At 26.7% G+C, this 113,589-nt stretch overlaps 1 protein-coding gene and 1 long non-coding RNA gene across 2 annotated transcripts; one reads left to right on the top strand and one right to left on the bottom strand.

Annotated features, from left to right (window-relative positions):
• The first annotated feature begins 7,461 nt into the window (after positions 1 to 7,461).
• Positions 7,462 to 108,424, top strand: LOC136985683 (adenylate cyclase type 1-like). The gene is made up of 21 exons (XM_067283011.1): positions 7,462 to 8,287; positions 30,097 to 30,246; positions 32,708 to 32,826; positions 42,913 to 43,024; positions 50,046 to 50,173; positions 51,981 to 52,139; positions 59,898 to 60,042; positions 61,911 to 62,096; positions 62,178 to 62,221; positions 62,404 to 62,545; positions 63,008 to 63,105; positions 68,558 to 68,642; positions 81,535 to 81,630; positions 81,740 to 81,999; positions 82,066 to 82,186; positions 90,104 to 90,223; positions 94,428 to 94,574; positions 94,952 to 95,050; positions 103,422 to 103,542; positions 103,804 to 103,928; positions 104,000 to 108,424. Exons 1-21 carry the CDS (start codon positions 7,700 to 7,702, stop codon positions 106,364 to 106,366), a joined length of 5,412 nt encoding a protein of 1,803 aa, XP_067139112.1. The 5' UTR covers positions 7,462 to 7,699; the 3' UTR covers positions 106,367 to 108,424.
• LOC136985693 (uncharacterized) lies at positions 15,997 to 16,774 on the bottom strand. Its single transcript, XR_010882372.1, has 3 exons — positions 16,668 to 16,774; positions 16,438 to 16,566; positions 15,997 to 16,300 (listed from the first exon to the last, which is right to left on the bottom strand). It is a non-coding gene; the product is annotated as an uncharacterized lncRNA (long non-coding RNA).
• Positions 108,425 to 113,589: the final 5,165 nt, after the last annotated feature.

Genomic DNA, 113,589 nt, shown 5'->3' with positions numbered 1-113,589 from the left:
GTACACAATTTCTCTAAAAAACAGGATTTTTTACTCTATCCAACTCCAAAAATAGTTTTCATTTTCTAAAAAAGGACTTTTTCACCTTAAAAGGTTTCAAAAATATTGATTATTTTTCGAAAAAAGGGAATTTCTTTCCTCATTCAGTTCCAAAAACATAATATCTTTTTTTTAACATTTATTTTTATTTATTTTTTGAATATTAATTTGTGATTTTTTTAAAATTCTCTCTGTAAAGGGTGTGGCTGTATTCTTTTCTACATTGTTTTCTATTATTTAGGGTGTGGCATTTATGAGTAAGAAATGAGAAGTTTCCAGTCGAATTTTGTTACACCTTCATTACTCAAAATTAAACTTTATACTCATTTGGGTATAATAAAAGATTCTTAAAACTACTATTAATAAACACAAAGTTTATCGCTTTGAAGATCAAATATGCAAAATATTAAGGTCAAAGTAATGAAGATTACAGGGAATGAAAATTCTGCGGTGAAAATTATAAGGGATAAAATTGTTGAGATGAAAATTATCAAGGAATGAAAATTATAAGGAAATAATGACTGTTAAAGGATGAGAATTGTAAGGTTAACAGTTCCTTAACATCAAAAATTTCAATATTTCGTTAATAGTTCGCATTCTTTAATAGTTTTCATCCCCGTTAAGGGGGATGAAAACTATTAAAGAATGCGAACTTTAAGAAATGAAAGAATAAGGGCATTAAGGGGAAGAAAGTAATATATATATATAATTATTTAGCTCGCAACAGCTGATTTAAGGCTTTATTTATTTTTCTTTATTTTTCCATAATTATCTAACAAAACATTAATTTATCTTCCTGAATTGTTCCTCCACAAAGTAATTAAAATAAATCTTTGTTCGTCATTTAAATTTATTTTAAAAATAAAATAAAAGACATTCATATTTCAGTAAATTGAATGACAATACTCACTTTGGTTGTGTATAAAGATTTAAAACAAGAAGTGTCGAGGAAATGAATAAAAACACAATAATGAAAGAAGGAAACGTTTAGATGAGTTTTCTTAGAGAATGTTTCTCGAATTACATATAATTACTTGGAGGGAAATGAAAAGAACGCCATTTTGTATCTTTTATTTGAAATTATGTAATTGAAATTATGTTATATATATATAAGCTGTGCACATACACAAATGATAAAATCTCTTTACATCTTGCAACTATCGATGCAACAGCAGAGAAGATATTTTTACTTTTCTTACTTCATTTCTATAAATAAACGATACTTGAAATCGCATTCGTCTCCACAAAAATTAACATTTTGAACTAATCCAGAAATGTAGCCCATACAGAAATTTTTTATATACAAATCACTTTATAATCTATTATTCGTACTGTACATAAAATTAGATATTATACATGATTTTAATTTTTATAAAGTAGTCTAAATTTTATAATTTATAATTAATTAAAAATTTTGGTATTTCTATATACTTTCGGATGCGTTTTATTTTACTTTAACATATGTAAAAATCCTCCTAAAATCTAGAATTATAGTGAGATCTGAATATTCTTACTTTAAATTTAATTAAAATTTTAAAAAATAACAAAATGCCAATAAAGTAAACAATTTATCTGCCAATAATTTCTTCTTTAATAAATAAGAATTTAGAGCAAAGGCAATAAATTGGTAAATATTTCTTTTCCTAATTGTCCTCAGTTTTAATTTCTAACAATTTTCATTCCGTTCAGCTTTTATTCCTTAAAGTTCTCACCTCATATAATTTTCAGTCCTTACAATTTCATCCACTATAAGTTTCTTCACTCGCAGTTCTCATCTCTTACAATTTTATTCTCTTACAGTTTTTATTCTTATATAGTTGCCATGCCGTGTACAAGTCGTCCATTACCGTTTTCATCACTTACAGCTTTCATTCCTAATATTTCCAAATATTTTTCGAACGTTTCCAATTTCCTACCAAGGCATTTCTCTGAGTCATTTGAATTTTACAATAAAAAGGAAATTTTACAGGAATTTTCACTTTTAAAAGATGGAAAAATCGTCGCCTAATAAAAGAGCATTGAAAATAATTATTTTATCAAACAACCAAATCCATTTAGTCTTTAGAAAATTCTAAGATAAAGAAATTCCGTCCACTTGGCGATATTGAAAAATCTTAAATGCATTCGATAACCTTTTAAATATATTGGATTTAAAATATCTAGTTTAGAATATATAAAAGAGAACGTTATTCTCATTCGATATTTATTATACTTTTGTAATTTCAAACAATAAAGCGAATTTCTTCAAAAATTCATAACTCTTATTTAATTATTTACATATATTTAGATTAAATAAAAATTAATGTCTTTAATTATAATTAAAGATGTATTACATTTAACACTTAAAAAGTACCCAAATGATATTTTAATTTACTTAATAAACAAATTTACTCAACATTTTCTTGATAATTCCTATCCCTTATACGGTAGTTTTATTCTTCATAATTTCATTTTTCAGTTTTTAACCTTCACCTACAATTTTCTTTCTTAAAATTCAATTGATCCATTCATAATTTGTCTAAAAGGTTCTATGCGAATATCAAAAAATAATTCCCCGTAAAGTTTTTGATCATTTAAACAATATTAATTAATTAACACAAATTTAATGTAGACGTTACGGGTTTTTAAAACTACTTTAAAATATCACTAAAAATAATTTTAATTATTAAAAAATATAGGAGATAACGTGGCTAATATTATTAATAAAATATTAAGTTTACGAGTATTAAATTTATATATATATATATATATATATATATATATATTTATTTAATATATAAAATTTTACTATAATATAATATCTATTCGAGTGAATTGTCTTGGATTTTCTTATTCGATTTTATTCTTTAGCGATCCCAATATTGAAAACGTTTTTATTCATTTAATCTGTCCGTTCGGTTGTCGGTTCTCATCATTTCTCAAAAACTAAAAAAAAAAAAAAAAATTATTTAATAAGTGACGATACGGAGAGGATCACTTCCTAAACCACAAAATTTTACATAAATGTATATCCAGGGCCGGATTATCGAATAAGCAAAGTAGACAAATGTCTAGGGCCCGTAATTCGGAGGGGCCCGGCTTCAGTGCAGAAGATTTCTGTTTGAAAACGAGTTAAAAATTATTTAAGAAATTTGACAGGACAGAAAAGGCTGTATTTAACAATTCTTTGGGGATACTATAGATTACTATCTATGGAATTTCGGGACATTGAGTATATATCTGAATTGAGAGAACCGAGACGAGTTCAACGATACCCTACTTTTGGACCGGAGACGAAAAATCAAAAAAGTTATCATACTTTTTTTCCAGCGATCGCGCGATGATAGGGAGTCGCCTCGCTCTCACCGCTAAGTCGGCCTCGCTATTGCGATCGGGAGTCGCGTCGCTTGCCGTTAAAATTGCCTTTAGTACCCCCCTTTTCTTACTTTGTTCAATAACTACCGTGAATTAATAACTAGTGACGTTTAGCACATGGCTGCCTGCCGGCGGCTCCCCTCCGGGAGGTCAGTCGGGAGCACGAACAGTGGGAACGGCCGCCATGTTCGCTGCCATAGTAACATTAACCGAAATGGCGATCGCGCGATGATCGGAAGTCGCGTCGCTCTCTCCGCTCTCCGCTAGGGTTAAACACGTATCGCGTGTTTAACCCTACTGGAGATGACCGTAGTCCGACGTCATGGTTTGCAGACTTTACCGCAAGATGGCAGTACTAGCAACTATGGTGCCGTCTTCATGAGAGCATTAAAAAAGTATAACAACTTAAAAAATATGATAACTTTTTTACTTTTCGTGTTCGGTACAAAAATAGGGTACCGTTGAACTCGTCTCGGTCCCCTGAGTTAAAATATATAATCAAAGATCTGAAATTCCATAGGTGGTAATCTATAGTACACCCAATTCTTTTCTTACTAAGCTCCACTCGACTAGCCATTACCTGAAAAAAAAAAAAAAAAAAAAAAAAAAAAAGTCAACAGCCACCCGTGCGTCAGAAGTAATGTACAGTACAGTACGCCACGGGATCTCTCGCGCCATCTAGAAATATTCCTAGGGCCACGTCTCGTGGTAGTACTGGTGTATGGATGGTTATGATTTATTTTCTAAATCTACACTTATACGTCGCGACATCGCATATTCGATATAGCGTTCAAGTTGCTCGAGTGCGAAGATATTACAATTCAATTGTGTTTTATAAAAAGATAAAAAGGGTGACACTACGGTGTGACTTGGGGTGACACCACGATATCCGCACCGGGTGTCACCCATGCTAGCTACGCTAATGTCACATTATATAAGATTTGTTTAGAAGCAACTTATTTAAATGGGGCCCCAATTTAAATTTTGTCTAGGGCCCGCTAGAGGCTTAATCCGGCGCTGTGTATATCATTATATAAATGAAAAAGGAAGGAAACGTTGACAACATTTTACGAATTTTATAATTAGCTACTCCCAAAAAACGTTTCTAGATAACAATTAAACGTATCTGTATAACGAGGAATTTGGTTTATGATTTAGAGACAAACGTTGACAGACGCTTTGAATATTAAATTGGATTTGTAGTAAACGATGAGGGGGATGTGTTCAACACTTTTCCATTTATTAGCATTAAAATGAGCTTTATTTTACATAATGGTAGTTTGTGTGTTAATGTTCAAAGTGATCGAGCGATCGCGACAAAATAAAATTTTCGGAATCTCTAATACTTAACTTCCAAATTATCTTCTATTTAACGCTCTTTGTAGAACCGAAAACGCTGCATTCAAATCATCCCTTTCTCTTTTTCGAAATACCTCGATATTACGCACTTCACTATTTTGAAAATACCTCTTTATTACGAATTTATTAATGCTAAAAGAAATTACTAAAATATGTGCTTTCATATCTGTCAGATTCGTAATAATGAATTTTTCGTAATATCGAGGTTTAATATATTAACGCTATATTAACATTCTCGCAATAGTGATGTTTCTCGTAACATTTTAAATAATAAATTTTCATACTGGCGAGGTCCATAATAATGAGGTTTTTTTTTTTTTTACGGTAAACTTCGTATCGATGAGGTTTTTCTTAATATTGAGGTTCACAATAACGAGGTTTGTATTAATAAGGTTTTCATAATAGCAGTTTATAATGAGATTTTTTCACGATAGCGAGATTCATAATAATTACGTTTCGTTACATTGAGGTTGGTATTAGTGAGGTTTTTCATAATAGCGAGGTTCATTACAATGAGGTTTTCTTTATAGTGAGATTCGTATTTATGAATTTTCGTATCATCAAAGTTCATAATAGTGAGGTTTTTTTACATTGTTGTGTGTATAAATAAGGCTTTTCATAATATCGGGATTCGCAATAACGAGATTTTCTTAATTAATTTCAATTTTTTTTAATTAACTTTCATAAAAGACATTTTTAATCTTTAACTTTCTTTTTAAAATTTTAATAATTAAAATATTATTTTTTAAAAAATATCTTTACAGAGATTAAACAATTGCTTCGATTATTAATTATCTCGTTAGTTAAACTGTTCGAAAATACCATAAATTTAATAAATGACTCCGTTATAACATAGAAGCGTTGAATATATTTTTAAAGTTTTAAAAGAAAATCTTTGATAGGTTTACTGGATTTTTGTCGAGTGTAAAATGGGGAAAATTAAGAATTTTAGGACCCAGAGTAACTGGTGTAAGCTTAAGAGGATTACAATTAAAACATTTCGCGTGTTACGTATTTAAATGTTGTAAGACGAGAAATTCCCTTCCTCTCTTAAGGATCTATCGAGTTTTCCATTAAGGATAATTACACGAATCAAGTCGTAACATAATATAAAATACCATTCATTGATATACTCTTGTTTAACTTCCACATTTTCATAATTATGTTAAACAATGCCACATTAAATACCTCCAGTCGTGTGTCGTGTGTGGTAAATCTATTTATAACGTTGCCGGACATTATTTTAAAATTTCCTATTTATCAACCGTTAAATAAATATTTTAAAGGATTTTAATTATAAAAGTAACATATGTATGTACATATTTATAAAATTACATTATTTCTATTTACTAATTGGCCTACTGATTGATATACATTGCTTCTAAATCAATCCATAATTTGGGAAATTTAACTAAAATGTAAAATTTAATAACAATATATAAATAATTTTTAAATATTAATTCTATACTTGCTCATTTTAATATATAAATTATTAATTATTTCTCTACCAAAACGGTAGTTTCTAGAAATTTATCTAGAAAAAATGTATTATTTTAGGATGTTTTTCTGGAATTTATATACAAGTTTTACATCTAAAATGCCAATTAATAATTAAATATCTATATTAAATAAAAACATTAAAGAATTATTTTTAAAAAAATAGAATTTTGTCTTTTAATAAGTAATTTTCGAATTAAAAAATTACTAACTTTATTCTAACATTCTTCGTTTAAATTATGAAGAAAATATATTTTTTTTTTATTCACGAAATTCTTAAATAATTTTAATCGAAGCTGAAAAATAGAATTAAATTGTTAAAAAAACGAAAATAAAATTAATTACGTTTAAGCAAAAATGTTAGAAAATTTAAAATATTTTCAAATTAATTATATTTGAACTCAATTAACTTTTATAGCCAATTTTTTTATTTTTCTACGCCATTTTTTACGAATAAATCTAAAATTTATATGAATAAAAATAAAAAAATTGTTCGATAAATTTTTTATTGTAATTTTATATTTATTAATTAGATTTTTGTAATTTTTATTAAAATTTCTTTTATATAAAAATTTCCATTCGCTATTTTTTCAGACTGGAAATTCAACAACCGAGCGCATGTTTATTTATCATTTTCTTCAATTTCCATGCTTCTAGTATTGGAAGGGGGTCGAAGACATTAAACTATGCTAGAGAGAACTTTAGTAAACTCTTATTTCCTCACTCCCAATACTGAATATAAAACAGCATCCCCGAGAAGCAATAAACATGGAGAGAGAATTTATTTTCGACATCGAACATGGTCGATGTGCATCACTAAACAGTGAAATATATACTGTTTTTATTTGTTGTATATATATAAAAAATAAGCAGGTTTTTTGTATTAATTTAAGTAGTTTTAATATTTCTTACTTTATTATTATTTTTTATTAAATTGTATTTATAAAAACACGTGTAGATTTTCTTTCCGATTTAAAATAATTTAAAACGGGAAGAAAATGGTATTTTTTGCGTCAGACAATGGAAAATAATGGTTTATTATTGTTTGACTTTACTGCTGTTTTATTTACATACGGGAATCTGTTGAATCTGCTCGTAAAAACCCACCATTCGTGCATTGTTTAATTGGTAGGAGGGGGGTTTTTTTAGAAAGTGACGTTTAGTTCCAATTTCGTCTCCTAGGAGTCGTGGATAGGAAGCGGTAGAGCCGTATCAAACAAAGCCTGGTGGAGCGCCGAGTGAACAGTCGCGTCGTGTGCTCCACCCACGGTACACGGCAGTCGTCTGTACGAGTTCTGTACGTTTGAGAGTGCGAACACTTAGCCTCCTGCACGGAAGTGGGTGTTACTGAATCGAATATGGCAACTGCATATCTTTACGATTTTCGCGAAAGAAGACTAAGAAGAATGGAACTTCAGTGAAAGTGTTTTAAAGGACATCGACGTTAGCCATGGACCATTCAGTTAAGGCAATCAACACACACCGTAAAGTAGCATTCAGCCGGCTATTTAATCGACTCAATTTCGAAAATGATGAACTGGAAGCACTGTTTCATAGATACATCTTCAGGCTTCAACAGTACTCGATCATATGTGTACTTGGATTATTTGTATTGTTAACGGCTGCATTGTCCGTCTTGCATGCTATATACGATGGTTTTGCAACGGTTCCCACCTTATACTATATGACATCGAGTGTTGCTCTGTTAGCATTGGCATGTTTCAGTCACACGCGTTACATACGAGACCATCACTTACTAATATTATGCTACGTCATCTTAATCTTTTTTATGACCTTTTGTTGCTTTGTTCTACCCGTCGATGTTGGATTAGGTGGTTCCTGGAGCGCCAGAATTTGGTCCGGATCGCACAGTGCTTCGGATGGAGTTTGGGAGATCGTCTTTGTCTTGTTTCTAAGTTATTGTATGTTGCCCGTCCCTCGAGGTATAACTGTTATCATGGGCATAATACTACCGATTATACACACCGCTGTGGCTGCGATATTTGCTAGAGAATTTCCAAGTTTTTTATGGAATCAGGTAAGTTGAAGTTCATTGACCGTTTGCATGTGTTAGATGTTTGTTGCCCATCTTTTATTTTTTTTTCTGTTGTTGTCGTCGTCTTTCTATACTCGACTGAATTGTTTCTGTATGAGTAACGTATAATTTGGCACACGTTTAAACAGATAAAAAGAAGCGACTTTAAGTCGAGTGAGAACTCGAAAGGCTTGATTACATTCCTCCCGATAATATGTATTTTTGCCCGTGTTATACGCCTTAATTATCTATACTCTGATATAGGTATTTTTGCTTGTGTAACAAGTCTTAATAATATGTCCTCTGATCATATATTCCTACATAACTAGTCTTGATTGCTTATCGCTAACATGGGCAGTTTTAAATACATCTTGATGAAGACCCTGATATAAGCATTTTTGCATATAAGCCTTTATTATATGCTCCTTGATAAAAGTATTTTTCTTATAAAATAAGCTTTTTTATTATCTGCCATATGATATGCTATATGCAAAAATGCTTATGTAAATGCCGATTATATCTTTGCAGACGTAGGCATTTCCTGCCCATACAGAAAGCCTTTATAGCCTACTTCCCGATCTACGTATATTCTAGCCTACATAGCGAAACTTTCATGCCTCCTAACATAGGCATTTTTAATTATATAATAGTCTTGATATAGATATAAGGCACCATTTTAAGACCAAAATAAGCAAAATTAATAGAAGAAAATTCAATTTGTTTCAGTTTTGTATAAAAAAAAACTTTACTAATAATTCCTTATAAAGTGACGTCTGAAGGTCATTTTAACGAGTCTATAACAATAGAAAGTGTAAGAGAAGTATAGAAAAATACTATTTACAAGTCATCATGATTGAATAATTACGAAAAAAAGAAAGAAAGGAAGAATATTTTTAAACGATGTAGTCGATATAGTGAATATTTAAATAATGAAGACATTCGGTCAATTAAATAAATAAGTTTTTAAAATAATAAATTAATTGTTGATTGTCATAATTGATTCTGTACTTTGTAGCGTAAAAGCAATACCGATACATGGAAACATGAAAATCTAGTAGGGGAATTTGCAAACTTTAATTGTTTTAAAAATTGCTAATTATTGTTGAAAGTAATTAGCGAATGTACACTGTAATACACATACCTATATACACGAGACACGCAAAATTGATTTTAGTATAAAGTATTAAGTTTGTATACAGGGGAAAAAATTGCAAAAAGCAGATGAAGTAATCGATATCTGTGATAAATTTTTGTTTAGAAGATTAGAAAAAGAAGTACGTCAGTCTGTTCAGACGTCCGACAAACAGAAATGTTTTTCTTATGATTCATATAGATTCATATCTTTATCCTAAGCTTCGATACAAACTGCATCGAGTGCAATGTTAAGAATCCTTGTAAAAACAATTGATATAGAGGATAAGAATATTTGTAACTCTTTTTTATCTACCGAATAATACATCCGTTAGATATTATAATTATTTCGATAACGAATAGACGATCAGTTCGTTATTCTGTTTTATGTAACGTTTAAATTACCCTTTCGTTATACTTAACGTTTAATTATACAAGTAAACTAACTCTATTATTCTAAATAGTTAAGTATTCTTGCCAGTTATATATCCTTTTTTTTCCTGATAGAATATTCATTGAATAATTCAACTAATAAACTATCCTTTCAATATTTTATATAAAGCTGGATATTCTATTTTACTAGCGAATAAAATATTCGCTGAATACAACGAACTAAGCAATTCGTTAGATATTCTAACAATTATATCCAAGGAATTAACTGTTAATTGTCTTAACTAATTAAACAGTTAATTTGCCAATTAATTAAAATTATTTACAAAATATTTATTTTTTAAAATGAATTCTGTGTCGTTTACCGCGTATAACGCGCGGGGAGGAGAGAAAAATTTGATACGCTTCGGCCGAGGAAACGTAAATTCAGAGTTTTGTTAATGAATCCAAAAATAACAATTTTAAATTGTGAATTGCATTAATTCAATGATTTAAGACTCTTTAAGATAATTAAAATACTTGTTAATTAATTGCTTAAATCGAGAAATTTTACTTGTTTAATTAGGATTAGTTGTTGGAGTTTAACTCTTTCTTTCTCTGTTTTTAAATTCTGTAGGTTGGAGAATGTTTTTAGAATTTATAAAAATTTATTTTTTAATTTAATTATTTATTTTTTTAAATATAAAAATTTTATGTATTGCAATCATCTGTTTGAATTTTATCCAGTGGTGGAGAGTGACAAATCTCTTCAATCCGGCGATACATCCTTCGCTCCTCTTACACTTTTCTTTATAATGAGTTTGCGCAGATATTACGAATTCTCATAGGTTTTCTGATTGGCTGATTGTTGTCGCCATGGCAACAACTGCAGTGTAGGTAACGATGTCGCAAACGAGTTGTTTTGTCGGCTGTCGAAAATTTTCTAAAGTTCGTCTTTCTTTAACAATTTTCTCAATCATTTCTATTTTTATTTCTTTTAATGTTAAACAAACGTTAATTAAATTAATAAATTTAAATTTAAATTTAAATTAAATTTGTTTTGTATTTTCCAGTTTTTCGGCTATTCCGTCCTTTTCTTTCCCCCTCCTCTTTTAAATTCTGTTTCGTTTGATACTCATTACGCTATTGGTTAATCGCACGCGTGTTTCGTGACATACGATTCGATTCGTTGCGTGATTCTGACGTTTTTTAAATTTAACAATTCAAAAAAGTTTACCGAAGAACGATGAAATTCTTCGAGGAGAAAAGTTTATTTTAAACAATATGGAGCGATTATCGATCAGTTATATTGTAGATGACCTTGACATCCAATAGGACATATCGAACTCCGGAAAATCTGAAGGAATTAGGTCAACGTTTATCAAGACTCCACCTGTTTTTGAGAAAATCTCGAAACTGTTGCTAAAATTATGCGTAAACATGCCTTTGCTTTCCTCTTTCTTTTTTTGCTTTCTTCGTGGGATATAGGAAACTAAGTGATGGAGTAGTCAGGGAATTCAATTTAGCACGCATCGTCTATCGATTTCTTATTAAGTAAATGAGCGAGAAAGATCTAATTGTGTACTAAATTAGACTACAGGATGGTACTTACTCGAGCTTAAGTGCATTGATAATGTGAACGGAAAATGCCACTTTTATTTATTTATTTATTTATTTTTCTTTTGATGTGTAAATTTTTCCCGTCCTTTTTAAAAAAAACAGTCTTTTTCCTACCTGTTTCTATTCTGAAATTTAAAAAAAAGCGCGTCTTTCTATCTATCTATATTCTAAAATACGAATAAAATGATTTTTCCTACTTATTTATGTTAAAAATAGCTTCTTCCTGTCTTTGTATTGTAAAATTCAAAAAAGGACTCCTTTCCTGCGCCTCTGTATTGTTATATTTGTAAATTTAAAAGAAACACATTCATATTCTTATCCATATACACTATTAAATGCTTGCAAATTTCAAAAAACTTCCTCCTTTTTTTTCTATTCATGTACAGTACGTTGTTATATTTTTAACCTTTAAAAAAGCACCCGTCTGCGTTGTTATATGCATAAAATTATAAAAAAAAGATATTAATATTCCTAGTTATCGCTATTGTTATGCGCACAACATTCGAAAACGTCACTAACATACCTCCGTCTGTCTACATAATTGTACGCATAAAATCTCCAAAAATCATTTAGGCCTACATTTATCTACATTATTACACACGTAAATTTAAAAAAAATCGCTTAAATTTTATATTTATATACATAGCTACGTGCACAAATTCCAGAAAACATTTACTTCTCTATTCACCTACATTGTTATATTGTAAAATTTAAAATTAATCCGTGTTTCTGCTCCTCGACATCATTCGATTCGACTTCGTACGTATGGAATATATTAAATATAGGAAAATCGTTCCGTCTTTGACGTCATACTTAACATAAACAGTTGTTTGGTATTTTGCCAAATATATTTATATAACACCTGAGTCATCTATATGACTTATGCTCTGCTTTTCACTATCATTATTGTACTTAGCATCTAGACAAACTATTTTTTTTTTTTTAACTCGATTTTCTTGGCTGGAATGATAATTGTTGCTGATTGTAATGGTGTTAATGTTGCAGTAACTTTTTTCCCTTCATGTTCTTTTTCTTGTAAAACTTTAATCATTAATTTGTACTTAAATGCTGTACTACTTGCTGATAAAGTTTTAACTCGATTGTATTTAGGTCTTTATCTACAGTAGATGATGCTGCATTTCTCATTAGAAAACATTTTTATTCTCATTAATTTCTTAGATGTAGTAGATGATATTAAAGTAGTAGCTGGAAAATATCTACTTGAAAATAAACTTAACGTCATGGTTATTTAAAGTCAGAGTCTTCTTCTTAAAGTATAGTACCCTCCCTGTATATATTTTTAACTCTAGCGAAGTATATACTCTAAGAAAATAGAGGAGGTTGTGTCAACTGACCTTAACGTGTAAACACCCGAGTGGAAGTGATAGACATACCAAAAAAACACTTTGGTTTCGTCGTCGGTAATTAATTTTTGAGAAAATTAACGATATTAAGGGGGGAATTAAACAATTTTGATTTATTGTTAAAAATTCTAAGCTTGTGTAGAAAATGATTTCGTTAATTAAAATTATTTTTAGTACTCGTTTCACACGATTATTTGTTAACATTCACGCTGTGCTGTTGATGAGAAAAGTTCTGTGGTAATAGTTGTTTGCACCAATGGAACAGATGTGCCACCAATGACTCTTTCATCTGATGTACAGATTTAGAAAGAACGTTTCGGATTAGAGAGATGATTATTTTCTTTTTATTTTCTACAAATCAAAAAAGTTTTGATAGAAAAATAAACTTAATTTTTTCTACAAAACTTAACTAAACTTCGACGAAATGTTCGAATTAATCTATTTATTCCTTTTATGAAAATTGTTTAATTAATGAAGACATTTTCGAATCGATAAATAGAAAGCAAACTTTTGTTTTCCCGTTGATTTTCTTTTTTAGATATTTTTAAATTTCCTGAAAAATAATTGATTTTTGAAGTTTATTAGCAAATTTACATATAATCTCCTTTAGCAAACGCCTATTTAATTAGAAAAGGTTGAATTTAAGTCCTTTGTATGTAAATATAAACCATTGAGTTCCTTATTCAACATCTTTCCTGTCATTTAATTCTTATTAAACGTAATTAAATAATAATAAAATAATAATAATCAGCTTTAAATATACTTAATTTTTTTAACATATAACTTACAGTATTTCTTTTCTTGTTAATTCTATTACTTAGTTTCATTCCAAATTACGTATGCTTGTGTATAATCTTTTATGATATTACTTGCGACTTATTTATTATCATTATTATTATTAATTTTTTTCCTGGATACGAATTTAGTGTCATTTTATAACAGGTGTGAGTTATTATTTTAATAATGGTGTACCTTTAGTTAAGAGAATTGTGGTGGCAATTATGCAAATTCAGCGGTTGAGTGTCTGAGGAGATTGTTATTGTAATATTGTAGAACCTCTAGTGACTTCTAAATTGAATTCTGTTTAACGAATTATATCAATTCTGTAAAGTTAAATTTCGATATAAGTTATGAATTTAATAGGTAAAGTAAATGTAGGTTATTATATCATTAAAGATATACGTATAATGTATCTACAGCGTTTCCCCAAAGTCAGATAACCATTATAAGCACTTAATTGCTGTATTATTCAAATACTAGGAATATTTCACCAGTTTTATAAAGGAAAGCCTTGATCTAAGCTCAGTTTACTTTATACAATTAACCGACATTTGGGAAATCCTCTCTCTATACGTGTAATTTTATATTCACGTGTGCCTGAAACACGCAGAAAACGTTTAACCGAATTTTGGGCTGTTTATAAAGAAATTGGCACAGTATAATTATTCTGAGTTCTATACTCAATTTGATATCTTAAATTATTACATTCCACGACGCTTTAGAAGAAAAACAACCGATAAAACTTGTTTTTTTCCTCTCAAATACCATTTTTTATATGTGGTTATCTTTCGACTGATATTTCAATTTTTTTTTTTTTTTTGAAATATCATTCAATAGGTGAAATATATTTTTAGAAAAATAATTTATATGTATTTTAAGTATAAAATTTATTTAAAAATGAGTATGAATTCGGTTAATTAACGGATATTGAATTAAGTTTAAAGTATGCAAACGCTTATTGGAATCGGATGTCGTGTTATTATTGTAAATATTTTAAAATAAATTATAAAATATATTTAAACATATACATACGCTTAATATACTTTCATATTCACAGGTATACGAATCAAAATGTAGTTAACTAACTTTTGGATTATCCTGCGTATATATAACTAGTAGCCTGGGTCGCCCCCTAGTGGGCGTTCTAGCAGCAGCGGTGTCATTCCGAGGTATAAATAATAAATTCATATTACAAATAAAAGTAATAATATACTGAATTTCTCATGGCGTACCCTACTAAAACACAGTCAAAAACGCAAAACATCGCATTTAAATAGTACAGTAGAAGCCGAGTTCTTCAGGGTAATCCTTAACCCTCTCCTCCGTGGAAGGAATTTTAAAAAATCCCTTCTTAATGTGCATTCTCATGGCATACCCTACTAAAACGCAGTCAAAAAAGCAAAATACTGCATTTATTGTTAATTTAAATTATAGCTAGGGGCGCCCCTAGTGGCCGTTTTTGGCATACCGTGACCAGTTTTCAGTTTTATATAGTAGATATATTAACAAGTACCGAATATATTTTTTAAAATTTTAAGTATAAAACACAAATTTATCATTATAAAAACCATTAAATTAGTGTTAGAAAGCGTGAATACAAACAAGAAAAGTCATTAATCATTAATACAGTATTGCACATTCTATCGCTTTTTATATCTACAAAAAGTCACTCCGCTGATACTTTTTGTGTTTTTTTCATTATCAAACACATTACTAATCAATTATTAAGCGTTTTGCACACCATACAAATGTGAATGACCGCATTCGAAAGAAAACATTCTGAAATACATTGTTAAATGATACTGTTACTTGTAGTACTTCGCGTGCACTGATCACTATAAAAATACGAGAAATAAATCCCTTTAGATGTTATATATTTATATTCTTCCATTTAAAAATAAATGTTAGATTAACTTGTTGTATCGACCGAACTTTGACGATGTTAATGGGAATTTTTATCAACAAAATAAAAAAATCATATCTTTTATTACAACATTTTTGGATATCTTGCTCGCTTCCATCTCGTTAATCATATGTAAAATTTTATTAAATGTCTTCCTGGCATTTTAAAAAAAGAAGAAGAAATATTTCAGAAAAAGGCGATTTTTTTACGTTTTTGTTATTTTTCTTCAACGTTAAGTCACATACTTTTCACTAAATGGTCACATTTAACACTTATCGACTTGCCTATTGTGAAATTGCTATCTAAAATCATTATTTCATTCATGGATTTACACACAGAGATCTCATTTAATCGAGTGTGCTACCAAAATATTTTTAGTTTATTTAAGTGGAAAGCCACTACATACGACGTTTCCTTACATTAAATATCTAAAAATAGGACATTTACAATAACGGTTTTTCTGTTTTGCATAATATAATTATATACGTACATTCACTCACTATACATTTTTCATTTACGTATATATTTTTAATAGTATTTTATACTTTATAGTCTATCGGCATCGATGGAAGTGGGTTTAATTATGCGTCAACACTTACTTAACAATGGATAGCACAATCAATGATGGTCAAATAGCTATCGACAACAGTTTAATTCTCGACCTTTCCTTTGAAATTTTCTTTGTCCTTTCAAGGGTTTGGTCTAAGATCTTATCGTTTTCTGCCTTCACAACAGTGGAAGCCTCGAGAGTACTTCAATGACGAGCAGCTTTCAGTTCAATTTTTGCCCCCAAGCAGTCGTTTCTTGGTAGTTTAGTAGGAGAAAGTTTCGTGATTCTATTCATTAATGCTAAGGTATGAAATTTTTTTCTTAAAAAAAGCAATTTTTTATAACTCGCCCAACAGCCTACCTTTATTTTTAAATCAATATTTGCTATTGTATAATATAAAATATGTGTATATTTATAGACACATTAATAAATTTACGTTTTTTCAAATCCATAAATTGATTTTAAAGTTCATTATTTAAAAAAACAATGCTTTTAACATTCGTACCTTCGAGGGATTTTCAATGGAAGGTAATAAGAGTTTACATCTTGATTCCTGTTTCGATCGCTAGAAACAACACATCATTTGCTTTAAAAATAAAAAAAGAATGTATAAAATCCCTCATTAATATTTCCTAAATATCCATTATTCTTGATGAAAAGTCTTACTTCAGCAAGAATAATTGTAAAAAAATATGTTATTGCTGATGGAACTGTAATTATCGAGTCATTCAAATAATTGAACTGTTCTTAGAATGGAAACAAAATTAACATAAATTACGAAATTATTTCTCTGAAAAAATGGTTTAAGTTATAATTTTCTTGTAGAATAATCATGAAAATTTTATTATAAATTTATTACTTTTATAATGTTTTAAAATAAATTTAATAAATGTTTTACAAGTTATACACTTTTTGAAAGAGTAATAACGATAATTAATTAGAAATTTTCTTTTACAAGTCTGTAAAATAATTAATTAAATATTGATATTAGATGAATTTGCTTGATGTTAATTGAATTATACAAAATAATTGATTTATATAAAAGAATATTTTAATGAGATTACTTATAGTAGTGAATCTGTAGAATATTTCACGTAATTAATTTTAGTAGCTGATTTATGAGTACTTGAAAAATAACGAACTTCTAAAAGAATTTTATAAAATATTCTTGTATAAAATAAGTGAATTTATAATATATTTTCTAGAACCCATTCATTATAAAATCAGCTATAACAATAAGCATATAGAAGAAGAAAAATTCAACGATAAATTAACTGAAAAAAATGAATTTTTTATTATATTCTCATCGATTTAAATCATTTGTAAAGAATTTATAACATGTTATAAACAAGAGAAAGTGTCAAAATATAGAAATTGGATGTCGAGCTATGAAATGTGTTGGCAAACGAAGGAAGATGAAAGTGTCGTCCAGAGACATAGCTGTACATTGACTGTGTGTGTGTGTGTATTGGGTCACAGACGATTAAAATGACTCAGCTTTCCTCTTAACTAGGTCACTAATGTCAGTCAGTATACAAGTTTGCATTTAGCCAATGCAACATATGCCCAAAAATAAATAAATGAATATTAATTATATTTTTATAGTTTTATGAAATTTGATAGACTCTTCATAATCATTACTTTATCTCAAGTACTTTCTAAAGAATTACAAGATTAAAAAAAATGATAGAAAAACTTAGACTTTGCCTTCATTTCTTAAGTATTTTTCATTTAAAAGTACTTGTTTACCTTTTAAAATAAATATAGTCTGCAGAGGAAACCAGTTTTATCCGTAATTGAATTTAAGAAAATCGAATTCTTTAATTATATTAAATAATATTTTGTATTAAAATATCATTTTTAACATTAAAAATTTGTTTACAAATGGATTAATTAAGTTCGGATTATTTTTAGATTTATAATTTTAAAAAAATTACGCGGTGTTTTTTTTTCTTAAATTTTTATGTGTTTAGTTAAAATGTCTTTAATAAATTTTTTAGATCATTATCAATCATAATCAAAAACGGTGCGGAACGTTTATTAATTACTTAATTGCCCTTAATAAACCAATTAACATAAAAACTTAAATTTATATTTAATTTAAATTAATTTTTCTTTTATAAAATATGATCTTTTTTTAAGAAATTAGAAAAAATATTTTCAGTTTTTTCGAACTTAAATTACTTTAGTTCTAAATTCAAAATAGCTATCGAATGACTCACAAAAAGGGAGTTATTCTTAATGAAACTCTCCCCATCTTACTTACATCCATATTTAGAGCTTTCTACTGGTATTTTTTCGTGTAAACTATAAAAATTGACCAATTTTTCAAGTTATATTCGGTCGTAAAATAATATATTTTTTCCTAAATTTAAATTTATTGTTTCCTAGTTTATTTACAAATATACACATATATATTTTTTATTTCCAATATTGAATAAATTGTCCTAACAAAGCTGTAAAACAAACAACAACAGCATAAAAACCTTAGTATAAAGTTGTAATTAACTTAAATTAAATTTCCAATAATCATAATTAATTATTAGTTTTCTTACATAAATTTATAAAAGAATTACTTTAAAATAATAAATAAGTAAAAAATATATTTTATAAAATTAGTTACAGAAGTGAATTTATAAAAGAATAGTTTTAAAAAATATTTATAGTAATGAACTAATAAAGAATATTTTATAAAATTAATTATGAATTTATAAGAGAATAGTTTAGAAAATTAATTAAAACAGTGAATTTATAAAAGAATATTTTACAAAACTAGCTATGTTAATAATGGGAGAATGTTATCAGTTTAAAAACTTTGTATGAAAATGAATATATTAATATTTTACTTCAATTCGCTTGTTGTAAGATAAGAATACAAAATGTATTTATTTATTTATTTATTATACATTTTATGGCACTGTCTGTAGACAAAAGATCACCATGACAGCACCCTCCTAAAACAATATAAATTAAGAATAATTTCATTCTCTTTCTTATTGTCAAATATTCTCCTGTTTGTTTATCAAATATTGTCTAGTACAATAGTTGATAAATAAAACAAAATTAAAAATATTATAGATTAGATTCTAAAATATATTTTTTCTAGTAAAAATACTTTCTTTTTATTTATAACTAATTTTAAAATATTTTAAAATTTTATCATACTAGCTATCATTTACATAGATCATAGATAGAGACTTGGCTTTAGTACAAGCTTGAGACATTTTATATTAAGACATTCGTTTTTAGTAATTTAGTTCAGTTCTATATTGCTAAATAAACTTAAAAGTTATAGTTTTTATTAATATTTTTAACTGGAACATCTGTTGCTTCAGTGTTTGATTACATATATATTAACTTATCACGAGAACTTATATCCATTTTAATCGATATATTTCATTCTATAGTGACATGTTGAATGGCCAATATTGATTATTTTTATCTTTTTTTCAGTTAATAAAATTCTGTAGAATAAAATATAAACTTAATCACGATCTAAAGCTCACGAAAGCTTGATTTAATTATAATTTTAAACATGAGGTAGTTCATCCAGTATTTCTTGTTTAACCCACATTTACTTGTCTTCATAATTTAATATTAGTTCATAGTTTAAAATATATTTTATGTAGTCTACTTAAGATACTATTAAGTCTCATATAAATTATTTAACTATTTAAGGTTATTTTTTTAAAAATTCTATTTAAAGTGATGTCATATCCGTTACTGAATTGATCCTCAACAAAGGTCTGTACTATTATTAAGAGGAGGCTGTTATTGTTGGATATGGAATTGCAAGAAGAGGCTATTCTACAGAGAGGTTTTTTCTAAAAAAAGTAATGGACTAATGCTGAAAACAGGATAATTTTAAGTAATACTTTAATAAAACAGTAATGGATGTTTATTATAAAAGTTCTATTACTTTATAACTGTAATTAAAGTATTAAATTTTGCTTTAAAAAATAATAAAATAAATGGACTATTGCGTTATCCTATTTGACATTGAAAGCATTTTATGGAAATGTGCCAAGTTTGAGATGTGGAGTAGGTCACTAACTTACATTTATGGTGCGATATTTATTAATAACCATCAGTATTTTAATACACACCACTAACTTGTCCTATTTTATTACATTTTTCAAAAACTTATGATTAAGGGAATGTTTCATTCCCTGAACCATTAAAACCAAGTAGTTTTATGGAAATTTTTATTCTAAAATAAGCCAAAACAAATTTTTATTTGGTGAAATATTTACGGAATTTTATGTTTATTCAAATTTTTTTTCTTTTTTCCTTTTTCTTTTAATGTAATAAAAGTGTATCGTTAGAGACACCACCGCTTAATAGTCGTGGGTTGAGGCGATTCATCACGAACCTCCCGCACACCCCCGCATTTTTTGAACCATTAGAAACGTCTTCCCCCTTCTTTAACTTGTACGCTTGATTATTTTAAATATAAAAACCGGTAATATTTTTGAAGAAAGTGTTGGGAATAATAAGCGCAAAGGGGGTTCCCGATGCTCATTTCCTACGGCGATAGTTTCAGTTGAATGGATTTGCATAAAGATAATAAATTATTTTTTTTTAAATTTTTTTTTCACGGAATAAATTACAAAGACCAAAATAAAAGTATAAATTCAAAATGCAACAGTACAGTACTTTATTCTTAATTTTCTATTCTATCACAATAATAAATTGAACGGGAATTCGTTATCTAAATATAAACATAATTTACGAAAACTAAATATAAAATGTTCGATTAACCTTCAATACGTTAACAGAATTCTTCGTATTTATTTTGTTATTTTAAAACTTAAATTATAAATATTCAAAAATTTTCAGTTATTACTAAATCTTTATTTATTTTCTTAATTTCGCTTTAATTTTACTCCAATGTATAATATCGTTCTTTTATTTTTATTTTTTTTTTAATTTTTAGAATAAAATTTCTATTTATATACACGTGTTGATGTTGCGTGTACTCTATAACTAAAATTTTATTATTTAAATTTTTAACAAGTTAAACTTTTATTCTTTGAGAAGCATTAAAGTTACTACAAATACGCAGTGAATTGATAATGTGTCGATAAATAACATTCAAATGCAAAGAGTTCAGTTTTAAAAAGTGTTTTATTAAACCATTTAATCATGTTTCCAAAAGGAATTGGGTCAGACCAACTTTGGTGAGTCCGTACTCACTTCTTTTTCTGGAAATGAAACATATTCTAACATTTTTTTTGAAAACACTAAGTGGGTTTGTACCTACTTAGTGACGGTTTCAGGGATGGTTCAGACCCACTAAACTGATTCGAACCACATCCTATTAATATTTTTAGAATTATGAAACTTATTATAACATTCCTTTAAAATATTCTCACTTTCTTCGTTAGTGATAGTTTTCAAAGGAATGGGTTCGGATCCACTAAATCAGCCCGAACCAACTCCTTAAACATCAGTTTAACACCAATTAATTAATATTATCAATATGTAAAAATGAAAATTAATATTAAAATTCCCAAATTTGAAGAAGGGATTTTTTTTTTAATTGATAAATTCCTTGTCGGAAGTTCTGTTATAACCAACAAATGACATGCATTTTCAAAGAAAAAATGGCTTTCACCATCCGGAAGATGCGTATTGATGCAATCATCCTGTCATGTGGCAATTGATCCCGGCATGTGATGGTAATTACGAATGACATGGCATCTACTAAATAATCTGATATAATAGACCATTATTGGCTTCGATATGACCGCTTCATTAGGTTGCATTGTTTCTTCTGCAACATCTTTCATTTCTCACATTATCATAATATATACAGTTTATGACGTTTACAGATGTTCTCTGCAACTTGTTTATCGAATATGTCATTTATTAATTGGTTAATATAAATAGAATATGAAAATATTGTAGTGATTTCATTCAGATAATCGTTTATCAGAAATATTTATTAATAATTTCTTGAGGAATTGCAAAATTAAGTGTATTTTTTAAGAGAAAGCTAAAAATAACACCCAAATTAACTCGAATGCTGTGTTTTTATTGATTACATAACGTAGTATTTTATTGTTTATATATAGCTAGGAGTTAAATTTTTCTGTAGGAACCTTTAGCGTTTCATTTTATTTTAAGAAATTTAAATGCAGAAAATGTTTAGATAAGTTTTTAGATAAGCAACTAATGACACAAGAAGTAATTACTGAAAAAATAAATACGACTAGAAAGCGCTAAATAGGGGAAACCTTGACAGGAGATTGTTAAAGCGGAGTTTCACTGTATAAGTATATAGTTTCGTTAATGCGTAAGAACAGAAGTTATTTGAATTTGATCAAATTTGAAGCGAAATTACTTCATTTTTGGCATAACGTATAAGTGATAAGATACTTTAATAATTTTTAAAAGAAATAATATGATTACAATGCCAAACTTTATAGCGATTCTTGTCGACTATCATTTCATTAGTTTATAACGAGATAAAGTTTATTATTATTATTATTATTATTTACACATTGAATTAACCAAATTTTGTTTAATTGTAGAATCTAAAGTATATATTGCATCAACATGTCCAAAATTAATTAGAAAATTATGTTTAAATAGGATAATTTAGACCGTTTACAGTCTAACAGTCTAGAATTAAGAATAAATTCATAAACTGTATGGTATACACGTATGTGTAGAACAGGAGGATCCGGATTCGATTTCCTTTGCAATTTTTATTGTGTTTTAAATTATTTTTGCCGTTTATGCATAAATATGTATAAATTTATAGATTGTATGTAAATGCCATAAAAATACGCACGAATTAATAGATTTATGAAGTATACATGTGTAAAACAGGAATGTTTGGGTTCGATTTCCTTTGCGATTTTTATTAGGCCCTACATTTTAAAAAATAATAATATTATTTTATCAATTGTTATTTAATTTATACAATTATTTAACCAATAATTATTAGTAACACTTGCAATTATATTATAACTAATATATAAATATTATTCATTACTAAACTTTTAAAATAATTCTTAGAAAATTTAAATTATATTTATATTATTTTTGCACATTATTTAATAAATGATATAGTATATTGTTAAATAAGTAAATATTGAAAAATATGTCAACTTTGTAAGTGTTAACATTAATAATTAAATATAAAAAGAAATTTATTTTATAAAGTTTTAATCAACGTTAAAGAAAGAAAATTACTAAAAAAAAGTTAAAAATTTATTAGAAAATGTAAATTTTTAAATAATTTTATATACTTTTTTAATATTAAACTCAACTTTTAACAATTTTTAGTTATTAAAAGCAATTTTTTAAAAATTCATTAATTTTATACATTTTTAAAAAAATATTTGGTTTTATAATTAAAATATTAAATAAAATTATTAATAGTATTATTTTGAACTCTGTTAACTTAAATATTTTAAAGGGATTATTTTAAAAAATTTTATTTAATTTTTTTGGGGGAAATAAAGAAAAAAGAAAATTTATTTTATTAGATAATAAAGCAAAAATGAAATTATATTTTATTATTTTATCAAAATGAATCTTTATTATTCTAATCAATTATAATTGGTTAATTTTGTGAATTTAAAATTGTAAAATGCATTTAATTAATTTACAAATCAATACCTTCACATAAATGATTCATTTGAATATATGTTACGCCCATTTATTATGAATAGGAATTTGGTTTTAAAGAAAGAAAATTATCATGACAGATAATGGACTTAATTAATATTTAAATGTCATTTAAAAAAATAAATTATAGGCAAACTGTTGCTTCTTTGTTGTTTCCATTTTTTTTAATGCATTCAAAAACTATCTTACAGTTACATTTAATTCTTATTAATAGTATAATAATTAAAATGTATGATTTTTTTATAATTAAAGTAAATTGTAATAAAATACATTTAGTTAATTACAATTAATAATTGATTATTATTTCCTATCCAATAAATACATCAACATTTATGAATTTGATATGTTTAATGTAAGGTGCAATAGAAATGGTATATAAATTATAATTCAAATGTTATAAATAAGATTATGAAATAATTAAATAATATAAATAAATATAAATATTGATTTAATTAATTGAAATTAAGCATAATTTCTGAGGTGATACCTTGCACATTTTTATTTTAAGCTAAAAAAAAAAAAAAAAAAATATTTTGTAAAAGACAGTGTAAAGCACCCGTGTTTTTAAATTGTTTACTTACCAAAATTATAATAAATTATTTATTTATATCAAGAGTTTCTTTTTCTTAATTCTGTTTGCTTGAAGAAATTTATGCATATATTTTTAAAGGAATCAAGCAAAATCATAGAATTTTTGTTCCATGATTGGCTAACGAAACAATTTAGAGCTTATTTATGTGATAAAAATGTATATATAACTTGAATTTGACTGAAATCATAAGTCAATATACTTTGATATACGTCAAGACGTAAAATCGAAGTGGCTACCATCTTGCTTTCTTTGTAACTTTATACTGTATTTGCCTAGATATAACTCAAAATTTTAGAATATAGTTATATTAATATAGTGAATTTAAACCTTATCACATTAAAAATAATAAATATAAACAAAACTCTACAACTTTTTTATCTTTTATAATTAAAACTTGCTAAAAAATCTTACAAACAGACAGCGAATAAAACTAAGCGCATTTTTTAGGAAACAAATTAAATAAAATGTTATTTTAATTAATACCGCCTTGAATAATTTATAAAGTATACTTTAAAGATGGAAGAATACACGAAAATTTCAAGGATTATACATAATAAACAAAGGATAAGAGTAACTTTGCTCTTATATTGTTGTGCCGATTTTCAACAAAGTAAAAAATAAAAATAAAAAATAGGATTTTTAGATTATATAAAATTGAAGGATTATAAATAGCTATTAATATTTATTGATAGCTATTTATAATCCTTCAATTTTATAATAATTTAATTCTCTTTAATTAAGAAATTATGCTTTTAAACAAATCACATAGACTTATACAGGCATACAAGTTTAAAGAATAAGAAATTAATAAAGTATATTTATTAATAATTAACTTGTAAGAAGCTCAAAGATAATGAAATAGAATACATTATTAAAACTAATTTTTTAGTAAGGGCTGTTGGTAATAACCTAATTAAAAATTAAAAGAGTCGTGCAAAAGACTGTCCTGTTCCATTATATTTTTTATTATTCATGAGTTATTCATATTTTCTCATATAAAAATGATGATATTATGATACAGAGGTCAGTTACTTTTCTATTTTTCATAGTAGGCGTTATTTCTTATAGAAATGAACCCAAAATATAGTCGTTTGAAAGGTTGAAGTGTCTGGCAAAAATCCAGAATTCGTTCCTCAGGTGAAGAAGAAGAAAAAGATAAAGTTATTGAAATGGTAAAAGGAGAAAGAATAGAAATTTATTGAATATCAATACGAAGTATTATGATTTTTTACAGTTTGATAAAAGAAGAATCTGTTTGACTAGAGGCTTCATTATTTAATTCTTAATGCTTTTAACAATTTGCAAAATTAGTCTAACCCATCTCGATTTTTAAAAGAAAATTTTTATGTAAAGAAGAATAATAATGGTCTCTGTTCAATTTAATTTTTTTTTTTCAATTTAAAGTAAAATTGAAATTACAAACGATTTTCAATTAAAAAATTGAAGATAATTGAAGATTTTTATATTAAAAACTGAAAAAATGAAGTTTATTTTTTATAAATTTTCTAATATTTTAAATAGCTTAATGCGCGTTGTGGCTTTTCTATTCACACGCCTAATTTACTTTTCAGTTTTTTAATTTTTTTCTTTCTTATTTTAATAAATTTCTCAAAATTTTAATATAAAAAAAATAAAATTCCCGTACGTACTTTATAAACATTTAATTACTGAAAGAATTTGCGAAAAAAAAACGCATTTTGTAAACCACAAAATTGAAGAGTGATATTTAAAATACGCGGAAGTAGAAAAATAACTAAAAAAAATGTCTTATATAAAATGAGAAATTTTCGAATTGAGTAAAACATTTTTGATACTCTGTGTCAGAAAAAAATAATTAGGAAAAAAAGGAGAAGAAAATGTAGAAGAAGACTTGGAATATTTCATCGAACATCAAATGCTACTTTAAAAATAAATGTGGAAAAACAAACACGTCGTACTAACTTCTAAAGGAATTTTGCGAGCTGTTTACACTCTCAGAACCACTCTTTTTTTATATTTTTTTTTTTTTATTTCATCTCGTAACACGAAACTAACGAAAAACAAACAGTGTTTCAAGCTTCGGTTTTTCTTATGAATAAAATAGTGATAGAAGCAATTCACTAAGGGAATACTCTTCATTGTTATAGTGGTCTCGAGACGCATGCGTATTTAAGCCATATCTGAAAATTTTTGCTCTTCAATTCACTATTTGGTAGGCGAAAATGTCAACAGAGAGGAAAGGAATTCTCAGTAGACATCAAACGCTCTTTCTATACATAAGGAAATGAGTATTTACATAGTAGATATATCTATCTGCTTATGCGAATATTATTGAGAATGTATATGAATTTCGCCTTGTAGTATAATAAATTCTATTAAAATAAGCGAGAATATTATATTTTTGTGGTTATAAAACTGAAAAAAAGATATAGAATTTTGAAATTGCAATAACGAAGTGTAATGAAATAACAAACTAGAAAGGAGTATGTGTAAGAGATGATAAAAAAAAGTGGATAGAATGTATGGATGATGATAAAGAAGTGGAAGAGAATAATCAACCGAAAAATAGAATATATAGATGATGATGAAGTGTACTGTAGTGAAAAGAAGCGTAGTACATAGAATAATTAAGATAATGAATTAAAAACGAATAATCAACTTAAAAGTTTATGCGAAGATGATAACGAAATGGATGGAATTACCAATCAAATACTGGAATAAGTAGGCTATTATACATTTTACCATCAAAGAGAATGTATAGATGATAATAAAAAAACCCAGAATAATCAAGCAAAAAAAAAGATTATGTAGATGATAATAATGAGCTATATTAGTAAAATCAAGCAGTGGTAGAGTGTATAGGTAATAATAAGAATTGAATAGAATAATCAACCGAAAAGTAGAATATGAAGATGATAATGAAGAGGCGGAATGGAATCACAAACCAAAAAGTAGAATATGCAAGTGATAATAAAGATCTAAAATTGAAATAAGCAAAAAGCAAAATATATAGACGATAAATAACAAGTAGAAAAGAGAACTGGAATATATAAATGATGATAAAGAACTAGAATGGAGGAAGATGTTTAGATGACAATAAAAAGAATAAAAATAAAAGTTATAAATTATAATAATAAAATAGAATGAAATAATTATAATGCAAATGAAATCTTTTCTGTAAAAATAATGTAGATGTTATGTCTATAAGATACATTGTAATTATTTTTGTAATATTGTTGTTATACAATATACTTATTGTAGAACAAATACATTATTGTTGTTCATTCTACTTGTGTAGCTGTTATGTTTATTGTATTTACCACTTATCATATTGAGATTCGTTATATTGTACTGGATCTGTTTCCATGTGGGAATTATTAACATACTCCAGACTTATTTGTCGTTAACACATTGATGAAAGACGATCTCATCTTTTTTTAGTTCATCTTTTTAATTTTATAATCCAGAATCCGGATGGTTCATATATCCGAGATGCATTAAAAACAAGCTTCTAGCTTCTTTCCTTTCAGTTACTGAATATATTTATCATTAAAAGTTCATTAACAGGGGCAAAGGATAAATTTTAAAAAATTATAAATTCATAAATATATTTTTTACAACTATTTTAAACCCACGAGTTCTTTAGAAGAGGAGAACATGATTTGTTCTTCTTAAAGAATTTTACATTACATTGTTAAATTTAAAATAATTTTTTTGAACTTAATGAGGGAGGAAAAGGGTTTTAGCTATTTTCTTTAAAAATAATTTTATTTTTAACTTATTTAAGCTTTAAAATTCAAATATTGATCATCATCATCTTCATTATCATTCTAAAAATATTCTAACCATTTTATTCCTTACTAACCCACACAACATTAAAACAATTTTATCTTATAATCTTATAATGGATGAAAAACGGTTGAATATGATGATGAAAATGATGATAATGATGATGATGATTATACTATATGACTTCTATTGAGAATGTAGACATTATATGATTTGAGTAGAAGTAATTTAGCTGGAGGCTTTTCCTGTTTCTAAGGTTGATGACCTTTTTCTATCTTTTCTCTGACTATTGTGATATTTAAACTGATAGAATTAGTTAAAGTGACTGAGAAATGACAAAAATTTAATTAGTTAAATGGAGTTAAAAGACATATTCATAAGATATATTTTCTTCTATAGTTAGAGGATAATTAAGGATAATAACAAGTTATTATCTCAATTAGTTGAAGCAACTTACAAAATACCAACCAAATTAAACAAAGTAATAAATTTGATTAAAAAGAATTTTCCATTTGTAAAGAAAAAGATACAAAAAATTGATAAAATTACAAAAGCTGTAATGTAAAATTATCACAAATTAACAGTTAATTAGATTTTATTACTATTATTATTTTTTTAAATAATTAAGTATTAATAAGTGACTTTTTCTTAGATTAAAAGAGATCTTAATTGAATTAAAGTGAGGAATATGTTGTTTTCTCTTTCTAAATAAATAAACGTCATTAGTCTAATTATAATAAAAGGGATAAAAGTCAACTCTTAAAATAAATAAGATTAACTATTGGTAGGTTTATAATGTATTTAACTATTTTCCAGTCATAATTAAATTTAAAATATATTTTTCAATGCATTTTTAAAGAATATAGAGTTTTGAGACTATTCTTAAATATGTTTTTTCAGGAATAAAACGTTCTTTAATATATTCTGTATTATCCCTGTACAGGGTGTTCATAATTAAAGTTCACATTTCAGAAAGATATAACTGGGAAACTGATTAGCAGAATGACATTATATTGCACGCGGAGACTTCTGTGGTGATGGAATTTTATTTGAAAACAAAAATAAGTTAGTTACGAAAATTCCCGTTAGGGCGGTAATTGGCGCTGCCATACAGTAGTGGATAGCTCGAAATGTCTCAAAACTTACGATACACACGGCACACCGTATTGTTATGCAACAGCATGCTCGATATACTGGCTTTCAAAACTGAGTGCTGTGGTTGAACGTGCGATTTGGCGATTTCAGCATGTTGCCCACAATGGAGGCCAGCATATCGATCATGCTGTTGCGTAGCCACACAGTGTATCGTGTTTATCGTAAGCTTTAAGATGTTTTTAGTTATTTACTACGGTATCGCGGCGCTACTTACCGCTCTAGCCGACATTTTTGTAACTAACTTTTTGTTTTCAAATAAAATTCCATCACCGCGTAAGTCTTTGTGTGAAATATGACATTCGCTGATTAGTTTTCGAGTTATATCTTTTTGAAATGTGAACATTAATTATGAACAACCTGTAGATATCCTTGAAAGGATATTCTTGTATTTTTCTGGAGTACTTATTCCAGAACATATTCTCGAAAAACTACATTCAGTTGTTAATTTAAATAATTGTAGAAAATTTAATTAAAAATATAGAAATTAATTAAAATTATATATAAAGCAGAGCTTATATAAATTTTATGTTTTTTTTTGTGGTATTTAGCTCTTACTGATATATGAATTTTATTTCTCTGTTTTAATTATAATTCGAAGAATTTAGAACTCGAACATGATTAAAATTTACGTACTTTTTTGTCACTAATTTAATAAATTATTTCATAATTTTAATCATAAATATTATTTCCAACAGCGCATAAATACTCAGAACGATAATTATTATATATAAAAAAGAATTTTAATAAGAAATAAATGTCTTTTTTTTTTACTATTTGAAAGTAATTTTAAGAAATTGAAAAATATTTTTTTTTGATTTTTTTTAATGACAACTGGGAAATTTTTGCTTTAGAAATCCTTTATTTTTATTCTAATTTTTAATATTTTTATAAGCTTTTAGCAATTACTTTAAATTTCTTAATTCTGCTTTTTATTTTCAGTTGACATCCAACTGCCTGATATACGTATGTGTCAACATGGTTGGATTATTCGTGCATAACATTATGGAGCGTGCACAGAGGAAAGCATTTCTCGATACTAGAAATTGCATAAATGCCAGACTTGAAATGGAAGACGAAAACGAAAAATTGGTAATAATAATAATAATAATTCATATATTATTTATAAAAAAAATCAGCGTAAAAAGTCTAATTTGATCATTACTTCCCAATCTTTTTGCATGTGGACATTCCATATAGGACGATGAACGCATTTAAAAATTTTTTTCCGTTTTACTCAATGATACAAAGACCAAACTTCACGCAAATATTTTTTAAAAAGTAAATTCGCGTGTTTTAATTAGTGTAACTAAGTAAAAATGAAAAGGAAAATATAAATTTAACGGTTAAAACCTGCGAGATAAATGTTCTGTCAATATATTCTTGGTCAGTTAGAATGAAACTGGTAAAGTGCAGAGTGTGGCTACGGTATATGGAAAGTTGGTCTGAATCAATACAGAATTGGACAATTGATCCAACCGCTAGAAAACTCGAGTGTAGTAAGAAAAATACCAATATTGATTTTAAAATAAATAAAATTCGAAACTAATAAATAGACAGTTTCGGGATTGTTTTTGCTGTTTTAAAATTATTTTATATATATAAAACTTGTTGAAAAAAACATATTGAATCAAAATTGGAAAAGAATTCAATCAGTTTTCATAACAATTTTCTGTTTCTTTTCTTTTTTGCTTATAAACAACTGCGAAAAATGTGGATAAAATAAATTCTTTAAAAAAGTCTAAAAAAAAATATTTAAATTCTCTACACGTTTTTTAAATTGATGTTTATATATTTTAATTTAAAATATTTTTATATTGTAAGAAAAATTACGGAATTCACATAAAATATTTTCGATTTATTTTATTTATCTATCATTTTTACTGTATAAAAAGTCGGTAAATTTGTATATAAAATTACATAATTTAATTTTCTAAACCGTTCGTAATTTTTATAATAATTAAATTTGTTTTATTTAAAGAAAATCTTACTTTAAAGGAAAGCAATTTTTTTAAGTGGTAAGAATATATTTTTAGAAAAAACTTTTTTTTTTTATTTTTATATATATATATATTTTTTTTAGAAAGAACTATCTTCAAATATACTTTAATATATTCATAGGTAAACTGAATTATGAAAGTGGAACCTTTATCTTCTTATCATTTTCCATGTTATCTATTCACAATGCATAGCATCTTTGCTTGAATGATCTCTCTTTCTGCATCAAAAATTTCATCTCTCACGATTATTTTCTCAGAGATTTTTCTATCAATATAAAAATAATTGAGTATAACAATATTTTAATTGAAAAAAAATAAAATAAAATACGACTCTGCTTTAAATATAAACTCACTTAATAATATAGTCAAAGAGAAATTTAATGAGACGTAATGGAGCGATAAGTGTTTGCAGAAATACTCAAAAAAAATACACCCTAACCTCGAATTAACGCAACAGTTTGTTAATCTTTAAAGTTATTACTGAATTGAAGAATTTCAATAACAACAAACAGTCTAACCTCGGTTTAAAGCTACTTTTAATTCGCCTCTAGGAATGGCACTAGATCGAGTATGGCGTTAAACTGAAAAACCTTGAACAGTGAGAATTGTGTTATAATGAATTCTGCATATATGAGCGTTTGAAAGTCACTTGAGATGATGATTATAACGTCATTTGAGATGCAGAATAGTACCTTTAGTATAATCGAAACTCGATGTAGCGGTCTCCAAATGGTGCCACCCCCGTAAAGTGTCAACGAATACTTGTAAACAGATCTGTGAATAGTAAATAAAGAATCTTTCATTATCTATGAATGACTAAGTGTACAATTTTGCATCGTTATCGTATCACTTTTAAATTAAAACTCGTTGGTTCATTGTTACAGATAATTCTTATTTTTTGAGATTCTTCGTTTCATTGCCACACTCGATAAAGTGCCAATCTCAGAGTTGTGATGGTGGTAAGTTCACTTCATTCGCAATTACTGAACGGCTGTATTTAATATTTATGGGAACGATCCGTTAACAAGTGTTTACTGGCGCTATACGACGGAAGTACTATTTAGGGTGGCGTTATATCGAGGTTTGACTGTAGATTAATTTAATAATCTTCTTGCTATTTTTAACATTAGAATTATAAATGACTAGCCAATAGCATTTTCCAGAAAATAAAATTGTTTAGTTGTATCGATTGAAAAATCGTTTTATTTACTTAAGCAATTTTTTTTTTTTTAAATCAAGTAAATAAATTTATTATTTATATTTTTCTGTTATGATATTTTAAGAATTATATTTTATTATTAAATACTGTACGTAAAATATTATTTTCAATTAATATTAATATGTAGGCCTATATATATATAGAATATATTTAAATATTTAAAAAATTGTTTGTAATTTTAGTAAGTTTCTATTTGTAATTGTTAGACAATTTACCGTTTTTTTGTTAAAAAAACGAATAAAAATGGCAAAATATTTGAATTAAACATCGGTTTTTATTCTGTTAAATTGATTTTTCTTCCACGTTTAATTTTCTTTGTGTTTCCCCCCTTTAGGAAAGATTACTTTTAAGTGTTTTACCCCAACATGTTGCCATGGAGATGAAGGAAGATATCATTTCTCCAAGAGAAGGACAATTTCATAAGATATACATTCAAAAACACGAAAATGTCAGGTAAAAAAGAAATAATAATTTTATACATTTAACGTTAATTATAATGTTTTCATTTGTGTTAAAATGTTTAATTGATTTTTAAATAGGAATAAATTACAGTGGGCCCTCGATATAGTGAACTCTCAAAGTACTGAACTAAATCATTCACAAAACGAAGAGTTCAAGCAATTGTTTACTATATCGAGTTGTCACTATATCAAGAGTCACTGTATTAAATTCCTCATTTGATGTTACTTTCTTTAAGAAATTAGTAATTGGAATTTATGATTCGTGTCGTGTGAATCGATATCTATACTTCAATTATGTATTGTTCTATGATTTATATTGGTTAATAAATAAAAATAATTAGATTAATTTGAATAAATTGTTATACTCGTATATAACAAATATCCATTATCGTTTGAATTATTATTAGAAATGAATTTTGTAAAATTTACATTTAAATTAAGGTCAAAGTTTCTCAAATCTGTTCAAACTTCTGAAGAGAAATATGGTAATTAAAATAGTTTAAAGTCAAACAATTTTTCTCATAAAATTATTTGGTCATTGTTCTTTCTAGTTGTTTTGATTGATGAGAAATTGTCTTTAAAGACGTTTCCTAGAAGTTAGCTAATCTTCAAAACGTTTCGTGACATCTCTATGATATCCGGTCACGGTAAAATCATCCCAAATCATGAAACATCTCACTACTTTTCTTTGATTATCTAAAAAAACAAGAAAAAGAATCGAAGAACACAATCGTATTGTTAAAAGTAGTCAATATTTCTTTTATTTTCGTAATCTATCAGTGTCGTTATCGTGAAAGCAAAGCACTGATTGATGTACTCGTCTATCATGCAACGTACTAATTATCTTCCAATATACGCTTAAAATAACTTTTACGAACTAATTCTGTTACTAAATTAATAGGATTCCAACTCGAGATTAATATATACAGTTAGAACTCGATATAGCGACCTCCTAAATAACGCTACCCTTGTAAAACGTCAATGAATATTGTGAACGAATCTTTCCTTATAAATGTTAAATAAATCATTCAGTTACTACGAATTATGGCCAAACCGCGATTTAGCACCACTATCTGTTCGCCTCTTAGACTGATACTAAATCGAACATGGTGTTAAACTGGATCATAAAATCTGTGAATTACTAACTAAATCGTACAAATGTTAACAATTCAGAGATTACTATAGGCTTTTCTATTTAATGTTTATGGGATAAACGGTTCAGAAGTATTGGTTGGCGGTATATCGAGGTTATATTGTGCTAAATTAAGGATTTGCATCATAAAATGGCTTTCGAACTCTGAAAATTCAAACCTGCGCGTAGACTTTAAACTTTAATTAACACAGTTAAACCTGTCCAAAACGGAACCTCAATAAAAAGGAAACGTGCCTAAACGAAAAAAAACAAACAATATTCGGTACCGTACAAGTCTGGTTTACACAGGTTTAACTGTAGTATATAAAATTCTTATTGTTTTAGCTTCTTTAGTATAACGCCACACTTGATTTAGTGCCATTCTCGGATTCGAGAAGTTGTTGGCGCTAAATCGAGGTTCGATCGTACGAATAATAATAATAATATTAATTAAAGATACATCTGAAAAAGTTTAATTTCATTGCCTTTTTCGGGCATAAACCTTCTTTGGTTGTTTATAAGAAACATTCGAAGTAATGAAAAATAAAGCAATTACACTAAAAACTTGAGTGCGATTTTTATGTTTTGGAACTCTTCTTGCAATCACTGTTATTTACTTTCGTGCAGATCCGAGTTAGCTAAGATTAGAAATGGTTATATTCTTGCCTGTATCGTCTGGTTTCTGTCATTTGTGGGGGAAGCTTTTTGGAAGTGAACCGGAGTATCAGTAGATGCCGGAACAGCTTGCTCCTGTACTTTAACATGCTGCATGTCAGGAAATTTAAGATTGCTGATGCTGTTCGACTTTCGTAGTGTAGATTTGAGAAATTTAGAAATCTCGAAAATTGAATCTTTTATTTATCTTTTTACTGTTCTTTCTTTGCCAAGTTTAGAAGTTATTTATAGCTTTTTAAATTACTTTCAGACATCGATAAATTTTTAAAATGAATATTTATAGCCTATTTAACTAAATCGGAATGATTTCTTTTTTTCCTCAATCTCTTGTTTATATTGATTATTCTTGAACATGTTTTTGCATTTTATCTAATTGATAAATCAGTTACGTGAATGATAAGGATCTTGATTATCAGTTGATTTAATTCCTAACGTATTCAGAGAAGATAAAAAGGGAATTTTTTTAAAGATTATATCTACTCCTAGTTTAAGTACTAGAATATAAATTAGTGGTAAACAATGTAGATATGAATCGGCTGCCATTATCCTATGAATACCATAATGATAAACAAGCAATTAGTACGTATTTACTATTAATTCACAGTATTTAAACTAATAAAAAACGTTTTATAATACTGTATAGGAGTAATCTTTCATATATTTATGTTCCTTCTTCGTGAAGAATCAATAAAATAATGCTTCCTAGTATTTCTCGTACTTCAGTAGTGGGCCTACTTGAACTAACGAGTAAGTAGTAAGCAATTTAGATGAGTCAGAAGTTACATATTGTTATAATGAATGTGTTAATTAATGTATACACCTGTATGGTCTGTATTACTACTTAAACTAGTAGTAATGATACGAATATCTACCATGTAATTTTGAAGAGAAAGATAATTTACAAGTCATCCTTTGCCTGTTTACGTCGACTAATAAATGAATAATTAGTTATATTTACTACTAATTCATGTACTTTTACTCGGTAAAGTAAGATTAAACAACTTCGCTTAAGATATTGAATATTTAAACAATATATAAGTGATCCTTAGGTTCAATAGCGCATAAATAATCAGTACAAGTTTACGTACAAGTAAACAATCCGGGTTATGAATCGATCGTAATCTATTACATGATATTGAATGTTTTAATAATATATAAGTAGATTTATTAAGAAATTAATGTATACGCCGTTATTGATTTAACTACATCTATAATGTTGCTTATCTATGAAGTTAATAACGAATTCTCTCAATGAAAAGCATTAAAAAATGACTTTAATTTTTGTCACGCTCCACGGATTCTGTTTTCGTGTTCAAATGTTCCTCACACATCTACCATAATAGGAAAAAACAAAAACAAAAACAAAAAAGAAACGGTCAGATTTTTATGACAAAACTGCTACAATTCTTCTATTTAATAGAACGTTTTCGGGTTGTGAAAGCGAAGAAAATGTATCATAAATCACGAAATGATATTTACACAATTCCATTTTATTTTATTAAATAAATATTTATCACGCGATTTTTTACGTACCGTGTTTTGTTTTAATTATATTGTTTGTCGAAACAGTTAAAGAATTGTATTTTATTCGTGAAATTAAAATACATTCTTTAATTAATCGGAAAATTTTATTCATTTTGATCTAAAAACTAATTTTAATTCCTATATTTATGTTATTTAAGAAAATATTTCATTGCAATTTTAGAATTCATGAAATGATTAATAACTGAAATTTACAAATAAAATACATTTTCAATATACAAAAACAAAATTGAATTTTATATTAATATTAATAATTAAATATAGTTAAAAAAATAAGATAAAAAACAATTTATTAGTAAATATTTTTTTAATAAATTAAAAAATGTATTTATTTATTTTGAATTTATTATTATAAATAATTAAAATATTTATTTTCTAAAAAATGTTTTAACTTGTATTTTTAGAAAAATTAATAAGTTACATTTAATTTGTTCAATTAATTTCTATTAAATATAATTTATTTAATTAAAATTTTAAAAAAATTTTTCTAAATTTAAATTTTAAAGGTAATTTTATAAAATATTCATTAAAAAATATTTTAATATCATTTACAAAAGATTTATATGTTGTTGTTATTTATCTCATTCAAAAAACATCTAAAAAGTACTTTATTTTTTTCTTTAAATTTAAATTTTTAATGCATAATATGTGAGTAGAAGGTGATAAATATTAATGATTTGATTTTATCAATAACATTATTGTGTGAGTAAACAAGAAAATTGAACATTTTTTTTATGATTAAATTTGTTTTGAATATTTTAATCTCTATAATTTAACATGATTCATTGTTTGAAATAAATATATACAATATATAGAGGTAGGTATCTGAATGATAACTTTCATAACTGATTGGGTAATGGTATGGAAGATAAACACAAATAATGTGGAATGCAATCACTAAAATATATAATCTTAAATTACTTTTTGTTGAAGGTTATGTTTTTATAGGAAACAATCTTTGTTTAATGGTTATTTTTGTTTTTGTAAATCATCTTTTATAAAAATTTTTGTTCTGGTGTACTGGAAACAATCTTTATATAGATGTTTGTCTTGTAAATAGTCCTTCATAATAGTTTCAGTCCTATTTGTTTATAAGAAAAAACCACTAGTTTGCAAGCTATTTTTCAAGAAAACCATCTTGTTTGCATGAAAATTCCTATATTTTGAAAGCTTGTTTACGAGAAAATCCTTCTAGTTTACCAGCTTGTTTACAAGAAAACAAGTTTTCAAGAAGAGGAATTTACAAGATGTTACAAGTTGTTACAAGAAAACCATCAATAATTTTTTTTTTATCCTGGATAAGATTTCTTTTGAAAATTCTTTTTTACCAAGATTTTAATTCGTATATACTAAGAACAACTATATTAAGTTTATCTTCTGAATGGTTTTTTATACAGATCCTGATTTGTTACTTGTCAACAAGAAAAACCATCATACAAAAATTGTATCTAGTGAAATAATAGTTTTATCAGAAATTCTTGTTGTATAAATGTTTTAAATCTTTTATAAAGCTTTTGGTTTTAATACACTTTACTAGAAACAAAAGTTTCAATTTTGACGTATAAGAAATAATTTTTTTATATGTCAGGGCACGGATTTGAATTACCCTCTGAATTCGAACCCGTGCCATTGTCGGCACGTGGTAATGATAAGAAAAATAAACAAAAATAATATAGAATACAATCACCAAAATATACCAGATATTAATCTTTGTTGAAAGCTATATGTTTTTTTATGAGTTCGAATCCCGCTCTGGATATTAACCCGTGACTCGATATTTGGATACCTTCACATTTATACGCTGATATAATTCTAATATTACTCAGGATCCGAACTTGTGACCTGTGTAATAGTATGGAAGAATTCTGTCAGATTATAAAAATATTCTGGTTCATATTCTAAGTGGAATTCGAACTAATTAATCTTTGTTGAAGGTTACACGTTTTTCTACAAGATGGGTTCGTAGAAAAACGTGTAACCTTCAACAAAGCTTAATTATTAATAGTTCGAATTGCAATCAGGATACGAACCAATGACTTGACATTTATGTCTTGACTGATCCACTGTGACGTCTCTAATCATAGGCCTATTAATGTGACAATTCCAATAACACGGTCCAGAATCATGAAAAGAACGATATTAATTTCAAAATTTGTAGTATTTCTCAGTCGAATACAAAATATCTGATCAAAATTGGAAGTGTAATTGAGAGATTTAAATCAAATCTTTGGCTTTACTATTATAACCGTTTCCATTAACAGCTGTCCGAAAGAATTGACTGAGGGATTAGTCACGTTTTAAAGGGGCTAAGTTTTCAAAAGAAGGAAAAGTATTTACAATAGATTGAAAGCGAAATAACTTTCATCATTCGAATGTTTGTATCTGGAAGTCTTCTCATCCTGAAAACGTTTATTATTCTACATTTTACAAATCCTTTCCGACAAGGTTTCTCTATACTTTCCAGTAATATTTTGGATTTAGACGAACGTGTGGGTAATTCTCTATCTGCCTTCTGGGCAAAGTTAGTTCGAAAGATGATGTTAAATCTTTTGCTAAAGATGACAGCTTAGGAAATTCTATATCGAAAAATAGAAAAACGGTATTAATTTTTTTTTATTTTGTGTCTAAAAACAGCTTTTTAAAGCTTTATTTTAATTTATATGTCTGGCATCGGTTTCTATTCCCTCTCAAACATATTATATGGGTTTTTTAAAAATCTTTTAATACTTTGTGTTTTTAATTATTTTTTGCTGTGTTTTTAAGTAAAAATTCAAATGAAAAAAATGGATGGAAACTAATTTTGTATTTTTTTTTTCCGGATTTTTTTGTTTTATAACATATTTTATATTTTATAATTTTATTTTGTTTTTCTGGTTTTTGGTAGAAGTCCAAAAGGAAAAATGGAAATTAAAAACTTTTTTGCATTGCATTGTTTTAATCGGCATTTTTCTGTTTTAGAATATATTTTATCGTTCATCATTTGGTATTTTTTTTATTTTTAATGTTTTTTGAAGGTTTTACATAAAAATCACAATAAATTAGACACTAAAAACGTTTTTTATATTTTGTGGGTTTTTTCCCCGTTTAAATCTGTTTTATTCTTTTAGAAAATGTTTTCCTTTATCATATGATATTTGATTTTTGTGTATTTTTCTGAAGATATATAGAAATCAAAAGATACTGAAATCGTCTTTATCTTCTTTTTTTGCCTTTTTTGTCTTTCTTGAATCAATTGTAACCTTTTCGAAAATATTACATCATTCATCAAATAATTTTTTAAACGTTTCAACGTATTTTTCCATTTTTATTTTTTAGTATTTTATGTATAGGAATACAAATAACAGAAATATAAAATTGAACTTTTATATCGATTCGAATCCCGAAACATCAAAATAAAATTTAATTTTATTATTCTATCAATATTTATCTTTACGCCATTTTAATGTCTTCCGCAATATGTAATTATTATCTATAGTTTACATCTTGAAATATTCCAGTATAAATTATGTTTATAGAAAAATATTATTCAATAAATTAATTAAAGAAAACTGTTATGATGAAAATTGGAAAACAGAATGATTATTTATTAAAATATATAAAATTTTAAAGCGTCCAACTTGCTAGAACGTTTAATAACTAAATGTAAACTCTGGGTAGATATATGGCATCATTAGCGATAGCAAATGTGTTTAATTACTTACGACAACAGTTAAGCAAATGAATTTTGATAAAAATCACTAAATTTATTTGAAATCGATGCGGCAAATCAAGCGGAAAACGTTGAACAACGTTTAGAGTCACACGACGTATCGTTTTAAAAGTAACACAGGACAAACGTTTAAAGTGACACTGCACAAAGTTTACAGATGTAACACGGCATAAAAATGTTTAACTTGACACAGCATAGCGTGTAATGTAACATTAATAACACAGCACAAAACGTTTATCGTAACACCTCACACCGTGTAAAGTAACACATCACAGTGTTTAATGCCATACAAAACAATGTTTAACGTAATACTACGAACAACGTTTAAAACAATACAGTAAATTATATAAGAATATTCTTATAATTCACTAAATTTATTTGAAAACAATGAGCAAATTAAGCAGCAAACTTTGAACAATATTGAATGTACGCAGTAAAATGCATGTAAGGATATTCTATTAAAGAAGAATAAACACGCTTATAAACGTTAAATATTATTACTTAAAAAATGTAGATATTTATTTTTATAATTGCGTTATTCTACGTTACGCTACGGAGAATAATTTTTCTGGTTTGACAACCAGGAAACCTAAAAAATGATTTATCAAGTTTGGGAAGAGGTTTACTGAACTCATTTCATTATGTCGTTCAGTTACACTCCTTCCCTCTCTCTCTTTTTCTCTCTCCCTCTCTCCATAGATGGGAATTTTTCTGTCGAGTTTGGTTTACTAGAAATGAAATATGAGTTCCACTTGCATGAAAATATTTTGATTCTATTTATTACTCGTCGTTTATGATAAATAGGTTGTTTGTATTACGTTCCTTACTTAAACAGGCATACTACTGCGATTATATCATTCCCTCTTCTATAGACAATTTTATAGTTGTTATAAATTTAAGAAATGTAACCTAGATAGCAAATTACATTTAAAGGATCTAATTTCTTATTTAGTAATAAATTTGTTTATATATATATTACAAATTTTGCGTAACTACCGTTATGATATGGCGTAATCGTGTAATTTTGATGCTTCTATGTTATTGAATGTCTTTGTGTTATAAATTTCTTTTCGTTATTCAGTTATAATTTTAAAATCTAGTTCCTTCTTTAGCATCTCTATGCTTTTGAATACAGATAGCAAGATGAATCGACATTTAAGTTATTTTTTACATTTTTTTTTTTCCTGAAGCGCAATAACTTTGAAATTTTTGTAAGAAATTTTGTAATATTTTATTTCAAAAAATTAGTTTCTATACAGCAAAGTTTTCTTATAAAACTTTGCATTTAAGTGCCAGTTCCTTCGCCGATACTTGTATGTTTTTGTGTATAGACAGAAAAATATCGTCGATATTAATTTCTTATTTTTAAGTGCAAAAATTTTGTAATTAATTTTATAGTACGAGTATCACATTTAATTAAAAAAGTACATTCAATCCTTTTGTACCGATTGATCGTAATCAAATTACACTTATTAACGCTTTCTACAGGGATACTACCAATCCAAATGCAACGAAATCTGGTATAGTGACATTTTAAGACTTTGGAAAAAAATTAATACCATAACTAATTCACCACTATGGCACTTTTGGCGCCTTGGATTGTAATCCTTGTGGGATTTTGGGGACATTAAAAAGTGTGGTCTGTTGCAAATTTGGCAGCTTTGAAAAACATTATTATATTGCATATGGGAAGCAATTACGATCAGCCGTTCATCGCCTTCAGGTTTTACACATTCAAAATGGGGACCACATTAAGCACTATCTCTCCTACATTACTGAGTTCTCTGTACAGCATGAGTGTCTTGTACAAATAAAATGTTTGTTGCTGACAGCACTAAACTAGTAAATTTGATTACTTTTTTTACGGGAGTGTCTTTCGTATGTCCTGAAATGTTACTATACCAAATTTAGCTGCATTTGAACAGCTAGTTGTCTCTTCGGACAGTGCTTAATAGGGATACTTTAATTACGCTCACCCGGTACTTTAAAATTTAATTAACTAACGATGCATCTACTGCTGACCGTACAATTTCAGTATACTCGCACGTTGTTGGGTTCAAAAAGTACAAAAGAAAACAGCCAGAATTTAATTCTTTTAACAAAATTATTGCACTGCAAGAAGAATATGTTATTTTCTTATGTAATATTAAAATAATTAGCGGTGCGATCTATTGTTAACTGTACAATTTCAATATAATTGTACGTTCTCTTATTTCTTTCGTGATTCGTAAACCAAAAAAACTTTTTGGTGCAATATTAAATGCCGAATTTCAATCGTCTAGAATCACAGTGATTAAATTAACAACGCAAGTATTTGTAATATAATTTATTAATACAGTATTAATAAATTATATTACAAATACTTGCGTTGTTAATTTAATCACTGTGATTCTAGACGATTGAAATTCGGCATTTAATATTGCACCAAAAAGTTTTTTGGTTTACGAATCACGAAAGAAATACGAGAATTACTTATACTCCGAATCCCAGTGAAATAATTAATACTTGTACGTTGTCGAGACAGAAAAATATCGACTGTATTCATTTATTTCAAGCGAAACTGTCGTATTTTATGAAGAATTTACATATGGAAGAGTCAATCCCAATCATATTGAATAAAATTTATTTCTACGCAACAAATTCCATACTAATAAGGACAGCGCAGTATTCAGATAAGTACTAATTTAAAACATCATACGTATGATGTTTTAAATTAGTACAGAAAAATGCTGTCGGTATTCGTTTCTTTCAACGAAACTAATCATCTTAACATGGCTTTCAGACAGTTAATTAAGTGATTATAAGCGCATCTACTCTCTCTTTCTCCACAGATTTATTATTAATACCAGACAGCACATACGTTTATTAATAGGAAACCAATTTATGATTGTTTCAGTATAATTATTTTCTTGGTAATAATAATTTCTTTTGAAAGGTTTAGGAAAATGTTATTATTTTAATTATAGTAAGTGATGAGAAAAAAATAATTTTTATATATATTTTTTACGCTTTTTTTCCAGCATTTTATTCGCAGATATTGTTGGATTTACAGTTCTTTCATCGCAATGTACAGCTCAAGAATTGGTTCGGTTACTCAACGAACTTTTTGGAAGATTTGATCAACTTGCAAATGTAAGTTCTGAAAAATCAATTTTTATTAAATTTTATATCAAAAAATATCCCTATTTTTTCATATATATATATATATAATTTTTTTAGAATTTGAATGATTGTCAATATCTCTAGCATATGAATTTGTTTTTTTAGAAAATTGACGTTTATGCAAATTTTCAACCGGAATTATTTAAACTAAACGAATTTATGCAAATTTTTATATATACATAAATTGATTTTGATTTAAAATTTTGCATTTATGAATATTTATAAATGTACTTAATAATTACTTTTAAAATAATTTATACATTTTAATTAGAAAAGCCTTACTGTCCTTAAAAAATTAATTATTATTTATTTATTACAAGGTCCTATTAATAAATAACGTCCACGTAGACGACTATAAATAATTTATACATTTTATTTTGAGGTTTTTCTTTTAGAAATATATTTTTTACAAATTTATTTATTTCTAAAAAATCATAAAAGTTTCCCGAATAATATTTTAATTTTTCTAAAATATTATTTAACGAAACTTAGTTAAATAAGTTCTTTAATATGTATTCATTTTGTTTATATAAAATTATATTATTTAATTTCAGATTATGGATTATATTTTTAGATGTTTTGTTTGAATTTTGTAAACGGCAATTTAATTAGAGAAACGAAAATGTATTTGAAACTAAAATCGAAATTTTCAACCAAATCGTCAATAAGAGAGAGAGAGAGAGAAATTAATTTTTGGAATTTTTCAAGTGTACAAATTTCTAAAAACTTAATTAGATAACTTTGATATTTATGTGTATGTATAAAGTTTTTTTTTTAAATTTTAATTCATTTGGAAAGAATATTAGAAAAGTTTTTTCGTTTTTTCTTAAAATAACTGACTTGCTTGGCCTTTTTATAATATATTGAATATTGAAGCGCAGTTTTCTTTATTAAAGAATTGACGTGTTACTCTGTTTTCTGTTCTGTTCTCTAAAGAACTTATACGTTGCTCTTTTTCCTTAAAGAATTGACGTATTGTTCTGTTCTTGAAAGAGTTTGCGCGTTGCTCTTGTTCCTTAAACAATGACGTGTTGTTCTGTTCTTGAGTTTGCTCGTTGCTCTTGTTCCTTAAAGAATGACGTGTTGTCCTGTTTCTAAAGACTGACGTGTTGTTCTGTTCTTGAGTTTGCTCGTTGCTCTTGTTCCTTAAACAATGACGTGTTGTTCTGTTCTTGAAAGAGTTTGCGCGTTGCTTTTGTTCCTTAAAGAATGACGTGTTGTCCTGTTTCTAAAGAATGACGCGTTGTCCTGTTTTTAAAGACTGACGTGTTGCTCTGTTCTTGAAAGAGTTTGCGCGTTGCTCTTGTTTTTTTTTTTTTTAAAGAATTGAAACGTTGTTATCCTTCAAAAAATTCCGCGCAGTTCTTTTCTTGAGGAAGATTCCCTTTTAAAAAAGAACAACTCATTAATCTATTTTTAAGAAGGAAGTTATTTTTGGTATTGATTAACGCGCTTTATTAGAAACGCTATATTAACTTTATACGCATAATATTAATTTATGCGGTAAGAAAGGTTGTTTTTAAGGTGTCAGATTACATTTCACGTTTAATTATTTACAATTTGTTAGTTAGGAAAGTTAAGATAAAGTTTTCACTCTTGCAAATTCAATCGATACTAAATTGATTGCACTTCTTTCTCTCTTAAGAGATACGTCATCTTGATGTTATTTGATGCTCTCTCCCTCTCTTTTGGATTAATGGAAAATGAATGATGACTAGATTAATAGCATTAATAATATTTTCGTTATTATTTTCCTATTGTTTGAATTGCTCTCCGTATACATATATCATACAGCGAAATATATATTCTTATTATATTTAATAATTTACATTAGAGAAATAAAAACACAAAAAATGTCTTGTTATTATATAAAATATACTTTTTAAATATTTTTTATATAAAAAAAGACTAAAAATCCTTATTTTATCGTTACGCTCCGAAAAATGCCATTATTTGATGGATATTTTGTCCAGCTGATATGAAAGAAATCCGTAGTAAATTAAGTAAAAATATAAAAATAAAATTTACATTATTTTTTAAAATAAATTCATGGAAAAATATTTAAAATTTATTACTTTTTTATTTAAATTAATAATAATTTATTTACCTTACTGCTTCCTTTTTCACTTAATAGATATTGATTTTATTATTTTAAAGGTTAAAATTTCTGGTTTATATTAAAAATTTTATCAAATAATTTATTTGTTTTTTATTCACATTACTTTTACTAATATCTGAAAATTTTATAATTATAATATTTAGGCCAAAGTCACATACAGGATGTAGTATGCAATTATAGTAATAAAATACGATTGTATGAGACGTTATAGCATGCAAATGATGTTAATATAATATTTAAAAATATTAAAATATATATTTTGCATTAATTAATAATTACGAAATCATTTGAAAAATGGGTTTATAAGACGGAATACATTTATTTATTTACGTAGCTTTTACGTAAGTGCGATTATATTTCTACAGCAAATTCTTCAGTATATTTATAAAAATTTCAGTATATTTACTGCAATTATTTCAAATTTAATAGAAGTATTTACTGTATTTACTTACATGTAAATTTTATCATAAAAGATTATAGTTACTCTTATAACTTTACTGTTTAACACGATGTAGCACCTAAATATATATATATATATTATTCAGGTTCTCAGTTATTTCAGATAATTTAACATTAAATTTATATGATCAACTGCAGTATATTAAATGAAGTTTAAGCGTAAAATCATTTGCTATGACTATTTTACTTACTCTATACCTAAATTTTATCCCCCCAAAAAAAATTACAATTGATTTTATAATTTGTTTATTAAGCACTTGTATAAGATCCAAAAACACGAAATAAACGTGTTGTTAGATACGTAAAAACTGATATTTGTTACAACGTTGATAACAAAATTAATTGAACTATCTAAATGTAGACATAATATAGAAATATGTGATTAAATAAAATTAAATTATATGAAAGAACATAATAATAATTGGAAATATGTTCTTTAGTATATGAACAATAAATATTTAAGTATAAGACAAATCCTGTTATATAAAGCTAATTTCATCAACGTTATCGATTGTGTCACAGCAGGAAACAAATTCAGAAAAATTCAAAAAAAAAAACAAGAAAAAAAAAAGTCAAAGAAAACATCAAAAATATGTAATAACTAAGCAGGTTTAAATGAAAAATCTTTTCCTTCATTTTAAGTGTTTATCGCGTAGGCGTTACGTATTTTAATGAGATTTTTACATGTTTACTTTATTAATTATTAAGAAAATATACAAAAATTAATATTTATAAATATTATATAATGCATTTTAAAAATTCATCTAAATATAATTTTAATTAAATTAATTAATTAAAATTTTAAACTCAATGGTTTCGAATGGATCTTTGTGTTATATATGCTAAATAATAACTTATCCCTTAGGGAAATTTCGGTTATTTAAGGGAGAGAAATTAAATTCTTAATGTTTAAAGAGATTTCTTTTTTTTAAATGAATTTTAATGTAAATTATTATATTTCTTTATTCGAACGTGTCGTTACGCATTGCAGTGTTACAGATATTGTCTCATAAGGTGGGGAGACATACAGTGATGGATGATGTAAATAACTACATTAAAATAAATTGTTGATTTTTTTTATTTGTTTGCTATTTTTTAAAATTTTGCATTTATTTCGATTTTTATTAGTCGTCATTTTTAAATTTGAAAATTTAAAAGTAGCGACTAATTTCAGTGTGCTTCCAGAATAGAGTTGGTTAAAGTATGGGTTTAATAAACTACTTGTTTTGATTTGTAGGGAAAATTCATTTTAATATATTGTTAACGTGTACTATCAAGCAGCTATCAATCAACTGTTTTGATAGCTGCATGTAACAATATGCGTATAGGAGGCATTACATCGATAGGCACTATATTTTGATTAAAATATAATTCACTGCTTGTTTATTTTGAGGGTGTGTGTATATATATATATATATTTATAGACTAGTGAATTATACAGTGCCTAATAATTCTTGCTAATACAGTGCCTACATAATATCTGTTAATGTAATGCTTATACGCCTATATAATGTCTCAATACAAAGCTTATGCATTGTTTTATCAAATCCAATACCCTACAGAATCGTATCAATGCTATATAATTATTATCACTAAAATGATTATACACTACCTATTATTTACTTTAACAGACATCTAACAAAATAGTGGATTTATAGGTGCTTCAGGGTGCAATTCCACTACCTATCAGATGATCCGGTTTAAATCCCACCAGAACCATTTTCATCTCACGTATCTAGTCTCTATCGTGACAAAGGATCCTAACATAGAAAACAAACAAACAAAAGAAAAATTACAACCACTCGACACCATATTAATCACAAAATAATACAACAAGTTTGTAGAGGAGGTGGCATAGTTGCACAGAGCAGCAGCAGCAGCGGCAGCAAGAGTAATAATATTAAGAATGCCAAGCACAAAAAAGAGGATTTATATTTTTATTAACAGTCTTTCATACATAAGAACATTTTTACTAGTACATTCACACTTCTTCATCTACACAATGTTATTTTTCTTTTAACAAATTTCATCACAGTTTCCTCTTCTTTTTTTGAAACTACCTATTCATTTTATCATTATTTTATCCAAATTACTTTTAATGATATATCAAACGCATCATTTAATAAAAGATAAAGCCTATTATGTTTTGTACTATTTAACAAAAGAAATAAAATGTTTTTCAGAATCTACCTTAAAAAATATCGCTTTTAGTTTACAATTGAGCACTCTTTTAACATAAAAAGAGTATTAAAAAACCACAGTTTTAAAGCAAAAACTCGAAAAATATATTTTAAAATAAGTGAATTGTTCAAAAATCTTTTTAAAATTTAAAACATTTAAAGAAAAATATAATTTTTTGGAAATTCATCATGTACTGTACATTATGTATATTACACAACTCGTGTTAATTTTAATCATTGATACTTAACAAATAAATTATATTTTAAAATATTAAATTACTTAAAATTTAAAGTCAATTATACATACAAATTTAATTAATTATATGCTCATAATTAATTATTTAAACTCGTATATAAATATATTCTAAATATATTTTAATAAATTAAATAGAAAATATTGATTTAAATTTAAATATACATTTTTAATGTATAAAATTTGATATAAAATCTGACAAAAAAAAGTTTTTTTTTGGAGAGAATCGATGATAAAATCGAGTAAATGCTGGTTTGCAAATGATTACGGATTCACAGAAATGACTTGTACTTTTTATGATGTTACCATGGTTCTATACATCAAGATAATAGTTTTTTTTTGGAAGAAAAGTTTGACATGTAAATTCTGAAAATAATTTTAGTGATTTTTTACATACAAAACTAAAAAAATACAGAAGAAAATCTTAGAAAGAATATATAAGACATTAAAGAGATGTGCCAGAGCAAATGATAAAATTAAGCTATAATAGCTACAGATGTTATTGGAAAGTGAAAGAAGTCTAGGGAAGGAATTATAGACATACATAAAAAGAAAAAGTAGGAAAAGAGAGAGAGAGAGAGAGAGAGATTGAAAAGAGAACAAGAAATTGAAGAATGCCATCTTAAATAATTGTATTTTCCTCCATCGTACTGCTATGATTGAGGTAGATTACACACAGACTTCTTTCCTCCTCCTTTATCTTTTTTGTTCTTTTTCATGTAGAATAAAAGAATTTTTCTCCGTTTATCTAATGATTTTATAACGATCGCATTAGAATTATATTTCAGTTAAGTATTCGAATGTAAATTTGAATAAAATATTAAAATAAAAATACATTATGTAGAAGTCATACTCCTAACATCATTTCCAAAAACACCAACTTGATAGGATGCTCATTAATTAAATACAGCCATTTGATAAAATATCCATGAACTGCTTGTATTATATTTATATAAAGAGATGAATTTACGTACTTAATAATTAATTATATTTATTAGAAATCTAAACACACCGAAAGCAAAAATTACTTCATTTATAATTTAATATTTACAGAAGAAGGACTTGTTTGAAAGCGATTTTAATGGATTTTTTTTTATTTATTAAAAAAAGAAGCCACATTTGAAAATGGAAATAAAAGTTGATCGTTATGATTTTATATTAATTTCCTAAATATAAAAATCGCTTCAAAAAATCAAATAATTTAAGAATCTTTAAATATAATTAATCTTTAAACCTGTTTAATACAATAATAAATAATTATCTTTATGTTTAATTATTAAAGATGTAATAATTTGTAAGTCTTAGTGAAATACTTTATTTACAAGGGTGTCTGTTTAATTCATTGCCTCTGGTTGTTAAATAGAGAAATAAGTAGAAAAATAGGATTTATTTGTTTTTGTATTAATAGTAAATGGAAAAATTCAATAGAAGAAGCAATCCATGCTTAACAATAGGAAATTTGTTTTCTCTCTCGAGGGCAAATGGAAATGAAGAAGATTGCTAATCTGTAGATTAAGTAGAATTGAATTGACTTAAATAAGAAATAAAGCAACAATTCTAACTAATCTTATTCTTTTTTCACCCAAGAAGGATTATGTAAAAAAAAACACTTCTGGGTTATCTTTATTTCTATTCTGGAATTCCCCTTTACTTGACTAAAACTTTCGTTTCGAAAGTAATTTAAACTTCTACGACTTAATTAGAAACGAATAGCATCGAAATTAATTATTTCTAAGTAATTCATCTTTAAAACTTATCAAAGAAAAGAATCTATAAACTGTTTGGAAATCTTCTCCTTCATCTTAATTTCCTTTTTTTCTTGTCTTCCTTTTTTCTTCTCCGTCTTCTTCTCTTCTCCCCTTTTTTCACTTCTTTTCCTTCTCTCTTCTTCTTCTTCTTCTTATTTCAAAGTTAGAAAAATGACAAAGTTTTATATACTTTTAGCGTCATATTAAAGATAAATGTCTTCTTTTCTCCTAGGATAATCATTGTTTAAGGATCAAGCTGTTGGGGGATTGTTATTATTGCGTCAGTGGCCTGCCAGAACCAAGACCAGATCATGCTCATTGTACCGTGGAGATGGGTCTAGACATGATTGACGCCATTGCGTGAGTTTTTACACTTAATTACCGTTTGGAGATGAAGAACTACAGTTGTTTTATGTTAAATACTTAATATAAGCGATAATTATCAGAATAAAATTGAAAAAATTGTTGTTTTTCAACCTTTGTTTTTTACTTGATAATTCCTTTCTTATACCAAAAAATTATACAAGAATATTCAACAATATTATGTGAGATTTAGGATTTTAGAGATATTTTTTCTGTAATTAAAAAACATTAAGATTATTTTAGAATTTTTATTTATAAAAGTCTTTTTAGAATTCTAAGAAGAAAATTCTCTAGAATGCATGTCTAAAAATTATAGAATTTGTCTATTTTTAAAGATTTTATTTGTGGTTTTTTTAAAAAAAATCGGAGTTAATAAAATATTTTTTTAAAAAATGTAGTATTTTAAAACCTTATTCTCGAATTCTAAAATATTTTTATGCCAAATTCTTATTGTATTCTTTAATATGGGAATATATTCAAGAAATCTAAAATAACTTGAATACATTTACTACATAGTAGAAATTATAATCTATTAATTCATCTCATCCATTAAAAAATTCTAAATCCTTATCTGTTATTAAATTATTTTAATTTAAAATAAAGTATTATAAAAGCTTAGAAAATGTCATTGACGTAGAGAAAAAATTCTATTTATATTCAATAAATTAAATTCAAAAAACATGTTTAATTTTTTAGAATTTAATTTATTGGATATAAGAATAATTTTTAATGAAATAACAAAATTGAATTTTTTCAAGATTGTTTATAAAAATATTTACTTTTAAATTAATTATTTATTTATTTTGAAAGAAAAACAAAAGGAAACAAAACATGAAGTTGAAAAACAAGCAAAAAATAAAATGAAATTTAAAACTTTTATTGTAAATTAAAAGAAGTGTATGAATCCAAAGATGCTGAATTTTTATATACATTAAATTGGATTATTTTTTAAAAACAAATTCAATTATCTAACAAACATTTTAAAACTTTTAACATTAGCTTTATGTATAAGATAATTCATTTTTTAAAATAAGATTAATTTATTTTAAAAAATAACTGTTATATAAATGATGTTAGAAAAGGTCTTTTTACGTTTCTTTATCTCTAAAAACTCTATAAAAAAATTTAGTCCCGTTAGAGAAAGAACAAAAGTTTTATGTTTTTTACAAATTTTTAGAGAATTTTTTTAAAAATGGAAAAAGTACTTTAGAGATATTTAGTTTATAATTTCTAGAAACTTTATAAATAAATGTATATATAAATTCTAGAATATTTTGATTATTTAGATACTTTTCTGTAAATTTGGGGAATTTTATGCGAAGTTTTAGAACTTCAAAAAATCTAGAATTATTTAGGGATGTTCTTGTTCTTTCTACAGTGACTATAATTATAGAAATATGAAAATTTTAATTTTTCTGGAAATTTCTGGAAGTGATTATTTTATAGATTAGAATATTTAGAGACTTTTTGGAGATTTTATAATTTCTAAAAATATTTTTTTTAAAATTCTAATCTTTAAAATAATTGAAATTTCTAGAAAAACTAAAATTTTCGCCGTTTAGTTTTTCTGAAATTTAAAACATTCTAAAATTATGCTAAATTTTCTAGAATTTTTTTAAAAGGTTTAAGTCAAAACAATATATATATATAACTTATATAGACTATATATAAATGCATATATAAACAGTAGTTTACAATGGCCAAAAACTATTTTGATCATTGTAATACTGTATATATACTGTATATATATATATATTGAAGATTTTTCAATCGTATGATCTGCTTTTCAATATGGTGTAAACAGGTCCGTGGTAGAAGCAACAGATGTCCACCTGAACATGAGAGTTGGAATTCACACAGGAAGAGTACTCTGTGGTGTATTGGGACTCAGAAAATGGCAATATGACGTGTGGAGTAATGATGTTACTCTAGCTAATAATATGGAAGCGTCAGGAGAACCAGGGTAAGTAAATTCTTGTACTTTAATTAAAAGCAACTCCTATCTGTTTACCCTCAAGTTATAAATTGCTTTCTAAAGAATTCAAATGTTCCCTTTTAAATCATTAATAATGATTTAATTAATATGATAATAAGGAATTTAATAATTTTGTATTAGGTTTTAAGTCAGGTAAAGTATTATTCTTTTATTATATACATTAATTTTGTCGAAAACATCTGTTTTAATACTAGAAAATTGTTAATTAGTAATAAAGTGAATTGCTTTTAGTACAACTTGATTATCTTTAACTATATCTTTTTTATTTTAAATTCAGTTAATTTAACTTATTTTATAATTGATAAATTTATACAAGAAACTCTTAATTTAAAGGAAATTAAAATTTTTCATTTAATTCTTTTTCTTTAACATTTTGTTGAATAATTTGTGATAAAATCTGATTTACAGTTGTAAATTTAATTGTTCGGAAAATTATGTGATTTAAGAAATAACGATTAAATTTTTAAAAATAATTTATTTTTTGTGTTCTAAAATTAAATGTATATCATTAATTTCTGGTTTACGAAGATTAATGATGTGTTTTCTATGTGATAAGTATAAATAAAAATAGTTTATTTAATATTATTTATGATGAAATATGCTTCGTAATTATTGTAATTCTAAAGCAATTTAACATTTATTCATCAAATTTGATATACGTGTTACATAAAAATATATAAATTTAAAAAATTAATTTATGATTTATAAAAATATATTAAGCTGTAAATAAATAACTTTTTCAACTGAGGATTCCCTTTCAGTGTTAAAGAATAGTTTTTAGGGGTTGCGAACTACCTGTTAATATTATATTCTTTTATATATATATATATTCTTCAGAAATAGAGTTACATTTATAATTTTAAAAAAAGGAAAATATTTTTAATTGAAATTTTAAAGTTATGCTAATGTTAAGAAAGCTTTCTTACAAAAAGAAATTTTAGCTCTAGTACTTAAAATATCTTATTAATCATTCTAGAGTGAATTGCCTCCTATCACACTCTATAATTAACTTTTAATGAGAGCATTTAAAAAGTTTAAAGTTATAATTACTATTTTTATTACAATGATTCTTTCACTCTGATACATTTTTCATTCATGTCTTAAATTTATATATGTATACAGTATATTTTTTCCAACTATCAACGTTACTAGTTGAAAAGACAAATTACATCTGGAGTAGCTAATGGCTTACATAAAAAAAGCAGAAAAAATTCATCTGGTCATGCTTCTTTAAATTTATTGAAGAAGAAAGAGAAAGCTTCGACCACTTGACAAATTCATTTCCTTCATAGATTTCCATTATCGTTCCTAAGTATAGATAAGCAAGATCCATAATGACTATATGGTGAAGTTTCAGTAATATGATATGAAAATGATTAATGTACATTATAGTTTATTGATACATACAATATCAATAATCTAAGGTAGTGTGTAATGATTAAAATCGTTGTAGAGCAAAGAGATAGTTCTCTACAGTCTAAAATTCTTTAGAATATATTGTTTAAAATGAAAAAATTCCAGACTTTAGTTCTTTAGAATAATTGTCTTACATAAGTTAGTTCTTGAATATTCTCTATGTCTTGAAATTCTTAATAGTCTTAGACTTTAACGATAGTTTCTCTAGCGTAAAGTTCTCTAAAATACATGTTTAGACAATTATTTTACACGGATAAACTAACATTTCACTTGCCAAAAAGTATGTTTTATATTGTTGTAGAAAAAATGTGCCTGGTTTAGTCTCTAGAATAAATTTCTAGATAATTATTCTAGATATGATGCTAGTTCGTATATAAAAGCTACATAGTGTTAGTTTACACGAAAAATAAGCGAAAACGTCATGTAAAATTTCTTCAAAAAATATGTATTATTTTAATAATAAGTTAATAATTGGATTAAATCATCAGAAGATCAAAATATCACAAAAATGAACAAGAAAAGAATTGTCTAATTAGCGTGTTATAACGTAATACGAGTATTTATTCATTTCTTTCATCTCTTGAGAGTTGTTAAAATATGACAAAATTATTATATTTTTCTCTTTCTTTGAAATTTAATAGAAATTGTCAAAAAAGATGAATTTTCTAAAATGCTGTTTCTTTTTTTTATCTAAGCAACAATTACAGTTGTTTTTTCCTTGGGTATTTACAGTATCTCTCAAGTTTTATCGTTTTTATGTCATAGTTTCGATCCATACAGAGTAAACTAACAAGATAAGTAAGTTTTTTCAACGTGTAAACATTGAAACAAAACTTATTTCTTCGAATTTTATACGACAAATAGAAGTACAAAGTGTAGAAATCCCTAAAAACCTTGCTAACATTTTATATATGTTGAATTAAAATACTTTTTTTGTAATCTTCAAAATGTGACAAGCGAAACGAATGAGTGAGGTGACACGATATGATGTAAGAAGTGGCCTTCTTCTTCTGATCTTTTCTCATACATGCTTCTAAGAACGAGTTTGTTATTGTTTGTTAGGTCTTTTCTTAATGACATTTTGAGTCTATGTTAGTGATTTATTATCAACATAAGAATCATCTTCTGGATATCTTATGGAACTATAACTTTCACTTTCGCAATTTATCTTCACATACTTGTCACAGTGTTGATACCAAATCATACAATGATCCGATAGTTCGTATTTTTTCTACTTTATATAACAGAATTCCTACTCTGTACTATACACATTTATATATTATACATCAATTTATATATCTGTAACGTTATATATGAAATTATTTAGTTCATTATTCAAAATATTAAACTTTATAGTTTAGTAATTTAATTTTGCGCTTTGTATAATGTATTGTTTGCCTAAAAATATATATATTTCTCTTCTTAAATTAAAGACTTATACATTTTTCTTTCTATACTTTTTTTTAATTCAGACTTGGCGAGTGACATTATAGGGTTTGACAACGAGAAAATCAAGTAAATAAAGTGGTTTAGAACGAGAAGAAAGTTCGGTCAAGATCAATATATATATATATATATATATATAAGAAACAAACTTTTGTCTAGAAATTGCCTTAATTCCTTCTTTATTCTTTATTCTACGATACGATTCGAGTCGTAATTATTGGAAAGGATCAATATTTTTCTTTGTTTGATAAGTTCTTTGTTGGTGTCTATTATTAGATACGAAGCAAGCAACGACTTTCCAAATCATTTTAAGGTCAAAAGTGCAAAAAATTAAAAAAATGTTTAATATTTTGGTAAATTTTAAAAATTTATTTTTCCTCAAGAATATAAAATTTTCCTTTTCCTGTATTTATGTATTTGTGCCGAAATAAGTTAGATTTTTCCTCGTAGTTGCGAAACGAATTCTGTAATTTTATTAAAGTATAAATAATTCCAAATGTTTTGTAAATATTTCTCGATTTTTAGATTGATTTTCCAGTTCAAATTATTGTTAAATACATTTTAAAAAATGTAGATACTATATACTTCATGAATGATATATACCTTATTACATGGTTAATGATTTCTTGTCAATATTTTATTCTGTTGCTGCGTACATGATATATATTCTATTTAAATATATTTATCTAAATTATAAACCATTACTGTTAATAAAATATGCATTTTAGCCGCCAGTTATTTTTTCTGGTTGGAGAATTTTATATAATTTTCCTTTTTGAATGATTTAAGGAGCTGTAAATTATTCGTTCGTTTTAAAAAACACGATTAAAATTAAAGCAAATATTTAACTACTTAAAAAACGCGTTTGAAACTATATTAAATTTTATAACCCACGTAATCAAATATAAATATCGTTTACTGAGTATCAGAATATTGTTAATATCAATAATTAACAATATTTTTAATTATCAATATATACAGGGTTACCCAGAAGTCACTTAATCGTGTTTTGTTTTTGCGTGTTTTGTACGCTTATACAGTAGACTTTCGATTTAACTGGAATTATTGGTAGAAGAGGTGTCCGCTATTGCCAAACGTCCGTTAAATCGGATGTGATTTAAAATTCATACTTACAAATATACTTGTGAGACAGAGCCATACCGAAGAGTTTTGGTCCCCGAGGCAAACCTCATTCATATCCCGTGCCCTGATTCAACATTAATTACAAAAAATTTCTGCGAATTCATTTCGGCACCCTTGGCACGTGCCCACTTTCGCCCTCCTTAGTTACACCGCTGTAATGAGTACAAATCCTAAACCGGATATAGAACACTTAAGTTATTAATATATGTTTTTAAGACACATTCGATTTAAGGGGTTTTCAGCAATGGCAGACATCCCTTCCCCTAATAAGTCTGTTAAATCGAGGACCTACTGTATTAATATTTTATAATTATCAATATCACTATAGTTATCTATAACTAACTACTATATAAATATTATATGACTATCAGTATCACTAAAGAATTATCAGAATTCTATAATTATCAGTATCTTTATAGCTAAATATATATGCTCTATGGTTGACAGTATCAGCAAAGAATTCTTAAAATTCTACTATATAAATATAAATATCAGTATGGTTAAAGAATTTTCATATTTACTACTAGTAGTAGCTAAATAAGAAAATTCTATAACATTCTAATCCACCAAAATTTAAAATTATCAACATGATAATAACATCAAAATTCTATGATTATAAAGTGTGGTAAATATCAAAATTCCATGATTATTAGTATCAAGATTATCAGTAACTGTTCAAATACTAAAAATTACTAATATAGTAATTATACATCAAGAATTAATATTCAATACAACATCATCAACCCTTACATTTCCGGTAAAAAGACGAAAAATTAGCAGAAAAACTAACGTTTTCGAATCTCACATCGAGATCTTCTTCAGATGTGAGATTCGAAAACGTTAGTTTTTCTGCTATTTTTTCGTCTTTTTACCAGAAATGTAAAGGTTGATGATGCTGTATTGAACATTATGTGTACCGGTACTGACAGGTGAAGATTGTTTTCAAGAATTAATATTTTTACTCTTAATCTTACTCTAATTACATATAAAAATTAATTGATAAATAAAATTAAACTTAAAAAAAGTAACAGTATCATGATTCACTTAATTAGATTTTACCTCAATAATATAAAACTAGAAATTAATTTTAATTAATAATGATACATGTTGGATTATGACTAAGATTTTAACTTTAAAAAATGAAAATAAAATAAATTATTAATAAATGAAATTAATAAAACTTTAAATCAAAAGCAAGGTAATCAAGAATGTAAAATCAGCAAGAAACTCAATTTATACTTTGATATTTAAAAGTATACATGATATATTTAATAAGAGATTTAATTTATATTTATTTTTATATTCTTCTTAAATCAATTGAACTTTACTAATTAAAAATGATTTATTAATTATAAATCATTTATTAAAAAAAATTAAATAACTACTTTAAGTCTTGCATAAATTGCAATTTCTAAATTAATTTCTAAATTTAAACCATGTAATAAATTTATTATTTATAAAGGAATTAATTTATATTGAACATTTTATTCAAGTTTTTAACAATTTATAATATTTAGTTTCAACTGTGAATTTTTAAATTAAAAAGAAATTAAAACTTAATTTATTTAAATTTCATTTTTTAAATAAATTAAATTTTAAAATTATAATTAAGCACAAAAAATGAATTTATAGTTTTTATAAGATTTTTATTTGTTTATATATCAAATTAGTTTTCTTCTAAAAATAAATCTGTAAAATAGTCCTTAAATTTTTTACATATTTTTATGTAATTAAAAGTCAAAAAAATTAATTTTTTAATTAATACATTTTTAGATATTTCAACTGAAAATTTTTTAAATATTGAAAAATAATTTAATTCTAAACCAACTTATAAATTAATTCTTTTGGATCTTTAAATTTATTTCAAAATTAAAAAAGTAATTTTTCTTTAATCATTATATCTTTAAACGATTAATTATTCACTTATGTCTACTTCTAGAACAAAATTTTTTTAGATAAATCCAAAAATAAGTTAATTGTAAAGTAACCTCTTATAATTTTATTTTTTAGATACATTTTTTTTATTTAATTAAAAGTCTAAAAAAAGATTTCTTTATTCTAAAATTCATTCTAAATCTAAGCTTTTATCATTTATTCTTTGCTTTATGTTCATAGAAAGATAATGTCTTTAGTGATTTTTTTAGATAATGATGTTTAATATTTGAAATTCTAAAAATAAAAATATAGACTATAAAATATTTGTATTTTAAAATATTAAAATACTTAAATATGAAAAAAATTAACCATATAAAAAGAATATAAAACTATATTTATATAGTTTAAATTTGAAAGTTTAGAATTGAATAACTTAAAAATATTTTTTTGACCTATTTTAAATGTAGTTTTGTATTATTTTTAAAAGATTTTTTGATATATTTTATCATTGATGTACTGTACCTATCCAATGACTGTGTATGAAAATATAAGCTTTTAGATGATACATATAAAAATAAAAATTTTAAATTATCAACTAAAATATTCCAAGAAAGTTAGAATAATTTTATAAAATCAAAAAAATTAAAATATTTCACTAAAAAAATCGGTCTTTTAAAAATAATTTATTGATTTTTTTTTAAATTGTTTTCTTAAGATCAAATTGACATAAAATCAAATAAATAAATTAGCAATAAATTCATTTTTGACAATTACATTCTGTTATCCAATATCATTAAAAATGACTTAAACTTAATTAACAACTGTCATTGTCCACATAAAGTGTACACAGAGAAGAGAACAATTTTCTAAGAAATTAAATTGAATTTATAAATGATAATTTAAATTCCACTAGTTCAGTTACTAAAAATAATTCTAATTTTTTTTTAAATTAGAATTAAGATTCAATTACTAAAATTCTAATTTTTGAAAATTTAATTTAATTAATTTGAATTTTTTTAGTAAATTCTAAAAAAATTTAAATTAATATTCTTAATTCTAAAAAGATTTTTCTTTTAGAATAAGAGTTAATCTCTTAAAAATAATTATAAAAACGAACTTTTTAAAGAAATAAATATAAGTTTATTATTAAAAGATAATTTTAATTAGAAGTAATTTGGATTTTTAAAATCGAATCTTAATTATAATTAAAATTTAGTAACTAAAAATAATTTTTAAAAAGTTTAGTTAATTGAATTAAATTTAATTCTAATTTTTTTAAAAAGATATTGGAATAAATTTTAGTTGCTAAAAATAATTTTTAAATGAATTTTTTTTAGAATTTGAATTAAAATTTAACTAATAAAAGTTAATTGTAAATTTTAAAAATTTTAAATTTATTTAATTTGAATTTTTTAGAATTTTTTCCTAATTCTGATAAAGATGATTGTTTAGAATTAGAATTAACGTTTAATTGTAAAAATTATTACCAAATGTTAATTCTAATTAATATGATTTTTAGAATTAGAATTAAAGTTTAATTACTAAAAATAATTATTAATATATTATTTTTTTCTAATTAATTTTGAACATGAACATTTGAATTTCTATGTAATTTTGTGCTCGAATTTCGTGAAATGTTTTTTTTAAAAAAAATAAAAGTCTTGTAAATAATAAATTTCATGCGTAACAAATATTCATAAGCAGCATGTATATATAGAAGAGAATAATTTTCTAAGGAATTAAATTGATTTATGGTGATTTAAATTCAACGAGAGTGCAAATTAAACTTAAAATTTTCCTGATTTGCAAGTTTAAGTTATGTACTTAATGTTATTTATCTGTTAGGAGAGTACACATCAGTCAAGCAACATTGAATTATCTTCATGGTGAATATGAAGTGGAAGCTGCTCATGGAGCTGATAGAAACTCTTATTTGAGAGAACACAACGTCGTTTCCTTTTTTATAATTCCTCCGGCACAAAGGAGAAAGGTAATATTAGTTTACCCACTAAAAATATATCTTAAATCCAGAAAATAATTTGGTATTCACTATCTCTCGAGTTATTAAAATATTGAATAGATATTTAAATGAGACCACCTGTTGATCGATTTTATGAAGGATAGAAGATATTATCTTTAAAAATATTTTATGATATTTAAATTTTGTGTGAATATTTTATGAAATTATCGTCTACTTTACAGTAGATGTGGTTTTTCTTTTACTTTAACGTTATACTTCTTCCTGTTTTTGATGGAATAGTCGAGCAAATGATTTATTTGCTCGATTATCCCGCAAAAATTTGGAATGTTATAATGATAAAGTGATGTTTCTTTATAAGATTTTCACTATTTTTATTGTATAAAACATCTATAGAAGCCCGAGAATGTTAGTCGAGCAAAGTTTGCCCATTTATTTTTGTTGTCTACAATGCTGAACACGTTTCGATAAGGTTGTCTGGCTTGTCTATTGCCTCAGGATATACAAATATCAACAGTAACGCAAGTTAATGCAGCTATATAAGTAGTCTGGATAGTAGCGTGATGTACTATAACTGAGATAAGACAGACACCAATATCCTTCTAACAACTCATCCCCCCAGAAGAAAGCTAATTTAATATAATGTGTGATATTAAAATCATCAAAATTTATATGAAGTGAGTGTTTAGAAAAGTTAATTTAATAACTGAATTCTTGACAAAATAATAAATCTGTATTGTTTTTATTTTTTAAAAATTCATTAAATAATCAATTAAACTTAATTATATTCTAAAAATTATCGCAACTTTCAAGTAAAATCGTGGTTAAAAGTAGAAAGTTGATGAGTACGTGTTATATATAAAATTCTTCAAAGAATTTTTTATTATATTCAAAATTCACTCTTCTGTAATTAGTAGAGTGTTGAAACACGATAAATTCTAACGGAAAGAAGGTCAACACGTGAATATTGACCCTTCTCTACTTAGATAAAGAAACCGCTCTAATGGGTGTCAAAGTTCAATGACAATGTGATAATTTGATAAAAACACTTCATACACCCTTAACACGAACATGCATTTCTTGAAAATTTTAAAGGAAATTTGAGGTTAAGGTAAAAAAAAAAAAAAAAAAAAAAAAAAAAAAAAAAAAAAAAAAAAAAAGTGATTTTTCTATAGTTTCATATAGAATTCGTTCTCTGTAAACATTCTTATTCATAATCGTGCTTTGAGAAGCTGATGAATTATCAATAAGATACACGACAGAATATGTAATGATACATTGATAGGACTATTTAAAATATGGATATTGAAATTTTAAGGATGAATAAATCTATTAAATTTGTGATAATATTTGTTTAGTTTAAAATTTATGAAGTAGGATACTATTATTTTATTAATTTTCAAAAGAATATGTTAATGATCGTTATATAAATATTTAATAATATTATTCTATATTTTCTATCAATTCGAATCTTTTTTTTTATATTAATATAAATTTCTTCTTGTATAAAAATACTTAATCGAATGCCTGTTTTAATTTCCATCTTTATCGATTTAATATTCTATTACAAAATTCAATTCTTTTCACGAGTGACGTTTGTCATACGTTACACCTATAAATTTATTCGAACGAATAAAAATTTATACAAAGAATAAATTTCTTTTCCTCTGGCAAACTAAAATCTTGGTTTTAAGGGCTTGAAAACACACAAAAAATTCCCTTACTAACCAATTGCTTGAAGTAACAGCACCGCAAGAACATGAAGACTTCTCTATTGCACCTGCACGACCATTCCTAACCCCCATAACAAGGGACGAAAAAGTCACAGAGCGTAATTATTCAGATATTCGTTCTCTTTTTTCTTCCCCGTCTCTCTTCAGACCCTGTTGTTCAACACCCTACAGGTTCGTCATTTAGTTGGAAACACTAGAAGAAAGCTATCTTTTCGTCACGTAGGGAGCGTGGTTATGCAGCTGCTTCATTCCATCAAGTACAGCATGGACGTACCCTTTGCACATGTTGCTGTGGTGAACAACGCGGAAAGAAATGTTAAGAAGGTGAAACAGGTGCATACGACAGGTTGTTATTGTTTATTGGATTTATGATTTCCGTCACGTCTCCTTGTAACTGACTTTGTTTCAATGTAGCAATCGAAAATGGCTGAGAAATTAAGAAAACCATTTAGAAAAAGGTTAGTATAAGTGATTAACGATAATAATTAACTAAGCACGTGACAAGTGATCATTTACCTCCAATTTAGCAATTTTTTAGATTCCCTTTTAGAGACTTAAATCCTCTTCTGGAGGTTAGAAAATGTTATTTTCAAGAAAACTTTCTTTAACATATTTTAATAAACTTAAATTAATTTTCCAGGCATTCTTCAATCAGTCAACCAACTAACAGAGTGAATAAATATTTAGCGCAAGCAATCGAAGCAAGAAGCGTTGATAGAGAGAAAACGAATCATGTCAACAGAGTTACTCTATGTTTTAGAGATAAAGAAAGAGAAAAACAAGTAGGTTTATATAAATATTAGAAAATAAAGTAAATTCACTCATGTTTAACATGTGCTAAACTAAATTTAGGCCCATTGTTCTTGTAATTTTCAATTTAAAAAGTAAATATATACAAGTATACTTGCATGTATAGATAAGTGTATGGATGCTCTGTAAATAATAATGGCAAGTCGAAAAGAAAATGAATTTTCAGAATAATGTGAATAACTAAAGTGAAGAAAACAACATTATTTTGTTTAATTTCCATCATCACCACTATTCTTCATCCATTTTCATAATTATCAACATCAATTGCTGACGATTAGAACCAATTTCTTTAATTTTCTGTTAAGAGTTCACAATCTTTCGATTGGTATCAACATTTTTACAGAGCATAACATGTTATTATTGATTCCTATAAGTTAAAGCACTTAAATTTAATAAATTAAAAAGGTATGAATTCGTTTATTTTTAATATTTAGTATCATGAAGAGAAAGATCACGGCTTTGTTAATAGTATTGCCTGTACCCTTGGTGTTTTGGTAATTTTAGGTGTAGTGCAAATCCTGGTGTTACCAAGGTAAGACATAAATCACATCTTTCTATTACGTCTTATTAGATTTACCTAAATAATATAATTTATGGAAAAATGATTTTTAATATAATAAATAATCTTTTCTAAATCAAAATACAATTATATTTGTAATCCTCGTTTAAATCGCGGATTAGTTTTAACTTGGGATTAATTTGAACTCGAGATTAGTTGATGATTTAGTTTGAGTAGAGAATTTCAGTATGGATTAATTTAGCAAAAGATTTATTTGAATGATAGATTAGTTTAAGCTGAGGAATAATATGAAGCGTAGATTAGTTTAAAGAGGGGAATAATTTGAACCGTGGATTAGTTTAATATGAGGATTAATTTGAATCATAAATTACCTTGATATAAAGGTGAATTTGAAACATAGATTGATTAAAACTGTGGATTAGCTTAATCTGAAGTTAATTTAAACCATAGATTAATTTAATTTAAAGATTAGCTCAAATCATAAATTAAAAATTATTTGAACTATAAACTAATTTAAAAAACTACGAACTAGTTCAAACGATTCGTGAACGAATCACAGATTAATTGTTTTACTTACCATGTTAAAAAATATTTTAAATATTTTGTGGTAACTTCATTTTAGATGTTAACTTACCACAAAATGTTTTTTTATTGTTTTTTGATCTTTCAATCATAAATTTTTTTATTGGAGTTTCTTTAATGCTATTTATCGGACATTATTATTAATCGTATAATTTCCTCTTATATATCTTCAATTAAATTTATAAAGAACTTTTCAATTCTGTTCTAGTTTGTATCATTTTAATTTAAAAATTTAATGTCCATAAAATTAATTTCTTAAGCTTTAACTCAAAAAATAAAAATACAATATAAAATTATAATCATATACAGTATCTTATTAAATCAGATTAAAAGTATGAGAATATTTAAACATTTTGATTATTTATTTATTTAAAATTGAATATAGGCTAAATTCGATTAAATTAATTTAATATTTAAACAAAACTTTGGAATTTTAATACTAAAATAAATACAGTAGATTTGTTTTATTTTAAATCAAAGTCCCTCAAAATCCACAAACATTCACATGCAAATCCCTTCGCTGGATGTTGAAAGTTTTGCATTTTTGTTACAGAAAATTACTTTTTTCCTTCTTTTTTTGGGGAATGGGATTTTCCGAAAGCTTGTAAGGCAAATGCATGAATTTTAGTATATATATTTTATTTTATTTTTTAAAATTTTCTGCATCTTATAAAGATTCCGTTTTCGTTTTTCATATAAGCTACACATAGATTTGTATTTTATTATATCAAAAGTCTAAGTTTCAATACAATTTATTATTACATAATTTAATTTAATCAAATATATATATTTAATCGTTTCAATTTCTTATTTTAATTCGTGAATTCGATTAAGCCGTTGGTTAATTTTAGTTATGGATTCGTTTAAACCACGTGTTTACTGTAATGAATTTATTGAAATCGATTAATTTATAATAGCGATTAGTTTAAATCATAGATTAATTTTAACTATTGATTAGTTTAATCTGAGGATTGATTTGACATTTAAGAATTATCTTAAATTGAGAATTAGTTTAAACTATTAGTTTTTTAGATTAACTTAAGCTGTGGGTGTGACTTCAATCTGAGGAGTAATTTAAACTACAAATTAGTTTAACTGAAGATAAATTTTAATCATAGTTTGATTCATAATTTGTTATATTCTATTCTAACTTATAAAATTTTAAGATTATTACATATTAAGTGAATATATATATGATTTTCTTAAGTCTTTTGTTTATTTTATCGAAAAACAATGAAGATAAGACATAAGTTTATTCCTGAGTGATATCTGTGCTTATAGTAATCGAAGAGTAAACAAATTTATGTTTGTTTTCAACAATATCTGTCTATATTAATATATTATAAAGACGTATAATTCAGCTAATGTTTACATAATCGAAACACTATAAATTATATAGAATAAGACCTTCTAGAGTCTTTAAACAATCAAACCAATGATGGAGATGAGAATATATATATATTTATTTTCATTTATAAATTATAATTTTTTAAATAAATAAATAAATGTTTTCATCCTCAAATTGTAGATTGTTTCAGTTAATTTTTAAATTTTTCAAAATTATAAGTGAACTTGTATATCATATGTACTAATATTATGGCTACTTTTTAATTTAAATTCCCAAAAATTATAAACAGATACTTGTTATTTGAACTTCCTAAAAATATAAGCCATCTTATGTATCCCAAAATTAAAAATATTTAATGTTTATATTATGAAAATTGCTTGAAAATGCTTTAAAATTCAATGTTTAGGAAGGACGATCGTTACATTCTGTACAAAGATGTTTTATGTAAACTATGAGAAATTCTTAATCCGTTTTAACTAATGAACTCTTCGCTACTTAAGTAATGAGAAACTGTAATTATCATTACAAAGTTTAGCCGTATAACTAATGATGATTAACATTTTCCTTCGTTAAAACTAAAACAAATGTTATTTTTATGACATTTAAGAATAGAAAACGTTATTTTATTGCATTAAATAGAAGGGGAAATACGTAAAGAAACGATCGATGTCGAAAAAAACTTTAAAATAAAATCAATAAAACGAATTTAAAAGTAAACGTTTCCGGAAAAAGTCATAACACCAAATATATATATATAAGTTATATCTGAATCAATTTAAAAGTACATTATATGATGATAACGCTTCAGGCACTTGAAAGGAAGGAAAAGAAAAAAAAAATTATATATCAAAGATTTAAAATAACAATTCTGCTTATTATTTAAAAGGTTTTCAAGATTGATTCGTTGATGTCTTTTCTTTTTTTTTAGAATAAAAGTAAAGAAAGTTGTAAGAGCTTTCAGTAATAATGACTATCAATTTAGATGTTTAAAAATGCGAACTGCAAAAAAACTGAGCGCAGAAAATAGTTAAAATTTTTAAATATTAGGAAAATAATCGATAAAAAATTATTTTTAACCGTAAAAATTACTTGAATCTAATTTAAATTTTAAAAAAATTTCTCTAAAGTGCCGTTTTAAATTGATTTCAAGATTAAAAGCATGAAGACCATTCATATTGCAAATCAATAAAAGCCGTTTTTTCTTAAACACGTGAAGGTTTTGGATAGATTACTTAAGATTTTAACAAAGCAGCGAATGTTTACAACAATTTTCTGTTATTATTTCCGAGGACTTTACATCTTGACTTCGTGACAACGTAACCACAATAAATATAACTTAAGCCATTCTTAAGCTAGCCATTTTCAACCGTTACTACAGTCAATATTATAACTTAAACCGTTAAAAAATTCTTTTTAACCTTAAAAATTACTCAAATATAGTTTAAATTTAAATAAAAATTCATTAAAAAAGTACAACTTTAAACTGATCTTAAGATTAAAATCATGAAGGCCACTGTATTGAAAATCAATAAAAATTCCAATTATTTTAGATTTAGTTTTAAATTTTTGAAAATATTAGATAGATTATATAAAATTTTAACAAAGCAATAAATATTTAAAACAATTTTCTGTTATTGCTTCACACGACTTAAATTGCCATGACGTCAGACATTAAATAATAGAATTGATAGTGGTTACGGTTACTCCATTCTCTTATTCGTAACTACAATCAAAATTGTAACTTCAATAAATATATATCAATAAAAAATGTATTCCTGACTATAAAAATCACCTTTAAAAATCCTTTGTAAGTGCTATTTTAAATTGATCCTAAGATTAAAACCGTGAAGGCCGTCCGTATTGCAAATCAATAAAAATCGATTTTTTTCTAATTTATGAAAGTTTTGGATAGATTATATAAAAGTTTAACAAAGTAATGAATATTTATAACAATTTTCTGTTGTTGCTGCCGATGACTTAACGTCGTGACGTCACGACAACTTAACCGTAACCACAATCGATATCATAACTTAAGTCATTCTCTTGGGGATTTGTTTGATAAGTTTTGTAATTAACAGCGTAACAAATTACGTATATTATTTAATACATATTATTGATTATTCATGAATATTTTATATTTTTTTTAAAACACAAAACTTGGAGATTTCTGGTCTTTTATTTAGATTTATGATGGACATGTATACAATACTTGTATATTTCATTCTTTTCAATATTTTATAAGAAGTGAGTTTAGAAAATGTTCACACACGGAATGCAAAATCATATTGATTATTTTCAGCAGGAAAAAAATTATTGCTTTAGAGTCACTTTCCTTTTTTTTTTTTCTATAAAATATCAAAGATATATAGAATAACGATAAATCATAGAATGTAACTTCTTTTTTCTGCAGAATTTTTTATATTTTTTATGTTTCTGATTCCAGTCACACCCTTCTAAAGAAATGAAAATCAAATGTTTCAAGTACTCATTTGAATACTTGAAACATTTAAGAATTTTTTTCCCTCCTCATTTCTTAATTTCAATTTTAATATTAGTTATTATGGAAAGATAAATGATTAAAATGTTTTTAAAAATAATTATATTTAAAAAGGAAGGAATTATAATAATCATTTAGTTGCAATTTTAGGATTTAAAGGCATTTAACTTAAAGATTTTCAACCTTTTTAGTCGTACCTTGTTGCTATATACGGAAATGTGTTTGCAGGATACCAGTTGGGTATCTCATATCTAAAATGGCAACTTGGTGTGAAATTATCATTATTATTTTGTACTTTCGTTAAGTAAATAAGTTAATTAGTTGCGATTTAAATAGCTTAAATTAGCGATTTTTTTCCAACTTTTAATTTTTAAGTATCTCTTTTAATGTGAAAATATTAAAAAGGGGGTTCGCGATTCACTGGTTACGAAACTCTTGCAAAAAATATTAATTTTGCATGAAATTACGTAGGTTATTTCACATTTTGTTGTATAAATAGTCATAATGCTTAACGATTTTTCAAATTATTTTTAGATTGATTCTCTTTTAATTTACTAGAATATTGTAGCAATACACGGAAATGGGTTCGCAAACTACTGATTGAGAAATGTTGATGTGAAATTACGAAAGTTATCCATTCTTTCATTCTAAAAATAGTTTTAATACTTAATTTTTCAACTTTTTTTACACGCAATTCCTTTTAACATGTATACCTAATAATTACGGTCTAATACTCAGAAATTAGTTCGCGAACCACTGGTTGTTTTAACTCTGATCTAAAAAATATTAATAAAATGTGAAGGTATAAAGATCGTTGTTATTTATTATATAAATAGCGATTTTTAATGCCTAAATTGGTGATTTTTCAACCTGTCTTTTAGATGCGACTTCTTTTAACTTGTAGCAATACTCTAAACTGGTTCGCGAACTATCGATTGAGAAATGTTGATCTAAAAATTTTGTATTACATAATAAACATATTTTACATTAAATATTTATAATAAAATAATTTTTAAAAAAATTTTTAAAATTTTCAGGACCATTTTATTAATCGTTTTATTTGCTGTTGCTTTGATTTGGATATTAGCACTGTTTATATTTGTATTAGGAGCTCATTTAAAGGTAAGAAACTAATTTAAATATGCTGTATTTTATAATATTTTTATATTAATATCGTATTTTCGCGAAATGACCGGTATGCTGGTTTCCTCCGTTTTTATGCGGCATGCCGCTCATTCCGCGAAAATACGGTAAATCTGTAGACAAGTTTAAAAAGTAATTCAAATACTAAATTAAAAATTTCTAGAATGAATTTATCATTCTAGAAATATAAGATATATGTACCAAGTATGTTGCTAACATGTGAACTTTGTAGTTAATTACCATTTCTGTACAGTTTGATAGGTGAAATTGAAATTTTTGAATTTTTTTTAAAAAGTATATTGTTATAGACTTATTCATTGCTAAATATTTATTTGTTTCACATTTTCGGCTTATAAAACTTCATATGTGTGTAGGAGGATTACACTTCCAATTCCATTTTTATAGGGCGGTGATGTTATTAGCGAGGTTGAGGCCGAAGTTTTCAACGCGAAAACGTGTACGTCGGACGTTTGGCGTCGCTTTCCTGTAAGCCTAGAAGTTTGGCAATGGCGTTTGAATGTCGAGCATGATTCCACTGACTTTCCAAATGCCATGGTCAAACTTTTAGGCTTACAGGAAAGCGGCGCTGAAGGTCCGACGTACACGTTTTCGCGTTTAAAACTTCGGCCTCAACCTCACTATTATGTATGAAAAATATGTTAAAAGTAGCAAAAATTTCACAAAATTGTGAAAAAATTAAAATTCTTTGTGATTTTTTAAATTTAAAAAACAGTTTTTTGTGTTGAATTTCAATAAAGTTGCCTACAGTAAAAATTGCTATGTTCTAATGCTTACTCTGTTTAAAATGTGTGTACAGAAATTTTTTGTATGTAAAAAATATAAGGAAAGTTCTATAAAACTATATTTATAAATTTATAAAAGTATTGCACAGATTGGACAAAATAATATGAATAATTTATATTCTGTATTTTTTATGTATTAAGCATACACATATGGATTAACATCATAAAAAATTCATTTATGAGATATTTAAAAGATATACAATAAAACTTCTATAAAAATATATAAAAATAGCACATAAATTGCATAAAACATTATAAATAATTTATATAAAAAGTGGGCTCTTGATATAATGAACTCTCAATGGGATGAATTAAATCATTTATTACATCAAGAATTCACTACATACATAAAAAAAAACAGTAGAGACCAATAAAATTGTTCAGTATATCAAAAGTTCACTATATTGGATGATCACTATATCAAGAATCCACTGTACTTTTTTTTTTTTTTTAACTCTTTCCGCCCTGTGGGCACTAAGAGGGTCTCTTTTAGTAGGCCCATTATGGGTTCGGCCAGGCCCACAATGGGGCGACCGGCGTGGTGAGGGACAGGGCCCGACATATCCAAACGGACCACCCCCCGAAAAATTCCTGGGATTATTCGACCTGTTCAGATTCGATCCTGGGTCCCCAGAGCGGTAGGCTGCCACCTTGACCGCTCGGCCATCCGGCCGTCCAAATCCACTGTACTATGCTTTTATACATTAAGTTTATACCTATTATAGATTATGAGTCATATAAAAACTTATGAGATATTTTCTATACAAAATATGTAGGTTTATATAAAATAAACCAATTTTTTAGTGTATAAATTTTTAGAACTTTTTCATTTTCTTTGTGCATCAATTATATGTAATGATTTATAATTATCAAACTTTTAAAATATTACTAATTTCTAAAAATTACTCTTATAATAAAGAGTGGAAATCATTCCAAAGTTATTTATCAAAAATATGTTTAAGCCAATTCTTAATAATATTTTTTTATAATAAAAAAATTAAATAAATTTAAAGCAAAACAAACTTTTAATATGTTTTTAGTATAAGTCAAATCTCATCAAAAAACTGTACAGAATTAATAAAGTTAGATACATAAAGTCATATTTATTGCTCAGAAAAACTCATAAACTTGTATATGGAGTAAAACAATCAAATTCTATTGTTAAATATAAAAAGTTTTATTATAAAGTTAAATAATATTTGTTGATTATTGGACTGCATATTTTTTCGAATAGTTATTCTATGAAATGATAAACTTGACTTGTTCTATGAAAAAATAAATATAAAAAATTATGTTAAGTAAAAAAATACATTAAAGTTATTTTAGAAAATTAAAAAATAATTGCTTTTTTTAACAAAATTATTAATAAGTTTTTAAGCTTTAGTTTTTAAAATACATTAAGTTTAGAAGCATCTATAACTTTGATAAATATATAACTTTGAACTTTTAATATAATTTTAAAAGGAAGTTTGTTTATAAAATGTTAGTTTAAAAACAAATAGATTTTATGGCTATACTGAAAGTTTTAATAATTTTGTTTAAATCAAATATTAGACTTAGAAGTAATTGTAAATGTGATAAATATCAAAATTTGAATCTTAAGTCTTAATTTAGAGTTATTTGAATGTTATATTAATACATTATTTTCATAATACTTGAAGCAAAATTTCTCTCTTAATCATAGGTTAACCATAGAATCAGCCATTGCCAAATATTACACAATTGACATGAAGATAAAAATTGTTTTCCATATAATTTTATTGTATGTTGAATGTATGTTACATGAATTTAAAATTATTATTATAAAATATTTTAACATAATATAATATATCTCTGTATTATATCTATTTGAAAAACAAATATCATAAGCCATAACTATTAATGATATATTCAATCTACCAAAGATCTAAACTATTGAATTATTAACAGGCTATAACAGTGATGTCAATTGTATATTTAAACTATGTAATTTGATCTAAGAGTAGACAGTTAAGCCTACCTTTAGACTTATCTTTCTTTCAAGATATTCTAAATTATTAAATTTAATTCTAAAAATAATGAATTTATTAATATTTATGCAAGATAGAGGCATAACAGTACTTTCAGATCAAATTACATAGTTTAATTATTACATTAATACATAGTTTAATAATTTAGTATTAATATCATTATTAATACTAAATTATATTGTACATAAATAATTTAGTATACTGATAATTAGCTTTTTGGTTGATCAAATATCATGACCTCAAGCATACCATTCCTGATTATAATATCCTGGAAAATCACAAAAATTTTGATTTTTCTTTATGTCCTTCTATTGTACTGAGATTTGAAAATTATTAAAACATATCTGATAATTGTTTTTAGATCTACAGTCATAGTAATGTGGAGTTGAGAAATTTTCACAATGCCCTAAAACAAATTATTGCATTGTTAAGTCAAGATTTTGAAGCCACGTCTTATTGGGTCTGCTTATCATCTACTGAATTTGTTAGAGGCTAACTGTATTAACCAAGACACAATCTCATGCAAAAGAATTTTATAATTTAAAGGCCTGCGTATAATTTTGTTAATTATGCTAACATTATTCTAATGTGATGTTTAGTTTAAAAGAAAAGAAAATTGAAAAGCATGTGTTAAGTTTTAAAATACTTAAATTTATACAATGGAAATTACTATTATTATGTATGGTACAGTACATAGATTTATTATCTAATAAAAAGGAAATAGATTATTCTAAAATATTTAATACATTCAAAATTAATCTTTGACATTTTTATAGTAATTAAAATTTTAATACTTAAAAATGTTCAACTAATAAAATTTTTATAATTAAGTTTTATGTAGACGACAATGTATTTTTAATTATGTTAATTTAAATAATCTTGAAAATATATCAAATTTAATTGAATAATATTTTATTACAATTAAAGAATTTTTTTTAACATTTTCTTCTAGTTTAATGAAACCAGAAAGTTTAGAAAAACTATAGAAATTTAGTTTTTTGAAAAGCAGAATTTCAAATTTTTCAATTTTTTTCTTTTACAGTAATTTACTTATTAGAAACTTATTTTTTCACTAGTTTTTGTTAAATAGTTAACTAATTTTTAAAAAAATTAATATTTTAGTTGAGAGTAAACTGTTTTCCTTATCTTAAAAAAATGATAAGACATAACTACACTTAAGCAGAGAATATTAAAAATGAAAGCCTTATATTCTACTTTCAAATTAGAGATTTATGGGAATATTTTGAAATACATTAATGATTATCATTGACAAAAAGAATCTTTAATAAAACTAATTCAAAGTAAAGTTAAGAAGATAGATGTAATCTTCAGATTAGCTTCATCTTATATATTTTCTTTGACTTTCTAAGAGGATATTGAAGGAGAAAGAGTAAGTCCAGCTTGAACTAGTCTGGAAGTGTGTCACACTTCCTATAGGAAGTATGACATACTTCCACATTTTCATCAAGATTATAGATCAAATAATCTAGCTATTTGAATAAATCTTCAGAGTGTAACACTACTAAATGCTAATAATTGTGTCATACTCAGAATAATCTAGAATTTATTTGTTTATAATTTTTTAAAAATAATATTTAATAACTTAATATTGCTTTTATTCATGAAGTATATAGTGTGAAAAATTGTTTATAATAGATGAACTTTTTGAATTAGTAATATTTGTGTTTATTATTTTTCTGGAATTGAGTAATACTAAATAATCATATCTATGATAAAATTATTCAGTTAATGTTACCTATGGTTCCAAAATGGCAGCTCGTCCCTGATTCAGCAAATGGAAGAAAGAAACGGTGGGGACGCATGTTCTAACCTAACCTATTCTAATAAATTACCATAATTATTACCAACAAAATTATTAGAATAGGTTAGGTTAGGTTAGAATGAGCATCCCCACTGTTTCCTTTCTTCTATTTGCTGGAATCAGAGACAAGCTGCCATTTTGGAACCATAGGTAACATTAACCAATTATTCATTAAACTTCTACGATAGAAGTTTAATGAATAATTTCTTCATAGGTTTAATAGATTTCTCCTACAATAATTTCTCCTATACAAATATTTTACAGCATTTATTTTTAAAATTATTTTATAAAACAGTAATTTATAAATTACTGTAAAATTTTTCTGTAGGCATTGCATTACTATTTATATATACAATGAGACTCAAAAGTCAGTTAGCCAAAATATATTTTTTTAATTATTCTTAAAAATATATATCTTGGTAAATTGATTTTTTGCCTTCCTTTATGTTGTGTAAATGTTGTATAATTATTTCTAAATAATTTAAAAAGCTTTATTCACTTATACAATAATTTTTATTTTAACTTCGTTATTGATTAATATTTTTATTATTATTTAATAATTTATTTATTTAAGCATTTTAATTTTTTGTCATACATCTCTTAAAATAAATTATTTCTTTATATGATTACATATAAATTTTTTCATGTAGTTACTTATATATTGCATAAAAGAAAATTGATTTTTAAATGAAATAACATAAATAAATTTTGTTTGTGAATCATATTTCATTAGAGAAAACCTTAATAAATAAATTAAAATTGGCAATATTCTTGAATTAAAAATTCAATGTGAAGTCAATGTAGAAGTCTGAGAAATAAAAATATTTGAAAAGATATGCTTTTTAGTTTCAACTATTAATTTCATGCTTTGACAGTGCTTATAAATAGATGACGACAAATTCTTAAACTCCACTTATATAAAATTCAACACAGTTTCTTGTCACAAAAATCAAAATAGGAAAGCATATTGCTTTGAAAAGTCAATTTTATCTTTTAAAATGGTTTTCTTTTGCATAAACAATTCAAATTTTTTGAATTACATAAATATCAGAGTGACTCACCATATCCTGATGTATAAATATATAATATTATCATATAGTATTGAAAAATCTTATTTTATATTTATTATTTTATTACTTAGTAATGAATCAGTCTACGATATATTTGTGCCTTATGTCTATTGTAATTTTCTACATTAATATGTAATTCATATGTTTAGATTTAAAATTCTTTAATAATGTTACATTAAATTATGCATTATAGTTTTGAAATTTTAGTTTTACAGCAACGTTAGCTTACATAACATTACCAAAGTTTTTGAACATTTTTACTTTATTTTTACTAAAATTCATTTATTAAAACATTGTTTAGTACTGTTTATTGATTTATTTTCTTTAACAAAATAAAAAATTTATCTAATTTTTTATGCTAAATGAAGAATAAATGTACTTTGAAAATATATTTATTCTGTTTCTTTTTACATTGTACATTATTTATTATATAATGTATAATGTAGAGTTGCATCATGCACATTTTAAATTATAAATTTTGATGTAATTTTGAATAACTTTACAAATGTCAAATGTTATATATATTAAATTTTTCTTGTTAATAACATAATACATTTTAGAATACATTAACATATATTTATACAATAATTTTGTTATCATCATGTTATTTTTTAACATATGAATATATTACTTAAATAAATGATTAAAAGTTTCAAAATAAATTTAAAAATAAATACTTCAGAATTTTGTACAGAATACAAGTAATTAAGCTCACAAATGTTCAAACATGCTTAGATCTATTTGTAAAACTTAGGATTATAATTAATTTTAAAATAAAATACCATACTTTATAAAGTTTGTTCACATTTTTAAAATTCTTGAATATTTTTGGCATTTTACAGACATCATCTAGAGGTTTTAATATTTTAAAATACAAACTAAGTGAATATTTATAAAGATTTAAATTTCTGGATGACATCTGACAAAATATTCATATTCTAATTAAATATATAAATTGACAAACTTAATGACCAAAACTAAAATATTAATTTATTCAATAGTTATGAAAAACAAAAAAATTGCAAATAATAAATTTGAATTGCTGATTCACATGCCATTATCAAAATTCTAGTCATATAATTTATACTGAAATATTTTTCTTATTTTATTAAATAAATTATTTTTTCTGGAGAAACACTTTTGAAAGATGCATGATAATTTCTATTCTACTCAGCCCTAATGTTTCATTCTATACAATGCTGTGGCATTGAAATAAACAAAGATGAATGTACATATAATTAAAAATTTATAAGTTTCTAACTTCAAACAAGATTTTTAATTTAAAATAAAATTTTATGCATTTATTTACAGTTTTGAGTATATATACAGAAAGGTCCAAAAAATCTGTTAACCAAGACATATTTTTTGTTGTCAAGATAATTTTAAGAATAATTGTCAGAACGAAGTGACGACTAATACTTGACTTCATGCATTCCTTGTCAACACTATAACTCTAGAATACGTTGTCCGATCTTGATGAAATTTTCCAGAACGACTCATCATCATTCAAGGATGAACTGAATAAAATTTCAACTCTCAAAAATGATCCATTTTTGTAGAACTAGAGATAGGGATCAAAAAGGAAAATCGCATTTTTATTCAGTATGGATCATTTTTGAGAGTTGAAATTTTATTCAGTTCATCTTTGAGTGATGATGAGTCATCCTGGAAAATTTCATCAAGATCGGTCAACTCATTCTAGAGTTATAATGTTGACAAGGAATGCATGAAGTCAAGTGTTAGGTTGCTTTCTGCAGGCACGTGTAGAAGCGTCATCTAGTGGTCGGAAAATATGACAAGCATTAAAACAATAATTTTGAAAGGTAAATGTTATTGCTAATTAGATACACAACAACAAATATAAAGAATCTTTATAGAATAATAAGTTTAAAAAAGTTTTCTTTTTAAAAACGTGGAGCAGCAGCAATCAATATTGATGGCCTTATGATCCATTCTCTCCTTCGTCTTCCCATCATTAGTACGAAATTTCAATCTCTAAATGGAGAAGCTGCACAGAGATTCCAGATTGAGATGAAGTTGCTCAAATTCATCATCATCGATGAAATGTCAATGATTGATGCAAGAATGCTTTACATGATCAAGAGAAGAGTGAGGGAGATAAACCCCGAGAAAGATGAGCCGTTTGGTGGATTCTTTATCTATTTGTTTGGTGATTTTCGTCAGCTTCCTCCTGTTAAAGATACTCCTCTCTACTCGAGTGTTTTTTACAATGTAATGTCCCAGCAAGGTAGGGACCTTGTTGGGACATTACATTACATTTGCATTTGATTCTTTTGAGAAATTCATTGAACTTAGTAATTCTCATAGACAAAATAGCACAGATAGTTCCTTCACAGATGTCTTACATCTAGCTTCGGGTGATTTCAACGAAGACTACTTGCAGTCAACTGGATGCCCTCTTGCTTATATAGCATCTGAAAACACTTCAGATATTGCCCTACCTTTGTCCAAAGATGACTCAGCTCTCAGTCTCTCCAAGGATTTGAATCTCTCAGTTAATGCCAGAATTATGCTGAGTCAACTTATGGGTGCAAGGAGGTCTTGTCAATGGTTCACTAGGAACTATATGCTACATTATATATACTCCTAATGCTTGCCCTCCAGCTCTTCCTCTGTTTATTTTAGTGGAATTTGATAGCCATCGGGGACCTTTCATCTATGGTAATCTGTTTCCAATAATCCCCATAACACGCTCTTCGAACGATGCCAGTATATTGCGATCTCGTAGACAGTTTTCCCTTACCTTAGCATACTTGATGACTATACATAAATCACAGGGATTAACTCTTCCAAAAATCAAAATAGATATAGGGAAAAAAGAGACAGCTATCGGTTTTACCTATGTTACATTGAGTCGAGTGAAAAAAATAACTGACTCAGTATTTTTAAAGAGTTACAATAGAGATCGCTACGAGTCTGTAAGTCCAAGGCTAATAGTGATAGACAAAATTTCATTAGACGTTCGCATAGCAATTAATTAATGGCTTATTCTGACCTCATATTTGTACCTTTAAATGATCCAATAGAAATCAAATATATCGTTGAGAACAAATGACTGTGTTTCTTTTTTCCCTCATAATCTAGAAAATAAAGGTGCGAGCAGCTTCGTTCCGACTACACGCTGATACAGCGTTACTTAACTAGTTAAAATTGGTTTGGAACAGATGCATGTTATTAATTGTAATACAATTACTTCCAGTGAAGCAACTAAATCATAACTAATGACACACAGCTGTTCCAAACCAGTTTTAATCATTCTTAAAATAATCTTAACTATATCTTAGTTAACTGGTTCTTGGATCACTCTTATAATTAATAAAATATGGTTTTTAACAACTTTGAGACATTAAAAGTGAAAAAGTTAAGACAAATAATTAAACTGAATAAAGTTTGTTAACAAGTACTTTTAATAAACTGTCTTCTTTGTCTCAAATTCTTAATTTTGTCATGTCATTCATTAATTTAGAATTTTAAAGTGGAACAGATAAAAGAGCAGAATAGCATGCCACAAAAATATATAGTATTTATTGAATGTGATCAAACTGGAAAAGAATGTTTAAATCAACGCAACACCTTTTAAAGACCAACATAATAAAAACATGCATTTTCAGTCTTATTCAATAGGTAATAGACTGGCATTCTGGAGTTTGGGAAAAATTTTGGTGCATCAGTCAGTCAAAATATGCTTTGTGCCAGTCTAGATTGTTGTCCTAACTGAATTTTAGTAAATTTAAATTCTCCTGCCTTTCCTGAGATATTTTAATCTCTGCACAAGTCAAGTATATGCAATGTGGCACATATTGATCAGATTATCATTGATGTGACAGTGCCTGCAGCTGCATCTTTTGCATTTACAATTGATTTTTGTATAATAATTAGAATCCTGTTGGTCACCAATCTCTCAGAAAAACATATATCCATTAAATGCATACATTGTTTCACATAATTTTCAAGAGCACTTCTCTTCCTTATGTATTTGTGTTCAACATCACCTTTACTTTTTGGTTTTCTTTTACCTTATTAGCAGTAACCTAGAGAAAAAATTAGCACAAAGTTAGCATTTTTTCTACCAGCAACATTGCTGTGGCATCATATGTAGTCTTGAGTCCAATGCAGGACTCAAGTCTCACCTCAGTCCAGAAATTTTGTGGACTTGGACTCATCCATTACTATTCCAGTGTAATTATCCAATCAAACCCTGATGCTCTCTCTACATGTTATGATGACATGTACAAAGATGTAGCCTATAAATGCTGCTTTTCTACACTACATATTTTTGCAACATTTCTACACTACTTCAGATAAAATTAAAATTGAGGTCTCTTCTTACATTTAGATGCTTATTTGCATAGAGAAAAATGAACTAAATAAGATTGTGGATGTAGTTCCTGAAAATCAAAATTATTAGAAAAATTAATCATATATTAGTATAGATACAGAATCATTATTTTGTGAATTTTGATAGGAGCAGTTTTGAGGTTACACAGGATTACAGTTTTTTTTTAATTTTAAAGGCAAATTTTATTCAAGTTCATTTATATTTCATTTTAAATTCTTCAAGGGAAAAAATGGTGATATAGTCTGAATGGAGGCTGAATTAAGACTGAGATAAGGTGGATTACTTAATTTTCATTTTTTCAAATAAAAAATTTCCATTGAGGAAAGTGATCCAATTGATATCAAAATTCTGAAAAGCCAATAGAGGGAGGAATATATCCCCTTCCATTAGTGTTTCACACTGTAACTTCCCTTATGCACTGGTAGAAAGTATTTCCTAGTGACAATGTAAAGCTCAGTCCATCACTGTCAATAGGACTGTTCAATAAAAGTTAATTAAATAGGAATAAATTTAAATTTTTACTAAGAATCCTAATTACAAAAATGCATTACTTATTTTTTGATTACAGGTTTCTTGATGATAATGAGCTATTTAAAACATTTTGGAATTGATATAAATTTTAGTTTAATAATCCAATAAAGCAGTTTAAATATAGTTTTTTAAATTATTGATTGTTAAAATGAGGAAAAAATTAGTTGCTCTTAGGAGACATCAAGTTGCATTATTGATCAAAGATGGATGTAAATCTTAAAAATTTTTTTTTCTTTTAACAAATTTAATTTTTTGTAATTTTTGGTTCTAAACTGGTTTATAATAAATAATCAAAGTTCAGAATTGACTTAACAAGCATTATTTACTATACAGTAGTATTATAGTAAACAAATGTATTTACTATACATTTGCTTTGCAATCAAAAGTTGTTTTTCTCTGTCTTTAGTAGTAAGTAAATGTCATATCATAGCATGGATTATAGTGTTGTGCTGTTGACATGTGATGTAGCTATGTTTCACTTTTTCAATTTTATAAAATACTGTTATCTTATTTTATCTCTGAAGAAGGAATTTCTGGTCCAAAAGACTGTACTGGTACATAAATACATTTAATCAATTGATTTTTGATTATAAGAATGAATGAGAAAAAATCATTTGAATAATAATATTTCTATTAATGAGCTTTAAAATTAAAAATAAATAAACATCCAATTTCAAAATGGTTAAAACTCAAAAACACTGGCAAATTAGAAACAATTATTTAAATTTTTGCTGTTAACAAACATTCTTTGTATAATTACTGCTATCTGGAACCTATAACCGGTGCATAACACGTATACACCATACAAATATAGTGCAGTTGACAAACGTTTTTAAGCTATCACTTCGCTCTTCCTCAGGTCAACTGGTTTCCCAAACGGAGTGTATGTCTCTTGGTGGAGTCTGGTGTCTTTCCAGTGAATTGTGTCCTCCCTGCCATGCACAGTTGTGTGCTGGACGGGGGTTGTAGAGGGTTTGGCATCCAAAAGGGATTGCCATGACTGTGATAAGGTCATGGCAGGGAGGACACAATTCACCAGAAAGACACCTGATCCCACCAAGAGATGTACACTCTATTCGGGAAACCAGTTGTGACTTGAGGGAGAGCAAAGTGATAGCTCGAAAACGTTTGTCAACTGCACTATATTTGTATGGTGTATACGTGTTACGCACCGGTTATGGGTTCCAAACAGCAGTAATTTCACCCTGGTGCTGCAATCAGAAGAAGTTTTTGTCTAATTCTTTGTATACTTTATCATCATCATATAATAATCTTTGTAGCTGCATATGCTTGCAAATTAAATCAAACTGGTATCTTTACCATTCAAATTAATTTGACTTCATATAATTGAAAATATTGTAACTATGCAAAAATTGAATTTTTAATATCATGAATATTTAGCAAATCTTACTTAAAATTATTCCTTTTTAATGTAAAACAATTAAAAATTAGTCAAACAAAAACAAATCATATGCAGAAAAAATACATGGAAATCTACATAATTCTGATTTATATATTGTAGTTCTGATGCATATTATCAGTTAATTTTTATGTTTAAGTTAGAAAATTGATTATTACTAAAACTTATTTAATTGTCAAAGACTTCCTGCTTTTTTGTCAATTGTAAGGATGCTTACCGCAATTCTCAAATATTTTTAAACCTTTATCTCCTTCATCATTAGAAATGAAGGCATTCAATAGAAGAAATTGTTTACTTGAGATGGAAACATTTGATAAAAAAGAAATTTTCTTTTTTTGAAAAACAGACAATGATCTATCCAGTGTTTACAAAGACTTCTATAATTTCTATCCCTGATAAAAAGCTTGAAAGTACATGGGAATTAAAGTAAACATCCTCAAGTCTGCAATAAACCAGGAAATAGGAGAACATTGATTATATTTTACCAGATTGAATGGAGTTTTAAAGATGCCTCTTTTATCAAATAACATGTTAAAACAAATATTTTCAAAACTTTATTTTGTGACAAAATCATTAAATTTCAGTTACCAGTCAATCATATTTCAAATCAATCATTCTTGTCATCATTACCATCACCACCTCCCTCATATTACAGATGTCATGTAACAAAATTTCTGAATCAGTTGTATGATCAATTATTAAATCATTATTCTATGTACAGTATGTTTGAATAACAAAATTGCTAGAAATTTATTAGAAACATTTTTAATAATTTTACATTATAAAATAGATCTTTATTTAAAATTCATATATTTCCAAAATTTATAATTTTTTCCAAATTTTTTATTTTATTCAGTGGATAAAATGGGAGATCAACCGACTGTTTGTGCTACGTCTTAGTATTATTATCATTACTATTTTCTCAGTTTATGCTGTTGTACAAATTAATATGGTAAATATTAATTAAATTATTATTATGAGAAATTTGTATTTTAGATGATTATATCATTTAGAAGTAATTTTTATTCATATTTTACTTTTATTTATAATTTATTTTTCAGTTTTCTTGTATCAATGAAGCAATCCTGTGTACAAATTCTACTGATTTAGTACAAGAGTCAATTCTAAGTGAATACAAAATTTGTCCACTGCCCAATTATATAGTTTTGACCTGTGTGATAACATTTTTTCCTTTAGTTGTATTCCTAAGGATGCCTAATTTAGTTAAAGCCACATTACTCTTGCCAATGACGGCTATCTTTCTATTGATGATAGAAATGACTCATACAGAACTGTTTCGTTGTTATGATCAGAGGATAGAGTAAGTAAAGTGTGTATATTTATTTTAATATACAATATGAATCTAATCATTTTTTTTTTAAAACAGATCAAAAACACCTCATCATATTATAGGTGTAATTGTTATTTTGCATTTTATGCTTGCGGTTTTAATTCATGGAAGACAAGTTGAATGGACAGCAAGATTGGATTTTTTGTGGAATGTTCAGGTTAATATTCATTATGTTTTGTATTGTTTGTATTAATTTTTCTATATTATCCTAAAACATCTGAAGAAAAAATTGCTTTAGTTGGTTAGATAATAAAAAAACTGATTAAAGACTTCCATTAAATGAAATTCCATGTTTAAAAATTATAAAACAAAATCCATATCTAATGCAAAATTTGTCACATTTTGACAAACATTGAATATTTTTATTGTAGTAGTACTGTATTAAATAGGTATCTACTCTTTCCATACTTATTTAATACAGTAATACTATGATAAAAATATTTACTTAGCCACCCATAAAAAACTAACTTTTTTATGACTTTTAGAAATAGTTTAATAATTAAACTTTATGATTAGATTGTCAAAATGTCGTTAAGTTATACAATGTAGAATACTTCCATTAAATATCAAAACATTACAAATCTGTTTATTTTTAATTTAATAAGCTATAAATTTAATGTAATAAACATTACATAGAATTTTTCATAAGGTGGTGCTAATTACAAAAACAAATATAAAATTCTTATAACCAATTTCTGTACTGCATTGATTTAAATCAAAATCTAGAAAAAAAAAATGAAAAAAATACAGATAAAAAGTACAATAGCTAGCCAATAGTTTATTGCTTATGTAATGAATTATATAATTTGTAATTTTTCCAGATCTTAAGTCTGGATAAAAAAGAAATAATATAACTTATGAATTAAGCAATAATGATAATTCATTATCAAGAGAGTTATCATTTACTTTTCCATTCTGCTGTTGTCACAGTCTTTTCAGCCTAGATCTAAAAAATTAGTGTTGACAATCCTTCAATTATGAATTAAGTGTCTAATATTCATTTTTTAAATAAAAAATTATAAATTAAATATTTCCTAATAATACTGATAATTAACGTAAACTAGTTTTTCATCTGTTTTAAGTAACAGTAATTTGTATTAATTAATGCCAAATAATTTAAAAATATGAAGAAAAATAACTTAAATAAATCAAAAGAGAACAAAAAACAGCCAATTAAGGAAACAAAAAACATAATTGAGAGGAACGTAATATTTAAATATTTGAATGTATTTATGTATGTGGAATGTGCTCTGTGTATGTTGTATTCTAAGATTCTTTTTTGAGAGAGTTGTTGATGGTTAAAATCATTTCTCTCAATTAGATTCTTGGTGTCCTTAATTAGCTGTTTTTTTAGTTTTTCTTTGATTTATTTGAATTTTCAATATCAAGTTATATGGATTATTTTTAAAATAACTTATTTATTTAATGTAAGAAGAGTTTGTGAAACCTATTTACAGTATATTTCTTGTTAATTTAAAATAAAGAAATGTATGAGACTACTTTTTATTGTCTAGATTAGAGATGAAGATCCTTTTTAATCAAAGGTTATATCCAATTTTAGAAGGATGTCATATTGCACATTGCACAAATGTGTACATTTAGAATGCATGCACAAAATATGTACACCTATTATATTTAGATAGATAACATATACATTAAAGAATAGAAAACATATTTCATTATTCAAAATTCATGGCAATAAAAGTAAACTTATATCTAAATATGTATAAATGAGGACATTTGTTTGTTTGCTATACACTCCTAGGCCATTTGACCAATTGTTACAAAACTTGGCATTTACATACTTCTAACTTAGATAATGCCATATATCCCACCCCAAAATATGTATTGGATTTCTGTAAATCAATTAATTTCTATCTATGTTTGATTTGCTGATTTACACGTAGTGCCATCTATTTGCAAAAAATTAAAAAAATAATAAACTAAATATAATCCTTATAAAAAAAGAATATAATTTTAAATATATATATATTATATTCACTTAATTACTCTGACATTGATATGGCGCAAAATAGACGTGCTATGTCTTATAATTCTGTAAAAAGTAGCATATAGCACTTGTGTGCATGAGATCAAAAGTGTTACCGTTACAAATTTTTAAAATATTTAATTTTTCACTTCTAATAATTCAGGTTTTTTCATTTCTGAATGATACTTTCTTAATTCTAATAAACACCCTCCAGTGGTCAAGTGGATAAAACCACTCAGCTTCCCATAAAAGTCTTCCTGGGATGCATTGCTTGGCAGATTGCTGGTATGTCATGTTGCTGTGACCTAATAAACCAAACTAATTCTAACGTGTGATTACTTATTGTGACATCATCACAATACTGGGCTGGAACTTTTTGTCACAATGTTCTCAATTGTTTTAGTGGTGGTCTTACCCCTGTACATTACACTTCTCCTTTAGCAATAGAGTAGTGTTTGTCATCTATCTAACTCCATTAAGGGAAAAATTTTAAATCTAAGTAACATGACTTTCATTCCAAACTGGAAGTTCATATATAGTTAATCTGGGCTTACTCCTGCCCCTAACTAAGCTTTTCACATCCGGTTTAGACTTTCATCTATCTAATCTCCTTTCTCGAGATTAAGGAAGGACAGACAGTCAGAGAGAGGACAGTTGAAATTTATAGGTCTACAGTTTTTCAAATTGCAGCCTAATAATTTTTTTCATAAACACAATATTTAAGAGAACACACTTCCCACATAGTTTATACAATCTGTTGCCAAAATTTTAAAAAGTTTATCATCACATAAAAGCAAGTATTCTAGCATTTTTACTAGATAACTTTTATTTAAACCAGTCATATGAAGTTTTTTGGACATTAAGGTTAGTAACTTCAATCACGTGTGGAATCATCACAACCTATCTAACACTGATCACTTTTCAAATATTAATAGTAAAGCAGTATTAATTAGTAGTCATTGACCATCCTTTCTTCTGGGACGTGGTCAACATCTACTTTTGTTCAAATTACTTCAATCCCTTTCTGCAACAGTCCCTTCTTTCTACAGGACCAGTGGTCTGGTGGCATTTGAAGAGGAAAATTACATAAGACAAGGTTACTGGCAAGCACAAAATATATTTTAAGTGATTTTTGAGGGTGTAAAATATTTGGTTTGTTTTTTTGTGAAATTTGATTTTTTGGCAGATTACCATTTGATATTTTGCTGTATATGGTACATTTACAGCAAAATATCAAATGTTTCTTATCATGGTTCTTAGAGTTCACATTAGGAAAAAATATATCTTAAATTTTTTAAGATATCATATTTTCAATTGGTGTCTACTTGACCAATGAAATTGTGCCATTTCATAGCATCCAAGAATTGCAATAAACATGACAATGGTAGGCTGAAATAACCAAGTAGGCTGAAATAACCAAGAGTTTGGTTATTTCAGCCTACTGTTTGTTATATTTTAGTATTTGATTTATATAACTACAAAGGTTATCTTCCATAAGGGTTTATTGAATTACACTGAGTGATCAATTTAATGCATTTTAAAATTTCTTTATTCCTCTGCTATACACAATTTAAAGAATTTTTCAAATGTGTTAGATTGGTCACTCAGTGTGATAAACCCTTATGTAATATTATACGTACGTATTATATTATAGTATTTTATTTATATTTACAAATGTTATCTATCACCTTTGTAAATATAATTCAAATACTATAACATAATATGATAAAAAGGTTAGAAGTATGAAATAATCTAATAATGTTGATTTGTTTTATAAAACCGTGTCTTGTTCTATAATTTAGACTTGATAAACACTAATGTTGTGTGTTTTTTCTTCAAAGACACTTGGCAAGTTTTCTATCAGATATCTTTATTCGTTCTCGTTGATCAACGAGAACGAATAAAGATATCTGATAGAAAACTTGCCAAGTGTCTTTGAAGAAAAAACACACAACATTAGTGTTTATCAAGTCTAATCTAATAATCTTAATGTTTGTTGTTATCCTTTGCCTGGGCAGTGCCGGACTTACTACTAGTTATTTTATATTTCATTAGACCGCACTAGAAACTAGTAAAAGTCTCCAATCCCCATTTTTGATCTACATATTTACACAAAAAGAATGTCAGTTAAACAGTAAGAATATAATCAAAAATAAATATAATACACAGTTTAATATCTTACACTATCTTACTTGTATCAGTTCTGTCAGAGGTTACAAGAATAAATGCTTGACTCCAGAATAGATTAGATATATTTGATTAGAGATATGAGCATCATTATCAAATATAGGATTAGAAGTTTATGTTGATGATAAGTGATTTTATCTGTTTAAAATTAAAATTAACATCATGTCAATTGATTAAAATGAATATCCAAGTGTTTAATAATTACTTGGGAATAACATAGATATTCAGATATGAAAAATTTTACAAAAATATTTAAAATCAATAGAGAGAAATTTTGATTTTGAGAAAATGAAAATGCTGAGAATATTTATTTAAACTTTAGCACAAAATTATGGATTATTTTGTAGTTTTACAAATGTTAAAATAAATTTTAAGAACTAATATTGAATTAGAAAAACAAAATTTTAATGAAACAACCTTTTGTAAACCACATATAAAAGTCCATTGAATACTAACCCTAGAATACAAAACTTCATCATTTTTGCGAGTTTGTCAATTCTTATTTTTTCCCTTGTTATTTTGCACTATTTTGCTGTTGTTTTAGTACCTTTCTACATTGTTGCTTAAATTTTCATAACAAGTGCAGATTCTTTGAATTGTTTTTGTTTGTGCAATAATTGAAATTGTTTCCATCAATTTTACGAAGCTTTGTGACTATGTATGGTGCCTTGAATAAAGATAGTGATGTTTATATTTTGTTTGTATGTAAATTTTGTCTTTATATGGTATAATTCGTGTAGATTTGTTTTTTATTGTTTAGTTTTATTCTCTGCTTCAGAAAATGCATATATACTTATTTCTCCAAAAATTATTATTAGAAGAAAAAATAATCATTGCTGCCCTGTGCAACCTGTTAGTCAATCATCTTGTCACGTTCCAAGCAGAAATATTATTCATTTTATTCAGTTGCCTGTTGGACATGCAAAGGAAATGAAGAGAGATGATTTCTTCATCCATCTAAATAAAGAGCTAACCAAACGATGGATGAAGAAGAGGCTAGAATCCAGTGGCGTGCCATGACATTTGACGATAGGGAAGCTCTGTTTCTGTAAGAAGCCGACTTACAGGGACAATCAATTAATTGCGTGTCAGGGCCCATTCGTATTCGTTTGTTTGATATGCCAGTAAAAACCGTATACTTCTTTAAATGTATTTTTAATAGATTATCCGACGTACTTAATAAATAACAGAGGTAATTATATTGAACTTTCTTATTAGATTCAATAAATTCCCTATGCCCTCTAAATGCCAATTCTTGCTTTGAGAAAAAACATATATCATCTATTAATTTAGATATATCTATTAATCATAATTATCTTGTTATAATTTTCAATATTTATTTTATATTGTCTACCAATGTTAAATTCTATTCTATTTTGATTTCCAAATTGCTTCAATTTTATGAAAGAATCGTCATTTGTCATAAATTTTATCATCAAAATGTTGAAATTTTTTTGTTGACGTATTTATATTTAATTTAGGCATTGGTCTTTCTGTTTTAATAATGTTTTCTTTTTCATTATATGGTCTCAAACCAAAACTTTTTTAAAATAGATTTTTTAATCACTAGCCACGATATAAGGGCTAAAATTAAAATGATAAAAATAACTTACTTGGTAAAACAAAATGTGTGATGAATATACATACCTAGTACAAAAAGTTCTTCAATTGTATGAATATAGTTTTAAAAAACTTATAATTAAATATAACTTTGTGAAGAAACGTACATAAAAATAGCAAAATATTCTTTACTTTTTAAATCTTAAAACAATCCACTTAGTGAAATAGCTCCCTATGAGTGGCTAATGAATGGAATCAGAGACGTCCTGGCAGGTGTGTGGTGCGTGCATGCATGCAGGTTGCCAAATCCCGAGGGTGCCGATACCGGTCAATGTCAAATGCCTCTTTTGTCACATCACTAGTATATCTCAAAGGATGCGACAGGGCTGTTGTAAATTTTAAACGTTTCTCACCATAGCTATAAAAATCTAAATATGTTAAACTTAATAGTCATTTGTTTTCTAACTAATTTGTTTTAATACCAAGTGTACACAGAAATCAGTTCCCCACTGTACTGAGCTAGTGATTGGTTCTGTTAAGCTTTTGTTTAAGTAAAATTCCAGCTCTTTCAGCAGGGTTTTATTTATGTCCCCATTCCCTAATCTTTTAATTATTTAACTACTTCTTAGTAGAAATAAGTCGAAACCAGTTACTTTGTACTTGAATATCTGTAGTCTTGGGAAAACATTGGAAAGACAAATTTTTATGACAACAGATATATAAATTGTAAATTTAAGGAAAATAAATTCTAGAGCTTTTTTTGTACCTTGTACGTCTGATTCATTAAATTTGGTTGTAAATGATGCTGCCAAAGTAACAGTTAGTTTTTTTAACATTATACAAGAATTGTACACGTTTTTTCTGCATTCCCTTACAGATGGGACATACTATAATTGTAATATCACCGGCTTAACATTGAAATCCGTAAGTAATATAAGATGAGCGAGCAGAATAAATATATCAAATATTTTAATGGAGTTTTTTTTTAACTCCTGTCAACTATACAGAACTATCATAAAAACATGCAGTAAACTCCTATTGGTTGGGTTAAGTTATAAATTTAGTCTAGGGTGGGCAACCTTTTTTATAACATGGGCCAGAATAAATTTTACATTTTTTTCGTGGGCCGTAGTAGTTAATTGATGCCTTCTTGTGACTTGAAATTTTTTTAGTCTGCAAATATGAAATAAATAAATAAAAAGTTAATTACTACATTTATTTCTCTTATCGTTTTCAAAAATTACAAAGAATTGGAAAAATAACTATTAATTAGTTATTTTTCCAATTTAATAATCTATTAAAGATCTCGCAGGCCGGATAGAAACTCTTCGCAAGCCGCAGCTGGCCCGCAGGCCGGGGGTTGGCCGCCGTTGATCTAGTCTACTCATGATTCACATAATTGGGCGAGGGCAGCCAAATATCTAGCAGGCAGGCGGCTAACAGCCCAGAACCGGTCCGGGATATAAAATTGGATGCTTTATGCATGTGTTGCTTCTACCAGCTAAACCGGGTGAGGTTGGTGCTCTGTAAACCCCATGTGCCAATGCCTATATAACCTGGCTGATTGGAAACTGACCCGGTTTCGACATTCCTTCCGCCACTGAATTATTCGAATATACAATAGCAATCTTATCGTTTTTTTTTTCACATGTAGTATAGAAATTTGTAAAAGATACATAATGCAGTTATAATAAAATATTAATTTTAATTAATTCAAAGTACGTTAAAATATGAAAATTTATATTTTATAAAATACAAGGGAAAGTCATTGGAAGGTGGAAGCAGCACTTCCATCGCTTCCAATGATGGCACACCACTGCTAGAATCACATATTGCAGACACAATTTCACCTTTTCTTAGAAAATTGTTTACAGAAATTCCTGCCATTCACAGAGAGAATCCAACGTCTGGAAACAAAACAACAATTTGTCACATCTACCATTCGAAAAAACTGAACTATTTTACTACTACATATTGTTTTATATGTGGTTGCCACATATAAAACAAGGAACATTATGTAAATCAATGTGTTAATTGCTGAAAATAAATTAGTAAAATAAACAATTGTAAAATTTACAAAGCTTTGTGTTCCTATACTAATGATTTATGCTTTGTGATCCAGGGTTAAAAGATACTTTGCTTGAATACGAAAACTTTAAAATTAAGTTAATAGATTTTATAAAAATTTTGATTAACTTATGTATTCTTGCAAATATATTTTTAATTTTATATAGTTTTATTTGAAAAACATAAGAATTTAAAAAAATTAATAATAAAAAGAGGTTTAAATATATTTAATAGTTTAATGATGCAATATTTTATTTGTATCTTTATTAGGCTTTGGAAGAGAAACACGAAATGCATGAATTACAGAATAGTAACCGAAGAATTTTATTTAATTTACTTCCAGCTCATGTTGCTGCACATTTCCTAGATCATCAATTTCTTAGTAATATGGTAAGTTTGCTACAAACATGTGCCATACAGGATAATACAAAAATGAGTTAACCAAGATACAAGTATATTTTAAAATCAGATAAAATAGTTTTCAAGTAGTTGTGTGTTGTTATTCAATGATTCAGTTGTTTCCAATGAAATGATTGAATCATATATAATAATATGCAATAAAATTCTAAACATATTTTAATCATTCTTAAAATATATTTCAGTTAACTGACAGTTATCTATTTTAGTTATCTATTTCAGTTATCTATTTTAAAATAGATTAAAGTAAAAGATTTTATTGTATAATTAAAGTCATTAATCTATTCTAAAATAGAAGGCATATACAATGTAATGAATTCAAATTTCATTTAATAATTTACCAAAAATTTTATGTTATGCAATCTCCTGTCCACACTACATTGGATAATCAGGGCTTTACTGTAATTCCAGTATCTTCATTACAAACAGGTCTTTTGGAAAGCTTGTGTAAAATAAAAAAATTTGGATCTGTAGTGAATCTTCTGTTATAATTTAAGCTATAATTTGTTTTATATTATTATTACAGTAAATAAATAAATAATAATCCAATCTCCCGAAAAACCTTGTAACCGGTGCAGTCCAAGTTGTTACGCAAACGTTTTCGGACCCTCACTAGGTCCTTCTTCAAGCGAAATTTTCTTCGACCTAAGATAGGAAGCTATCTTTAGCGTGGCAGGCTCTAATTCAAGACAACGGTTCGAAACAATGAGGGCCAAATGAATAAAAGAAGGGCCCTTAAGGAGAAGTCGCATCAAAAAAGTTACGATCAGACTGACGTTGGATGATTAATTACGTCACGAAGATAAGCACGTGATCGTCGGACGAAAACTTTGGAATATTGGATAGCACACGGTTTCCTTAGATTCGGAATTCGGACGATTCGAATTTTTATCCGTTGGGAGGATAGTATTCGATGGAACGGTCGAAAAAGAAAATTTTGCTTGAAGAAGGACCTAGTGAGGGTCCGAAAACATTTGCGTAACAACTTGGACTGCACCGGTTACAAGGTTTTTCGGGAGATTGGATTAGTATTAACCCGGTGTGTATAGGTGAATTATATAAATAAATAATGTTAAAAATATTTAAAAATTAACCATTGCATAAAATTTACTTATAGAAAAAATAAGTAATTCTTATAATTAGTTACATTTTAATAAGATTTTTTAACATTGATCAGTTTTTATGTATTTTCAAACTACTAATAGTATTACTTTTATCAAAAATATATCTAATAATCCAAACTGTAATGGTGATTTGTCATGTATTCCATTTTTCCTTAAGATTAAAGAATGTTCTTTATCAACAAAATATTATCTATTTCCAAAGATAACAAACTTTCAGAATTTATTTTGAGGCAGTAATTTTCTTTTATAGTTTATGAATCTTATATAATTTATTTTTTACTTTTAACACTTTAAAGTAAATAAGATTGAATTTTTGGCATCTCCCAGTAGATAGGCTGAACTTTGTAAGAATATGAATCATTAGTATATCTTTTATTTTTATAAAATTAATTAATATATGTAATGTGTCAGAGGTAATATTCTCATAAAATTATATGACAATTCAAATGTATTATCTATTTACTATCTATTACTAAAATGTAAATTTATAAAAAGTATTTTTATAAATATTTTACATTTTTTAAGATTAATTTTATTCTTTACTTGAATTTCTTTACAGTAATTAATAATTTCTGAAAAGTTCATTTCTAGACATTTTGTTAATCAATTTTCTATAAATAAAATATTAAATTTTCATTTCTTTGAAAAAATATATAAAAACTCTAACATGTTAAAAGTCTTAAAAATGTTTTCTTAATTAAAATTTTAAAAATTTATAAGACAAACCAGAAAAATAAATTTAACACCAGGAACCCATTAGGAAACTTCAAAGTCAAAACTTTCTTCAGAGCTACTTGGCTATTTCTGAAAATGTCTCAGTGTTTAAATAAATCCTTAATACAACTCAAAATGCCTCTTTGAAATAAAAATTTAAAAGCATTTGTATTAATTACTTTTTTTATTTTTGACATTTTCTGTTTTGTAGATACTAAGGAGCCTTTTTTCCATGCATATCATGGGTTAATTTGGACAGACCCATAATGGGGAATTAAGTTTTGAGGAGATAAGTCCTGACATATTCAGGACAAGTCACCCAGAAAAAATTCCTGCGGTTGCTAATCTGGACTTGATCCTGGGTTCCTCACAGCAGTAGAATGATGCCTTAACCATTTAAGCCATCTAGGCATCAGTATTAATTATTTAAAAGATAAAAGTTTTAAGTAAACTAGGATATTTAAATAAAAGAGAGATTTAAGATCTAAAGCAAGGCCCGCAAAAGTATTAAGAGCCTAGGTCAAAGTAGCCAATGGGGTCCCTTTGCCTGTTTGAGTCAAGAATAATAAATAAATGCATTAATACATTGACTGCCAATTATGAGTTAAATATGTATACAGATTATTCAATGAAACTTGTGTAGTAATCTTTTTTTGGAAGCCACATTCAACAAGAAGTATCCTTTCATCTAGCAATGTGCATTTTGGGCATCTTTTGCTCCTCTTCAGTCCAATTTCTTAAGTCCATTTAACATTCAGTATAGTATTTTATAACATTATGGTTTACAGTATTATTATTTCTGTCTTTTTTTTTTTTTTGCTTTTTACTAAGACATTTAAACCAAAACAGTTTAAAAAGTTTATATATATATATATATAAATTTATTTTTAATTAATAGTTGTACTATGCAACCATTATATCTTTTTTTTCTCTTGTGATGGAAATTTGAAAAATGTAGTTACATACACATATTCTTACATAGGTGCAATGAACATAGTTTTAAGAAATAATTTTATTTCCTGTCACTTTTGAGGATGATTCTTTTTTTGTAGAAACTTCATTAGAGTAGGAAAAGATTAATATAAACAGGTCATTTTCATAATGTTACTCAAAATATTCAAAAATATACAGCTTTTGGTAAATGTATTCCATAAATGCACATACATAAATCTAGCTAACAAATTCCATTACAAGTAAGTTGCCCAAAGGAAAGTTAATCATCTACATTACATCTCTTTTTATCATTTTTTAAAATGTAATTAAAAATTTAATTTTATAAAAATGTATTTGTATTGATACATTTTTATAAAATGTATATTTTATTTTAAAAATAAAAATATTAATGCAAACATTTTAAAAATCTGTTTGTTTATTGCAAAAGAAGAAAGTACATGCGAGATTTGCTGTTATTAACATAGGATGTAAGAGAACTGGTAAAAGAATCAACATAAACATATTAACTTAATGGCAGTATATTATTTTTTCAGCTTAATGACCAATGGAAAATGATTAAGGTCTTTTGCTCAAGCAGGGCAGAACTTCTTGGTAGATGCAAGCATACAGCATGTTTTACCTTTTTATTAGTGAAGAAGTAAAAATAGAATTAAGAACAAGTTTACCACAAGCTTGGAATAAACCAGCAACTTTAAAAAAGGAATACAAGCAAGCAAAAAGACTTAGCCGTATTTTTGATACAAGAAAAAGATATAGGAAAACAAACTAACACATATCCCCAACTGATACAAATATAGTATACTGATAGAAAACTCCTCAGATATTATCTGCTCAATGAAGAGTGAATTGTCCAGAAATGCCATGGCTATCTGTTCTCCAAATGTCATTATCAGAGACAGTGACAGACATTAATTGTTAATTGGAAATAAAATGTCCATTAAAACTTAGGAATGCTTTTACAATTACCGTATTTTACGGATTATAAGACGCACTTCTTTCTTCGAAAAATTGCCTCTAAAATTCAGCTGCGTCTTATACTCCGTAGCGTCTTATAGGTATTTTTTTTTTTAAATTGCTTAAAAATTAAGGTGCGTCTTATAGTCCGTAAAATACGGTAATAAAAATTGACAAACAAAACTAAAACCTACATAATTACAGTACATAATTATTTAATGCAATTACTTATAATAATATAAAACTTAGATTAAAGAAACATTTTAAAATATTTTTCATTACATTTTTTAGTTTGTTCTCCGAGAGGTTATAGCTTAATTTTGTTTAAGCTGTTAACTCTAGAATATATCATTATAATGAATTGTATTTCTAAAAAAAATTTTATTTACATTAATATCCAGGTTTGATTTTTTTTTAACCATTTTAAATAGGAACTTTATTATCAATCCTATTCAAAAGTTGGAGTTATGTTTGCATCTATACCAAATTTTCATGAATTTTATATGGAATTAGACGGAAATAATCAAGGAGTAGAATGTCTTCGGCTCCTTAATGAGATTATAGCAGACTTTGATGAGGTAATAAATATTTTTAATGACTAATAAAATGGTGTAGTTGTAACAATGAAAATAAGCAATTTAAATATTGTAATATTAAATAATTTAATTACTATAAATAAATATTCTTAATATATAATTACTTTACTCTATTATTCAACAGACATTATAATTCATTTTAAAAATAAAACTTTAATTTTTATACATATTTAAAATATTTATAAAGTTTAACTATTCTGAATAATTAATTAATTAAAGAATAATTTTATAATTTTTCTTATTCTGTGAGTTATTGTTATGAGATTTTTTCATTTATTATTGTAATTATATTTTAAAATTTTAACAATATAAACTTTATTAACAATTACACAATAGTAACAGTTTTGTAATATATTTAGCTGTTAGATGATAAAAGATTTCATGGAGTTGATAAAATAAAAACAGTTGGTAGTACTTATATGGCAGCAATGGGTTTAATGCCTGATGTAAGAATACCGGTAAGACAACGTTATTTTTCTATCTTCTACAATAATATATTTATCAAATATTCTTACATTTTCTAGCAATTTGCATATGTAATACTATTTTCAGATATATAAATAAATATAAATGTTTTTTCCTGCATAAAGAATGTATACACATACTTTTTATACTTAATATAAGGAAGAAGTTTCTTATGTGTGATATAAGAAACAGCATAGGTACATAATGTTCCTGAAAGTAGTGTTTATTTATCTTCAACAGCATGAAGTAGTGACCCTATATCTTATTTTAGAATGACATCAAAACTCATTTCAAGAAGCCAAGAGAGTTTCTTGAAGTATAGATTTGACAATGATCAAAAATGTGTTTATATATGTTTCCGAGTACATAACATAAATAACAGAAATACTGTTGAACCCATTTATACATTTCTCAGTTGTACATTTTTCATAATTATACATTAAATATTTTCTGCATTGTACTTTCTCCATTATAAACACTTCAGTTATACATTTTTCATTTATACAATTTTGCACTCATATGTCACATTTTTTGGTATCCTACTGCACTTTTCTTCACTTATGCATTATTCACTTTCAAATAGAAAAATTTAAAGTGCTTACTAGAAAAAATGAAAAAGTGAATTATGTTATAGAAAACACACTTAGTTCACACTGACAGCGAATCACTAGCAAATGTAAGAAGCAGAGAAAATAATACATAACATATGATGCCATTTCTGCCAAACTTTTTCCTTTAGTAAATCACTCTACCAATACAACACATTGAAAATTTTCACTTTCCATGTTTTGTAGTGTGAACCACTTTTGTTAAGTAAATAAAAATTTCTTTCTGGCTACTTGTTCCTTTTCACTATTATATTTCTTTAGTTAAAACATTGCTTTTATAATTTAAAACTGTTTCATTACATATTTTAATTCATTTTAAATTACAATTTATTATATTCAAAACTATGATGAATGATTTAACAAATTTATAATATTACAAAAGTAAATTTAGAATTTATAAATGAAAGGAAATATCAGAAAACTGTTGGATGATGACTTTTTACTTTTTGCTTTTGTTTCAAAATAATTATTACAAAAACCCAAGAAAAATAAAATTTGTTTGGGAAGATGATGCAAAACTATTATTTTCTTTTAAAAATATTACAATTCATCAAAATTAATTTATACAAAACTTTTTTATTGATGATTCATTCAATAATAAATGAATAGATTTGAAAGAATTACTTATTATATTGTAATTTATTTCTTAAGAAATAAAAAGTAAAAATTTAAAAGTAAATTTAAATTAATAAAATTTTATTTATAAATTTATTAGGAGGTTTAGAATAGATTATCATATAAATTTGATATTGCATAACAGTAATTAAGACATTTCTTAATGACAATTTTTATTTCATTTATCAGCAAAAATTAATTTATGACATAAGATTAAAAGATTTTTGGTTATTGAAGGTCTTCCTGGTTTGCTAGATTAATTGCAGCATCAATATTAGTATTTCTTGCTTAATTATAATAATAACAATATATGAAATTTGGCACCATATTATAAATTAAGAGATAAAACTGATAAACCCTCAGGAACAAAATTTATTCCTTATTAAATAAGTTAAATGTTGTTTAATTTTATTTTTTGTTTTAATTTATTCTAATTTCAACAAATAGGTCTATAATATACAGTAGTTATACATTATTTGTTTGCAATTTTCTGCAAGCTGAGGATGGTCATAGGATGACTGGAAACATTATCTAATAAAAAATAAATTTTATTTCTTGAATTTAACACTTTTATATTAATATTAACAACTTAAAATACTTTTGAGACTTCGCATAAGTGGAAGTGAAAATGTGTCAAGTTATCCGATGTGACGACTAAAGCGAAGTTGGAAAAAAAGCCACAAAACTACAATTAGGAAAATACAGTAGTGCATTATACAGTAGTACAGGCTTACAATACATTGTGTCCTCCATTTACAATTACTCTGTAGATGAAAAACTGAAAAATTCATTTAGTGTTGTTTGTTTTGAGCACTTAACTATCTCGACTTTCTTTTTCAACAATCACGAACGCCTTTAAAACATCATCTTTGCGATTGTCAATTATTGGCAAGTAACGTCTAAGGATTCTTAATGCCTCTAGCATGAGAAAATGCAAAATTGGATTCCGGTGTGATGTTGATGTAGATTGTATATTTTCTTTTTGTTTATCTGTTATTATTTTATCATAAAAATACATAAAATGTTAAGGCATTTTTATTCATATGTATATATATATACTATTATATTATTAAATATATTAATTATGTATTAATAAATAAATCGACTCCCCTCCTGAAAAAAAATGAGTTTGCACCACATGTGCAGAGTGAATTCATTTTTTCAGGAGGGGATGACGACTTATCAGAGTGTGGGACAGCAAAAGTATGTCAACTTATCCAGTGGTGACGAGTTAAACGGTGTCAAGTAAACTGGAGTTTTTTAACATTAATGCCTATGTAAGTCAGCCGAGACCACAGAAAAGTGACTACTTAACTGATAGTGTCGAGTTATCCGGGTGTTGACTTATGCGGACTTGACTGTATATAATTTCTATTAATAATTCCAAGGAAAACAATTTCAAGCTACCTTCAAGAACTCAAATATATTTAACTATTTAGTTCATTAGAGATTGTCATTTCTATCTTCAGATCGTAAATAATGAAAACAAAATAAATAAAATTTACATCTGTAAAATAATCCAGTAAATTGTCTTTATAATGTTAAAACACGCACGTGGTGATTTGTGATCTAACAAAGAGATGACAAGAAATACAATAAAAACGTTTTTTATTTTCACCCGTGGTCTTTACAATAATCAGGATTCTTATGGATTCCGATGCTCCTCGTAGTCCGTTCGTGCTCTTGTACGATCAATTAACACTAAACCCAGACAGAACGGTTGATGCGATTCCCGCGACAAAAAAATAAAAATAAACGATCAATATAAATCTACCGCGGTACAAAGAAGTCTTATATCTAAAGAACTAAAAACTACTTATGCTAACAAATAAAAAGGGAAGAAGGAAAAGGATAGAGAATAGGACGAGTATATCGATAGAATAAGACAAGAAGGGTACCCAAAATTGATGAACACTCTGGTGGTGGTGGTGGTGGCCGAAATATTTCTTTCGTGAGGGTTGAGGAAAAACGACGTAAATATCTTCAATCAAAAACTTTCCTATAACTTTCCAGAATTCCTGAGATCAAAATATTCAGTCTTAGCTTGACTAATGTCTCTCCAACTGAGGCTAAAACAGTCTGGAGAACACTACACTGCGTCTTCTTCCTTCAACGTCCCAGCTAAAAGTAGCTTATCCTTTCTTACTTTTGCCCTCAGGGTTACCACCTTTCTTTTGTGTTCGAAGTAGGTGACTCACCACCCATACTAAGAAGCTTCTACAAATTGAAAGACAAAAGAACCGAGAACAAAGAAGGAAGAAAGTATAGAAATATATACATATATATTAGATATATACAAATAAATATTGGTGTACTACCACAATAAAAATCCTCAATCATGTACTGTAGCAATTTTCACATTCTTCACATACTAAGATATGTATTTAATTATGAATAGAAAGACAAATATTTACATTGATTAATCAAGTATTGCAACCAAGTCTTAGCATCCATTTTTTTATTGATTGAGATATAAACAAGAAAGGAAAACAAATAAAAAGGTTGTATCATTATTTGTTAAATAATGAATAAAACCCTTCTTTTGTTCATGGAACTGTAAATCAATCATAGATGTATTATCATCACATCAAAAAATAAGCTTTCTGTTAACAAGCTAACTAAAGATTTATTTTTGATGTGAAGGCAATATACACTATAAAAAGTGCGATCAAAAACTTTTTGATGGGGGGTGGAGGGTGTTAGAATTAACATCAGAATCTTTGCCATGATGAGAAGGTGCTGTAATCTTCCAGCTGGAGACTGCTCAAGTTTTGTAGTGATTCATCTATTAGTATTCAAATAACAGTTGATTAACAACTGCATAGTTTTTGCTATTTTTTGGTTTTAAAATGTGTGACATTAAAGAACAAACAACCTGCATTAAATTTTATTGGAAACTTCAAAAAAGTGGTGCAGAAACATTTTAAATACTACAAACAATCTTTGCATATGCTACCTTGTCTTGTTCAAAGGTATACAAGTATTATAAGATTTAAAAATTGCCAAACACTAGATGATCCAAAACCAGGAAGACCTTCAATAACGATCATAGACAAAAGTAAAGGAAGACATCATTGCCATTATTCTCTAGTATCCCAATTCATGCAGCATTAATTGACACAAATGAATAAAGATATTTCAAGTCCTCTGCTAGAACTTGTTTTTAATTAAATTAACATAATTTTATCAATGTAGAACTAATGTTTGTTTTGTTTTATTTACAAATTTCATTAATAACTGCAAATGATAACAGTCAAAGAGAAAATAAACTGCATCCTTTGACTTGCAAAATTAAAGTCAATAACAGTCATTAGAAGAAACTATACTGCTATTAACTTTAATTCAAAAGTCAACAGATGCAGTTTAATTTCTCTTTGATTGTCACCATTTGGAGTCATTAATAGGATTTGTAATAAAACAAAATAACATAGTTCTACATTGATAAAATTATTATGTCAACTTTAAAAGTTAGGCTCTCAAATGTTATTTATTGCCTAGTTTTAACATTTGTACATTTTTAGTTATTGAAGAATAAAACTGCACATGGACTTTAGGACCACCATGTGTTCAACTTATAAAAGTTTCTTTAATACATAAGTTAAACTAATTTTTTGCATATCATTAATAATTATTCTATATCATGATCTTTTGTGTCAATAATTATGCATTGAATATTAAAAATTCTTATATTTATTATATTAATATATTAATTACAAAGTTTAAATTATGTTTAAAATAAAAACAATTTATAATATTTAATAAATAATATATCATTATACAGTAGAGCGTCGTTTATCCAAATCAATTGGGGACTGGGGTTGTTCGGATAACCGATTATGTACAAAAAAATATATTAACCTATCCAATGTTGAAATTTTTCTCCGTTGTGTGTCGCTTCATGTTGAATTTTACTCCATTGCATGTCACTTTGTGTTGAATTTTCGTCGATTTTAAGCCTAACGAAAATTTTTATAATAATAATTGAGGCTATTGTATCGTTTAATTTCTTAATATATTGAAAAATATAAAAACAAAAAAATTATACTTTAGAAGTTAATCTAGTATCAAAAACGTTTGATTCAGCACGACACAGTCTGACTGGAAAGCTTTTGGTTAACTGACGTTTCAGTTGACCGGTTTTTGGATAAACAACGCTCTACTGTAAATTAGATATTATGAATTAAAACTAAATTTTTAAAATTTACTAAACTTTGTAAATTTGAAATTAATGAAGTTAATTTACATTCAGTAATTTTATTAAATATGGAATTTACACTTTGTTGATTTCTATTTAAATTTTAATTTATACAATATTATTACAAATGCATTTGCATTAAATATGATAATTTAATACTACAAAATTCTGCTAATTTTCCATAATGTAGAATAATTGTAATTATAAAATTTGTAATTTATGAAAATTATATTTAATATGAAGCTTTAAATATTGTCTTCTTATTGTTCTTAATAATGGTTTATAAAAGAATATATATATAATGGCATTGAAAATCTAGAGTAATTAGGATCAGATCCCAGCCACATTTTCAATTTGTTTGTATTTTCAAATATACTGTAAATCAAGTTTAGCTGTTCTAAGTTCAAGCCAGTATCTTATTAATTAAGTAAATTATATTTAAATCTTTGTAAGAATACTTACAAAGATTCAAAATATAATTTACAGAATTGCTATGTTTAAACAAAAAATACACTACTTATAATTTCAAAATTTAAAAAATGTTTAAATTCTAAATATTAGAACATTAACAAAGCAAGACTGAAAGAACATCAATGATGATGTTACCTTTGAAAAGGATTAATATCTATTTTTCAAAGACCAAATCCATATTTCTGACACTTTACAGTATATTTATATATATCTTACAGTATAATTATATGTTTTTATGAAATGAGAGGGCAATTTCAAATACAAACAGTTTATTTATCATTTTAATTATTGAATTTTCTTTAAGTTAAGCCAAATTGTTTCAAATTTGCAATAAAAATCAATACTTAAATGATAAATAATCTTGAATTTTGATATGCCATAAAAGAATCTATAAATATTCAAAATAATGGTATACAGTAGAGCATCAATTATCTAAAACAATTTAGGACCGGGGTTGTTTGGATAACTGATTTTTCAGATAATCGATAATTTACGAAAAAATATATTAAACACAAAACTGTACTGTATATATTTTGTATTACATGTCTTACAAATACATATCTTACATAAAGTAGTACATTAAAGTAGGCCTCTAGTTTAGGTTGGCAGGGAGAAGGAGAATGCTGCAGTGCCAAAGCACTAGTGGAAATTTGAATTTGTGGACTGGAACGCTTTCGGTTGATCGGTGTTCAGATAATTGATGCTCTACTGTATATTCATTTAGATCTCAGAGATCATAGATTTGATTAAATTTATACTAACTTTCAAAGACAGAATTAAATACTGTTAACAAATAAAACTGCATTTTATGTTAATAATATAAATTTTTTCTTATAAATCAATCAAAGATTTTAATAATCATGTCTTATACAGAGAGTTTATATACCAGTTTTTTGTTTCACTTTTTTGACACCTTGACTACAATAAGTATTTTAGAAACAATCTTTTCAAGTGACACTTTGAAAAAACACATACTAATTAGAAGTTATCTGCATATTCAAATGTACAAATTTTAATGTTTTTCTGTGTTCATAGTTGGAAGTCATTAAAGCAGTTTCCTTATAGTTGGTTTTGTGTCGTCCTTGTATATTGTCGGATTACCTTATTTTATTGTCTATTTTCTCGTCTATGTTCTGATTGTCGTCGATATCAATATTGTAAGTTATTTTTTTATTTTTTATTTTTTTTAATTTCTGTACATGCGATGTATTTAAAATTGTAAAATATATATATATTTTTTTAATATATATATATATATTAAACTATTATATATATATATATTATATAATTATATATATATATAATTATGTATATGTATAATATATATAATATATATTACATAAATATATACATACGTGTATATATATATATACACGTATGTATATATTTGCCACTTTTTGGGTGTTATTTATATGGCAGCACTGTGTTGGCAGTGGGGGCTATATAAGGTGTGAGGGACCGGCAACATACATTCTGGTTCCTAGTGTTTGAGGAAAGAACGATTTTTCACGAGTGCTGTGTGCATAGGGGTGAACAAGTCTTCCTTCTCTTTGTGTGTGTGGAAGTTCCTGGTTTTGGTAATCTGTTCTGAGGGAGAAATTTGAAGTATGATATAATATTTAGACAAGTGAATTGGTTGCTGGTTTATAACCTCACAGAGCAAATAGTCTTTTTATTTGAACCAATTGGATTTGTTCAACTCCTTGTCTTCTCGCCGAAGGACTTTTGTTTGTGAACCACCTTGTGAACCACCTTGTGAACCACCTTGTATGTGCCAACTTTGTGGAGACATTGACATTGTATATAAAATTTTTGTACATAAAGTTAGTTTTAAGTGTATTTCTTGTTCGCCTCCTCCTTTTGTGGTAATCAAACTCATCTACATTTGTGAATTTTAACACCACGGATCTTTGCAATCTCACAATTTTGAAACTGTATAATGAGGAATTGATTAGTTGTATTTTTCACTATGCCCCAAATTATCATGTTGTTGGACTTTGAGAAAGTCAATTGTATCAGATCTACATCCAATTCATTGTCCACTAAATTTATTGTTCATTTCACTAAATAGGAAATCTGGGATATGTTCTCATCAGTGGTGGATCATGGCATCTAATATGGGAGTGGTATACATGGGACACAATCCTAATTAAATTGTTTTAATTTTTTACAATGTTTTGATTGATTTTAGCATAAAATTAATCAAAATCAGTGCCAATTAAAACATTGTATGAAATCAAAACAATTTTATTAGGATTGCATGCTATGCATCCTCCTGTGATAGCATCCCCATATTAAATGTCACTAACCTCAGGCACAGAAATTTTGCATAGTTCTCATGTACAGAAATTTTGTTGCCACTCTGTATAAATTAAAATATATGAGAGGAAAAAATATTTATTCAAGAAATACAGTATTTCAATTTTTAAAAATATTTTGGTATAAATGCTAATTAATCTGAAATGTTTTTTTAAGGATGATAATGTGGAACTTGCAGCACATTATATGAGCACTTTAGTGGAATTAGTTTTGACCATGAAGGATCGATTGGCTGATATTAATGAGAACTCGTACAATAATTTCATGCTGAGAGTTGGTAAGTCGAAAATTTTTCTTATCCTTTAGCATTTTATAACAAATTTATAGATCTGAAAAAAGGGAAAAACTTGATTAACTTTGAGTAAGTTTGTAATTCATTTTTTAACATTCAACATCTTTCTGAATTTAATTGTGAATTATATTAAAAAGTGTAATTAGCTATATAACATTTATATTAGTTTATATTAACTATATAATATACATATAATCATTAAACTGATTAATAAATACTAGTAAATTTATCTAAATTTTTATACAGGGCTTAATATTGGTCCAGTTGTTGCTGGTGTTATTGGTGCTCGCAAACCTCAATATGATATTTGGGGAAATACTGTTAATGTGGCAAGTCGTATGGATAGTACAGGATTACCCAGTCATATTCAAGTAATAATTTAATTTTTGATTCAAAATTATATATTTATATAACAGTATTTTAAAATTATTGTTATTTATAGGTTACAGAAGAAGTATATATTTTGCTCAAGGATTATCCTTATGTTTTTCACTGTAGAGGTAAAGTAAAAGTGAAGGGAAAAGGTGAAATGACTACATATTTTCTCACAGATAGAAAAAATGGCCAGCAAACTGGGCCTTATAATGAGAATCGTAAGTTACCTGAAGTGCCTGGTTCTTCTGCAGGAGGTGTACCAGGTGGTGTGCCAACTCCTCTTAGTTTGATAGGACCAAATGCTAGAAGAAATAGTAGTGGCTCTAGTCCGGCTCACAACAGTAAGCCTGAAGGTACCCAAAGTCCTCCTCAAAATCACAGTAGTTTATGGTACAAATCACCTCAAGATCAATCAGAAACACTATTAGAAGAAGACACTGGTTCTCAAAGTTCTATTGGAGGTCCATTATATACTCAACCAAAACCTATTGTAGTAAATACTCCACCTAAAACTTATTCTCAATCTAGGCCTCGATCAATGAGACCGGAGGGAAGGGGCCAGTCTATATCCTCTAGCATTTCTTTCGATGAAGGCACTCCAGTTTCTTCCTCACAACAACCTTCTTTGAAACGAGAGACTCCTTGGGATAGTCTTCGCAAAATAACTAGTCTCGTGCCACCACCTGCTGCTGATGATGATAAAAGTATTCCCAATTCCACACCTCCCAAAAGCTATGCAAATTCTAGATTACAGAGATTTTCAACTCCTCCTAGGAAAACATTTTCATTTCCTCCAGCACCTCCACCAGAAAGTGATGAAGATATCCGTGTAAATAAACCAGAAAGATGTATTGACACAGAAGGTCCATCTTCAATGGATAGTTCTTCACTTAATCATTCTGTATCCAGTTCATCTTGTGATAGCTTTACCCACACAAATCTCATTACAGAACAACCAAATATTAGAGGTGAAACACCAACAGGTGTAAAGTGGGTTTATCCTGTTCATCGAGATTCTAGTATCGATGGTTCAGTCAACGACACTAGAATTGATATTCTATCATCATCAGGAGAAAGTGGTCCTCCCCTATATGGTAGATTAACTGTAGATAAACATTGTTTTCCTGAAGTTGGCACTTCTCCATCTCATTGTGCAACATCGATCCAGTTTCCCCCACCTCCTTCTGATAAAGATTTTCGAGCAAAACCCATTCTCCTGCTTTCTGTTAGACCATCCGACCCTTCAAAAAAATTTCCATCATATAGTGGTAGTTCAACTAACAGTAATTCCTCTACACCATGTAGTGGTGCACCCAAGGAACCTTGGAGAAAGGTTGAACAGCATATGCAAAATACATCTCCTCTTGACACACGTAGTAGTAATTCTGATATTAGATATCTGCAGCAGCGTCAAAATTCAGCTGAAACAACATCTTCACTTATGACAACACCTGAAGATGATGCCCAGAACTTGAGTTTGGGTGAAGTAGCAGGACCATTACCAACAACTAGATGGATGCCTTTTAGTGGAAAGAAATACATGTTGGAAGAAACTGCTAAAGGAGAAGAGGAGGATACTAGAACGGCATTGCTGTATGGAGATTCTTGCTTGAGAGATATCTTTTATTCAGAACCAGCTGAAAATAAATGTGGAACTATACCTATTCAAGAAGAAAAAACAAAAGGAATTCCTCTTCAAGATTTAAAAAATGCAAAAAATGTTATTGATGAATTAAATGAATCAGAGTTAGGAAAGAAACCTATAGTTGAAACGGCAATAAGTGACAGAATTAACAACAATCCTATAGTTCTTAAATTTTCAGATCACGAAACCACCAAAGACCACGAGGGCAATGTCTGCTATCGACCCAGTGATAGTACTCAAAATGCCTACCAAAGAGTGCCTAACTATTTACCTACAGAGAGTAGGAAGGGTGCATTGAAAACGGAGTTTAGTGCAGATGATTCTGAATCAGATGATGATGGAAATGAAGAAGAAGAAACTTCAGATGAAATGCCATTAATAGCAGATCATCCCTATTCTGGTAATGATCCTGCTCTAGAAAATGTGTCTCTGATGAATGAACAAGGACTGACTGATGCGGAAGGAGCTCTCAGCGACCTAAATTCCATGTTCAATGATCCAGGACACGAAGCAGATATGGATGACACTAGTCTCTCTTCTCGTGCTAGCAGCCATGTATTTGACAGTGATCAACTACTTAGTATTGATTCACTAAACATTGTGTATGATTCTGAATATGACAATTACAAACCAGGCATGATTAGTGATGATGATATTTTTCACCCTGAGCCGATTAGTGACTTGGATTATTACGATGGTAGCAATCTACGATCAGTTACAGATAGCATCACCAAAAATTTTGGTCAAGGAAGAACTATCAGTGAAAATGATGATAGTGAGGAAGGTTGATCGAGGCCTTTTGTGTAAGAATATTTATATAGGTATGTATATTTAAGTAAATTTATAGACATTGACTCTATTCAGTGCATTGAAGTAGTGGTTTGCTTCTAGAAAATCATCTCGACTTTAGAAAGCATTTGTCATCAAAAATATCTAAACCGAGTAGATCTTCCATCATTATTTGCATTCATAGCAAATATATGATTGTAGACATATCAGAAAAGGACATTCTTTATTTTAATGCTTGATGGAAAAAAAAATGAAATTCTTAATGAATTGCTTAATTTAAGGCTGATATTTATACATGACAGCCGTCATTGCAAGCAGTGCCTCTCCTTTGTTACTGATTGTTTGATTCTGTTAGAAAGAAAATAGCAAATTGCCTAAGAAAGTGATGAAGAGAATGAGAAATGATATAAGAAAAGCAATTAATGATCCTTTTGTTATTAAAAAGGAATTTTAAAAAGCTCCCATTATGTTAAAAACCATTAACAGAATATAAGCTTTAACCATATAAAAGATAATCCTTTAGAGTGCCAGTTGACAAAATAAGTTATAGAATATCAAGTGTTTACGGGTATCTTGAAAAAAAAACACATTCGAAGTTTTTATTTATCCAGATTTACTATACAAGATTAAAAGTGCAGTATACAAGGCCCCATTAATTTTGTTTAAGATGCAAAAGTAATGATAGGAATCATATTAAATATAAGTAATTAATTATAAATACAAATATATAAAAATGATTCTAATGCAAAGTGTAATAATGGAATGAAGTATTGCAAAGAATGTATTGATTCTGATATATGGATAATCAGGATTAAAAATAAAACAAAGAAATTCTTCTAGGAAATCTTTTATTATAATTAAGAGTTAATAATTGTAATTCCATTTAAGACATAATTTGCAATGTGGTAATATTTTTGGCCTTAACTACATTATATATATTTTCAGAATTTTTATTCTTCCATGTGTTTTCTGTGTAACATTCTTAAGTGAATTTTCACTTATAATCCGATGCATTTAAAAGGTCATTTATTGTTAAGAAAAATCCATTTATATATATATATATATACTTTTCTTGTTGTTTGAATTTTTTGATGTTTTAATTGTAAGAAAGCAACCTATATAGATTTTTAAATATCTTAAAAAAATTTTAATAGAGGTTCTCCGAATTCAATTAGTAATAAGACAGTAATATAATTTAGAATCATAATTTTTTGATGTTGCAAAAAATAAATAATCAAATAAAATATCTAAAAATTTTATTAAAGAAAATTAAATAAAAATAATATAGAAGATAAGATTTTAAATATTTTTTGTCATGTATTTTTTTTAAACAAGATTTTAAAAAGTTTTCTTCATCTACTTTATATATGTATATATACATTTCCATCATTTATATCTATATACAAATAAAAGTTTCTTATTTTACTATTAAAGATTTTTACAATGCTTACAATTCATGTAAAAAAAAATCAAATGAAATTGAATAAATCTATTCTCTGAATTTCTAAAAACTTGCTATTTAGAAAAAATTTCTGGAAAGATGTTTTTTAATTCAAAGAATTCGGTAGAACCTCTATCATTTACATACAGTACAGTAAGCATTTCTTCCAGATCTTTATATATAAAATACAGTAAAAAATAAATAAACAAATAAACTTTACATCATTTCACTAGTCTGATTGAGTTTAAAAACCTTTTTAAAATGATGTTTTTTGTGTAATGGTGATTTTAAAAAATATATATATATATATATATTTTCTGTTTTTTGAAACAAAGTAATAACAGTCTGCAAGATGAAAATGTGAATTTTTTAAAAGAGGGGCAGCTTTTAACAACAATCAGAATATTCGAATTGTTCGCTATTTTTACATGATTTTAGTGTAATAAAAAATATATATATATATAATATAAAAACAATTCAATATATTTCTCTTCTTTTTAATTGTTGTGTGTCAGACATGAAAAAAAAACTGTATAGAAAAGTAATTTAGACCATTGTTACTTTAAAAAACATATTGGTTTAGAGCAATAAACTAATGTATTGTTGTTATGTCTCAATTCTTGTCTTTTCTACTTTAACAAATGTTAAATGTTAAAACAATAAAATCTCACAAATTAACATAAATTCTGCTTTATTGGAGAACTATTATAAGATTTTCAGAACTCTGTCCATTTTCAGAGTTATAATCTTCTAAAAATAATGCTTCTAAATGTTCTAATTTTAATGTTTTTTTAATTAGTAAATCCAATTTTTAATTGTTTAATTCCATAAAAAAAATTAGAATTCTTAAGTAATAAAAAGAGCTGAAATTAGAACATCTAGAAGTGTTACTTTTAGAAGAATATATCCCTAAAGATGGGTCCAGAGATACGGAAGTACTAGGAAAAGTTTACATCAATACAATTGACTTTGCTGATAAAGAAGGATTTATGTAAACTTGAGATTGGAGCTTTATGATGTTACAAATTACTGATTTATTTTTATACATGCAAACAGTTTTACAATTAATTAAAATAATTAGAATTATCTTGAACAAATCTCTTTAATAAATATAATTTTTTTATTTTATTTTAATTAAATTAGTTACTAGTACGTCTTTAAATATGATTGTGCTAATTTGTATTAATTAAAATACATTCAAATTAGTTGTAAGTCCGAAAAACAATTTGATATTTTAATTAGGAGCTTAACAAATGTTAATACCTGCTGATAATTAATTTTAAAATTGTTCAAGTTTTTGTGCACTTAGTGTAAAAATTTGAATGGATAGCCACAAAATGTATTAATTTTAATTATGATTAAAAATATATAACTAAAAATAAATTTGTTAAGATGATTCAAGAGCGAATCATTCAAACTAAATAAAGTCTGATGTAGGGAGTATTATTTATGATGAACTGTCAATGCATTCATTTATAAAATAATCATTAAAAATTGATATCTTTAAAATGTGTAAAAGCTATTCCAAAGTTTTTAAATTTACATAATAATTCAATATTTATTTATTTTTCTTTTAGATATTTAAATGTTTAATTAAGAATATATAGGCACAATTTCCTATGCATGCTATTTTTAAGTTATCAGTATTCACCTCTCCATTCTACATCCAAATTTTATTGTTTTTCAATATTCTTCCAGATATCTTCCATGTTGAAGTTAAAAGTTGTTAAAATAGTTCTTGACAACTGTTTTTAAGTCTTCAACTATTCAAAGACGAAATTGAGAAAATCTCTTATAATTTGTTTTGGTATATTGTAAATGTTAAATCTGGACTTGAAAAGGCCACACTATAGTAGGACCACAATGTGATATCCATTGCATTTTCCATCAAGACTCGTTCTAATAACTTTCACATTCAGGACATATCTTGCATACAGGCTTTGAAAAATCAATACATTCTATAGCAATCACAATCTTCTAATCAGTAAACTATACCTGAATACATAAATATCTGTTTAATAAGCAAAAAGTAATATCATTTACATATTATCAAGATTTGATGCAACAAAGAAGCTGTAAAATATTAGTTGTTCTTTAACAACTTTGCCAATATCAAAAGTATATTACAGATTTAATTAAAGATCTTTATTACTGTGAAAAGATTCTTGAATACACAAAATGAAAATTTAAATTCTTTTAAAAGTTATACAGAAAAAAATTTTCCAAAAAACTTATTCTGAAATATAACTTAAATTTTTAATATCACTTTTTATCTTACATTGAATATATAATACATCTATTTTTATGTCCCCATTTTAAAAACTTTTTTTAGAATATTAAAGGAAGTGTTTTATATTGACACGTTATAAAACTAATTTTAAAAAATAAAATAATATATTTTTAAGCTTTAAAGTATTTTTCATGTTATTTTTGGAAGAGAGAATTTTAATGAGATGTCAGTAAAGGTAAGTGGATCGATAAATTTAAATATTTAAGCTGTTTTAATACCACAGAAATATGCAGATAATATTTACATAATTTAATACATTGATATTCAAATAAAAGTTACTTTTGCAACAATTTTTCAAGCTTTTTTCAATAGAATTTATTTAATTTTTCTTAAAATATTCATGTTTGTCTAACGATAGATCAATTTGGCGCATTACATTTATCAAAATTACAGATTCTGTATTTATTTAGAACAAAGTAATTTTCAAATCTTTTTCATAATTTATATATATATCATGTACAGTAGACCCCCTATAACACGGTAGATACGTTCCGTGTTATATGAATCCGTGTTGTACGAGTCACTTAATACAGCCAATTACAGCCCGGCAAGTATGCAGTTTAGGGGTTACGGCTGTTTGAAAGGTTTTCTTCCATAAAATTAATCGATACTAGATTAATTTGACTCAACATTTCCAAATCACGTATAATTTTTTGGAAATAATCCATTAAAACTATGCTATAAAAAAGTTGTAGGATTACTTACCGAATGTGCACCGTTCAACGACGCCATTGCTTAAGCTTGTTTTTGTCGCGGAGCAGCTCATCGAACGGCGGGCGCGTTTCCTGATTAGCGAATTTTTCACAGAAAAAGAACTTAACTTTGGAGACATCATTAATAAAAATATAATTTCTATGGCCGTTGAATAATAAATGTTTCTTAGTAGGTCCAGTGCTCGTTTTAACTCAACGGTTTGAACAATATCCGCTATTGGTCCAGATTCGACCAAGCCTGTCGCGACACGAGTCAGCAATGGCGTTTTACCGTGTTATACGAACACGATAGCAATTTTTTTGCCGTGTTATACGAATCTGTGTTATATGAACCTGTGTTATAGGGGGTCTGTCAAGGTGGCAGCCTACCGCTCTGGGGAACCTGGGATCGAATCCGAACGGGTCGAATAATCCCCAGGAATTTTTCGGGGGTGGTCCGTTCGGATATGTCGGGCCCCGTCCCTCACCACCCAGTCGCCCCATTGTGGGCCTGGCCGAACCCATAATGGGCCTTCTAAAAGAGGCTCTCTTAGTGCCCACAGGGTGGAAAGAGTTATAAAAAAAAATAGGGGGGTCTACTATAAATGAGGATGTTTGTTTACTTTTTTTTTTTTTTTAACTCTCCGCCCTGTGGGCACTAAGAGGGCCTCTTTTAGTAGGCCTATTATGGGTTTGGCCAGGCCCACAATGGGGCGACCGGGTTGTGAGGGACGGGGCCCGACATATCCGAACGGATCATCCCCCGAAAAATTCCTGGGGATTATTCGACCCGTTTAGATTCGATCCTGGGTCCCCAGAGCGGTAGGATGCCACCTTGTCCGCTCGGCCATCCGGCCTAGCCTTGGATGTTTGTTTACTATACACTCTTAGGCCATTCGACCAATTCCTACGAAACTCGGCATTTACGTTTGCATACTTATAACTTAGATAACTTCGTACATTCCATCCCAAAATATCTATCGGATTTCTGTTAAGCGACAGTCACGGGCAGAGTAAGCATTATCCTTAATGCAATACTGATGTCGGGATAAGACTCACAGAGATTCCACTTGACCATTCCCTGTAATATTTGTAAATGGTGTAAAGATATCAAATTTTTAAATATTATTTTTGCTTGACTTTGAAAGCATCCAATTGCACTATATATAATGCAACAGTCGGCTGCAGCTTTTTAAAATCTACTAATGGCATGGTAACCAAATTTTTCCCATTTAAAAAAATCAAAAATCTACGATATTGAACGCATATTTTTAATTCGATCACCTAGTTGGGATATAATATTGTCAACAACTTCATAAAACAAATGTTTTAATTCATCCTGACTTGAAAGTATAGTTCCTTCTGTTTCTCCAGGTAACAGTTTTCTTTTGCGTTTTCGCTTCATCTTGGGTATTGAATCAATTCCCAACTCTTCACATTTTTGTTTGCATTCCAATATGATAATATCATACCGATTATTTCTAAAATGTTGTAAAAAAGATACTAGTCTATTTAATAATTCAGAAGAGCGAAAAATATCTTGTGATTTATTCTGTAACTGGTTATTTACATTTATTTTGGCTAAAATATTTTCCCACATAATTAACATAAAAATAAAATTGTATGATTCAATATGTCCAATAATAATTCTAGCTGTAGCGACACCATCTCCAAATGAAGAATATTCCAATATTTCTTTAAGGGCTTCTATTCGCAGTTTTCACCGGATGCTCGCCCTCTGGTGTTTAAAAACAAAACTATTCTATCTGGGTCGTTTGATTCATTCTTGTGTATTATCAGCAGTAAAGATGAATAGCAATATTTTTCTATTGCTATTCATCTTTCTGTCGCGTTCCAAAATTACAATTTCAAAGCCTGAGCCTGATATACGTGGTACGATCCAAAAGTTCGGGGTCTGCAGTAATCTATGACAACAAAAGCATGCATTTGAAGTTACAGCGTATGAAATGGATTCTATCAAACCACCTATACGTGTTCAGGTTAATTTCACCCATGTCATGTGATCAAACCGCGAGCGCTGCTGTTTTTTTCCGCAGATAGTTACCTTTGTTCTGCGACGTAATAAAAGTGAAGTTTCAAGAACAACCTCCAACATTAAATTTTGTCAGCGTTTAGGTAAAACACCTACGGAGACTTTAAAATTGCTAACAAAGGTGTACGGTGATTCTACCATGGCGAAGACGAAATGTTGGAGGTTCTTCTTGAAACTTCACTTTTATTACGTCGCAGAACAAAGGTAACTATCTGCGGAAAAAAACAGCAGCGCTCGCGGTTTGATCACATGACATGGGTGAAATTAACCTGAACACGTATAGGTGGTTTGATAGAATCCATTTCATACGCTGTAACTTCAAATGCATGCTTTTGTTGTCATAGATTACTGCAGTCCCCGAACTTTTGGATCGTACCACGTAAGTTTTCGTATATTCCCACTTGAAAAACAGATGATTATTCGGAAATCGGTCGGTTATATTTATGAGCTTCTCTGAATTCTGAAAGAGTGGATTATACTGTTAAGAATGGGCGGTTTTCCCGATTGTCCAACTTTACATAAACAAGTTATGCTGTCAATTTTAAAAGATATTTTCTTAAAGTTTAAAATGCCAGTAATTTTGTGTGAGACACAGGGTCGGATTTAAGCATTTCGAAGCCCCAAGCTGAACTCTGTAAGTTCCCTTACCAACTCCTTCACAATTTTAGAAGTCAATCATAAAATGAAAAGAATTAAATCAGACTATCTCTCTGATTCAATACGGTTATTGGAAGAAAAAGATGTGAA

The sequence above is a fragment of the Centruroides vittatus genome, unplaced genomic scaffold (assembly GCF_030686945.1).
Source record: "Centruroides vittatus isolate TY-2023 unplaced genomic scaffold, ASM3068694v2 contig_975, whole genome shotgun sequence".
Lineage (NCBI taxonomy): Eukaryota > Metazoa > Arthropoda > Arachnida > Scorpiones > Buthidae > Centruroides > Centruroides vittatus.
The sequence above is the reverse complement of the archived record's forward strand: the minus strand, read 5'-3'. Positions and strand labels throughout refer to the sequence as shown.

Coding starts and splice junctions, on each gene's coding strand:
- LOC136985683 (XM_067283011.1), top strand. CDS start 7,700: ATGGACCATTCAGTTAAGGCAATCAACACACACCGTAAAGTAGCATTC. Junction 68,643..81,534: donor TATTAGGAGCTCATTTAAAG/GTAAGAAACTAA, acceptor TATTTTATTCAG/TGGATAAAATGGGAGATCAA. Junction 90,224..94,427: donor ATCAATTTCTTAGTAATATG/GTAAGTTTGCTA, acceptor CATTTTAAATAG/GAACTTTATTATCAATCCTA.